General features: G+C 43.9%; 2 long non-coding RNA genes across 2 annotated transcripts in view; both read left to right on the top strand.

Moving 5' to 3' along the window:
• The window catches only part of LOC115098512, a 54,534-nt gene extending 9,267 nt beyond the window's left edge, over nucleotides 1-45,267 (top strand). Inside the window, exons 2-3 of the long non-coding RNA XR_003858540.1 lie at nucleotides 1,117-1,147; nucleotides 45,185-45,267. This is a non-coding gene — a long non-coding RNA (uncharacterized LOC115098512). The remainder of the gene's footprint in view (nucleotides 1-1,116; nucleotides 1,148-45,184) is intronic.
• Nucleotides 45,268-55,365: 10,098 nt separating this feature from the next.
• LOC115099392 lies at nucleotides 55,366-142,416 on the top strand. The gene is made up of 3 exons (XR_003858764.1): nucleotides 55,366-55,461; nucleotides 130,396-130,445; nucleotides 142,135-142,416. It is a non-coding gene; the product is annotated as an uncharacterized LOC115099392 (long non-coding RNA).
• The last annotated feature ends 1,763 nt before the right edge of the window (nucleotides 142,417-144,179 follow it).

Raw genomic sequence — 144,179 nt, 5'->3', positions numbered from 1 at the left:
TGACCTTGTTCCTTTCTCCAGTACCACATTTACCTGCATTGAGTACTAAACTTACCGGCATTCTGTTCCTGTGTTCTGATACTCCCATACCTGCATCCAGTTCCAGTGCTCTAGCTCCCACACTTACCTGCACCCACTTCCATGCATACCCACACTCTGTTCCATCGTTCCTGAAGTTCACCCTTATTTCCATGCACCTCAGTCTGTTCCAGAGACTCAGCCAGCTTGTACCTCACTCTAGATACTCAGCCCAGTTTGTACCTTGCTTTACTCAGCCCAGCATGCGCTCTCTCCAGGGTCTCAGCCCAGCCTCACTGGACCACCTGAACTTGCTGCAGTCCTTCTGTCCAGTGCCACTCCTGGAAGTGGTGTTCATTTCACCTTGCTACCGCCAAAATTTCTAACATACCTAACAAGCATATATATGCACATTTTTATAGTTGTTACTCTTTGAAAATTGACCTTTTAGATTTTATTTGCTAAATCGCACACATAATATTGCCATGGAATATCTTTTCATTTGCTGCTTTAAAAATATGGATGAAGGGAAAAAAACTGCTTTCAGAGTGGTATAACACTAATTTTTAATGTGCTATTTCTTTTCTGTATGCTAATTAATGTTTTATTATCTTTTGGGGGTATATATTATAAAAAAATTACCATCTTACGATAATGTTATATCTTCATGCTGAAGGGGTACCATAACCTGTAGACTTTACTATTCATTAGCTACACCTACAGCCCATAATTCATGGTATACTTGCCATGGGGCTTTCACATCTTTAATTAAACTAAATGAAATCTGTCATTAAGTTGCTAGATTGCTGCAATTTGTCCCAGTACTGAATGACAGCTAAGCTTTAATGTGGGCAACTTTTAATGCATAATACAATTTTTAAAGGGCAAAAATAATTATTACATCATAAACAACTTTTAACTTTTACCTTTTTTTTCCTATGTTGAACTGGTTCAGAAATAAACACAGCTATTTCTTTCTCAGATAAATATAACTTAAAAATTGATCTTATCTTTATATGTAACTAACTAAAAAGAATAATTCTTAAAAAGAAAATGAATCTTTGTGTTTTCTTTTTCTTTGTTTTTTTTCTTCCACAGGATTCCTGAGATGATCAGAAAACTTCTTTTGGTAAGTTTGTATTTTATTTCTTCTTATATATTCTAATTTTTCCTCTTTTTTTACTTTTACTGTCTTTATTTATATATTGTATGGGCCTCATTTTCCAAGCCGCTCGCACGTGATAAGGGACCTTTCGCACGCGAAAAGTCCCCTTATCGCGTGTGATACCAGGATGGGGGCGGAAGTCGGGGCAGAGTCGACCCCGGAAGAGGAGGAGTTGGGGCATCACCCGGGCCGACTCTGCAACGACGCCACGGACAGCGAAAAGGTAGGTGCCTTTTTCGCTGCCTATTTCGCTCCCAATAGCTACACCTCCTATGGTGGTGCTATTGGGTGCGAAACCAGCAGCGATCGCACCGCGATGGTGCGATCGCTGCCGGCTAGCGCAGGCCCCGCCCCCCCGTTTCGGCCCCCCTGCCCCTCATCTTCTAAAGTATTGCAGGCCTGTGATACTTTAGAAAATGAGGCCCCATATCTTGATGTAGTGTTTTAACAGTTCTTTGTAGCTGTATATTTCCCTTCCTGTTCTTTTATTCTATTCATCTATCCTTTTTTGTACTGCCTTTGACAGTAACTTTGAAATAGACACACGGGTGCTTGTTTGCTCATATGCCAGCTTGTGCCAAAGGACGCAGCCATGTTATAACTTTCACACATATATGCACACATGGTATAAAATAGGATGTACACATGTACATGTGCGCATAATTTTATATGGACACAGGCAAGTGCATGCAGTGCTGCCTCTACCACGTAAGTGGGAGGATTTTAGTAAACACGCACGTCGATACAATAACCAGTTTCCCTAGTTTGTTCCCACTTTTCTCAGGTAAGTTAAATAGCCTCCCTTTTACCCTGTTAGCATCTTTCCTTAAAACCCTGATGACCTGCCTAGAATTATTTATTTTATTACTTGCACGCCATCCATAGCAGTAGTAAAGTTATGCAGCAGGGGACCCTGGCGCTGTCTTGTGCATGTAAAAACGTATGCACACATTTCATGTTAAAGTCACAGAACGCCGATGTCCTGCCCATGCCTCATCCCTTTTTTTGCAGCTTCTTATTTGTGCACGTTCCAGCAGAGATGTGTGTGTCGGGCACCTTTTTAAATCTGCGTGGCATATATCGGATAGACAGGTATCTACCTGTTTGTGTGCGCACTGGGCTTTTTAAATTCACCCCTTTGTGTTTATCTTATTGGTGAATGAACACATTACCACAGTCTTGTAGCTAGAGTGTGTGTTGCCTGATGCTTGAATTTGTTGTCTTTCTATGGTGGGCTACATCGTTCATATCAGTTCTCCAGTGTATAACTCTTTCTCTCCCTTCTTCTTTTCTTTTATAAGTGCTTTCATTAATTAAAAAATTAAAAAGACTAACTACTATTCTATACCCATAAATCTTTCAGTAACTTAAGTATTATCTATCTAATGCTACATTTTTTTTAATTTTTCAATACTTATTAAATAATATCTAGAAACTATCAATATATGGTGAAATAAACACCATCCAGCATTGCTGAAATTTTAATGCAGTACCCTTATAAGAAGCAAGCAATTTATTTTAGTAATTTTTATATGTTGGCTCTTTCTTTCAGCTTTCTGCTGAAATCTTACAGTTTGCAGGAGTTATGGCTCAATTTTACTATGACTTATTGCGGACTATTAGCATTCTATTCTCTCTTTCTTTTCCCTTGGACACTTCTTACTTATGCTGCACATAAAATCCCAGAAAGCAATACTGGAGACGGTCTATAAGAGCCAGGAAGCAAGTAAAAGATGTAGACCAATCTTCTTAGTTTTAAAAAATATATTAGGGAGATCACAGATGGAAGAATAGTATAAATTCCAATATGACCAACACAGGTATTCCATAGTGCCTGACTCTGGCCGAGTTTCGCCTATAATATATCCCGCCTCAGTGGCTTATGCGGTTATGAGTATAGCTATCCTGGTCCAATCAGTCTTTTTACCTTTATTGTAAAATCTTTCAGGCAGCAATCAGATGTGTCTCAGCAGTAGTTTACCATGATTAACATTGATTCCCATCACTCAATACAGCAAAAATTGTACTGTATCAGGGTGATCGTTTGTTAGCCCCTGATGCATGCCTAAATTATAGGTGAAACTCGGTCAGAGTAGCTAGGACATAGGACAAGTCTCCAAGGGATGCTGCCCAGGAGGGAAGGGTTAGGCCAGCCATCATAGTTGGTGAATCAATTATTAGAAATGTAGATAGCAGGGTGGCTGGGTGGACGTGATGACCGCCTGGTTAACTTGCCTGCCTGGTGCGAAGGTGGCAGACCTCACACATCACCTAGATAGGATTATAGACAGTGCTGGGGAGGAGCCAGCTGGCATGGTACATGTGGGCACCAACAATATAGGAAAATGTGGGAGAGAGGTTCTGGAAGTCAAATTTAGGATTTTAGGTAGAAAGCTGAAATCCAGAACCTCCAGGGTGGCATTCTCTGAAATGCTTCCTGTTCCATGTGCAGGACCCCTGAGGCAGACAGAGCTCTAGAGTTTTAATGCAAGGATAAGATGATGGAGAAGGGAAGAGGGATACAGTTTTGTAAGGAACTGGGGAAACATTTGGAGAATGAGGAACCAAGCTGCTGGCACTAATATTTTAAAAGGAGATAGAGCAGCTTTTAAACTAGAACAAGGGGGAAAGCCAACAGTCACTCAGCAGTGCATGGTTCAGAGGAATGTATCCTGGAAGGATATTAATGAAACAGGAGAGTTAGGGCATCCCAAAGAGAGGTTCCAATAAAAGCAAGGTAGTCCATGTGCCTATATGTAAAAATCACCTGAGCTAAAGATGTCCAAATTATCCCTAACAACTGAAAAGCAGGTTGTTAATACAAACAAAAATGTAATGTTACGAAACACGGCCTTCCGGAGCCTGTACGAACTGAGGGTTGAAGGCCTTCGGCTACTGTTACGAGCGCGGAGGGCACGATTGTTTCTGAAACAGGTGATGTGAGCCCTTGGGCCACGGCATGACTAAGGGAGGAGCCCCAAGACACACCGCGGGAGGTGAGTTGGTGCGAGCACGGGTAACGAGGAGCAGGACAAGGCTGAAGCGAAGACAAGGAGATGGAGGTCTGACCTTCTACCAGACCTGCACACCCCAGGATGACCAACAATGCAATGTTGATCAATGAACTGTCCTCCATCTGTTCCAAGCCCTTTCAGACCTGCCGCTGGGTATGGTAAAAGGTGGCAGGCTGGACAGAGGATGAGGGCAGATGGAGTCCTTAGAACACAGAAGACTTTGGATGAAGACTCAGGTGAGGACATTAGATGAAGACTGAAGTGAGGACACTGTAGATGTAGACTCAAGGCATAGGATCAAAGTGCTTGGTCAAGACTGCGTCGCAGCGTGCCATACACAGTCCACCCACGGGACTGGTCACAGACCAAGCTGGAGCAGAGCAGGTTCGAACAGCGTCTTTGGCATGAACAGATGCAAATGCAAGGAGCTCCGAAGACCGGGACAAGATTCAAGCACAGGATTCAAGATTCTCAAGGATTCAAAGACAGCTCAGGATTCAAGACTTAGGACTGAAGCAGAAATCTTCCGGAGGCTAGTACTGCGGAGATGAAGATAGCCTTTGTACCATGAGGCACCCTACACAGCCCGCCTGTGGGCTGGTCATGGACCATGACAATGGCACGCCAGGAAAGTGGTCATCAAAGAACCAAGGCATGGAGGCAGAGGCAAAGGCATCAGGAAAGACATCGGGCATCAGGAGGTACAAGTGAAGGACATCAGGAACATGAAGATATCTGAAGACACAGACAAAGGACATCAGGAAACTGAAGACATCTGGAGGCATGGATGAAGGGCATCAGGAACATGAAGACAACTGGAGGCACGGACGAAGGACATCAGGAACATAAAGACAAAGCCGTCAAAGCAGGAGAAGACCACTGAGGACCTGGACTGGAAAGAAGACACAGACAACTGTGGAACCTGATCCGAAGGTGGGGAGTAACTGAAGAGGAGCCCTTTGATAGGGCAGACACAGGAAACAAAGACCAGCTGGAATCCGGTGGGGCCAGGGGCGCTTCCTGCTACTGGCCCTTTAAATACATTAGAAAAGGTGCACACTGGTGCCTAGAGGAAGGCCTGGAGAAGAGGCAGCACCGCGGACAGTGGCACTCAGCCACACAGGAAGAAACAGAGCAGAGAGAAACAGGCAGGCTTCAGGATGGTCTCCTGCCGTCCGAGGACCCCACCAATGGCGTTGTGGCTCCATGCCGTGGAGAGAAGTCAGCGGCGGCATTGGCCATGAAGAGGGAGTCGGCAGCAATGTCATCCCGGCCGCAAAAAGGCGGAAGAAGCTCGGTGGTCACCCAACCGTAAAGGTGGAGTCAGTGCGGCGATTCAGGCCGCGGAGGAGTGGCAGTCACAGTGGATCCCTGCTGAGGAAGTCAGCGCGGCGGTCAAAGAGGTGAGAGGCCTGCTCGTGGAGAGTAGCTCTGTGGGCAGGAATCGTAACAAGTAAGATGGGAGAGATTGACATAATTGGCATCACAGAGAACTGGTGGAAGGAGGAAAACCAATGGGACAGTGCTATATCAGGGTATGAATTATATTGCAATGATAGGGAGGATCAACTTGGTGGGGGTGTGGCACTTTATTTCCGGGAGTGTATAGAGTCCAACAGGATAAAGATCATACAAGAGACTAAATACTCATTAGAATCTATATGGGTAGAAATCCCATGTGTGTATGGGTACTCCTATAGTGATAGAAGTATACTACCGTCCACCTGGACAAAATGTTCAGACAGATGATGAAATACTATTTATTTGTTCTTTTTTTTATACCGACGTTCATGACAAGTCATATCACATCAGTTTACATCAAACATAGGTGAAGTACATCGAACAGGGGTGAAAACTTGGTCAGTAACAGAGTATTAACATTTTTGGCAGAACCATTTAGAGCATAACAATTTTGAGCAGAAACCTAGGGTGGGAAATAGTAGAGAGTAACAGGGGAAATAGCAGGAATGAGCTACATAGGACTAAGGGATAAAAACAATATAACAATAAAAACAATTTAACTTATATCTTAAGTATCAAAGGTTGTGGTATCACGAGAAAGGGGTGAAAGGAAACCTGGTAGGGGGGAGGGAGGGTGTACCCAGGATGGGAAGGGTGTGGAGGGGGAAGGGGGTACACTGTGAAAAAGGAACATAGGGGATCTAGATGGATGAACTAAGGGGGCCATCCATTGCTCCTACCATGTGACAGGGGCTGACCAATGGCTCCAGTAGCCCCTGTGACATAGTGAGGTCAAATGCTATCGATGCCATTTTGAATACCGGAGCCGAGGGCGTGAGTGCAGATGGCTCCCGGACCCCCCGCTGGACCACCAGGGAGTCTTGGTAAGACTTGGGGGGGGGGGGGGTCAGGAGAGTGGGGGGTTTGTTTAAATTTGCTCCTTTAGATGGCCGAATAATTCGGTGAAGATTCATTGCATTCATGGGGAATCGCAATATGTTTCACTTCCCCACGAATACAACGAATATGGCCCTATACATTGCAGATTACCACTACGTAGGAAACAAATGCACACCCCTAGTAACGGGCCAGACTGGAGCTTCACCTATGCCAGCTGCCTCCCCCCTGGGTTGATCCCTTGGGTTCTGGCAGGACTTAGGTGAGGCCCTGGGACAGAGGTTTTAGCTAGAGTCCAGGCAGCAGAAAATCTTGGTCAGGTCCAAGTGTGAGATGAAGATCCAGGCAGCAGGCAATCATGGTCAGGACCCGTCTAGGGGTCAGGTCTGGGTGGCCAGCAACCATAGTCAGGTTCAGGCAAGAGATCAAGATTCGAAGGAGCAAGTTGAGGGAGATGTGGACACAAAGGAGATACTGACAAGAACGAGGAAGGCAGGCTGGACGGACTGGGCAAGAGAACAAGACTGGATGAGGCTGGAAATGGAAGACAAGTCAAGGCTGGACTGGAAGGTGAACCAAGTAATGTTGCCAACTGGCTCCAGATTTTCAGGACAGGTTAATCAAGTGCTGGTTTTATGCCATTACATGCTGGAATTTATTCTGATTTCCCTAAGAAAATCAAGAATATAAGTATCTGCATGCATTGGAGTAAAACCAGGACTGGATCAATCTGCCCTGAAGTTCTGGAGCCAGTTGGCAAGATGCAAGGCTGGGCTGGATAATGAGACAAGGCAAAGTTGGAAGATGAGGAAAGGCTGGGCTGGAAGATGAGGCAGGAACCAGGAATACAGACAAAGCAACCACATACTGCAAAGGATGCACATAGTCTTTATGGAATTCGCACTTGGATAGTTTTGCACAGAGCCGGTGTTCTGAGTCGGAGTAGTACTTGCTTGACATCCTCTAGATCAGTGGGCAGATCCTGAGAAAATATCAGGATATCATCCAGGTGTACCAAGACACTCTTGTACAACAGGTCCCGCAAGATGTCATTCATCATGTTCTGAAATATAGCAGGTGTGTTGCACAGGCCGAAGGACTTTACTAAGTACTCAAAATGGCCGTCTCGAGTGTTGAAGGCTGTTTTCCATTCGTCGCCACTGCGAATGCGAAATAAGTTGTAGGGCCCCTTCAGGTCAAGTTTTGAGAATATTTTGGCCCCCTGAAGCCGGTCAAATAGCTCTGAGATTAAAGGCAAGGGTAGCGGTCTTTAATCGTGATCTCGTTCAGACCTCGGTAATCGATACAAGGACGCAAGGTACCGTCCTTCTTCCCCACAAAGAAGAAGCCTGTGCCACTGGAGATTTCGATGGTCTAATAAACCCCTTCTGTAAATTCTCCTCGATGTATTCGGACATTGCCTTGTTCTCAATCCCCTGAGAGTGGATAGACACATCCTTTAGGAGGTTCAGTATTGGGTTTCAGTCTTATGGCAGTCGTAGGACCTATGCGGAGGAAGAATGTAGTATATAGTAGATAATTGGCTTTAATCACGGCTATTATGTTATGTCCACTCTTCCTTCAGTCCAGGGCTGCTTGAAGCAGAATCAGACTCCAAATCGACCATTCTTGGCATGGATGCCCTTTCTATAACACCTCCCTGTATACTAGTCCTAAGCTGTTTGGACCCTTATTCTGTGTGTGCTCTTCTATACTTCCCATAAGTCTTTACCTATGAACCTTCTCCTCATCTCTTCTCAGACCCTCCTCTTAGAAGATACCTTCTATATTGTGCCAATCAGTGGAGAAAATCCACCCAATGAGGGAGTGCTGCTTACTGCTACAATGCTGACAGTCAACAGGCTAGGTCTGAAGAAATATCTATCCTACTCCGACCAGCAATAGACACATTAGAAAGCATTCTATACAGTTTTTAATATAGCTGGAAATGCTAGATATGGGCCCAGGGAGCTGTTTTTGGTCAGCATAAAGACAACTCCAGTGACTATGAAGAGAACAAGGTTCAAGGGAATCAGCCACCTAAGGATTCATATGGACCAGGACCCAATGACTGCTGATGGGACACGACACTGTCAAGTACTGCCTCCTAGCCCCTGAAAAGGACAGTGAGGAGAATGAGGGACCTTCAGAGGAGAAGAAACAGTCCATGATGACGGAGGAAGAGGAGTAGGAGGAGGAGGAGGAAGAGAACAAGGCTGAGACCCTGGAGACTGCAACACTTTCACACATTTCAGATTTCCAACACCTTGCAGGTAGCCTGGAGAAGCCAAGCTCTGCAGAGGAAGACCTTGTCTCTCCTCAATAAGAGGAGATACAGGCCATGTCAATGGAGAGGTGCTTATTAGACCTGAATGCCAGACTAGTGGAAGAGATGGAAGGATTGAGAAGAAAGATGCAGGGCCTGCGATAAGAAATGCAGGGTATTTGGCAAAAGCTAGTGGGCATTCATCATGAAATTGAGACCCAGACTGCAATATGGAGGAAGATGCTGCAGAGGATGCCCCCTGCCAGCCACAGTCCCCACCAATTCCATACTGCGTTAGGGCTCCCTGGATAAAGCCACCACCAGCCTCTGCAGCATCACTAGGCTGGTTGGCTCCTCCCCAGACTGGAGTTCTACATGCCCCCTTGGCTATTCCAACTATTCATCCATCATCAACCATCATTGTACTACCTTCTGTAATGCTGCCATCACCACATCCACCCATGAAGCCTGCAGCAATATCACCTACTAACACTGAGTGATACTTCCACCTCTCTCAGGAAACAGGTGGCTGAAGAGGAAAAGTCCATCATAGCTGTTGGCCCATCTTCTCAACTGACTCGAGCCCTGCAAGCCCCTTCACCAGCTCCATTGATGTGCCACATGTTCTCTGAATATAGCATCACTGTGACAGGATGCCACTGCAGAAGAGCCCAAGAATTGGACAATTGAAGTCACTAGAACCTCACCCATCTCGAAAAAGAGGGCAGCTAAGGAAGCACTAATTTCAAGTAATAGATTATTCATCACATTGAGCACACCATGTAAATAAATGCATAGTCACCTTCTAAAATATCTTTGTATCAGAGCGTTCCTTTTCTCTATAGTTTACTATTGATTCTTGTAATGTATCTCCTGCAATTCCTCCTGATTCAGCTCTTCTTCCTCGTTCTCCTCCTCATTTAGATGACCTATTTCCTTTGGAGAAGGTAGAGCTCTTGTTCTGGCCAGGTCATGAATCATGTGGCAGGCTAGAAAGATTTCACAAACCTTAGGGGAGTCATAGAGAAGACATCTCCCTTTTCTGTCCAGATAGCAGAAAAATGTTTTGAGTAGGCCAAAGGTTCTCTTGATGACTGTCCTGGTGTGCCAGTGGACCCTGTTGTAGTGAACATCTGCAGTCATCTATGGGTTAGCCAGCGAGAACATGTTCCAGGTTTTGAGTAGATATCCTCTATCACCCTTAGGGGCAGGACAGAGAAGAGCAGTTAGATATGCCTTGGGTTGGGCAGTGGGTGCAGTTCAAAGGGCAGGGACTGAGCAGTCCTCTTGGGCCAAAGCTGTCAGTCTACCTAGATATAAGGTAGACAATAAGAAGAGGTTAATTGCTGAGTGGTAGTAGTGATAAGTGCATTCCTACCTAAAAGCTAGCCACTGGGAATGTGACCTTCATGGAAGCGGTCATGAATTCCTGACTGTGAGAGGATGTAGGCATTGTGACTGGGTCCTGGAAAAATAGGAACAACATTCATTATGGTGCTCTTAGCATCACAGACCACCTACATATTTAGGGAATGGAAGCCCTGGCAGTTGCAGTAAGTGGCCTTATCTCTCTTGATGCCCTTATAGGGATGTGAGTGCAATCAATAGCCCGCAAAACAGAGCATGCTGTTTGATAGAAATCAGTCATGATTTTTTGTTGCTGTCTGCTCCAACAAAGGATATATAGTAGTGTGTTTTCTGAAGCATCCATGAACTGAGCTTTACATATGGAGGTGGCAGACTGTCTCATTCCAGCTATGTCCTCCAAAGGAGTTTGGAAGGTGCTGTTGGACACAAATGCCAAGGCAGTAGTGACATTGATGTGTACTGGCAAGATATGACCCCTTCATGTGTTAGGTTGCAGGTACTCCTCTAACTGCTGGCATAGGTACAGCATGGTCTCCTTGTTGAACCTGCACATGACTTGCTCCTCTGACAGATCCAAAAAAATTGTGACCTGGTCCTGTAGATTCTCTGAAAGAGGTACTTCCTCTTCTTCATCTCTTTCCTTTCCTTCCTCAGCTGTTGTGCCAAAAATATCCATAAGGCAATTAGAGTAATTTTGAATAGGTAATCTCAACCAATGATTCCCACTCCCTAGTAGGTCCTAGTATGTCCCAGTAACATACACTCCTACCCCTACTCTGTGTATAGCCCCATATGTCCCAGTTATCCCAATCTGTTCCCATAACCCCAGTATAAACCAGTATGTTGTATATACCACCCAGCATGGCTCTGTCTCAGGTACACTCCCTCTCTCTTTTTGACCCTCTCTATTCCAGATACATTTACCCCCTCCCATAAGACTTTGTGTCCCAGTGACCCCTCTGTATAAAACAGGTGTGTCACATTTTGACTCGTGTAGGTCCCAGTCTCTCTGGTGCACTCCCTCCCACCCCCCTAGCGTGCTCTTATGACCACTCACCCGGAAGAAGCCAACACACCTAACATCAAGTTCAAAATCAAAAGGAAAGTTTACACTTGTGTGACTAAATGAGGAGCAGTAAATGAATACGCATAAGAACATGCCATACTGGGTCAGACCAAGGGTCCATCAAGCCCAGCATCCTGTTTCCAACAGTGGCCAATCCAGGCCATAAGAACCTGGCAAGTACCCAAAAACTAAGTCTATTCCATGTTACCATTGCTAGTAATAGTGGTGGTTATTATCTAAGTCAACTTAATTAATAGCAGGTAATGGACTTCTCATCCAAGAACTTATCCAATCCTTTTTTAAACACAGCTATATTAACTGCACTAACCACATCCTCTGGCAACAAATTCCAGAGTTTAATTGTGCATTGAGTGAAAGAACTTTCTCTGATTAGTTTTAAATGTGCCACATGCTAACTTTATGGAATGCCACCTAGTCTTTCTATTATCCGAAAAAGTAAAACAATGATTCACATCTACTCGTTCTAGACCTCTCATGATTTTAAACCCCTCTATCATATCCCCCCTCAGCCGTCTCTTCTCCAAGTTGAAAAGTCCTAGCCTCTTTAGTCTTTCCTCATAGGAGAGCTGTTCCATTCCCTTTATCATTTTGGTAGCCCTTCTCTGTACCTTCTCCATCGCAATTATATCTTTTTTGAGATGCGGCGACCAGAATTGTACACAATATTCAAGGTGTGGTCTTACCATGGAGCGATACAGAGGCATTATGACATTTTCCGTTTTATTCACCATTCTCTTTCTAATTTATTTATACAACTTATTTATTTTATTTATACATCTTTATATACCGACTTTCAAATATATATCAAGCCGGTTAACAATCATTGAATTTGCAGTACCAAATTCAAAAAAAAAACATTCTTCATAAAAACTGTTTGCTTTTTTGACTGCTGCAGCACACTGAACCGATGATTTCAATGTGTTATCCACTATGAAGCCTAGATCTCTTTCTTGGGTAGTAGCACCTAATATGGAACCTAACATTGTGTAACGATAGCATGGGTTATTTTTCCCTATATGCATCACCTTGCACTTGTCCACATTAAATTTCATCTGCCATTTAGATGCCCAATTTTCCAGCCTCACAAGGTCTTCCTGCAATTTATCACAATCTGCTTATGATTTAACTACTCTGAAGAATTTTGTATCATCTGCAAATTTTATTACCTCACTCGTCGTATTTCTTTCCAGATCATTTATAAATATATTGAAAAGTAAGGGTCCCAGTACAGATCCCTGAGGCACTCCATTGCCCACTCCCTTCCACTGAGAAAATTGTCTATTTAATCCTATTCTGTTTCCTGTCTTTTAGCCAGTTTGTAATCCAGGAAAGGACATCGCCATCTATCCCATGACTTTTAACTTTTCCTAGAAGCCTCTCATGAGGAAATTTATCAAACGCCTTCTGAAACTCCAAGTACACTACATCTACCGGTTCACCTTTATCCACATGTTTGTTAACTCCTTCAAAAAAGTGAAGCAGATTCGTGAGGCAAGACTTGCCCTGGGTAAAGCCATGCTGACTTTGTTCCATTAAACCATGTCTTTCTATATGTTCTGTGATTTTGATGTTTAGAACACTTTCCACTATTTTTCCTGGCACTGAAGTCAGGCTAACCGGTCTGTAATTTCCTGGATCTCCCCTGGAGCCCTTTTTAAATATGGGGGTTAAATTAGCTATCCTCCAGTCTTCAGGTACAATGGATGATTTTAATGATAGGTTACAAATTTTTACTGAAATTTCATTTTTTAGTTCGTTCAGAACTCTGGGGTGTATACCATCCGGTCCAGGTGATTTACTACTCTTCAGTTTATCAATCAGGTCTACCACATCTTCTAGGTTCACTGTGATTTGGTTCAGTCCATCTGAATCATTACCCATGAAAACCTTCTCCAGTATGGGTACCTCCCCAACATCCTCTTCAGTAAACACCAAAGAAAAGAAATCATTTAATCTTTCCACGATGGCCTTATCTTCTCTAAGTGCCCTTTTAACCCCTTGATCATCTAACGGTCCAACTGACTCCCTCACAGGCTTTCTGCTTCAGATATATTTAAAAAAGTTTTTACTGTGAGTTTTTGCCTCTATGGCCAACTTCTTTTCAAATTCTCTCTTAGCTTGTCTTATCAATGTCTTACATTTAACTTGCCAACGTTTATGCATTTTCCTATTTTCCTCTGTTGGATCCTTCTTCCAATTTTTGAATGACGATCTTTTGGCTAAAATAGCTTCTTTCACCTCCCCTTTTAACCATGCCGGTAATTGTTTTGCCTGCTTTCCACCTTTCTTACTGTGTGGAATACATCTGGATTATGCTTCTAGGATGGAATTTTTTAACAATGACCACGCCTCTTGCACACTTTTTACTTTTGTAGCTGCTCCTTTCAGTTTTTTTCTAACTATTTTTCTCATTTTATCAAAGTTTCCCTTTTGAAAGTTTAGCACGAGAGCCGTGGATTTGCTTACTGTCCCCCTTCCAGTTGTTAATTCAAATTTGATCATCTTATGATCACTATTGCCAAGCAGCCCCACCACCGTTACCTCTCTCACCAAATCTTGTGCTCCACTGAGAATTAGATCTAAAATTGCTCCCTCTCTCGTCAGTTCCTGAACCAATTGCTCCATAAAGCTATCATTTATTCCATCCAGGAACTTTATCTCTGTAGCGTGTCCCGATGATACATTTACACAGTCAATATTGGGTTAATTGAAGTCTCCCATTATTACTGCACTACTAATTTGGTTAGCTTCCCTAATTTCTCTTAGCATTTCACTGTCAGTCTCACCATCTTGACCAGGTGGATGGTAGTATACTCCTATCACTATAGTCTTCCCCAACACACAAGGGATTTCTACCCATAAAGATTCAATTGTGCATTTAGTCTCATGCAGGATGTTTATCCTGTTGGACTCTATGCCATTCCGGACATAAAGCGCCACACCGCCTCCCGGGTGCTCCTCTCTGTCATTGCGATATAATTTGTACCCCGTTATAGCACTGTCCCATTGGTTTTCTTCCTTCCACCATGTCTCTGAGATGCTAATTAAGTTTATGTCATCATTCACTGCTATACATTCTAATTCTCCCATCTTTCTTCTTAGACTTCTGGCATCAGCATACAAACATTTCAAAGTTTGTTTTTTGTTTGTATTTTCATTCTGCTTTTTAATTGATAGGGATAAGTTAGAATGTTTTAGCTCAGGTGAGATTTTAGTTACAGGCACTTGGACTACTTTTCTTATTATTGGAACCTCTCTGTCGGGATGCCTTAATTCTAATGCATCATTAGTATCCTTTGACAATACCTCTCTCTGAACCATGTGCTGCTGAGCGACTGTCGGCTTTCCCCTTTGTTCTAGTTTAAAAGCTGCTCTATCTCCTTTTTAAAGGTTAGCGCCAGCAGTCTGGTTCCACCCGGGTTAAGGTGGAGCCCATTCCTTCGGAAGAGACTCCCCCTTCCCCAAAAGGTTCCCCAGTTCCTAACAAAACTGAATCCCTCTTCCTTGCACCATTGTCTCATCCACGCATTGAGACTGGAGCTCTGCTTGCTTCTGGTGACCTGTGTGTGGAACAGGGAACATTTCAGAGAATGCTACCCTGGAGGTTCTGGATTTAAGTTTTCTACCTAAGAGTCTAAATTTGGCTTCCAGAACCTCCCTCCCACATTTTCCTATGTCGTTGGTGCCCACATGTACCACGACAGCCGGCTCCTCCCCAGCACTGTCTAAAATCCTATCTAGGTGATGCGTGAGGTCCACCACCTTTGCACCAGGTAGGAATATTACCAGGCAATAGGGATGTGAATCGTGTTCTCGATCGTCTTAACGATCGATTTCGGCTGGGAGGGGGAGGGAATTGTATTGTTGCCGTTTGGGGGGGGTAAAATATCGTGAAAAATCGTGAAAAATCTAAAAATCTAAAAATCGCAAAACCGGCACATTAAAACCCCCTAAAACCCACCCCCGACCCTTTAAATTAAATCCCCCACCCTCCCGAACCCCCCCCCAAATGAGTTAAATAACCTGCGGGTCCAGCGGCAGTCCGGAACGGCAGCGGTCCGGAACGGGGTCCTGCTCCTGAATCTTGTTGTCTTCAGCCGGCGCCATTTTCCAAAATGGCGCCGAAAAATGGCGGCGGCCATAGACGAACACGATTGGACGGCAGGAGGTCCTTCCGGACCCCCGCTGGACTTTTGGCAAGTCTCGTGGGGGTCAGGAGGCCCCCCACAAGCTGGCCAAAAGTTCCTGGAGGTCCAGCGAGGGTTCCGGCGCCTCGCTGAACGACCTCCTGCAGTCGATCTCCTGCCGGCGCCATTTTCCGTACGAAAACGATTCGCGGCGGGAAATCGCTCCCTGACCCCCGCTGGACCTCCAGGAACTTTTGGCCAGCTTGTGGGGGGCCTCCTGACCCCCACGAGACTTGCCAAAAGTCCAGCGGGGGTCCGGAAGGACCTCCTGCCGTCCAATCGTGTTCGTCTATGGCCGCCGCCATTTTTCGGCGCCATTTTGGAAAATGGCGCCGGCTGAAGACAACAAGATTCAGGAGCAGGAGCCCGTTCCGGACCGCTGCCGTTCCGGACCGCCGCTGGACCCGCAGGTTATTTAACTCATTTGGGGGGGGGGGTTCGGGAGGGTGGGGGATTTAATTTAAAGGGTCGGGGGTGGGTTTTAGGGGGTTTTAGTGTGCCGGCTCACGATTCTAACGATTTATAACGATAAATCGTTAGAATCTCTATTGTATTGTGTTCCATAACGGTTTAAGACGATATTAAAATTATCGGACAATAATTTTAATCGTCCTAAAACGATTCACATCCCTACCAGGCAATCCTCATGCCCACCAGCCACCCAGCTGTCTACATTCCTAATAATGGAATCACCTACTATGACGGCCGACCTAACCCTTCCCCCTGGGCAGTAGGCCTTGGGGAGATATCCTCAGTACGAAAGGATAGTGCATCACCTGGAGAGCAGGTCCTTGCTACAGGATTCTTTCCTGCTACACCAGGTTGATGCTCTCCAATCATGAGACCTTCTTCCTCCAAGGCAGCACCAGGGCTGCCAGCCTGAAGTTGGGACTTGGCTACTGTGTCCCTGAAGGTCTCATCTATATACCTCTCTGTCTGCCTCAGCTCCTCCAGGTCTGCCACTCTAGCCTCCAGGGATCAGACTCGTTCTCTGAGAGCCAGGAGCTCTTTGCATCACATGCACATGTACAACTTCTCACCGGTGGGTAAAAATTCATACATGTGACACTTGATGCAAAAGACTGGGAAGCCCCCCTCTTACTGCTGGACTGACGTTCATGTGTATGTGCTGACCTCACCCCATCATGCCCCTAATATGACCCTTTTTTGTGCATGTACCTTTGCTCACAAATATGTACATGAGCATGTGGCCCCTTTTTAAACTATGCACTACATACAATCGGGTCATATACACATGTATATGGCCTTTTTCATGAGTAAGCCTTTGAAAATGTACCTTTAAGCATGTAAATTGGCTTTTGAAAATTGCTACAGTAGTATGAGCCTAACATCTTTGAAAATTCATTCCATAGGGCTGAACTTTCAAAAAGGTTTTATGCATGAAAAGTTATGGCTTTTGAAAACTGTTACCATATAATATATGCTACTTTTGTGCACAAAACTCCTTAGAAAATTCACTCCTGTGTAAATAGTGTGCTCTATTTGCAAATATATGCATTTTATTTGTGAATATTGTGTGCTATTAACTTTGGCACCCAGGATGTTCCCTCCCCATTACTAGGCTCCCACCCCCCACCCACCTTTTCCCAAACACCCAACTCAAGGAATAACACACCAGATCCAATTAAGGACATATGAGATCAATTGTGGGGTAAAAGACCGCAGCTTTATTGAACAACATAGAAGGTTACCTGCAGCATACGAGCCACTGCTTCATGTGTGGTATCACCTCAGTGCCCACCAACTGCCGTCTGCCACGCACAAGCAAGACAGCCATGATGTATCCGCCCCCCCCCCCCCCCCGCCACGTTCAAGCAAGGGGGGGCCCCCTTTCTGGGCTCTGCTGCACCGAATGGCCACCTCGCCACCGTCCTCAACAGGACATACTCCAGCGCTTGCCCCTGGCAACAAGTTTCATCATCTTATCGCCCCTGGCTCGGGTACCCCGCCCTTTCATTTTATCCCCCAGCTGTGACGATGCATACACATGATCACATTATTGAGCACTATCTAACAAAACAATTCTAACATTGCATTGCGAATTATAACATCAATCGCATTATTCACTAAATTGGGGGGGGGAGGGTGAGAATGCAGCTGTCACCGTGAATATGGGGGTCCGGTGCGACAGCCCGGTATTTAAATCCCGGCCTCCTGCATCATCAAAGTGCACTGCGCTGTTTGTCTCGCCCTCCCGCGCATGCGCAGCCATATGAAAACTCGTCAGCCCTGCCTATGCGCAGGATTGCGCCACCAGGCATCCCCTTCCCCGCTGCACGCCCAGGAGGACGCAATGCCCAACCCACCTGTTGCCAGGCTCGTCTCCCCCTCCCTCCCCCCTTCCTGGCCCCGTCAGTACTCCCGACTCGACCGGAGGGGGGGAGAACGAAGAACCCGGAGGTAAAGGGGGGGGGGGGCAAGCACGGTGCTAGGAGGTCCCACGCCCCAAGCCAAGTTATTTGTGCACCAGGCGAGTCAGTCCAGTCCTTAACATTTTCTGAAAAGAAAATAGTGGAAAAAAGCCAATGAAATGAAAAAAGCAATTTTAAATGATCCAAAAATAAGTAAAATGAACTGAAACAAAAAAGATTTCCTGCAAATGCTAGTGACTGTAGTAGAAGGAGATAATGATTTTCTAACTTTTTTTGTATAGATTTCGGTTTTAAATTCTGCAATAACTAAATATAAAATGCATGTGCCATAGCTTGAGACAAGAAAGTAGCAATATCCTTATATAACATGGTAGAAATTATTTTGAATGAAATATATGTTTTGATTTCGATATTAATATTTGTTCACATTTTTTGTGTCTGACACCATCTCCCATGCCATATTAAACTCTATAATATAGAGTTCTAGATGAATGCAAAGTCAATTTTTAGTCAATTCATAGCTGATTCATCAGTCTTTCAGCTGCCAACACATAGCCAAAGAGTTATTCATGGTTCCAATCACTGTTTCTGTTCATTAGACCACTGGGGATTGAATGGATCATTTCCCTTCTCTGCCAGGAACAAATGCCAGTGTTTACTATTGCTTATGCAAAATTATTTTCCAGAATCACTTTGCAAGTGCTCAAATACTCAGCAGACTCATAAAGACTAACATGGATTAATAGGAAACAAATAGGATGTCCCCAAAGCATAGGATATCAGTTTTGAACATGCTACAGTGCACAAGATGAGTAAGGCTTTAAATATTTCATCTTAGTTGGAATTACAATAAATCTGCTTCTCTTGGGAACAGTAGTGAAAATTAAGATGTGGAATACTTGGTTTTTCTTGCATAACAGAAAGCAAACTTCATTGGATTCAGATTTTTTTTTTTTTTTTACTATAAGTAAGTCTAGAAATTAAACAATGGGTTATATTTCCATTATATTTAAATTGCCCTTTCTTAGGACCAATGCTCTAAACTGTGCCAACATAAGAACATAAGAAAATGCCATACTGGGTCAGACCAAGGGTCCATCAAGCCCAGCATCCTGTTTCCAACAGTGGCCAATCCAGGCCATAAGAACCTGGCAAGTACACAAAAACTAAGTCTATTCCATGTTACCATTGCTAATGGCAGTGGCTATTCTCTAAGGGGCAGATTTTAAAAGGCCTGTGCGCGTAAATCCTTCCGGCGCCTATTTTGCATAGGCCGCTGGCACGCGTAAAGCCCCGGGACGCGTGTAAGTCCCGGGGCTGTCGAAAAGGGGTGGGAGGGGGCGTGTCCAGGGGCGTTCCTGAAACGACACAGCGTTTCGAGGGCGTGCCGCGGCATTTCGGGGGCGGGCCTGGGGGTGTAGCGCCGGCCTGGGGGCGTGGTCGAAGCCTCTGGACCAGCCCCCGGGACCGGAGGACGGAGCGGGGCTGCCGGCCGGCGCGCGCAAAGTTACGCCTGCTTTCAGCAGGCGTAACTTTGCCGACAAAGGTAGGGGGGGCGGTTTAGATAGGGCCGGGGGGGGGGGTGGGTTAGGTAGGGGAAGGTGGGGGGGGGGGGGAGGGAACAGGCAGAGCGCGCTGGGCTCGGCGAGCGCAGGTTGCACAAATGTGCACCCCCTACGCGCGTATCTTATAAAATCCAGCGTACTTTTGTTCGCGCCTGGTGCGCGAACAAAAGTACGTGATTGCGTATTTTTTAAAGATCTACCCCTAAGTGAACTTAATAGCAGGTAATGGACTTCTCCTCCAAGAAATTATCCAATCCTTTTTTAAACACAGCTATACTAACTGCACTAACAACACAGGAATGGCCTAGTACTGTGAGATTTTCTCACAATGCCTGGCTATTTACATAACATGCAAATTAAATTTGCAACAGTTTTTTGTGTTAGTCTACTCAAAACGAGGACATAATTGAAAAAAAAAAATAACTACACCTCTAAATTTTATATGCATAATATCACTATTTACAAATCGCTATTGAGCTGATATTAATGATTCTTTATCTAATTGGCAATTTTGTATATTTGCAAATGCCTTTATAAATGTAAAATTGTATGTGAAAAAATAGTGTTACACTAGTTTGTGAATGTCTTAAAAAAATGCACGTGCTATGTGCAGTCTTTGAATATTTATTTATTTTATTTTATTTATTTAACAGCTTTTCTATGCCGACATTAAAATACACATCATATCGGTTTACATTTTAACGTAAAAAAAGGTGGAAAATTACAATAAACAGGGAAAGGGTTACTGCGTTTGCAAAATAATTGGAAATTTAGTATACTAGCCCCTTAGTTATAAAACCTGATTTGTCAATATCCTTTATCTATTTCAGACATATGGAATTACAGCAATGCTAACATTATTATGCCTGTCAAAACTGAAAAGGGAAACCCTAATAAGTTAAGAAAAAATAGATCTGTCCCTTTGTTGCACACATTTACCAAAAAGCAGGGGTCCACAAACTATGGCCCAAGGGCTGGATGAGGCCTTTGGCTGAATTTCATCTGGCCCCTGGCAGCAACAGCAGAAGGAGCTTGATCTCCCACACAGCAGAAATGACAATAGGAGCCTGATCTGTTGCTGCAGTGGTGGCAAAGGAAGCACATTCTGTCACTACCACTCAGATATTTGAGGTTAGAAATGCACGTAACAGCATGTCAGATGATGTGGGAGTGGCCTACAGTTGCAAGGCCACCAATGAATGACTGCACTTTGCATTACTGGCTTTAGTGTGACTTGTATACATGGAGCCACTAGGGTCAAAGGCAGGGAGACAGGCTGCAGCACAGCTGTAAGTAGTTTTGGGCTAAGGTGGCGCAGACCAGGAGGAGGAAGGAAATGTTGGTACGAAGCCATATAATTTGCGGTGCTGCCAGAGAAAGCCAAGTAAGGATGGTAGTTCTGGAGATTCCAACTTTGCTGATATCTCTTTGGAGCCATAGGGAAGGGTACATGGATATCATCCCCTAAGGATACAGCCTTTGTAGGCACACAGGCCGGTGCAATAAGGTGCGTCCTGCCTAGCACATGAGTTTACTTACGAATGAGTTCGCATTTCATGCACACAATTATAGCATCCATTGAAGCAAGGAAATTAGCAAGTCAAAAATGTGCATCCTAACAAACACATAGGGGTAGATTTTTAAAAAATGCGCATTCGCGTACTTTTGTTGGTGCACCAGTCGCAAACAAAAGTACGCTGGATTTTAGTAGATACGCGCGTAGCCGCGCGTATCTTCTAAAATCCAGGATCGGCGCGCGCAAGGCTGCCGATTTTGGGCAGCCGGCGTGCGCCGAGCCACGCAGTCTGCCTCCGTTCCCTCCGAGGCCGCTCCGGAGCGGCCTCGGAGGGAACTCTCTTTTGCCCTCCCCTCACCTTCCCCTCCCTTTCTCTACCTAAACCCCCCCCACCTTTGTCCACGGATTTACGCCTCCCAGAGGGAGACGCAACCCGGGGGCATTTCCAGAGGGCGCGGCCACGCCCCTGGACCGCCCCAGGCCAAAACCACGCCCCCGGGCCCACCCCCAAAACGCCACATCCCGCCCCCAAAACACCGCATCGATCAGCCCCGCCCCCAACACGCCCGCGACAAAAAACCCCAGGACTTATGCGAGTCCCGGGGCTCTGCGCGCGCCGGCGCGCAAGGCCCTGCTCGCGTAAATCCGGGTGGATTTACGCGAGCAGGGCTTTTAAAATCCGCCCCATACTGGATAGCATCCAACACATTTAAATTCCATGGGGCTGATGTAATAAGCTGTTTTAGACCTGCCATGCATTTTTGCGGTGGTATTATGCATGTTTTCCCATGCTAATCTTAAGCATTTATGTAATAACTCAGTTGACATGGAAAAAACACATGCACAAACCCACTCAAAAAGCCACAGCTAATTTAGCATGAGTCTATGCTAATGCCATGCAAAGAAGCAATTAACTATTCATGGGCAATACAGAGAGCCATGCTGGTGCTAAAGTGGGTTGTTTTTTTTAAGTGGGTTTTTTAGTGCCTGGGTCAGGGCAGGAGTTAAGTTTAAGCACCTGTCTGGAGGTTGAAGAATTAATCAGCAGAAGCCAGAAGAGAGGTTGGAGAGGGAACAGGCACATGTTAGAAATACTGAATGCTGACACCATCTTCACTTTTACCTTGCATGTTACTGCATTGTGCAGCTGCTGCTGCACCCTTAAACAGATAACTCTTTACACTGTGGCCAGCTACATCTGGATGATAGTCTCACAGCTGAGTGGGTAATGAGAGGCTCTGAGGCAGGTGAAAGCCTTGCCATGTAAGGTCTGTCTTTCTAAGCTTCCTTGTACTCTTTTACAGCCCCTTCCAACTCTCTGCTGCATTTCTTCCTCTCACTGGGCTCTGCCATTATAGCTCCCACGTGGTTGGTGATGGATAATGAAGGGGTTGGACATTGCTCTACCCATCTTCAGCCCCACCCCTGGATCACTAACTTACTACTTTTTAATGAAAGGGAAAAGCTTTCAACCAAGAATCAATCACAGGTCACCACATTAATGAGGATTTATATGCAGTTTATTGCATATAGACTTTAGCGTATCTTGTAGCATGCGTATGTGCAGATATTTGTTTTGCATGAATTTTTTGCACATATCTCATATGCATGCCGTCCCCTTACTACATCCTGAGGAGGCTCCTCCTTTTCCTGTGCATGTAAAAAAAATATGTGCAGAAAAATAACACAGATTTCACCCCGGGTCTTATTACATAAGCCCCCATATAAATGAAGATATTACCACCCGATGAAGGAACGTGTACCCAAAGACTGGGCACCCAATATGCACACTGTTTTACAACAGAAAATTAATTCTAGATCTGGAAATGGAGTAGAGTTTACTCGCAGTCAAGGGCGCATGAGAAACAAAAAAATGTGTTCCTCTGCGTTGTGATAAATGTGGCTCTTGTAGGGTAGGATTGTTTAGAGATATTAGAATAAGATTTAATTATTTGGGGTTAGAACACAAATTGTAAAAATGCATATAGGGGCGGATTTTCAAAGGCCCGCGCGCGTAAATCCGGAAGGATTTACCCGCGCAGGGCCCTCGCGCGCCGGCGCACCTATTTTGCATAGGCCGCTGGCGCGCATAAAGCCCCGGGACGCGCGTAAGTCCTGGGACTTTTGTAAGGGGGCATGTTGGGGGCGTGGCCTACTGACGCGGTGTTTCAGGGGCAGGCCGTGGCATTTCGGGGGCATGGTTGAGGCCTCCGGAACAGCCCCCGGGACCGGAGGACGGAGCGGGGCTGCCGGCCGACGCGCGCAAAGTTACGCCTGCTGGAAGCAGGCGTAACTTTGCCGACAAAGGTAAGGGGGGGGGTTAGATAGGGCCAGGGGGGTGAGTTAGGTAGGGGAAGGGAGGGAAAGGTGCGGGGAGGGCGAAGGAAAGTTCCCTCCGAGGCCACTCCGAAATCGGAGCGGCCTCGGAGGGAACGGAGGCAGGCTGCGCGGCTCGACGCGCGCAGGCTGCCAATTTTGCGCAGCTTTGCGCACGCCAACCCCAGATTTTATAAGATACGCGCGGCTACGCGCGTATCTTATAAAATTTGGCGTACTTTTGTTCGCGCAGCAGGCGCGAACAAATGTACGCGCTCGCGCAACTTTTTAAAATCTGCCCCATAGGGATTAGTGGCATGGAGCATGATGATTAGGTAAAGGACACCTTAAAAAATCGTTGGAGATTCTTTTCCTTTTGGTAAACAGGCATTGCAGATTACCGTAACTTCATGTAAACGATGTACTTTTATTAGGGTACACAATTTAGACATCCGTGCACCCGATGCAATTAACTTTTGAGCACCAGAAATGCACATTTCTCCCTAGCGCACTCTTTATGTACACTGCTTCAACGTCTTTCTCATTAGAATATTGCATCTGGCGCACAGGGTAGGTGGATATACGTGCGCTGGGAAAGCGGGCGTTCATATTAGGCATCCATTTTTTGCACCTGAGAGTGCATCATTATTATAACCCAGATACCAAGCCTGAGTGTCTTTCCCTGGATAAGAATCTGCAGAGGGCTTGTTTTGCTCATATCATGAATCTGGCATGTTGCAAAAGAGGGGAATGAGAGGATGTCAAAAAAGGTTAAGAAAGTGAAAGAAGTAGATAGGGAGCAAGAGTGCATGAGGGAGGACATGAGTGAGAATGTACTACCAGGGGTGTTGCTCGGTACTTCAGAGATCCAGGGCTCATGCCCATGGGCTGGTGGACAACTTTGCCATGCACAGTAACTGGGAGGGAGGGTAGGGAAGTCTTCCCTAGGGATGTTCATTTGTTTGAACGAATGTGCAATCCGCAACTTATAGGTCCCTATTTGATGCATTTGTGGGTCCACGAAATGCATGGCGAACCACAACGAATGCAACATATCATTAGTTTCATTCTTTTTGTTTGCGCCACAGTGTTTTAGTGGCTGTTTGAAATAGAAGGCCATGTGAGAGTAGTGGTGGATTGGCCTATTGGGGGATCGGGCTTCCCCTGGTGGGCCGGACTAGCTGATCACGTGGCCTCCTCTGCTCCGGGTCATTGAGGGCACCGGGCCGAAGAAATGAAGAGACCAGGCTGGTGGGGCCAAAGAAAAGAAGATGGCCGCTGCCAGCCACTGCCACTGGAGAAATGAAGACCGGTGCAGTCAGCCACCGACGGAGAGCAGGCCGGCGGGGCTGAAGAAAACAAGATTGGCGCAGCCAGCCGCCACCTGAGGCCAAAGAAAAGAAGATGGCTGCTGCCAGCCGTCGCCGGCGAAATGAAGATCGGCGTAGCCAGCCGCAGATGGAGATGAGCTGTTCAGCTGGGGGTCTTTATGTGTGTATATGTATTTGAGATAGGAAGGGTGCTTCTGTCTAAGTGTATATGAGAAAGGAATGGTGCTTCTGTGTGTGTGTGTGTATGTGAGAAAGGAATGGTGCTTCTGTCTATGTGTATGTGAGAAAGGAATGGAGCTTCTGTGTGTGTGTAAGTGACAAAGGAATGGTGCTTCTGTGTGACAGGGAAGGTGCTTCATGTATGTGAGATAGGGAGGGTGCTTCTGTATGTGTGTGGCGTATATGTGAGTCAGGGAGGGTGCTTGTGTGTGTCAATGTGTGTGTGCGAGAGAGAGATGGAGCATGTTTTTGGCTGGCTTGTGGCTGTGAGAGAGGGCATGTGTGTGATTGAGCCTGTTTGTAAGTGAGATAGAACATGTATATGATTGAGAGCTTGTATGTAAGTGAAATAGAGAAAGCATGTGTGTGATTGAAAGCCTGTGTGTAAGTAAGAGAGACTGGCCAGAGAGGTGACGTGTATATGTGTGAGTGTGAGAGAGAGAGAGAGAGAGACAGAGAGAGACAGAGAGACTGGTTGGGGAGATGATTGGTGTGCGAGAGACAGAAACTGGTCCTGAGGGTGTGACTGTTGTGTGTGTGTGAGAGAAAGAAGAGACTGGTTGTGGTCCCTAAGGAAGAGGATAGTGAGGACAGCTTCAGCAGCTACTGCTGCTTCTGGTGTGGCCTGCAAGGGAAAGGAGTAGGAGAACTGCTGGAGAGGGTAAGTAAAGGTGGCTTTTTAAGCTCATTTTTCTTGATTGACTACCATTTTAATTATTGGTAGTATGTGATTTGTCTGCTGTTTGAAATATTTTATTGGTGTTTGGTAAAGCTTTCAAAATTTGCATGAGTCTTTAATTTTTGGATATTCTATTCATCAGCTGTTTTGAAATTATTTTATTAGTATGATTTTACTATTATGATTAATGATTTATAAATCTTGATTTTATTGATTGTTTCATGAGGAATGGTGACATTTTTGTTTTTCCATTGTTGCACTGTATAGAGTCTGGCGTGATGCGTTTTACAGTTCAGTTGTTATCTGCACATTTCTATTTATACTTTATGTGGCTTTATTCTGTATTTGGTGAGGGTTTGTGTTCTGCATGCAAAGACTGAGATGAAGCATTCTTTTAATATGTGGTTTATCTGTAGGGATCTGTAGTACCTTTAGCTTGGCCTGTTCTGTTTTCCTGATAGGTGTATTGATATTTTAGATTCTGGTGTAATATTTGTGGTATTCCTTTTCATAGGTAGAGTTGTTATTCTTTGAGTGTTGGCAGATAGTACTGTGTTGATACAGGAGGACCATGATGAAATATATCACAATAGGTATGGTGCCATATGAATTCCAAGATGCAAAGTTTTCTTGTTGGCATCACAACAGTGCATGAAATTATCACAATAACGTATATATTAATTTAACCTCAGAATGTCACTTTTCATGTAAAATATGTGTTAAATGCATAATTTAAAATTGTGTATGGGGAGGTGGGGGTAGGGCACCAGGCTGTAAGGTTTACCTAGGGTGCCTAATACCCTTGCACCGGCCCTGTGCACAGCAGCAATGCTCCACCCCACCCAGGCATAGTTCATCATGTTTCAGGTCCTAGCACGCATGTTAAACTCCTTGGTCCATGTTTCAAGATGGGTCAGGTGGACAGTACACCTCGTTTGACAGTTGCACTGCATGCTGAGCCTCTTCTTGTCTTGCCTCCTTGTCTTTCCCCTATCAACACCCCAGCGATCTGACTTCCTCCGCTCTGCCAGCCTGTGTTGCCCATATCAAAACCACAGCGGCCTGACTACCTCAGCTCTGCCAGCCCGTCTAGCCCCTATCAAAACAACAGGGACCAGACTACCTCCGCTGTGCCATCCTGTCTTGCACCTATCAACTTTCTGCCACTCTGCCTTGCTGCCATACACCAGACGATTCTACTCCTTGTGGTGTTTTTGCCACTATCATGGTTCCTCAGTGTGTTGATGCTAGTCTTTCTGCTGCTTTGTCCCTTTATAATCACCTTGTGGTTTATTCTTACACCCATTCTGCTTGCTATGTTCCCCCTTCATTGTGCTGTAGGATGTTGATGCCGCTTGCTTGACACTTTGCCTGTTGTGCTGCCTTCGAGGGTTCATGCAACTGTTATCGGTGCTCTCTTTTGAAGCTGTGCTGTGTTTTTTACACTCTCGCTGCTGCTTTGTACCTCTGTTAAACACTCTATCCACTCCTGGTACCCCTTTGCCCCTTTACAGTACCTTAGGCTATTCATACCACTTTGGTGCCACTTTGCCACAGTCTAAGTACCTTGGAGCTCTTTTCTCGTTCTGATGATTGCTCCCCAGAAGTTTCATCAGAATTGATAAGAAAACCCCAATTCTGCAGCCAAAAATAGGCTGCAAATACTTCCCCCATTGACTGTAATGGGAACCGAAAAACGAATAAAACGAATCAAACGAATTAGGGTTTCCCCATGAAATGAATGCAACACATTTGGGTCCTGGTGAAACAAATAAGAATTCCTTCTGCACATCCCTAGTCATCCCATTACATTTATCATTTTTAAATATTCTAACATTGCTTTAACAGATGTAACATCTTTTCATTTCTGCAAAAGCTTTGCAAGGTACATAAGAATCCCAACTCTGAGATTTGGATAATTAAGCTCCCCTTCCACAAAAAGATCTTGTCAAAAACAAACAAACATAGAACAGAGTGTAATTGCGATCCTGCTGGCCTTAAAATGTTTGTGCACCAACCACATTGCGAGAACCAAGAGATCACCATTCTGGTTATCAGTAATATATTGCCAATTTCAAATCAAGGAGCTCTCACCAGCTCTGTGTGTGCCTTTATTTGTTTTCACAAAATTATTTAACTGTCCACCATTCTCTCCAGATAACAAAATACATTTTACATAGAACATAAATAACTTAATACTAAAAATTACTGTCAATTACATTCCAATTGTGGGATTCTGAAAACTTTTACTGGATCAACTTTTACTGGATCAACTTAACAATTACATAAAAATATTTGTACAAAAGTTTTTTAAACTACATAGAATCCCCTTTAGATGTCAGTTCAAAGACATATATATCTGGGAACAGGAAATATATTAAGAACATAAGAAATTGCCATGCTGGGTCAGACCAAGCCCAGCATCCTGTTTCCAATAGAGGCCAAACCAGGCCACAAGAACCTGTGTTGTCTCAATAGCACACATAGAATACTTTATATAATATTAACATAGATCCAATAAAAGCTATCACAGTCTGCCAGGAATAGAATTTACCCCATAATTCACCCCTTTTCCCCCTATTCCTACTTCCCCTCCCCCTCTATCCTAATATTATCTCATTCTGGACTTGATATCCATTTCAATGATATTATTTAATGGTTCAATTGTTTCTATACTACTACCCATTTGTTAAGAATCTGTTTACTGTTCTTACTAATGCTCAGTTACAAGATATTGTACACTTTTGTAAACCGTTATGATGGCTCAACCGAATAACGGTATATAAAACTCATCAAATAAATAAATAAATAAATCTCAGAAGCCAAATCTGCTCTAACAAACCACTAACTTCCAAGATTCAGACAGCAACAACTCTATCTATGCAAAGGCAACACCGTAGTTAAATTAGGCCCTAAAAGTATAATACACCTCCTATTGAAAAAAGGACAAGTTGAACTGCTATTAACCCCACACAGAAACTACATACTAGAATATGAGTGGTCAAGTCCGGGCCTCGAGAGCCGCAAACAGGCCAGGTTTTCAGGATATCCACAATGAATATACACAAGTTATATTTACATGCACTGCATCCACTGTATGCAAATGTTTTGCATGCATTATTCATGAGATACATTTTTGCAGCTCTCGAGGACCAGAGTTGGCCACCCCTGTGTTAGCAGAACCCTCACCTCGGTCGGGCATGCAGAACACAGGCAAACCACCAAATACAAAATAAGGAATCACAAATTAGAAATAGAAACATGAACACAAAAACTAAACTGGAAATCCAAAGAAGCCGGACTCTGCAGTGCAACAATAGAAAAATAAACATCACCACTCCTCCTCAACTCTTCTGCTCTTTACCCCTGTTCTTTCCAGATGCTTCAAATCCTAGGCCTGGACTAGGATCAAAAGGTGCCATCTCCTCTCATCCCAGAAGGACCCCCCCCACAACCTTCTACCCAGCACTTCCCTCCATGCCTCACCCTACCATACCCAACCCCTTCTTTCCCTACTCTACCCTGATCCCTTCTCTCTGCCTACTATCCCCTGACCCCCACTCTCTCCCCCACCCTCTTCCCATTGAACCCCTGAGCAACCTCTCCTAAACTCCTCACCCTCTACCCATTTCCCATCCATCTTCCCAGCATCCTCTCTCCCCCTCCCCCAATTCTGCCTGTCATACTCTCTCCCTGCACAGCAGCATTGATGTTTTCAATGCTCTGATTTCACCCCACTCCTCCTGACTCCCAGACAACAATGCCTTCTTCCTCCTTACCAGTGGCGACTCCCTCCTTTGAGCAGGCAGGCCCAGTGGGGACCATGATGGCTACTGGAGCTGTAGGGGGATACCCGATATTTTACCACTGGAGGCCCCAAAGATGAATCTCAGCCACAGAGGGATATAGATTGCAAAAGATGGATGCTGACAGGTATCTTCCCGCCAAGACCTGTCTCAGCAGAGAAAGGAAAAAGCCAGATGAGAACTTTAGCCAGCATCTCAAGACCCGCTTTTGCCTGTTGTCTATAAGCCACTGTGTAAATAAACCAAAGCAGAGAGGAGGAAAACATCTTCTCCCTAAGAGCAGAGGACAGAGTCGCCCAAGGAGAGTCCATAGGACAGGGCTGTGTCCCCATCCAGGGACAAAGAAAGAATATGTGGACATGACAAGATGTGGCAGGGACACCCCCCCACTGAGAGCTTAAGAGAGAAAGGAGGTCGTATTCAATTCTCCCACCCAACAGCAGCAAATGGAAGCAGAAGCAGCAAGAGCAGTTTGTGGCTTATGAACCAGGAGGCAGCCACCGCTGTTTTTTTTTTCTTTCCCAGATGTCTTCCCTGAAGGCAGCTCTTCTTCATTCTTTTTCTGAGTCTGCACAGGAGGCAGGACCCGGAGCTGTGGGTGAATTGGAGGCAGCAAGAGAGCACTGGATGGCCCGCGCCATTTTTAAAGATGGCGCCGGCCGTCCATTACTCCTACCATGTGACAGGGCCTGGCCAATGGCACGGATACCCTGTCACATGGTAAGGGCAAAGGGCCATCAGCGCCATTTTTATTAGTGGCAGCCGACAGCCCCGAGAGCGGGAGATCGCTCCCGGGACTTCCACTGGACCACCAGGTACTTGTAAAAGGTTTTTGGGGGGTTCGGGAGGGTAGGGAAAGCTAAGGGAACAGTTTTAAAGGGTCGGGTGGGTTTTTTTGTTTATCGGCTTGGGAGCAGCCAATAAACAAAACCGCAATCGGGCCGCACAAAAAACAATTAACAATGTGAATCTGAACCAGAATCTGAACCGATTCTGGTTCCGATTCACATCTCTAGTTGTTCCTTCTTTCCTTTCTGTTGTCTGTTCCTGTGTATTCTTTATAATCTCTTCTCTTAATCTTTGTTATTGTCTTTGTGAGAAATGCTGGTATGGGCACACACTATCACACTTATCTGAGTATTTTTCTGTGTTCTTCCAATTTTCTCCTTTTCTTCTTTTTCTTTTTTTCTTGTCTTCTGTCCGTGGCTTGTCTTCTTCCTGCTGCCTATCTTTAAAAACTCAATAAAGAAAACTTTTTCCCTCAACTGACCATCTTCTGCCGGCTAGTGTAAGTATGACATGTACCCTACGATGTATTTCTTCGACGGCTTGTTGTTAAACTGTAACTATGTATAAATCAAAGAATAATTCAGATTGCCCTAACTATAGGACAAGAACAGGAATGCATTTATCATTCTTTCCACAGTCATTCATTATGAATTCTACATTTTTAAATTAGAGTATTTTCTTCTGTATCAACTACAGCAAGGCATCAATCATTCTCCTTATTCTTTTTACTGCTACCGCAGCTTAACATCAACAGCTTTTGTTGCTGCAAGATATTCTCTGAGAGCATAACAATATGATACACAGAAGTGCCTTATTTTCCTTGGTATGATTCTTTTTTTTTTATACCAAGTATATATAGACTTTTATATTATTGTTGCTAGTCACTTTTTTTTTCAGTCACTCAGCACTTTTTCACTCTATAAAGGCTGTCTCTAAAACCCGCATGACAGCATATGAATTTATTTTTAACTCAACTCAGACTTTCACCTTACCTTGCTTTTTCATCATTTAAATTAACTCATTCACACCCCACATTCATTCCTTTAAAGTGTTCACTGTTCTTTACCCTTTAAATTGTATTTGTTTTACTCTTAAGAGGCCTCTATGACAGAGCACTTGGAGAAAGAGCTTCTGCTCTGCTCAGCTGTTGCCTCTGGTCTGACACAGATTCTAAACTGTTTTCTGCTTTCTATGATCCCTGAATCAATCAATGCTCAGTGATATCATTCAGTGCTATTTTATTTTCCAACTACATGTCATTCACTAAATAGGTATTAGTTTGCTTCTCTATTATATGTAATTAATCCAACATTTATTAAACATTTTCTCATCTTTTTATTTTCTAACACTTTTTAATGTTTAAACTTATATTTGTGTTTTGACCAATTATAGTAATGCTATGCTGGCCATCTCACTCTTAACCAGGGAAGCCAAACACACGTTTTGCCTGGATACGGCTGCAGAATTTTCTTAGTTTCTATGGTATTCCTTGACTATTTTGGGATGCTTGGACTGATCTACAGATTTTAGGGGTGATCAGCCAGTACCATTAATTTACTTGTATAAATATTATTTTAATTGTGGCCATCAAAAAATCACTTTTCTTTGCACTAAACATGCTATTTTATTTTTACAAACTATGCTCTAGTTCTTTTTAGTTTTAAAAGTCATTCAACTGCTAACCATAAACCTTTATCATTTCTATTTAAAATTTCATAATTTCACTTTCCATTTTTCTTCTGAAACAGTATTCCTAGGATCTCTTCTACTGCAGAAAATGTAATCTTTGTGAAGTTTTGAAAGATCCTAAGCCATTTATTTTTTTATTCAGTGTCCTCCCCAAGAGGTCCAAAGATTTCTTTTAAACTCCCCTGAGGATCTATAAGTGAAGCCCTGCAAGTGGTCAGGGTCCCTTCTTTTGAGCCCCCGCCCCCCAACTAATTTTTTTTTTTTTACAAATCATTTAAATTTTTATATTTTTATCAAATTCATAGCCCCCCCCTCTCGGAGTAATGGGTGCTCGCTGATGTCATCACTGAGGTCAGCACAGTGGCCTAGACTGTTTGTCTCCCTTACGGAGCCTTTTATTTTAAAAACCCTGTCATTAATTTATGCTTTCTTTATCATTGTTCTTTTTTTTACTGGCAGCAGTGGTCAGGCATTGAAACACTAAGTGGGATTTATCCGCTCCCTGAAGTCAGCGTTGGGCCATCCCGGCCAGCCGCGGCAGGGATGAAGTCAGGCATGGGAGTAAAATGCCGTCAGCAGTGACAGTGAGCAGCAAATGCCTGGCCAATTCCACCCATGCTTTCTCTCCTCTCCCCAGCATCATCAGCAGGAACAGAAACTCAGCACGTCGCCAAAAATAAAAAAAATAAAAATAAAAAAACCGAGACTCGGTGCAGCAGTTCGGTTAATTATATACAGTGGTTATATAGCAAAGGGAAATATATACAAGGATTATACAACAGGCTTATATACAGAGGATTATATGGATTATATACAAGGTGTATATATATACCTTGTAAATAAATATACATACATATATATATATATATATATTCCATCGGTTATGTAGCAGAATGTGCTAAAACAGGATTATCTACAATTCAGAGGGAAGGATTATCTACAATTCAGAGGGAAGGAGAATTAGGAGGACCGGGAGAGGGGGTTTATATGCAAGATAAGTTTGAGGATGGTAGGGGAGAGAGAGGGAAACTAAGGGGGGTGAGGTGAAAAGGTGGAGGTGGAGGGGTATCATAATGGAGGTGGAGGGGTATCATAATGAAGGGTGAGGAGGATGTGGCTTCATCCTGAGGGATGTGGCTAAGAGAATGCTAAGTGAAGGCTTGTTTAAACAGCCAGGTTTTTAGTTTGTTTTTTTTTAATGTTTGAGTACAGTGTTCCAGACGTAGATCTGGAGGCATGGAGTTCCATAACTTAGGGCCTCCTAAGGAAAAGACCCATTCCTTGGTAGAAGTGAGGTGGAACAGCTTGTGGGATGGTGTGTGGATGGATCCTTTGTAAGCAAATCTGGTGGGTATGTTAGATGTACTATATTGTAAAGAACAAAAAAAAAAGAAGAGCAAAGAAATCCCAGAAACAATCAATGTCACAAAAAAGGGGAATCAATAAGAGTTACTCAAAAATGTTGCCCATCCATAAGCTAAAACTATTGGATGAATTATTTCTGAACAATTTTCTATATTTTTTCTTTTACTATTTTTATTATTTTACTTTTACTTTATTAAAAAATGTAATATGAATTATTTATGTGTATGTTCACAATATAGAAAATATAGAAAATTGTTCAGAAATAATTCATCCAATAGTTTATTAGCTTATGGATGGGCAACATTTTTGAGTAGCTCTTATTGATTCCCCTTTTTTGTGGCTATATTGTAAAGAGTCATTTAGCCAGTGAGTGTGCTGATTGTGCAGGGACTTGTGGATGATAGTGAGGCTCTTGTGGATTATTCTGAAGTGGGTAGGGAGCCAGTGTAGGTCCTTGAGGATAGGGGTAATGTGCTCCTTTTTGTGGGTATTAGTGAGGATTCTGGCTGCTGTGTTTTGGAGCATTTGGAGAGGTTTAATGTTGTTCTTTGGGAGACCTAGAGGAGGGAGTTGCAGTACTCGATGTTTGAGAGCAGTGTGGTTTGGAGGACAGCACGAAAGTCGTTGAAGTGGAGGAGGGGTTTTAATTTCTTTAGAACTTGAAGTTTAAAGAAGCCATCTTTTATAGTAGTGTTAATGAATTTTTGTCATGAGGTGTTGTTAGCTGATGACCTCAGGAGCCTACATCTTGCCTCATTCTGAAACCTGCCAACTGCTCGCAATGGTTTCATGTATGATGGCTCATGCACTTTCTGTATTAGTCTCTTGCAAGACAAGCATTTAGTGCCACCTGAGGGCTTGAGGGGCTCATGTCAGTACCTCTGACAAAGTGCTAATCATATATGCTTCTCACAGGTGTGTCATGCTGGAAGGTGTAGATGATCTTCTGTGTGTAGTTAGGACTCTGATTCCCTCTTTAACAGTTAGGGATTAGACTGTTAAAGAGGGTTGATTAGAAACAGTGCAAGAACCTACACATTGGCCATCCTTAGGTGCTCAAAGTGCAGGAAGTTTTCTGCACCCAACTAAGGACCAACAGATAGATGTTAGTGTCTTCGTCTGGGTGAGTGACAAGCTGTTTTAGCCTCTGTCTAGATCTGTGTCTGGGGTGATGTTGGCCTTGTGGTTCCCTCCATTACCACACCTGTGCATACCCCAGAGCACGCAGTGTGTGTGCACATCCATTTTGCACACACTGCCGTTGGATACCAGCAATCGTGTGCTTACACTCTACAAGGGGTGCCTCAGAGATATAATTGCATCGGATGGGGAGAAATTGGCCTGATGCTTAGTCAAATAACATTCCATCTAGGGTTCACATAGTTTATTCCTTGCATCAAGAGGCAAGTTGTGAAACTTGCCAGCATCAGACCTCAGATATGGAGTGTCAGATTTCTGGATGAGTAGATATCTTCCCATAGTGTACACTTTCCAGCACCTCCCTCCTCCCGGGACCCTGAGGCTCTTCTACCTAGAACCTGTTATTTGGAGGTGTGCATGGTTCCAAGAGCTGCAGATGCCAGGGAGGCTTAGGCCTGTCAGCACTCCTTTTGTGATACAGTGGCCTACTTACCCTCTTCTCTATAGAACATATGCTGCACACTTGACCTTGAGGCTGCCACACTAGGCCACATTATTTGACACTTACTCTGCAATACGTACAAGCTGGCAGATTAGGTCTCCAAAGATTCTGCCATATGTAGCTCGATATGTTTTATGTGCAGACATAGAAGTGGTGGCACATTTCTGCTGTTGGTTTTAGGGGACAGGTTTAGCTGCAAATTTTAGCGGCATCACTTGTCTACTACAAAACCTTTACATTAGGCACATCTGTCTACTTACTGGCTGCTTTAACACCATGTCAGCAGTTGTGTTACAACTGAGGAGGAGTGAGGGCATTGTGTAGGTTAGAGAATCCCCACAGCCTGAGAGCAGACAGCTATGAGGTCTGCTGTTGCTTTGGACCAGGCATATCTGAACAGACTGGCTATCACCTTTGCACTGGCCTGGCATGTGGATCTGTATAATACCGGTACTTGTTCGCTAACAATCATTTTTAGGCTCCATCCTCTCCACTCCTCAACTTCACCACACCCCACCTCTCCTCCTCTGCCTCACCATCAAGCCTCACCACTCCTCCTCCACCTCACTACCATGCCTCATCACCACACTTTACCACTCCTCCTCTTCCTTATCACCATGCTTTCTCCAAATACAAAGACAGATAGTCAAACAGGACAACCTAAGAACATAAGAAAATGCCATACTGGGTCAAACCAAGGGTCAATCAAGCCCAGCATCCTGTTTCCAACAGTGGCCAATCCAGGCCATAAGAACCTGGCAATTACCCAAAAACTAAGTCTATTCCATGTTACCATTGCTAACAATGCCAACAAAGACAAAAGACCAAGGGAAAGGGAAACAGAGGACTACAGAAGAGAAAACTCACTGAGGTAATCAGAAAAAAGCTACTCACACTAAACCACTAGACCACTCACCTACTCTCTTCTCCTCTCTCCAACTGCCTGCAGCAGGAAACCGGTATATTTAAACCAGAAAAATAACTCACCATCATAAATCAACGTGGCCCTGTAAAATGATGCGTGATGCTTTGAAACTACTCGCAACACGAGATGCGGTAACATATCAAACTTCGGGAAAATTGCCTATGTGATGCGGTGGACAGGAAATTAACCTAACCATATCCTTTTTTTTTTTTTTTATCATGGACACTATTTCTGCTACTTTTATAGGAATATGAAGAATCTAGGGCTAAGTTTGTACCTGAGGCAACAGAGAGTGAAGTGACTTGTCCAAGGTCACAAGGAACAGCAGTGGGATTTGAACCCTGGTTTCCAGTCCACGGCTCTAACCACTAGACTATTCCTCCACTAATTATTGCAATTTAAACAGAGAGGCAGGCATTTTGTAAAGTATGCATGCATTCTACTTAAGAAAATAATTACTTATGCACATACTTTCAGTAACCAGTTTGCCAACAACTCCATCAACAAACCGAGACCTCCACCAGTTCACCCTCAGCACTTTACTCTGACCTACCCCTATTTAACCTAGATCTCCCACTCAAAAACTGGTCAAAAGATAAATGCAATTATATTTCCATAATTGAATTAGAAGGTATATAAGTGTGGTATAAGTTTGGTAATGTATAGTATGTGCATATATAATCACATTAAAAAGAGTCCAATAGTATTGCATACGAAACTATGAGAATCTATAAATTGAAATTGATTTAAAGTGTCATCGTTCATCTTTTACCAGCAAAGAACACATCGGAAGCCCCTGAGGCAGTTCACTCATGAAACATGCTGAAATTGTTGAAGGGGAAGTACATGTTTTTATAAGCATCCCTGAAAAGCTAAAAAAATCTTTTCACAGAAATTTGTCTCCTGCCACTTATGGCTCAGTCACCGCGGGGTGGTTGATGGTCCTTTATTCTTTACATTAAATAAGTTGGGCATATTTCTGGGATATAAGTCTAAAGGTTTGTTTATTCAGTATGTGCGTGAACTTAGAAACCTCAGCCCAGAACAACCCTAACTGCCTTTTTTTTTCATTGACATCTATGTGTGACCCTGCTAGTAAGTGCATAGTTCAGGCTTTTACAAAATACTTGAGCATTAACATGCCACTTCCACATGTAACTTCCACCTTTACACACTGAAATCTCTGGGGCATTGCTAGGGATGTGGAGCCCCAAAATGTTTGGTTTGATTTGTTTTTTTGTTTCGGGTTGGGGGGGGGGGGGGTACTTTATTCAAATCTTGAAGGGGCCAATTTTCAAAAGATTTTGGCTCCTAATTTTTGGAGTTAGTCTCCCAAATTAGCCTTTTCAAAAATGCACTAAGAACTCAGGAACTCAGACATTTACTTAGGCTCCTGAGTTTGCTGAAAATAGGATCTAGATTCCTAATTTAAGGACCTAAATATAAGAGCTCAGCTGTTTTTGAATATTTGCCTCTCTTTTTTTTTTTGTTCCCGAGTGGGAGCATGTGGTCATCAGTCCTGTACTTTGCCTCCAGGATCCAAGAAGGTGGTAAGTGGGGGCCAGGGTCGGAGCTCCCCAATCCTGGCACTTGTAAACGAGAAAGAACAAGGGCAAGGCTTTAACCCTGACTCCAGTCCCAGGCCGGCTTTGGGGGCAGACTTTGGACGGACCTTGGTACTGGGCACAGCTTGGGGCTCAGTTCTTGCTCAGGGATAGGCCCTGATGCCAGGCCCAGCTTTGAGGCAGGCCAGATACATTTTTTGGCCTGCAGAGGCCTAGCCAGAGCTGCTAGACACCTATTTTTATTTTTAATTTTTTGAAAAATGTCACAAATACCAAAATGCCCACAATTTTGAGGTATTTCATAGGAGGCTATTTTAAATTTGTTCCATTCAGAATAGACCAAAAATGGCCTTTCTCTGCAGTTTTGGCATTTGTTAGAAACAAATGCACATCCCTAAAAATTAACCCCACTACGTACAATTGTACTATGTCATACTAAAGATTATTTAGAGGCACTGTCAAGATTTTTTAATATGAAATATATCTTTATTGATTCTAATAAATCTTTTTTGATTATTTTGTTCTTATTCATTCAGTTGCCTTCCAGAAATGGATGCAGCAAAAAAAATGAATGTGTTTTTACTGCTTACTTTGCCTATATTATAGCTTTTACAGCTTGCTCCATTTCTGATTTACATTTCCTGATAGAGGATTCTTTGGACAGCAGTTAGAATTCCCGTGTATATTCCAGACAGATATATTTGAGAAGTTGAGATATGTAAAATACTCTGCTGTAAATGGATGGATTCAGCCTGTCTTTTCTTTAATTTAACAGAAAGTATATCAAACATCACTATTTATAGAGATAAGCAGCTAGACTCTGGAAATTACATCTGGATTTAGTACTGTTAGAAAACTGAATTAAGAGAGTTAATATTATCTATATTTCTTGATTATTGTGACTTGCACATTGCTATATGCAATGAATTAGGATGTCAATTAGAAAATTATATACCTTTGTCTGGGAACAAGCAATTTTACATTTTAGGATAATATTTCAAAAAGATTAGACATAAAGCATGTTCTACCTGGAGATTGGTTTAAATGCACTAAACTAGAATATGAAGAGATTTTATATATGTATGTATATTTAGTAGTCACTTTAATACAGAAATGCTCTAAAAGTAGATATCTTTTGATGCTTTGTCAAGGTTTTCATAGGTCACAGTCATGCAATTATTACAACATTTGTCTGACAAGACATTGGGGGTCATTTTCAAAGGAGTTACGCATGTAAATGTGACATACTATCGTAGCAATTTTCAAAAGCTATTTACTCGAGTAAAGTGCACTTACTTGAGTAAATCCTATGGACAATTCAATGGCATATATTGTAGCAATTTTGAAAAGCCCACTTACTTGAGTAAAGTGTATTTACTCGAGCAAAAACCAGTTTTGCTCGAGTAAATGCTTTTTAAAATCTACCCCATAATGTAGGTGGAAAGCAATAAACATGATACCTAGGTTTTAAGCCAACCATGTTTTTTATTCCTTGTGATTCTAGAGTGGATGCATGGCGAAGGTTTTATATCAGAGATATATTTTATAAAACATTTATGTTTCAGTATATGCAAATATTTCCAATGCAAGAAAATGCTTCCATTCTCTAAAGTTTTAATAAACAAACCCATATATATTTTAGTCACAAATAATATAAAATACTATATATCCATAATAATACTGATTTATATTCAGAGACAGGTACTTTATAAAATATGCAAGAATACTGCTTTGAAAATACTTACTTGTGCATGTACTTGGACATGTACCAGTTTACCAATACCTCCACCATGTTACGTTTGGCTGTCCGTGGGCAGCTCCCATGGACCTCCGCACTCACCTGCCCGGCTGGGCCCTCCCTGGCTTCAGATGCAACCACGGCCACCCTCCACGGTGGCAGAAGACCACTGGCCTGAGCTGCCATGCCTTCCCACGGACACTGTCAGCACACACAGCTGGATGCCACCACTTCTAAGCACCACACCTCTTCCTAGGCCCGTGCGCCCCTTTTTGCTACTTAAAGGGGCCGCAGCTCCTGTTGATGATGTCAACAACCAGGGCATTATAAGAAGGCAACGTTCTGAACACAACTTGCCTCAGCAACAGGTCTCCCTACTCTAGCAGTAGTGTGTTTCTCCAGCGTCCTGTCTCCTGTTCCAGCATTCTTGTCTTCACTTTCTTTTGTTTCCCACTCTGCCCATTTGACTTTTTCCTCGCCTTTCTGCCCTACCTATCTGTCCTGGCCATTCCTTTAGGACAGATTCCTGGTATTGACCTTGGCCTGATTTCTGGATACTCTTGACTGCCACCTGCCACTGACCACTGCCTGACTCTGGATGAGCTTGACCACTATCTGCCACTGACAATGCTTGACCTACATCTACTCCAACCCAGCTACCTCAACGGATGTCACTGTCAGCAGCATAGATCCCACCTAAGACTGGCCGGCCTTGTCACCCAAAGGCTGAACCCAAGGGGAGCATGGGCTGGTAAAGGCAAAGCTCCAGCTGGGCCTCTGCTTTGTCTGATTCTGTCTACCAATGGTGGGAACCTGCAGGACTCCTCCCTGCAGGTTGTGTCAACACTGCCTCGGCCTAAGAGTCCAGGAACACAACACATTAGTTCAACTAGCCTATCTTCCATTCATCTAAAACCTCTAACATTTCACTCTGGACCCCACCAATTCTGTACAGATTAGTGGAGCAGCAGATTCCCCTTCATGATCTATCTCTGGATTAGAGATGTGAATCGTGTCCTCGATCGTCTTAACGATCAATTTCGGCTGGGAGGGGGAGGGAATCGTATCGTCGCCGTTTGGGTGTTTAGAGTATCGTGAAAATCGTTAAAATTGTGAACCGGCACACTAAAACCCCCTAAAACCCACCCCCGACCCTTTAAATTAAATCCCCCACCCTCCCGAACCCCCCCCCCCCAAATGCCTTAAATTACCTGGGGGTCCAGCGGCGGTCCGGAACGGCCTCCTGCAATTGAATCGTGTTGTCTTCAGCCGGCGCCATCGTCAACATGTCCGCCAGGTACTGCAGAAATTGTGAGAGATCCAGCTTTACGCGAAACTTGAATAATGCCAAGTTGAACGAACATCACTACCCTTCTTGGGGTATATTGTATCCTCTACAGGGTTCCGTATGGACCCGGACAAGGTTGTTGCCATTAAGGATTGGCCCCAATCGGTGGGAGTTAAGGCACTCCAGCGGTTCCTCGGCTTTGCCAATTTTTATCGGCAATTTATTTCCCCACTTTTCCCAGATGGTGGCTCCACTGACGGCCCTCACCAGGAAGGGGGCTGATGCTAAGAATTGGCTGGCTACGGCCAAGCGGGCCTTCCACGAGTTGAAAGATGCGTTCCTCCAGGACACCTGCCTGCGTCACGCAGACCCCCAATGCCAGTTCCTCGTTGAGGTAGACGCCTCAGACATAGCCGTTGGGGCGGTGCTAAGCCAACTGTCTGCTGGAGGCAAATCTCTGCCATGCTCTTACTACTCCCGAAAGTTCACGCCTACAGAGAGAAACTACGGCATCGGTGATAAGGAGCTACTGGCTATCAAGCTCACTTTCGAGGAATGGCACCAATGGTTGGAGGGGGCCCAACATCCTATAATTGTCTACACTGACCACAAGAACCTCGAATATCTGTGCCGGGCCCAGTGCCTGAATCCAAGGCAGACGCGCTGGTCCCTCTTTTTTAGCCGGTTTAACTTTTCCCTCCGCTACCGACCAGCGTCTAAGAACGTAAAGGCGGACGTGCTCTCCCATACAATGAAGATGCCTGCAACCCGCCTCAATACATTCTGGACTCAGCCAAAGTGCTGCTAGCAGCCTCCGAGGTGGCCCCTGCGGGTAAGACTGTGGTACCCTTTCGTTCCCGCAGGAGGGTCTTAGAGTGGGCCCACGATTCACTGATGGCCAGGCACCCAGGAAGGTTCAGGACTCTAGAACTCCTGACCGAGTTCTATTGGTGGCCACAAGTCAAGAAGGACGTACAACAGTATGTCCAGTCGTGTCCTACCTGTGCTCACCAGAAACCTCTGTATGGACGCCCCTGGGGTCTCCTGCAACCACTACCTATTCCCACTGAGCCCTGGACTCACTTATCCACAGATTTTATTGTGGATCTGCAGGTTTCCGACGGGAAGACCGTGATCTGGGTCACAGATGACCGTTTCTCGAAAATGGCCCACTTTGTTCCTCTCATCAAGCTACCTTCTGCACCAGAACTGGCTAACCTCTTCACACAACACATCTTCCATCTACATGGCCTGCCTTCGCACATTACCTCTGACCGTGGTCTGCAGTTTACGGCAAAGTATTGGAGGTCCCTCTGCAGGAAGTTCGGGGTGCGGTTGGACCTCACTACCGCCTTCCACCCTCAGGCCAACGGCCAGGCAGAACGGACTAACCGAACTCTGAAAGCCTTCCTCCGAACCTTCGTTGGGGATCTGCAGGATGACTGGGTCACCCTGTTACCTTGGGTGGAGTTCTCATATAACCACCACAGCCCTCTGCTACTGACCTGTCCCCATTTCAGCTCATCTGTGGGAAGAGCCCCAGACTTCCACTGCCTCTGCCGCTGACGGTATCCTCGCCGGCGGTTCAACTTACTGCACAACAGTTGCACACCCTTTGGACTGCCACCCAGGAGAAGCTTCAAACAGCATCCCCCAAGGCAAAGAAGTACGCTGACAGACTACGGCGGCCGGCCCCGGTCTTCCTTCCAGGGAGTAAGGCCTGGTTGAGCACCAGAAATATTCACCTACGGGTCCCGTCCATGTGCCTGGCTCCCAGGTATATTGGTCCATTCACAGTGGCAGAGCGAGTAGGGGGCCGTATCCTACCGCCTACGATTACCATCTACAATGCGGATTCACAACGTGTTCCACGTGTCCTTGCTTAAGCCTGTGGTGCTCTCCACCTTTCATGCCAACCCTCCGGAACCCACCGCCACTGAGACTGAGACCGATGGCACCTATACGGTGAAGGATGTCCTGGACGTTCGATTTCATCGCCGCCGCTGGGAATACCTCCTCTCCTGGGAGGGGTATGGCCCAGAGGAGAATTCCTGGGAGCCTTCATCCAATATCCTAGTCAAGGGGCTCATCCACCAGTTTTACCTGAACCACCCGGCGAAACCCAGGATCCCGAGGAGGGGGCGTAAAGGGGGGAGTACTGTTGCGGTCCTGGGCCAAACCCCAGTCCCCCCACCTACCTCGGGGACAGCCCGGGCTGTTCCGAGCCCTCCACGGGCCTGCAGGCCCTCCAGCGCATCTCTCCCTGCTCGGGAGAGATTCCGGCGAGGCTGGCCCCACCTCCTACACGCGCGCACGCGAGGAGGAGTCCCATTTAAAGGGGCCAGCGTGGGAAACCTTCAAGCCAGCCCTGGATGACGTCAGATGCCCTCAGGGTATTTAAACCCTGCATCTGGACTCCCGCAGTGCCTTGCATCGAGGTTCCTCAGGTTTCCTGACTTGCTAGTTGCTGCGAATTCTTGGCCTGCCACTGTCTCCGACCCGGCTTGCTTCCTGACTTGTCTCCTGCTTCCGTTCCTTGGTTTTGGCATCAACGTCTGACTTCTGGCTTCCGACCCGGCTCTGTCCACGACTCCGTCTTCTGCTTCATCCCTGGCTTTGGTTCGGATCTCTGACTCCTGGCTTCTGACCCAGCTTCGCTCCTGGACTCTGACTTCGGCTTCTTCCTCACCTCAGGTATCCGGTACTTGCTGGCTCAGAGGATTCTCCTAAGTCCCAGTGGCCTAGGCTCTCATGGGCTCCTCCTGGGGGAGCCACGGGCTGCCGAGGGTGAAGTCTCTTCAGCCGCTGCCTGAGTCTTTGGTCGCATAGGACTCCACCTAAGTCCAAGAGGTCCGGGTTCCTACAGGCTCCTCCTGGGGGGACCTCAGACTTCCCGTGATGAAGCCTCTTCTGAGTCTCTGCCGAGCCGCCTCCCAGCTGGGACACCTGCTGTGGTCTTCCATAGCATACCATCCACTGTCCCAAACGGCCCAAGGGTCCACGATCGTAACAGTCTCAACATAAATACTAAGGGTGTGCAGTGTTTTTGTAGCATGTTGTTTTTGCTTCAAGTTGTTTATGCTTGATTTCATTTTTTTAATTGTTTGTTGGGCTTTTGTTCATTTTTCTTTAATTTCATGGTTAATGCACACTAAGTTCTGTTATGCACACTAACACCAACTTAAAAAAATAACACAATTTTGGTGGTTTTCTTTTCATTTTGTAGTACCAATGAAATGAAACGAAATAGACAATGTTGTTGACATGTCATTGACTTTGTCTATTTTGTTTTAAGCGAATGCACTTTCCTAATAAATATTCCACATATCACAGAAATGACATCAGCAACACTTAAATTCACAGAACTCAAGATCATGGTGTACTGCTGCTTTATACTGTATAGGCTCCCCTAGAACATTTCTCAAGTTACCTTAGAGGGTGCCCGCTGGAATTCCAGAGCCCACCTACTTATAGGAATTTAAGGATGAATGCAAAATGAGGGTAAAATGAACCCAACAGACACTGCAGCTCCTGCACCAAATTAGTAAAACAGTAATGTGTTTATTAGTTACCATATAAAGGATACTAGAAGTACACAGTGCACCTATGCCTAGCTATACTCATAGGATTATCTCTCACTATTCTGCTGAAGTCCTTCTACCCCGGCCACACGTGAAGTCTTCCAGGTCTGTTTCTCTGTTCTGGAGAGGGAAAAGTTGTCATCTCTAATGATACACTTTCCTGCTGTTATATTGTGGGAGTCAGAAGACATTTTGTTGCCCAAAAGGTTTCTTCATTTATTCTGGCTTTTAGACCTTGGACCAAGATATCCTTCTTCCCACTGGTTTATTCCTGGCTGCAGTGACTGCTTGTCTTTTCATGATGGGGTCACCTGGAGACTAGTTCTTTTTCTTTTTTTTAGTGCAAATATCTTTATTGCGTTTTTATAGAAGAAAGACGTAGAAAGGAACAGAGCTTCTGAAATGAACACGTAATAGAAATAAAGTCTTAATATAAAGGAGAGAGTGGTTCTTCTTGTTGGTCAGGCTGTAGTGTGGGCACTACTACTGGATAAACGGGTGACCTGGCCTGCAGAATATCTTCTGCTCTCCTGATGCAATCACCTTTGTGGTCCTGGAGGGGTGTCATGGCAACAGTCAAGGGGTGCTTCACTGCTTATCAGTGAAGTCAGTTTGCCTTGTGACATAGGTTGTTTGCTTGAAGATACATGGAAAGAACATTAAAATTGTCTTTTATGTCTACTGATTTCTATCCTTACTTATAGCTTGTACAGGTCTGATCTAGGTAGCCATAGTGCTTGGACACTGAATTTCTTATGCAATATTTTCTCTCTAATACTACAGGTTCACATTCACCCAAGCACTAATCATAACACTTTGATCTAAGATAAACTACATTTTAGTGATGTAGGATAAATATAGGATATTTTCCAATTATTGCGGCGGCTACTACCCCTAACGAATCAAGCTAGATATTTCACTTGGATGCAGCTCCATCACTGCTCTCTACATTAAAGGTGGGGGTGGAAGGGAAATAGAACCAAGAGCTAAGAGAAACAGATAAGTATGAGAGAAAATATGTGTGAAGCTTGCTGGGCAGACTAGATGGGCCATTTGGTCTTCTTCTGCCGTCATTTCTATGTTTCTATGTTAATTATTTAAATTGTGCTAACTTACAAGTGAATCTGTCTAAGATAAAAAAAAAATAGTGTAACAGTGAGATTTAATGTTTTTTGCATCCTAAACTACAAAGCTAAATGTTTCTATTTATAATTAATAATATAGGACCACAATGATTCTGTTTCTGTACAGCAAAGGTCATTTTAATAAATGAATCCTTTCTAAATTGTTGATATCTTGAATTCTGTCTTACAGAAGCATCCCATGCCCTGAAAACTGTGATTAGGGTCTCCATAGAAGAAATGAAACAGTTTAATATTTGTTTAATCTTCATCAGGTAAGTCTGAAGTCAGACTGAAGTAAATTTAAAACTGAAAAAAAATCAGCTATCTTTGATTATCTTAGAACATACTATTTTGAATTTTATTTGTAGAGATTAAATGAAGAATATGTTGCATCTTCACCCTGATAAATTAGAAGAAATTAATATGACCAGCAGGCTTTGTAGCATTGTACAATGCATTGGCGGAAGGTGTTGGGGAGGTCCATGGAAAAAACACTGACAAAATTCATTTACAAATTTTCCTCAAGGCTTCAAGTGAACCAGAACATCTTTGCTTTCCATTACAGTCTAATCATATATTAAATGAAAAATAATCCTTGGGACATAAAAGAGACAATAAGATTTTTTTTTCCTTTTTTTGCAGTTCATGAGATCTTACTTTTAAACAAGAACTAGGAAGGGAAAAGATAGCTTTCATCTATCTAGTGTACATAGCACTGAGGTTACCAAGATATTATATCAATAAATACCAAATAAGCTTAAAAGCATATCTAGAGGTATCTCTGAAATGATAGAGTTATCATTTCACAATAGGTTTGGAAGAAAGCGTTGCAATGCAAAACTGAGCATGAGATGCTTTTGTTAGATCCCATTATTTAATTAAATTGCAATAAGGTTATTGTTGAATGTTAATTTAATTCTTATTAGAGGCACTTAAAATGCTACTGATGCATGTCCAGGAAATCTATTACCTTATTATGAAATGCATCCATGAATTTTATGATCAAGTGCTTCATAATTATTTTTATATGATAGAACTGTTAATAAAGTGCTGTGCAGCCCATTGCTATCCCTTGACATTGCATGGGGACACATTGTAAATAATATTATATATGGGTTATATAAACTGAAAATTTAGTGGTTTATTTTTCAGGCAATTAAGTGTATTTGGTGGGTAGTAAAAGAGGTGTTTATCAGTGTTTTCATAACACAAATAAACATCTTTGGCACAGTTTTAGGTAGATTCAGTTTATTGTGAAATTTGTATATTCTGTGTGTTGCAATATGTGTATGTGGCTAAGATGGGGATGGCAGGCAGGGGCAGATTGGCCTATCGGGACTTTGGGCATGCCCAGGTGGGCCGGTCACCCCAATCACATGATAGCTGTTGGTCGCCGCGAATACCAGGCATGTGGCTGCAGACACTTCCAGTACAGAATCGCGGTGACCAACAGCAGCCATGTGACATTTCTCAGAGAGCAAGAGTCTCCCCCAAGGCCCTCCGCTTAATGCTGCTTTTGTATTTTCCCCGTGGCAGCAGCCCCGGTTCCATGGGCCTACTCGCCGCATGTCCTGTCTCCCATCATCACCATGGCAGCGGGAAACACTTCTACCACCTCCATTCGTGCCTGCCCCACTTCCATTTTTGCTGACAGGAGGCAGCCAGCACACTTCCTGCTGCTGCCTCACTGCAGGCTGAATGCCTGCCTCCCAGCTCCCCTAGTTTCCCTCTGTGGCAGGCTCTTTTCATTCTCCTGCCGCAGCAAAAAAACATATAAAATCAAACAGCTTCAGGGCTTAAGTGGCTTAACATACCTTGGGCCTTCCCACACCAAATGGCCACCCCCTCTCTCAAAAGCCCACTCAGACTCTCCTCTCTTGGGCCCTGCCTAGATTTTCCCTGACCACCAATGAAAGTAGAAATGTTTGTTTTACTTATTCACAGACAGAGGGGTAGAAAAGTGAACATAAGTGAGCATGACTGAATGTATGAGGCAGTGAGGGTATGTATGTCAGCATGTGTCAGTTAGCATGTGTGCAAGGGAGAGAATGACAGCATGTGTGAGTGTGCATAATTCTGAGCATGTGTATGAATGTGACTGGACGGATGAGTCAGAGTTTCGGTGTCAGTGAACATGTGTGAGTGTGACAGGGCAAGTGTGTCAGTGAGCATGTCTGTGAGGGAGAGTGAATGAGTTAGCACGTGTGTGAAAGCATGCATAAGGCCGAGAGTGAGAGCATGTGTGTCAGAGCAAACAAGCACATCAATGAGAGAGGGAGATTGTGTGTGTGTGCATGAGTGGAATTAAAAGTTTCCAGGTATGGAGAACAGGGGATTTTTTTTCTATCCTTATTAGTTTAAATTACTGGATATTATTTGGGGTCTGCTGTTTTTTAAATATTTTATTGGTGTTAGGGAAATTTTCAAAAATGTGTATATGAGATAAAATACTGGATGCTAGGGATGTGCAGAGGGATGCCATATGTTGCATTCAGGATTCGTATTCATCGGGGGGGGGGGGGGGGGGCAGATACGTTGCATTTGGCAAGGGGGGCCCCCGATACATACATGCGTTAATTCTTATTAATTTCCGGGATAAAATTGACTTAAATACAACCCCCCACCCTCCTGACGCCCCCCAAGACTTACCAAAACTCCCTGGTGGTCCAGCGGGGAGTCCGGGAGCCATCTACTGCACTCACACCCTCGGCTGCCGGTATTCAAAATGGCACCAATAGCCTTTGACCTTCTATGTCACAGGGGCTACCGGTGCCATTGGTCAGCCCCTGTCACATGGAGCAATGGATGGCCGGCGCTGGCAGCCGAGGGTGTGAATGCAGGAGATGGCTCCCGGACCCCCCACTGGACCACCAGGGATTTTTGTTAAGTCTTGGGGGGGTCAGGAGGGTGGGGGGGGGGGGGAGGTTGTAGTTAATTCAATTTTAGCCGGGAAACGAATAAGAATTAATGCATTAACGTATCAGGGGCCCCCCTTGCCGAATGCAACGTATCTGCCCCCCGACGAATACAAATTCCGAATGTAACATATGGCGTCCCTCTGCACATCCCTAATGTGCGGTGCTGGTGATGTTTACTGTCAGGTGACAGGGCTGAGCTCTGAGAGGGGCAGCTAGCTGTGGAACCTGTGGGTCTCCTGAAGAGTGGGAGTGCTGAGAAGGGTTGCAAATGGGAAAGGGAGGGGCTGCTGCAGGCTGGGGAAGGGCTGGCAGCAAGCAATGCTGGGGTGCAAAGGGGGGGGGGGGCATTCACTGTGTGAGCACATGAGGAGCAGTACCACAACAGCAGAGTGTGTATATGCCTGAGAAAGAGACTGTGTGAGTGTGTGCGTCTTTGACACCAAGATGCACACACTCTTTCTTGCTGTCACTGGGTGTGTCTTTGTGTCTGAGAGCAAGAGAGTGTGTGTCTTTGTGACAGACACCCACACTCTGTCAGTATGTGTGTGTTATTATGTATGTGTCAATACATTTTCCTCAATCTGAAAATATGTCTGAGTAACTGAGCATGTGTGTGTGTGCCTGACATTGATTGGCAGTGTGGTTCATTACTTGGCAATTGGTTCAAGAGCTGATTGATTGACAAGAGACTAACTACTGTACTAGGATATCTATTTATATATAAGAGATGTATACAAACTTGTGGGGGGACCCAACCAATTGAACAGATGTAAGGGGAACTACAGCTCTGTTTGTTCATCCCTGTTCAAGGGCGTCCACTTCTTATGTAGGAAAATTGTAAAATTTTATTATAGAGATTTTTTGACTCAGTTCTGCTAGGCTCCAGGTCACATGACGTCTTTCTAAAGGGCCAGCTGTTGAAATATGCACTGCAAAGAAAGTATATAAGGGATTCAGGTATCCTGTGGTCCAGTTTTGAAAAAAAATCCCCCAGGCTGCTATTTCCCTGCAATCTGCCCCTGGTGGCAGGGTTGTATGTGGCTCACATGGATGGATGTGAGGGTGGCAGTGTGTGTGGCTGGGGGTGGCAGGATATGTGTGGGTATGTGTGGCAGTATGTGTGCAGCAATGAGGAGTGGCAGTGTGTGTGGCTGACAGAGTGAGAAATATGACTGAAGTGTGGCAGGGGGCTGTATATGGCTATGGGAGTAGTGGGATATATGTGGTTAGGGTGGTTAGGGGGATGACTGCTGTGTGGCTGAGTTGCTCCCTCCGTATTGCACTCCTCTCCCCTCCTAATTTCATTCCCTTTCCCCCTGCCTCTCCTCCTTTCCCTTCCCATTGCTCGCCCCCTCTGCTCATACTTCTGATACACTCCTTCTTCAACCCACAGGTTGAGCTCTCTGCTGGCCCATTCTCCTTGCAGCACATATTCTTTATCTAGCAGGGCTGGGGATCTCTGCCAGCCTTCTTCTCTCAGGGTGCATCTTCTTTGATCAGGCTTGGGCTCTCCACTGGCCTGCTTTTCACATGGTGTGTCTTCTTTGGCCAGCAGTGCTTGGCTTCAATGACAGCCCATTCCTTCGGCCAGCAGGGTCTAGACTCCGTACCAGCTCAATTCTCCAGCCCTCTCCTCCTTCCGCTAATAGAGTTTATGCTCTATGCTGGGCTATTCCTTCAGTGCACTCTCCTTTCAGTCAGCAGGGTTTTGACTTCCTGCCAGCCTGCTCCTCTTGCTGCACTACTTCTCTTTTTCCTGTGCTGGCAGGACTTGGATAGTCCACCAGCACACTCCAGGGAATTGCTTTGGTGCTGCTCATGCGCCTCTTCTTGACTCACAGTGGATGGATGACATCATCAGAGTTCTGCAAGGCCGTTTCATTTTTGGGTTTTTTTTTGTTATACCTAAAAACCCCAATTTCCCCATCGGGGGTTCTTTTATTTGGATTTTTCAGTTTTATCTGAAAATCAGATGCCCTAATTATACATTTTACACTATTCAGGTAATAAATTATGGCGGAACTTCCCTTGATGCTTCTGAATAAAAATACTGTATACATCAACTTGAAGAAATACTGTGATGTCAGTCTTCTGTGGGTTGCCCAGGAATGAGCAGCCTAACATCTGGAGAGGCAAATCCAGGCATCTGGCGGTAAAAGGTCTTCTCAATCCCAACCATCTTTCTCTCAGGCTGATTCCTCAGGTGCTAGTGGCTGGCGAGACATGAGAAATGGAGGTAGCCCCCAAAACAAAAAGGAGTGAGAAGACTGGAGCAGAGCGGGGAACTGGAGCACACCAGGAAACCAGGAACACAAAAGAGGTCAAGCAGGAACATGGAAGACAGAAACTAGAGATGAAGAAGTCTTCTGGATTGGGAGCTGTTCAAGATGGTGCCCTGACTAGACGTGTAGACTCTGAGCTCCTGCGTTTCCTCTCTTTTCCTTTGCCTTTTCTTGTTTTTTCTTTTCCCTTGATGCTACGGGGAAGAAGAAAGGGGCTGTTAGAACTTACCCCTCTACAGGAGCTACTCAGCAGACCACCATGCCCAAGTTTACACCCGCACTACCATCGCCGATATCGACCATTGACTTGGCTGGTGGAGCTCCCAGCCTGTCGATTGCTGGCTATGTGTGACGCAATGTCATTTGATAATGTCCCATTATGAAATGACACATTGCAACATGCATATTTCCGCCTGATGAAGCCACGGCGAAACACCGTCGCATGACAGGAAACAAAGGAATTGTGAAAACAAATGCAAACAGCCTATTTCATGCCACTATTACTTATTAATTCTTTTTTTTTTATTCTTTATTTATAATATTTTTTGATTTTACAAAGCAAACAAACATTTGTAGCAGAAATTCCAGGTGATTTACATGTAATCCTTAACTATGTATCCAGAAAAAGAGGATTCCTCATTAAGATACACAATACACAATTTCTCTTTAAAGTGTAAATTCACATATTGATCCCATTATTAATACCTCATATTAATATTCGGTAAATAACTTTTTACTTTTACTGTCAATTATTCTAATTAGTGAAGGCTAATTAGAATAATTGTGAAGGCTAATTAAATGAGTTAATATAAGTAAAAACTCATCTCCAAGAAAACAAAATGGACAAGCATAGCATACCTGGTTTAATTCTAACTTTACAACACAGGGGTTGATGTACTGGGTTTCTTTGAATCTGTAAAGACCCTTAGTTGATAAGGGTAAAGAAACTAAAACATTTGTCTCTCTTTTCTACAATGCACTTACATGGAAAGCGTAACAAGAATGAAAACCCCAGGGCAACAACTTCTTGACGGAGTGCTAAGGAACTTTTCTGTCTCACTTGCGTCACTAATGCCAAATCAGGAAAAATTTTTATTATTATGTCTAGGAATTTTATTGGGTATTTCCTAAAGTAAACTTTCATTATTTTATTTATATCATAGGTAGAAATTAGAGAAACCAACAGCGTACCCCTGTCTAATACTTCCAAATCGGAATTGTCCAGGAAAGTTGTCAAATCATTTTGGATTTGCATGTTGGTTTCTCTATTCAAATTTCTAGATCTTGGCAAGAAATAACAGGTATTAATAGCAGGCATATCATCGTTTGAAAAACCCAGTCCTTCTTGAAGAAATCTTTTTTAAAGTTGTAAATGGGATTTCTCCTAAGATTCTTGAAAAGTTCAAGAACATAAGAACATAAGAAATTGCCATGCTGGGTCAGACCAAGGATCCATCAAGCCCAGCATCCTGTTTCCAACAGAGGCCAAACCAGGCCACAAGATCCTGGCAATTACCCAATCACTAAGAAGATTCCATGCTACTGATGCAATTAATAGCAGTGGCTATTCCCTAACGGGCGGATTTTAAATGCCCTGCCCGCGTAAATCCAGCCGGATTTACGTGAGCAGGGCCTCCGCGCGCCGGTGCGCCTATTTTGCATAGGCCGCCGGCGTGCGCAGAGCCCCGGGACGTGCGTAAGTCCCGGGGCTTTTTAAAAGGGGCGTGTCGGGGGCGTGTCGGGGGCATCGCCAAATGCCGTGGTGTTTTGGGGGCGTGATGCTGCGTTTGGGGGCGGGCCCGGGGGTGTGGCGCCGGCCCGGGGGCGTTCCGGGGGCGTAGCCGCGCCCTCCGGAACAGCCCCCGGGTCGGGAAGGGAGGGGAAGGTGAGGAGAGGGCGAAAGAAATTTCCCTCCGAGGCCACTCTGATTTCGGAGCGGCCACGGAGAGAACGGAGGCAGGCTCAGCGGCTCGGCGCATGCAGGCTGCCCAAAATCGGCAGCCTTGCACGCGCCGATCCCGGATTTTATAAGATACGCGCGGCTACACGCGTATCTTATAAAATCCAGCGTACTTTTGTTTGCGCCTGGTGCGCGAACAAAAGTACGCGATCGTGCTATTTTTTAAAATCTACCCCTAAGTAAACTTGATTAATAGCAGTTAATGGACTTCTCTTCCAAGAATTATCCAAACCTTTTTTGAACCCAGCTACACTATCTGCACTAACCTCATCTTCTGGCAACAAATTTGAGAGCTTTATTGTGCGTTGAGTGAAAAATAATTTTCTCCGATTAGTCTTAAATGTGCTACTTGCTAACTTCATGGAATGCCCCCTAGTCCTTCTATTATTCGAAAGTGTAAATAACCAATTCACATCTACTCGTTCAAGACCTCTCATGATCTTAAAGACCTCTATCATATCCCCCCTCAGCTGTCTCTTCTCCAAGCTGAACAGCCCTAACCTCTGCAGCTTTTCCTCATAGGGGAGCTGTTCCATCCCCTTTATCATTTTGGTTGCCCTTCTATGTACCTTCTCCATCGCAACTATATCTTTTTTGAGATGCAGCGACCAGAATTGTAAACAGAATTCAAGGTGCGGTCTCACCATGGAGTGATATAGAGGCATTATGACATTTTCCGTTTTATTAACCATTCCCTTCCTAATAATTCCTAACATTCTGTTTGCTTTTTTGACTGCTGCAGCACACTGAGCCAACGATTTTAAAGTATTTATGTACTATGATGCCTACATCTTTTTCCTGGGTGGTGGCTCCTAATATGGAACCTAACATCATGTAATTAAGCAAGGGTTATTTACTTATTTATTAATTTATTTAACATGTTATATACCAACATTCATTGGGAACATCACATCGGTTTCCAAATAACAAATAATGCAGTGTAACAAGGCTTTTATTTTTCCCTATATGCAACATCTTGCACTTGTCCACATTAAATTTCATCTGACATTTGGATGCCCAATCTTCCAGTCTTGCAAGGTCTTCCTGTAATATATCACAATACGCTTGTGATTTAACTACTCTGAATAATTTTGTATCATCCACAAATCTGGTAACCTCACTCGTCGTATTCCTTTCCAGATCATTTATATATATATATTGCAAAGCACCGGTCCAAGTACAGATCCCTGAGGCATTCCACTATTTACCTTTTTCCACTGAGAAAATTGAGCATTTAATCCTATTCTCTGTTTCCTGTCTTTTAACCAGGTTGTAATCCACGAAAGGACATGGCCTCCTATCCCATGACTTTTTAGTTTTCTTAGAAGCCTCTCATGAGGGACTTTGTCAGAAGCCTTCTGAATATCCAAATACACTACATCTACTGGTTCACCTTTATCCACATGTTTATTAACCCCTTCAAAAAAATGAAGCAGATTTGTTAGGCAAGACTTCCCTTGGCTAAATCCATGTTAACTGTGTTCCATTAAACCATGTCTTTCTATATGCTCTACGATTTTGATCTTGAGAATAGTTTCCACTATTTTGCCCGGCACTGAAGTCAGGCTTACCGGTCTATAGTTAACCGTATCGCCCCTGGAGCATTTTTTAAATATTGGGGTAACAGTCTTCACATACAATGGATGATTTTAATGGCAGGTTACATATTTTAACTAATAGATCATAAATTTCATTTTTGAGTTCCTTCAGTACCCTAGATTCTAGAATGGAACTCAAGCAACAGAACCAAGGTGGACTACCTGCAGATTAGCGGTGAAGAGTGGGTTTAGGTCACAGGGGAACCTGTGGCCCCTTTCTTTTAGTGCACCCGCTAGAGTGTGCCGGGGGAAAGAACATCTCTTTTTCTTCTCTTATCCTTTAGGGAGGTAGGGCAGCTTTTGGCTGCCCCGCCCCCTTCCTGGGTCTTGAAAATTTCCCTTCTCTGCCTCCATCAGCTTCAAATGGTCTCTCCCACCAGGCAGTGAGGTCATAATGACAGCAAGAGGCTTATAAAAGGCAGAGCTGCCTGGGCTCAGTGGCGTTTCACAGGATGGCAGCAAGCAGTGAGCATTTCTGCTGGCTTTGGCTCTCAGAAGACTGAAGGACCAGAAGATTCTAGAATGGAACTCAAGCAACAGACTACCTGCAGGTAAGTGGTGTAGTAGTGAAGAATGGGTTTAGGTCACAGGGGAACCTGTGGCCTCTTTCTTTTAGTGCCCACTCTAGTGTGTGCCGGGGGGGGGAAGAAAATCCCTTTTTGTTCTCTTTTCCTTTAGGGAGGTGGGGCAGCCTTTGGCTGCCCTGCCCCCTTCCTAGGTCTTGAAAATAAGTCCCCCCTCTGCCTCCAATAGTCTCATCCTCTGCCTCCATCAGCCTCAAATGGTTTCTCCCAGCAGCCAGTGAGGTCATAATGACAGCAGGAGGCTTATAAAACAGAAGGCTGAAGGACCTGAAGATTCTAGAATGGAACTCAAGCAACAGAACCAAGGTGGACTACCTGCAGGTAAGTGGTGAAGAGTGGGTTTAGGTCACAGGGGAACCTATGGCCTCCTTCTTTTAGTCCCCCGCTAGAGTGTGCCGGGGGGAAAGAAAATCCCTTTTTCTCTTTTCCTTTAGGGAGGTGGGGCAGCCTTTGGCTTGAATATAAGTCCTTCCTCCATCAGTCTCCTCTTTTGCCTCCCTCAGCCTCAAATGTTCTCTCCCAACAGCCAGTGAGGTCATAATGACAGCAGGAGGTTTATAAAAGGCAGAGTTGACTGGGCTCAGTGGCATTTCTCAGGAGAGCAGCAAGCAGTGAGCATCTCTGCTGGCTTTGGCTTTCAGAAGACTGAAGGACCTGAAGATTCTAGAATGGAACTCAAGCAAGGTGGACTACCTGCAGGTAAGTGGTGTAGTGGTGAAGAGTGGGTTTAGGTCACAGGGGAACCTGAGGCCTCTTTCTTTTAGTGCCCCTGATAGAGTGTGCCGGAGGGAAAGAAAATCCCTTTTTGTTCTCTTTTCCTTTAGGGAGGTGGGGCAGCCTTTGGCTGTCCCGCCCCCTTCCTGGGTCTTGAAAATAAGTCCCTCCTCTGCCTGAATCAGTCTCCTCCTCTGCCTACATCAGCCTCAAATGGTCTCTCCCAGCAGCCAGTGAGGTCATAATGACAGCAGGAGGCTTATAAAAGGCAGAGCTGCCTGGGCTCAGTGGCATTTCACAGGACGGCAGTGAGCAGGGAGCATCTCTGCTGACTTTGGATCTGAGAAGACTGAAGGACCTGAAGATTCTCGAATGAACTAAAGCAACAGAATCAATGTGGACTACCTGCAGGTAAGAGGTGAAGAATGGGTTTAGGTCGCAGGGGAACCTGAGCCTCTTTTAGTGCCCCAGCTAGAGTGTCCAGGGGGAAAGAAAATCCCTTTTTGTTCTCTTTTCCTTTAGGAAGGTGGGTCAGCCTTAGGCTGCCCCGCCCCTTCCTGGTTATTGAAAATAAGTCCCTCCTCCCTCCATTAGTCTCCTCCTTTGCCTCCATCAGCCTCAAATGGTCTCTTGCACCAGTCAGTGAGGTCATAATGACAGCAGGAGGCTTATAAAAGGCACAGCTGCCTGGAATAAGTGGCATTTCACAGGAGGGCAACAAGCAGTGAGCATCTCTGCTGGCTTTGGCTCTCAGAAGAACCTGAAGATTCTAGAATGGAACTCAAGCAACAAAACCAAGGTGGACAATCTGCAGGTAAGTGGTGAAGAGTGGGATTAGGTCATCAGGGAAACCTGTGGCCTCTTACTTTTAGTGTCCCCGCTAGAGTGTGCAGGGGGGAAAGAAAATCCCTCTTTGTTCTCTTTTCCTTTAGGGAGGTGGGGCAGCCTTTTGCTGTCACGCCCCCTTCTTTGTCTTGAAAATAAGTCCCTCCTCTGCCTGAATCAGTCTCCTCCTCTGCCTACTTCAGCCTCAAAAGGTCTCTCCCAGCAGCCAGTGAGGTCATAATGACAGTAGGAGGCTTATAAAAGGCAGAGCTGCCTGGGCTCAGTGGCATTTCACAGGACGGCAGTGAGCATTGAGCATCTCAGCTGACTTTGGATCTCAGAAGACTGAAGGACCTGAAGATTCTAGAATGAACTAAAGCAACAGAACCAATGTGGACTACCTGCAGGTAAGTAGTGAAGAGTGGGTTTAGGTCGCAGGGGAACCTGAGCCTCTTTCTTTTAGTGCCCCAGCTAGAGTTTCCAGGGGGAAAGAAAATCCCTCTTTGTTCTCTTTTCCTTTAGGAAGGTGGGTCAGCCTTTGGCTGCCCCGCCCCTTCCTGGTTCTTGAAAATAAGTCCCTCCTCCCTTCATCAGTCTCCTTTGCCTCCATCAGCCTCAAATGGTCTCTTGCACCAGTCAGTGAGGTCATAATGACAGCAGGAGGCTTATAAAAGGCAGAGCTGCCTGGAATAAATGGCATTTCACAGGAGGGCAGCAAGCAGTGAGCATCTCTGCTGGCTTTGGCTCTCAGAAGGACCTGAAGATTCTAGAATGGAACTCAAGCAACAAAACCAAGGTGGACAATCTGCTGGTAAGTGGTGAAGAGTGGGATTAGGTCATCAGGGAAACCTATGGCCTCTTACTTTTAGTGTCCCCGCAAGAGTGTGCCGGGGGGAAAGAAAATCCATCTTTGTTCTCCTTTCCTTTAGGGAGGTGGGGTAGCCTTTGGCTGCCCCACCTCCTTCCTGGGGGGCGGGGCATATCATCCGGTCCAGGTGATTTGTTTCTCTTTAGTTTGTCAATCTGGCCTACTACATCTTCCAGGTTCACAGTGATTTCATTCAGTTTGTCTGACTCATCAGTCCTGAAAACCATCTCCGGAACTGGTATCTCCCCAACATCCTCATTAGTAAACATGCAAGCAAAGAATTAATTTAATCTTTCTACAATGGCCTTATCTTCCCTAAGAGCCCCTTTAACCCCTCGGTCATCTAATGGTCCAACCGACTTCCTCCCAGGTTTCTTGCTTTGGATATATTTTAAAAAGTTTTATTATGAGTTTTTGCCTCTATGGCCAACTTCATTTAAAATAATCTCTTCACCTGTCTTATCAATGTTTTACGCTTAACTTGACAATGCTTATATTTATTCTATTTTCTTCAGATGGTTCCTTCTTCCAATTTTTGAAGGATGTTTTTTTTTGGCTAAAATAGCCTTTTTCACCTCACCTTTTAACCATGATGGTAATCGTTTTGCCTTCCTTCCACCTTTCTTAATGTGTGGAACACATATGGACTGCACCTCTTGGATTGTATTTTTAAACAATGTCTATGCCTTTTGAACACTGTTAACCTTTGCAGCTGCACCTATCAGTTTTTTTCATACTATTTCCTCGTTTTATAAAAGTTTCCCTTTTGAAAGTTTAGTGTTAGAGCTGCAGATTTACTTATTGACCCCCTTCCAGTTATTAGTTTAAATTTGATCATGTTATGATCACTGTTGCCAAGTGGCCCCACCACCGTTACCTCTCTCACCAAATCCTGCATCCCACTAAGAATTAAATCTAAATTAGCTCCCTTCTTGTTGGTTCCTTAACCAATTGCTCCATGTAGCAGTCATTTATTACATCCAGGAACTTTATGTCTCTAGCAAGTCGTGATGTTACATTTACCCAGTCAATATTGGGGTAATTGAAATTTCTCATTATTATTGCACTCCCAAATTGGTTAGCTTCCCTGATTTCTCTTAGCATTTCATCATCTGTCTGACCATTTTGTCCAGGTGGGCGGTAGTATATTCCTATCACTATACCCTTACCCAACACACATGAGATTTCTACCCATATAGATTCTACTGAGCATTTAGTCTCTTGTATGATCTTTATCTTGTTGGACTCTATACCCTCCCGGACATAAAGTGCCACACCCCCGCCAAGTTGATCCTCCCTATCATTGCGATATAATTTATACCCTGATATAGCACTGTCCCATTGGTTATCCTCCTTCCACCAATTTCTGTGATGCCAATTATGTCAATCTCATCATTTGCTGCTAAACACTCTAACTCTCCCATCTTACTTCTTAGACTTCTGGCATTGGCAAACAGACATTTCAAAGTGTGTTTTTTGTTGGTATTAACAACCTGCTTTTCAGTTGTTAGGGATAATTCAGAAATCATTAGCTTTGGTGATTTTTTACATATAGGTACATGGACTATGTTTGCTTTTATTTGAACCTCTCTGTTAGGATGCCCTAACTCTCCTGTTTCATTAGTATCCTTCAAGGATATATTTCTCCGAACCATGTACTACTGAGTGACTTTCCCCCTTGTTATAGTTTAAAAGCTGCTCTATCTCCTTTTTCAAGAATAGTACCAGCAGTTTGGTTCTACTCTGGTTAAGGTGGAGCCCATCCTTTCGGAAAAGTCTCTCCCTTCCCCAAAAGTTTCCCCAGTTTTGTAAGGCTCCACCTTAACCAGAGTAGAACCAAACTGCTGGTACTATATCAGGGTATCAGTTCCTTACAAAACTGGGGAAACTTTTGGGGAAGGGAGAGACTTTTCCGAAAGGATGGGCTCCACCTTAACCAGAGTAGAACCAAACTGCTGGTACTATTCTTGAAAAAGAGTCCAACAAGATAAATATATGAGTCCAACAAGATAAATATATCCTTGAAGGATACTAATGAAACAGGAGAGTTAGGGCATCCTAATAGAGAGGTTCCCTACACCATTGTCTCATTCATGCATTGAAACTCTGGAGCTCTGCCTGCCTCTGGAGACCTGCACGTGGAACAGGAAGCATATCAGAGAATGCCACCCTGGAGGTTCTGGATTTCAGCTTTCTACCTAAAATCCTAAATTTGACTTCCAGAACCTCTCTCCCACATTTTCCTATTTTGTTGGTGCCCACATGTACCACGACAGTCAGCTCCTCCCCAGCTCTGTCTATAATCCTATATAGGTGATGCGTATGGTCTGCCTCCTTCGCACCAGGGAGGCAAGTTACCAGGCGGTCCTCACATCCACCAGCCACCCTGCTATCTACATTTCTAATAATCGAATCACCAATTATGATGGCCGGCCTAACCCTTCCCTCCTAGGCAGTAGCCCTGGGAGACTTGTCCTCAGTGTGAGAGGACAATACATCACCTGGAGAGCAGGTCCTTGCTACAGGATCACTTCCTACTACACCAGGGTGATGTTCTCCTACTGGGAGACCTTTCTGATCCAAGGCAGCACTGGGGCTGCCAGACTTTTAGGAAATCTTAACGCCGATCTTACAAGCGTACCGCTTATGCCGCCATCTTAGTAAAGCCTCCTCCGACCTCTACTTATCAATTCTGTGCATGCAATTTCTACACACCTTGGTATCAATATTGCCTATAAGAATCTCCAGACCTCTGAACATTTCGCTACAAACCCCATGCCTTATTATTAATTTATAAATGGTGTGCTTTCCATTTATTCCACATCCATACTGGTGCTTAATTAGTCTTGGTACACACTCTCAGCCACTGTCTCAAAAGTAGGGATGATGAGTGAGGAAGTACCATATGCTATACAAGATCCATGGCCAACCAGCAGAGTCCCTAGAAGGGTGTTGCAGCTGCTGGGGACCAGACTGCATTCCACACTCTGGCTCACACCCAGAGCTGGTGGTTACTCTGGCTCACACCCAGAGCTGCCTTAGAGATCAGGATGCTACGTGGAAGGTGAGCCTTACCTTACACGTAATATACAGACTCACAAGGCAGGCCAGTACAGGCATGACAGCCACTCTGCAAAAGTTTGTCTGGTGCACAGCACCAGCAGCACACCTCATCATCATCTGCTCTGCACCTCTGCAGGTGATATACCACATAGTGCTCACTCACTCCTCCTCCCTACTTGTCATACAGCAGCTGACACTGTGTTGCTAGAGTCACCAAGTACACAGCGTAGTGGAATAGAAGGTTTGGATACTGTACAAGTGAAGCTCCTACAGTGTTTAGGAAATGGTGGCCCATCCCTTTGTAGGTAGATATGGGGCGGAGCACATCTAGCTTTGCACATAAAAGGTACTGTTTTTCATATGGGCAGTAGACAGCAGGCCTATCATTCCTGCATGTACACAGCACAGAAGGAGTAATAAAAAAAGGGGGGCTGGCATGCCTACCTCTATGTCAACTATGCATGAATTGATATACTGAGAGGTGTTAACAGACAACACTGACATTTATTTATTTATTTATTTATTTATTTTATATACCGACATTCGATCGAAATATCACATCGGTTTACAGGAAACTGAGAGAATAGGGCGGGGACTGCCCTATTTTACATTGTAACAAGGAAGAATGTAACTACATTACTATGTAACTATATCACATTGTAACATTAACAGCATAACAAGGTAAATTATAACCATAACTATGTTACATAATAGTATCAATATTTACAGAAACATGGTGATATTTACAAAAACTAGGTGATCATTCAGTTATAACTTAAATGAAAGGAGGGATGAAAGGGAGGGGCTGAGGGGTGGGGGGGGTGGGAAGGGGGAAGGGTACGTTGAAGGTGGGTCATAAAGATGGAACTTTGTAGTATGATGTTCACAAAGCCCGTGTGAAGAGAGAAGCCTGCAACAAACTACCCCCCCCTCCCACACACACACACAAAGGTATGCACCTGGAATTATATGTACATGCAGCATGTAAAGATGCATGATGGGAAGCACATATATGAATCATGTCTATAGTCCAAGCATTACCTACTCCTTTACAGTGCCAGTTCCATGCAGCACAGCATTCCCACATTCACCCGTCATTTTGTTTACCTGCTCAACCACCCTCCATGACTTTCCAAGGGTCTGTGGCAGGCATCATTGTAGGTAGGCATCCCAATCCCTAAACACTGCATTATGTGCTCTACTCCAATTACTTCCAGGTTAAACCTTGGTGTAGGGGTGAGTCCAAGTTGAGAGAAACAGCCAAATGTGCAGTATAACCTTCAAATTTTCCAGCATACTTGATGTATTACCATGGCCACCTGCACAACTCTTCCACTTAGGGGCGGATTTTAAGAGCCCTGCTCGCGTAAATCCGCCCGGATTTACGCGAGCAGGGCCCTGCGCGCCGGTGCGCCTATTTTACATAGGCCTACCGGCGCGCGCAGAGCCCCGGGACTCGCGTAAGTCCCGGGGTTCTCCGAGGGGGCGTGTCGGGGGCGGGCCCGGTCGTCGCGGCGTTTCGGGGGCGTGTCGGCAGTGTTTTGGGGGCGGGTACAGGGGCGTGGCTACGGCCCGGGGCGGTCCGGGGGCGTGGCCGCGCCCTCCGTACCTGCCCCAAAGTCGCGTCCCAGCGCGCAGGAGGCCCGCTGACGCGCGGGGATTTACGCCTCCCTCTGGGAGGCGTAAATCCCCCGACAAAGGTAAGGTGGGGGCTTAGACAGGGCCGGGTGGGTGGGTTAGGTAGGGGAAGGGAGGGGAAGGTGAGGGGAGGGCAAAAGGAAGTTCCCTCCGAGGCCGCTCCGATTTCGGAGCGGCCTCGGAGGGAGCGCAAACAAAAGTAGGCCTATTCGCGGAGTATGAAAATCCGCCCCTTAATGAGCAGTACATATAATCAGTGAGTGTACGTGTTGAAAATAAGTGTCAGACCATTCCTACCGCTATCCATATGCAGCCCTGTCAGAGGCACACCCTCTCCAGAGGGTGACCATTCCATCAAAGCTGTGCAAAAGGTGACTGTGCTAAATTTAGGAAGACACACTGCCTGCTAAGGTGCATTGGAAGTGAGGACCAAGGGAGCTAGGTCTGAAAGCCATACTACCCTCACACAGCAAGTGAGAAGGCTACATACAGAAAGTCAGTCACCGAGTGTCACACTCACCTATGTTAGCAGTAGGGACTAAATACTGCAGTCCCTGCACGTACACATGTGCAAGGCCTATGTTCCGGCAATGTTTTCCAATAAACCAAAAGCAGGTGTGTGTTTGCTTCCTGTAACAGCTCATGAACTGGTGTGACTCCTTCCTCCAAAAAACATTCTCTATAGCTGCCACAGGAAACACTTCGGTGACTACCATATGTCACCCCTGCTTACTGTAAGATTGTGACATGGGCTCCTGAATGGCTTAGGTGGCAGAAAATGCCTGCTTGTCAAAATGGCTACACCTAAAGGACATCATCAGTCATGGGAAGAACATCACATCTCTGGGAGCAATAGATCTCTACAATTGAGCACAGAGTGGTGGTTACTCTGGAGGAAGCCTGTATGCTCATAGCCTGTTCACCTGACCACACTAGGTCAACCGAGAATGCAATACACAGAGGACTGCATGTACTATGTAGGACCAGAGAAGGGCACCTCACTAATGACAATACAAGTGTGTAACCTCACTCATGAGCCTACAGCATAGCAGCTGTTCAGCAGTACTCAGACGTGCTAACACGCATTTGGAACAGCAACACCCTGAAAGCATGAAATCATGGAAATGTGTGCCGTGATGTTGGTCCGGTACTATATGCTTAGTGTTTTCAACAGGAGTGCTGAGGCCATGTGCTTTATAGGGACTCAGAGATAACACATGCACTATTAAAAGTAGTAGGTGTAGGTTAACAGTTAACATTGTGCTTATGTTGAGAGAACAAACATATGTGCATACTGCTGCACCACATTAGTATCTGTCACACATTACCCAATATGTCCTTCCAGCACCCTGCCATCTGCAGATGACAGTAAGCCTATGTGTGATGGGCCAGTTAAAGGCATGTAAACCCTTGGGCTGTATAATGTCAACGTTTGATGAGGAAAGATGTGGCTGCACTAACAGTGGTTGTAAAGTATACTGTCACTGTGACATGTCAGAGAGCACAGGAATGTACAAGTGAAGGCTGGACAGTAGCTGATGCACTCTCCTGTCTTCATTCACTAGCAAATTCATCCTCCCAAAGGTGTTATGGGGTGTGGACCCTTGAGCCGGGTGAGACTGATGGCGTTGCACTGTGGGGAGCCACAGTGGGCATCGCAGCTGGGAGGCGGTGCTGAAGAGGAGTTCCAAAGGTGGCTTCACCACTGGAAACCCGAGGTCCCCCCAGGAGGAGCCTGTAGGGACCCGGGCCTCTTGGACTTAGGAGTGATCCTATGTGACCAAGGACCAGAGAAGCAGCTGAAGAAGTCGTCAATGGAAGCGGTAGAGCCTAGGAGGCAAGAAGAGACTTCACCCTTGGAAGCCCATGGTCCTCCCGGGAGGAGCCCTTGAGAACCCGAGCCGCTGGGACTTAGGAGAATCCTCCGGGCAAGCGAAGAACCGGGTACCAGTAGAGCTGAGGATTGAAGCCGGAGTGCAGGGACAAGCCAAGGTCAGAGGTCCGAAGTCAGATGCCGAAGACAAGCCAGGAACTGAAGCTGTAGCCGAAGTCAATGGACGAAGCAGGATAAGAAGTCAGAAGCCAAAACCAGGAACGGAAGCTGAAGCCGGAGTCAATGGATGAAGCAGGATCAGAAGTCAGAAGTCAGAAGCCAAAACCAGGAACTGAAGCTGAAGCCGGAGTCAATGGACGAAGCAGGGTCAGAAGTCAGAAGCCGAAGACAGACAGGAGTCCGAAGCAGCAACTAGCAACTCTGAAGAGTGAACCTCATTGCAAGGCGAGGTCTAGAGGTGACTGCAGGTTTTATATAACCCGGCAGCATCTGATATCACCATTGGGGCTGTCCTCCATTTCCCACGCTGGCCCTTTTAAATCCGCATGCATCCTACTATAGGAAGCTAGGACATGTATCAGAACACATGTGCAAAAGGTGAAGGTCTTGGCTGTCGTGATGTTATATAGGTGGCGTCGACTTTTTGGGAAACCTACTGTTACAGTCCCGGGCCATGCCCCGGGACCTTCACTCACCTTGCGGGCAGGCCGGGCCATGGGAACCCTTCCCTGGTTGTCCAGGGAAGGGTTCCTCCCGTCACGCGTGCCTAGGGGGCGGGGCCAGCGACGGGAGGTCGACGGCATCTCCCTCGCGGAGGGGACACCGCAGCAGGCTGGGTTTCAGGCCTGGACGACCAGGGAAGGGTTCCCACGGCCCGGCCTGGTCGCGAGGTGAGTGAAGGTCCTTGGGCACGGCCCGGGACCGTAACAGTAGGTTTCCCAAGAAGTCAACGCCACCTATATAACATCACGACAGCCCAAGACCTTCACCTTTTGCACATGTATTCTGATACATTTCCTAGCTTCCTATAGTAGGGTGCATGCATATATGGGTCCATGCATTGAGAAAGCAAAATGCTACCTTTGAAGGAGGTGTGCACATATTAAAAACTGTAACTGGTAGCATAATCTCTTTCAGGCAGGCTGTAATGGAAGGTGTGATCCCAAAGCTGTGTGATGTGTGGAGTATTGTGGATACCTGTCCTGAATGTGAAGTATGTACATACTGCCATTTCATGACATCTCTGTAAAGGCAATGGGACAGATTTTCAAAGGGGTACGTGCGTAAGATACGCATGTACCCCCCCGAAAACCCGCCCCAAGCTCCCCCTGCGCGCACCGAGCCTATGTTGAATAGGCTGGGTGGCACGCGCAAGCCCCGGGATGCGCGTAAGTCCTGGGGCTTTCCTGGGGGGGGCGTGTTGCGGCGGCGCGTCATCCGGGGTGGGGCAGCGGGCGTAGTTTCGGCCCAGGGGCATTTCAGGGGCATGGCCGAGGCCTCCGAAACTGCTCCCAGGCCGGGGAATCGCGCACCGGCGGCCGGCCCGGTGTGCGCAGGTTACGCCAGCCTTGGGCAGGTGTAACTTTTGAAATAAAGGTAGGGGGGGAATTAGGGCCGGGGGGGTGGGTTAGGTAGGGGAAGGTGGGGGGAGCGGAAGGAAAGTTCCCTTCGAGGCTGCTCTGATTTCGGAGCGGCCTCGGAGGGAACGAAGGCAGGCTGCGTGGCTCGGTTCACGCAGGCTGCCGATTTTGGGCAGCCTTGTGCATGCCAACCCCGGATTTTAATGGATACATGCGGCTACGCGCGTATCTATTAAAATCCGGCGTACTCTTGTTTGCGCCTGGTGCACGAACAAAAGTACGCGTGGGCGTACTTTTTAAAAATCTACCCCAATGGAAGCAACATCAAGACTCTCTCTACATGCAGGCATGGCAGATGTACATAATGGCTAGATGTACATAATATGCTGCTAAATGTTATGCAGTTCTAAATCCTAGTGTCACTTCACTGTTTAAATGATCAAGCACTGGTGTCAGATTGATTTGGGAATGGTCATTAAATACAGAGGTGTTTTAGTCCCCCAATATCAACAATCTAATACACAAGCAGGGTCCCTCACATAACCGTAATTTTCTTTTACATAACAATTTTTTTTATATATAAGGGATTAACATCTCATAATACCTAAAAAAAAAATCTCATATAAACATTATATATCTCAAAACTGTATTCATTAAAGTACAGCATTACAAAAAAATATATTTTTACATGTATCATTAACATTACATCCTATCCAATTTTCACCAATTTTTCACCAATTGGACATGCCGGTGTTACCCACGTTATAATATACTAGCCGTTAAGCCTGTAACAACGGGCAACATTTAAAAAAAATGTTTTCGGTCCATTTCCTTCCCACTCCCTCCCCCTCATTCTCCCTCCTCCCTCTAGTCTCCCTCCCTCCCCTCTCCCTCTCCCCTTCCCCCCTCCCCCGCTATTCTCCCTCCCTCTCCCTCCCTCCCCTCTTCCCTCTCCCCCTACACACTTTATAAAAAAACCCAAAAAACAAACTCACAAAAATAGCAAGTTGTAAAAGAAGAAAGAAATCCAAATCATTATATTCTTAGTTTTGGTCATAACGAGAGTGGCAGATTTTCCAAGCTTAAAGTTACTTAGTCTTGGGTGTATCTTGATTTCATACTGCACCTAGCTAAACAACTTGGCCTTTTGGGTCTTGTCATATCCTTAGAAGTGGAAAAGGCCTTTGACTGTTTGTCTTGGCCTTTTCTTTTTGTGGCACTTCAAAATGCAGGAATTCTTGATCGTTTTTTAGAATGGATAAAAGCGATGTATGATGTTTCGTGCACATTTATTAATCAAAGGTTCTCTATCCTCTTTTTTTCCCCATTGCTCATGGCTCGCAACAGAGTTGCTCTCTCCCTCCTTTTTTATTTTAACTGGCTATCTAGCTACTAGCTGAGGTGATTTGAAGCAACCTCGCTGTTTCTGGATTCCAAGCGAGCAGGGAAATACATTCTATTTCTCTAAATGTGGATGATGTGCTCATATATTTATCTGCGCCCCGTATGTCAGGTCTGGCTCTTCTAGAGGAGCTGGCACACTATGGCGAGTTTTCTGGTTACAAAGTGAGCTACAATAAATCTGAAATATTCCTGCTTGGCCCTAATGTGCATATCGCCGAGTGTCTATCTGTGTCTAAAATTAGTCTGGGATGGTTTTAAATACCTGAGGGTCAGTGTACCCAGAGTCCTTAAATCTCTTTATTCTAGAAATTTTTTGTTAGAATTAGGCAAGATTTGCAGGCCTGGGAAGACTTGCTGCTCTCCTGGGTGGGTCAGATTAACTTGCTGAAAATAAGTGTGCTTCCTAAATTATTGCACTTGCTCAGCATGTGCCATGCAATATTCCTAATTGTGTCTTTGACAAGTTGCATCAGTTGATGTTCAAGTTCATTTGGCAGAATAAACCTGTTCACATAGGCCTTAACTCTGGTTCCCCAAGAAACAGGGTAGTTTGGCCCTTCCAAACCTGATTTACTATTGGGCGGCCTTCCTGTTGTGCCTGACAATGTGGTTCAAACATAACAACGCATCTTGGAAATACCTGGAGTGACAACAGGCCAACATCTTTGATCTGGCCATGTTGACATTTATATCCCCCCACATCTTGGACCCACAGGTGGATTATCAGGGATAGCCCGATTTTAGCACACACATAGAAAGTGTGGACTCAGGTGTTGGAATTCCTTGGAACTAAAGAGGAAAATTTTGCTGCCATTATCTCCCATTTATGACAACTCTAATGTACAAAGGTTACTTTTTCCCTGGCTTTTCAAGCCTGAAAAGACTAAAATCTCTAGTGCTTGGCTCAGCTGTGGGAAGATGGGATGTTTTGAACCGTTCACTCACTTGTTCAGGAATTTGAAATATTGATGAATACTCCTGCTAACTATCTGCAATTGCATCAGGTTTTATCTGGTATTGTGGACTTAGAGGTGGCCCTGAGGCCTCTAAATGGTATGACAAATTTCTTGGGGTACTCAGAAGCATCTGCCAAGGATATTGCCATCATTTACTGGGGGATTCTGATGGGAAAATATGGTGCTGATTCTTTGGCATTGGTGTTTGATAAATGAAATGTATTTTTGGATACAGAATTGCATACAAAAATGTGGAAACATATTTGGACCATGGCTTATAGTAGCTCCCTGTGTATGTGCCAAACTGAACTGACAGTACGGTTACTTCTTAGAATATACTGTACTCCAATTTTTTACTCCAAGCTGTTCTCTGGGTCAGAAGCCACATGTTAGAGAGAGTGTGGAGAAACGGGCACATATAACCATATCTGGTAGCACTACTCAGGGGTGAGACACTTTTGGAGAACCATAACCCAGGAAATTGTGGACATCTTAGGTATGCCCATCTACATTGTGCCTCTAACTGACTTGTTGGGTAGATGGGATGGCTCCATGATTCCCCATATTTATAGAAGATTAGTAGGATAACTTGTTAGCTGCCTGCATGACAATCGCCACCTTTCAGAAACAGAACTCTAGTCTAGACCATTGGCGAGCCCAGACACATGAAGTAGTGGATACTGAGCATCTTCTATATACATTAATAAATGAGCAATTTAGATATAATAATATATGAGGGATATTCTACCGGTATTACAGTGTAGTATGAGACGAATCAACACGGTAGACTAGTATCTTTATTATTGAGACCATCTGTAACCCAGACGTGACAATTGCTAGTTTGGAAATCTTGATACTTGTACTTACAGTTTTTTGTATTCCAGTGCAGATGTGCTTATGTAATTGATAAGAACATAAGAACATAAGAAATTGCCATGCTGGGTCAGACCAAGGGTCCATCAAGCCCAGCATCCTGTTTCCAACAGTGGCCAAAACCAGGCCACAAGAACCTGGCAATTACCCAAACACTAAGAAGATCCCATGCTACTGATGCAATTAATAGCAGTGGCTATTCCCTAAGTAAAATTGATTAATAGCAGTTAATGGACTTCTCCTCCAAGAACTTATCCAAACCTTTTTTGAAATTGATGCTACATATGTTATGGTGTTATAAGAATGGTGAGATTGTGCATTTTTTTTTTCTATTTATTTGTGAACCTTGTATGCAAGAAAAGTTTGTAAATAAAGAGTTTTAAAAAAGAAGTTGCTTAGCCTTCTTAATGACTATGGACTTAGAAGGGGAGGGAAAGGATCTTGGGGTAACTTTCTTGTACATGTGTGGTGTCAGCAGGTAGAGAAGGGGCTCTGGGTATCTTTGCTTTACATGTTGGGTGCTGCCAAGAAGGAGGAAGACTTGGGATATTTTGTTGTCGGGTACCAAGAGGGAGAAGGGAGAGCTCAGTGTAACTTTATTTTATATATCATTTGCCAGGAAGGAGGGAGAGGGATCAAGGTAATTTTGTTTTATAAATCAAGTGGCAGGGAGGAAGGGGAGGGGAGCTTTAGGTAATTTAGTTTTTTACATATCAGGTGCAAGCGGAAAGGGAAAGGTTCTCAGAGTAACTTTCTTTCACAAATTGGGGGGCTTCAGGTAATTTTGTATGGCATTCATTTCAAGAGCCTGCTGGCATGGGGTGACCGTGCTTTACATATCAGGTGCCGACAGGGTGGCAGGAAGAGTTTAGTTAATTTTATTTTACATATCAGATGCCAGCTGGAAGGGATGGGGGTTTCAAAGTAACTTTGTATTAGTGTACGATGTTCTTCCTTGGCCCTTGGGCAGATTCCAATGTCAACCTCTCTTGGGTGGGGGGGGGCTTTTCTCCGGCAGTATCCTAAAGAACACCAATGACACAACCAGGAGCTTCTGTTCCATGCGTGGGGTTAAAGCTAAGCATCAGGATCCCAGAATCTTTCAGTTCTGACTGACTGCACAAGGCTTAGGCTCAGTTCATAGACGCCTTGTTTTCCCTTCCCCCCAGAACAACCCTTCACTGGGGTGGACTATCACCACCCACTTACAGGATAATCGGGCTGCACGCTTCTCCCCCCTTTGCATTGCTCACTGCAGCCTGTTCTTGTACTTCCCAATTAGGGAATCAACAGCCAAGTAAAAACCTTTTATCTTGTGGCTGGAGAACCATTGCTCAGCTCCTCTGTCCTCACCCCTCCATCTGCTTTCACTAGTCTTCTCCATTCCTGTGGCTCCTCCTCCCCCTTAATTAGGTCAGCAGCATCTGATTCCAGACTTTTGTGCTTTTCTTCTCTGCTGCTTCCCTGGGCTGTCAGGGAGTTGTCATTTTCCCCTTCCCTAGCCTTCTCCATTCTTACCTTTGATTCCTTCAGAGCGTTACTCTTGTCTGATTTGGAGAATGGGATATACAATTAAGTTGCAATTAAATATTGGGGCTTGGGGGAATAGACCGCTAGCTGGGCAGATTATGGCCTGTTATTGCAGCATCTTGCATTGCCCAGCCTAATTATGTGGTTAATATGAAAATCAGTAGTACCTGCTTAATTTTTCTTGACCAAACCCTTACCCTAGTCCAGCCACTTTTTAACTAGATAAATATGAGCACCTTATACATTTAGACTGTCAAAGCTGGCCAGAGGGGTCCAATTTTAAATCAGCAAGGTTTAACTAGCTAATACTGAAGTTAGATGGTTAAACCTTTTGAAAATGTATTCTATATTTTTTTAATTCAATTATAAATGATTTATTTATCTTAAAGGACCCATTATCCAATTAAAAAACTGAGCTCTTAAATTTAGGCTCTTAAGTAGGTTCCTAAGTTAGAAGCTATATTCAGCTGAATTAAAGACCCTAAGTTTTCAGCTGAGATTTCACATGCATTTAGATTCCTTAAATGTAGGCACTTACATTCAGACCTGCAATTCATTTGCTTAGAATTAGAGCCCTAAATTAGGTGCCTAATTCTAAAATCAGTGCTAAGCTCCTAATTTTGTTTCCTTGCTCTAACTCCACCCAGACCCACTTTTTAGACTCCTAAATTTAGCAGTCTAATTAAACTAGGAGCCTAAGGGATGAATTTTCAAAAGAATATAGAAGTAAAAATTAGCATATATGTGGGTAAGTAATCTGTACTTTTGTAATTGGTATTTTATAAACATCGAAAATATACACCTAATTTAGGATTCACACATATACACATAGAAAAAAGGCATGGTCTAGGCGCATTCCAGGGTAGAGCGAACATTTACATGTGCAAGTTGCTAATTTAAAAGCAATGCACGTAGATTTGGCACCTTACTCATATAATTTTACACCTGATGATTATGCAATCAATTAATACATGGATGAAAATCAATTAAAAAATAGATAAAAGATAATATGTTGGTTTTAAATGTTCAAAAGATGAATATTCTTTAGACGGAGAAAAGAGGTAGTGTGCCAGTTAATTCTATACTGCAGTTGGAAAATGTAAATATGTTAAAAGAATAACATCATGATCTTGTTGTACTTTTGAATTTGGCATTAACATTTCAGAAGTAAATAAGGCAGATAGTGAAATTTTCTTTTATCACTTGAAGATGATAAAACTGCCAAAGAATTATATTGATAAGAGTAATTTCCAAAATGTGGTACAGGCACTGGTCTTAAGTAAGATTGATTATTATAATTGTCTCTACCTTAGACTGCCAAAAAAGTGCTTGAGACCCTTGGATTTAGTTCTAAATGTGGCAGCTAGGTTAATTACTGGGGCAAAATATAGACAGCATATCAGTCTGCATTTGAAACAGCTCCATTGGCTTCCTATCTAATTAAGAATACATTTTAAAGTTTTAACATTCATTCACAAGTAGTATCTGGCGAGGTTCCAAATAGATTAAATTCACTATTTGCCTGCTATACTTGTACCTTGAAATCCTCTGACCATAATTTGCTTGTTGTTCCAAATTTTAAAAATTATAAATAGCAAATGACGAGAGACAGTTTACCTTCACAAGTTCTATGTTGTAAAATTCATTAACTGTTGAAATGAGGGAGGGGGAAGGGAAAGGACTATCTAATATTTAGAAAGAAATTGAAAGCCCAATTTTTTCAGTAAGCTTATAACTAGGGAATATTTTTTCTGTAATTAATATTGATTATAATCTGATTTTATTTTGTTTGTAATTTGTTGCATGTTTTAAAAATGTGCATGTTTTACTGTAATTTGCATTGTACATGTTTAGTTGGAAAGCACGGACTAATAAATTGTTTTTAAATCAATAAATAAATCCGGTGTAAATAAATAATTCAAATTTTTTGGAAGAAAGTTTACCGTTTTGCTAATATGGTTGTGGGATTTAAAATTCCTTTTTCATCTTTAGTGGCACTTTTTGGAATTATTCCAAAATCTTTCAAAGGAAATAAGAGCTCGAATCTTTGGATTATAAAGGTTTTTTTGTTGGCTTGTGAAGCTATATTGACAAATTGGATAACATCAGAAAATCCTTCTATAATATATTGGCATTCTTCTATAATAAATCTATTAACCATGGAAACTCTGACCAATACCACTCTGCCAATTAGAACTAGAAGAGCAATAAATGCAATTTGGCTACCCTTTATACTAACATTACCACATGACTCAAAAAGTCTTTTCCTTAATCGTATAGATATCTAACAGATGATTTTTAATATACTTTATTAAGGACTTGTTAAGATCTTTAATGTATTTTTATTTAAGAACTCCATTGGTGCAGGGAGGGAGGGAGGGAGGAATATAATGGAGGGGTAGTTTTGGGTTTTGGAGGGAGGAATAGAATGTAGGGGTGGTTTTGGGTTTTGAGAGAAGGGATGGGAGTTAAATGGACTAGGAAGAGAAAAATGAACATAAGAGTTTTACAAAAATATGCTGTATGTAATCAGATATATATATTGTAATGTTCATTATTGTATGTTTTTTAAAAAATAAAAACAGATTTATCATAAATCCGATGTAAGTGATATGAAGCATGTTTACAGTGGACTTTGAAGTCCAGGGGATCCAAGATGGCAGCCGTGTTTGTGCCATGCTGAAGCTCGATTTAGATGGGATATTGTTTTTCTTAGTTTTTTTCTTCTTGCTCACTTCTTAGCATGGTAAGGAAGCAGGTCTCCAAGCTCACAGGACTTTGTCAGTCAGCTGGTCAGAGTTCTGTGCTGCCATGAGAGAGGCAGAGCAATGGTGATCCTGCTGAGTCAGGACCTGCTACTGAACTGAAGGGTGATGCAAGTTGTACACCATCCAGGGTGAGTGACATGGTCAGCAGCATTGTTTCTCCCTTGGCTGTTGATTCCCCAGCAGTTCTCCTTTTTATGTTATGCTTTCAGGGTGTGAACCCTTGGTCCAGCGAAGAATGGATGTCCGATCACTGGTTGGCGAGGCCTAGACCAGGACTCTCACGGAAGGGACGGCAGGGAGATCCGGATGCAGGCGCCTCCTGCAGGTCGTATGGTCTAGATGGCTGGTGCCTCCAGCAGGTTGTAGAATCAAAGGTGGATGTCCTCAGCAGGCCGTGGAGAGTAAAGCTGAGCTGGCGCCTACAGCAGGTCGTGGAATCAAAGGTAGATGTCCTCAGCAGGCCGTGGAGAGTAAAGCTGAGCTGGCGCCTCCAGCAGGTCGTGGAATCAAAGATGGACAGTTCAGATAATGGAAGTTGAGAAAACTCTGTAACCAGTCCAAGGGTCAAGATCCAAAAGGACCTCACAGCCGGTCCAGGGGTCAGAAGCTAGAGAATACGCCACAGCCGGTCCAGGGGTCAGAAGCCAGAGAATACGCCACAGCCAGTCCAGGGATCAGGAACCACAGGTCAGGATCAGGAACCACGAGCAGGAACAGACCAGGAGCCGAGAGGAAGTCAAGGCAAAGTCTGAGGTGCAGGACTTGCCTTTAAATAGCTCCCACCAGCTGGCACACCAGGGGAGAGCCAATCCCGACACCGGAGACATCCTGCAGCGAATCCTAGGCCTCGATGTAAGCCCCTGAAGGGGGGCGGAGCCAGCAACCCGGAAGAGGAGCAGAAACGCCGCGGCCATGTTGTGCCGCGGACCGCGGCCCCGGAGCCAAGACCCAGCACATCTTTAAGGAACACACGGCGGTCTGTCGCACTGGTAAGTGGCGGTTTCCGGTCGCGGCAAGCCGCGACCGTGGCTCCTAACATTTTATTAAACTACAAGTGGTGATGTTGGATGCCATTTGGACAGCCTTAGCCTTCTTCCCTCATGTGGTCACTATGGGGTAGATTTTAAAAAGGTGCGCGTGGGCACCTTTTTAAAATCGGGTGTACATGTGCGCTATCTGGCGCACGCACATGTACACCCAATTTTATAACTTGCGTGCACAGGCGCGCGCAAGTTATAAAATAGGGGGTCGGCGCATGCAAGGGGGTGCACAATTGTGCAACTTGTGTGTGCTGAGCCCACGCCGAGCTGCGCAGCCTTCCCCCGTTCCCTACACCACCCCACCATCCCTTCCTTTCCCCTACCTCCCCCACTATTCCCCCCTACCTTTTCCTTTTTGTTTTCTTTGTTGCAAAACTTACTTCAGCCAACTGTGCTGAGAGCCTGACCCCGCCCCCAACCCCGGCCCTTTTGTAAAGCCCCGGGACTTACATGTGTCCCAGGGCTTTACACTTGTTGCCGGGCCTTTTTAAAATAGGCCCGGCGCGCGTAACCTTTTGAAAATCCAGCCCTATGAATGTTAGGGATGTGCAGAGGGACGCCATACGTTGCTTTCAGAATTCGTATTTGTCAGGGGGCAGATACGTTGTATTCGGCAAGGGGGCCTCCCGATACGTTCTATACGTCAATTCCTATTCGTTTCCCTGCTAAAATTAAATTAACTACAACCCCCCCACCCTCCTGACCCCCCAAAGACTTACCAAAACTCCCTGGTGGTCCAGCGGGGGGTCCGGGAGCCATCCCCTGCACTCATACCCTCAGCTGCCGGTCGCTCCCGGACCCCCCGCTGGACCACCAGGGACTTTTGGCAAGTCTTGGGGGACCTTCCTGACCCCCACAAGACTTGCCAAAAGTCCAGCGGGGGTCCAGGAAAGACCTCTTGCACTCCGGCCGTCGGTTGCCAGTATTCAAAATGGCACCAATAGCCCTTGCCCTCACTATGTCACAGGGGCCAACCGTTGCATTCGGCAAGGAGGCCCCCGATATGTTCTATATGTCAATTCTGACAGTCGGCCCCTGTGACATAGTGAGAGCAAAGGCTATCGGCGCCATTTTGATTACTGGCAGCCGACGGCCTGAGTGCAGGAGATCGCTCCCGGACCCCTGCTGGACATAGTAGGTCAAAGGTTATCGGCACCATTTTGAAACCATCATCCGAGGGTGTGAGTGCAGGGGATGGCTCCCAGACCCCCGCTGGACCACCAGGGAGTTTTGGTAAGTCTTGGGGGGGTCAGGAGGATGGGGGGTTTGTTTAAATTGGCTCCTAGGCGGCTGAATAATTCAGCGAAGATTTGTTGATTTCGTGGGGAATCGCGATATGTTTTGATTCCCCACGAATACAACGAATAAGGCCCTATACATTGCGGATTCCCAATTCATAGGGAATGAATGCACACCCCTAAGGAATGTAACTTCCTCATTGTTGGTTCAAGCCCAGTTGCAAGAGTAAGAATATAAAATTTGAGATGTATTAATTTTCCTAAACTATCAATGATTCTGCCTAGAGATACTGTATGTTTCGGAAATATTTATTTGAAGTTCTTAAAATTCGAGAGGATGCTGTATCACCTCTTAAAAATGTATAGTATTTATTTGAAAAGAAAAAGGTCTTGGATGAAAAGAGTGATTTAGCTGTTGGTGGTTTTCTTAGAGGCAGCTTGGACCTGATGGCAATTTTAGAGAGATCTGGAGAAGTACCTATGAGGGCATTGTTGTTGGAATCTTTTGTTTTTAAGCAGGACAAAGATTCTATTTTTCGGGCGGGGGGGGGGGGGTACAAAATCATGATTCCTTAATTTTTGGTAGTAAGTTTTGAGTCTTTCTTGATATGTGTTGAAGCCTCAGGAGCATAGGAAGAAGTTTTTGAAATGTACCAGGATATCATTGCCTTGGGGGCCCTTTCTTGTCATCAGATATCCTTGTAAATGTTGTATTAGATGGCAAAGTGCTATTTACATTTTTTATGAACCTGTCCAGGTACACTCCTTTCTTGATTTGCTTAAATCTGCAGGAGGGCAAGGTAGTTTAAGATAGGTTGCCACTACCTCTTTGTTTTTAGGGTGGTACATTTTAATTTTCCTATTTCTTATGTGTTTCTAATACCTGTCCCTTCATGGTATTGTGGTTTTGGATCCTCTTCTACTGATGGCTAATATGAATACTGAAGTTTATTCTTTGTTTTTTTAACACTTTCTTTGCTTCTATATTTTAAGGGTTCTTTTTTCTTTTCAAGTATTGACTTGATTGTAAGCTTGAAATATATGAAAATAAAGGATAACAAAGAGTTTATAGTGTTCTATTGGTAGGAGAGAGGTCTGGGTGAACTGGTGGGAGTTCAGGCTAAAGAACTAGGAATGGCTTGATGACCTGGAGGAACTGGTCAAATTACTGGTAAAACTGGTACTTTCTATTTTTCCTGCATGTTTTAAAACATGCTTACTCATGTGTGTAAATCAGGTTGTACACAAGTCCTATTTTATTTTTGTGTGCAAAATATGTGCACATATATTTTTAATATACTACACACTTTCAATGTGTTATACTCGTTTTTGATATATGGAATGTATTCAAATGAAAATATACACGTGTGTATGTTGTGAGGTGGACATATATGTATTTTGTAATATTCATGTATCTGACACATGCAGGTTATAAAATTGTTTTGTAAATTTATGTATGGCCATATATATACTTATATACTGTTGTGCACAGTTGTTTGAAAGTTGTCCTCTAAATCTAGGCACACAGGCCTAGTAAATTTTCAAAAGGGCCAATTTAAGAGCCTAACTCCAAAGGTTAGGAGCCTAAATCCTTTGAAAATGTATCCCAATATGAATGACATAAACCCTTATGATAAAATTAATACATGTAGCAACTTAGGCACTGTGTACTGGGATTTTTCATTGGAAAAGACTGAATTAGTACAATCTGATTTGCTAATTTTGATTTTTCCAGCCCTAATATATTGTCATTGATGATTCAATATGGTTCAGTGTTATTCTTTTTCTCCCTGGGAAGCCACAGATTAAATTAAATTGTCATTATGCATTACCATTTCAATTGCCATACAATTAGTACCTTCATTAGGCATTCAAAGTGCTCAATTATTTCTGCAAGTGCCATTTTCCGAACTGTGTTTTATTGTTAAATTCATATTGTATTGAGGTGTGCTTCCAAGTTGTGTAAGCATAGTTAGCATTTACATTAAAACTCTGAGAAGACAGATGACTACTTAACAGTTGTTAAAGGGTAATAATTCAAAGTAGTAAACTACCTCGTCATGCTGTATACATTTGTTATCATACTGAGGCTTAACACAAAATCAATAAATACCGGGGGCCTTTTTTTAACTACATTCTAAGATTTGTGCTCCTATATTCAATTTTAACAAAAAGGATTGCAAGTATCAAAGTTCTGAGACATAAAAAATAATAAATAAGGACTGAATCACACTGTGGAATGGAATGAAAATTAGCAAAAAGGAGCTATAGATGTTATGAATCAGAAAGTGGACCCCTGTTCCGAGGTAGAGTTAGCGCTACCAAAAAGGAAGTCAACCCTCTTTGGTCTCTACTGTCGGATGGCAAGGCCTGCTGATGAAGATGTTTAGATGAAGTCTTCACCCTAGAAGCTCATGCTCCCCCCAGGAGGAGCCCGTAGGGACACAGCCATTGGGACTTAGAATACTCCCTGAAGAGTGAAGATGGTCTGGATGAAGGCGCCTCCTGCAGTTCGTGGGTTCCAGACGGCTGGCGCCTCCAGCAGGTCGTGATCAGTCCGGGAGTATACATCGAAGGATAGTCCAAAGCCGGTCCAAGGGTCGAAGTCCAGAGAGAGGTTGAGAGCTGGTCCAAGAGCAGACGGGAGAATGGGCCGAAGCCAATCCAGGAGCAACAAAGTAGAAGGGTCCAAAGCCAGTCCAGGTCAAAACCAGAAAATTACCACCACCAGTCCAAAGGTCAGGAGTCAAAGAGTCGATCCAACGAGGAGAAGAAGCAGAAGTGGGATGTAGAGCGGATCCAAGAACACGGAACACAGGAACCAAGCACCGAGACTCAATACCAAGGCAGGTCTGAGTATCAGACCTTGCATTATATACAGGAACTGGAGGGAGGTGTCCCAGGAGGAGCCATGACAATTTCCTGTCATGGCTCCTTTAAATTCTTTCTTCAGCCACGTGCGCAGCTCCTAGCAGGCTGAGGCTGAGGGGGAGGAGCCGGCCCGGCCGAGAAACCATGCGGCCGGGCTTGGCAGCAGCAGCGACCGTGAAGAAGGAAAAGAAGAAGGCTGCCTGCAGAGCAGGAGCCTCAGATACTCCCGATACTTTGGGTGAGTTATTGACGCCGTGGCCGCCGGCCCGACCCTGGTCGCAGCCCACCGTGGCCAGCGGCCATGACACCCGGCCACGGACCGCCGCGGCCAGCAGTCCTAACAATAGAACAGTAGTATTACCAATATATTTGAATTATTAGCTAAACTAGTTATGGGAAACAAGATTATCTGCGGTTTAACACCTATTTTTAGATATTAATTATATAATGACAATGATGTATATGAGCTTTTGACAATACTTAGTCCCATCTGTCACATTTTAAGAAGGAAAATGTATGAAGGATCATGTATAACATGTGTGTCAAATGCTGGTGTAATATAGCATAGCATAGCTTGCAAAAAATCCAACATTCTTAAATAATTCAATCAGCACTTATTGAGATTCCCTTTCATTCAGATGTCTATTTCATCTTGTAAAGAAATGATTTTGAAACCTAAGACTGTCCTTCTACCCTATTTGCTTCCATTATATTTCTAACTACTGTAAATGGGATACCACTTCACCATTCATTGTCAGGAAATTATTCTATGGCCACCCTGACATGTTTATCAATTGAAAAAAACATACACATATACAATGGTACACAAAAGACAACCTTAATCTAAATTGTGTAAATAGAATAGAGACCTAGTAATAAGGTGAATGGCAAGATGGTTTAGAGCCAATAATACACTTGGTATTTTGAGGACAATGGGTAGCATTTCTGAAATAAGATCTTACATAGGAAAGGGTTTTTAGTGTTTAATGTTTTTAAGTTATATCCAGTTTACAAGATAGTGCAAGATCCCATATAATTAATTACAATCATAATCACTTTAAATTGAGAAAAAAATGCAACAAAAAATGTGAATGAATTCTAGCAACTTATATTAACTGGCTATTGAGGAGGGTCATTTTCAAAAAAAACATTTATGTAGGTAAATGGCTATTTAACAAGGGTTTTATTTTTAAACTTGTCCAAACTCCTTGATGGATAACAACATACTTTCATTTGTATTGAACAGTCATCCCTAAGGACAGGAAATGCAACAAAGCACATAGGTTTGTATTTTCAAAACTTTGCACGCTGATTTGAAGGGAAGGGCCACAGAAAAGCAGGTCAAATCTCCATGGTTACTTTTTCCCTAGACAATTTACAAAAGCATATTTTCCCTTTGAGAACTGGTGCAAAGTCCACCAGAAAAAGGAACCACAGACATTCCAAAACAGATGTGCAGAGGCAAAAATTTTGTCAGTCTATTCATTTTTAAAGTCACCATTATCTCTGGAGGAGGTCTATAGTGTACTTGATGTGCAAATTAGACCAGCCTGCCTCTGTATAGGAAAAGGACTAATAGAGCCATCTAGAATCCAGAAGATGAGAAACTTATTATCCATTGGAGGTAGAAGCCAGAGAAAATCCCTGGAGAAGATCTGTAATGTTCTTGTTGTGCAAATCAGACCTCAGACATATATATAATAGATAGCGCAAAAGACTAATTGAAACATCTAGAAGTTAGAAGATAAGGAACATAGTATCCCAGAGCAGGGAGAAGCCAGAGGAAATTCCTGAAGCATGTTGTTATTGTTTGTAAGGTTTTGGGTGGACCCTTGGACACTGTGGCAGATGACCACGCCCACGGGGGAGAAGTCCCGTGAGGGGCCACAGGTCAGGCTCAGCTTTAAGACACACAACACAGAATTATCTTTTATTAAACGGAGTTGAGAAGCCACCAGAAGTGGCAGTAGTGAGTAGAGATGAAGCTTGGCTGGGCTTGTAGTCCCTCAGGACACTGGAACAGCGATCCCTCAATAGTTGTGCTGTAGTGGAGAGAAACTGTAGTGGAGAGAAACTGAGATAGTGGGGCGGATTTTAAGAGCCCTGCTCACGTAAATCCGCCCGGATTTATGCGAGCAGGGCCTTGCGCGCCGGTGCGCCTATTTTACATAGGCCTACCGGCGCGCGCAGAGCCCCGGGACTTGCGTAAGTCCCGGGGTTTTCCGAGGGGGGCATGTCGGGGGCGTGTCGGGGCCGAGCGGCGCGCTGTTTTCGGGGCGGGACGCGGCGTTTCGGGGGCGGGCCCGGGGGCGTGGTTTCGGCCCGGGGTGGTCCGGGAGCGTGGCCGCGCCCTCCGGAACCACCCCCGGGTCGCGTCTAGGCGCGCCAGCAGCCCGCTGGCGCACGGGGATTTACTTCTCCCTCTGGGAGGCGTAAATCCCCCAACAAAGGTAGGGGGGGGGTTTAGACAGGGCCGGGGGGGTGGGTTAGGTAGAGGAAGGGAGGGGAAGGTGAGGGGAGGGTGTTAGAAAATTCCCTCCGAGGCCGCTCTGATTTCGGAGCGGCCTTGGAGGGAACGGAGGTAGGCTGCGCGGCTCGGCGCGCCCCGGCTACACGAAATCGGTAGCCTTGCGCGCGCCGATCCAGGATTTTAGCAGATACGCGTGGCTACGCGCGTATCTACTAAAATCCAGCGTACTTTTGTTTGTGCCTGATGCGCCAACAAAAGTACGCTAAGGCGCACTTTTTGAAAATCTACCCTAGTGAACACAGAAGCTGGAAAAGAAGCAGGCCCTCGAGGAGAGAGTACCTGGTTCCAGGGAACAGCTCTGAGAGAATATAGATGGTAACTCACTGATGGTGTAGGCAGCGGATTCTTCCAAGCAGAAGTGAGCTCAGGCAGCGAGTCCGGGAACATTGGCCCTCGAGGAGCGAGTACCGGTTCCAGACAGCGACCTGAAAGAAAAGAGAGAGGCCCCCGAGGAACGGGTACCCCGATAGAGTAAGTCCAATTAAGGAGAGGCAGAGGAGCTAGGTACGGAGAGCGAATCCCATCCGTAAGGAGTCCCTTCACCTTGCTAACTTGCAGCTCGATACAGTAAGGCCGCGGTAAAAACAGTGCGGCAGTGTCAGGCGCACCCTTCCTCCCCGCACGCACAGTTCTCTAGACCTAGCGCCTGATACTGTCTTCTAATCGCATGCAAATGCATGCCGAGGCTGTGAAGCGTTAGGGAAGGGTTATGCCCGCGCAACCCATTTTACTGTATAGGCGCTTAATACAGCGCCTATACAGTAACCTGGGTGCGCTGGTACCTGTCATTTCAAATGACATTTGAAATGACAGGCACCAGGAAGTGTAAAAAGTGTAAAAAAACAAAAAACCAAAAACCTGTGTGTTATATAAAAAATAAAAAAAAATTTTAAATACCTGTCGGAGGGCCGTGGGTCCAGGCGGCGGCGAGAAGCAAAAAAAGCGGCATCCGGGATCCGGGGGCAGCAGCGGCAGCGGGGGGGGGGCGGCGGGATCCGGGGCGGCAGCAAGATCCGGGAGCGGCGGGTAGGTAGCAGCGGCAGCAGGGGGGGGAGCGGCAGCGGGATCCGAGGGGTCCGGCAGCGGCAGCAGGATCCAGGGGCGGCAGCAGCGAGAAGCAAAAAAAGCGGCATCCGGGATCCGGGGGCAGCAGCGGCAGCGGGGGGGCAGCGGGATCCGGGGGCAGCAAAGAAGCAAAAAAAGCGGCATCCGGGATCCGGGGGCAGCAGCGGCAGCGGGGGGGGGGGGGGGCGGCGGGATCCGGGCGGCAGCAAGATCCGGGAGCGGCAGGTAGGTAGCAGCGGCAGCAGGGGGGGAGCGGCAGCGGGATCCGAGGGGTCCGGCAGCAGGATCCAGGGGCGGCAGCAGCGAGAAGCAAAAAAAGCGGCATCCGGGATCCGGGGGTAGCAGCGACAGCGGGGGGGGAAGCGGGATCCGGGGGCAGCAGCGGCAGCGGGGGGGCAGCGGGATCCGGGGGCGGCAGCGAGATCCGGCGTGTTCGATCGGGCGGGCGGGTAGGTGGCAAGAAAAGATGGCCGCCTGCACGGGGGAAAGCGTGCAATTGGCCGCTGAAGACGTGACGTCACGACGTTTGGCGGCCAATTGCACGCTTCCCCCCGTGCAGGCGGCCATCTTTTTTTTGCCACCTACCCACCCGCCCGATCGAACACGCCGCCTCCTACTCGCCCCCCGGATCTCGCTGCCGCCCCCGGATCCCGCTGCCCCCCCACTGCCGCTGCTGCCCCCGGATCCCGGATGCCGCTTTTTTTGCTTCTTTGCTTCCCCCCCCCCCCCCCCCCCCGCTGCCGCTGCTGCTCCCGGATCCCGCTGCCCCCCGCTGCCGCTGCTGCCCCCGGATCCCGGATGCCGCTTTTTTTGCTTCTTTGCTGCCCCCCCGCTGCCGCTGCTGCCCCCCCGCTGCCGCTGCTGCCCCAGATCCCGCTGCCCCCCCCCCGCCGCCGCCCCCCCCCCCCCCCCCCCCCCCCGCTGCCGCTTACCCGTGAAATCGGGAGGAAGGGAGAAGGGACTACCATAGCAGGCCCGAGCCTTGCTACTTTTTCGTTTTGTTTTTTTTTGCTTCAGGAGGAGGGGACCGGATGGGGCTGCAGGAGACCGGACTGGGGCTACACCGGACGGCTGGACCGGGGACCAGGGCGGGTAAGCAATGTTTTTTACACTACACTACACTACACTAACACCTACTAGGGGGAGGCGGTAAACTAGCACGTTAAGGCCGCGGCAGAACAGCGGGTTACTGAGGAGATAATATCAGCGCCCGTTACAGTATCGGAGGGGAATAGCTAATTCCTTCATTATACAGCTTTTTCGTTCATTTACATGCTGGGTGCGGAAAGGGTTATGTGTTTATTTTAGGAAGCGCTAAGGACGCGTGAAACTGGAGACTGTATTGCTGGACCACCTTACTCGTCTGTATTGTGCGCTCCCAGCACGTTACAGACGGGGAATCTTTAACTGAACGTTACTGTATCGACCTGTTGATTAGCTAGCAAATAGAGTAGGCTTTTGTATCCGGGATGCGTGACATCATCACAGGGGGATGCCCCTGAGGTTCACAGCAAAGAAGGAATAAGAAGCAGGGCCGCGCGGCGCGTGCCCTATGGCAGCTGAACAACATGGCGAGATGCAGCGCCCAAGCCGGACTGGGGACGCTGGAGAGGACGGCAGTCAGACGCTGCGGCAGCTAGATGTCCATCAACCGTGGGAGGAGTCGCCAAAGAGGTAAGGAGGGCGGAGTGGAGACGTCGGGCAGCGACAGTTGTAACACATGTATGACATAGTTTCCCTACGGCATCATCTGGTGAAGGGACTAGGGCTATAGACTTGGAATTGGTCTTCCCATTTTCTGAATACCAGACAAAATCAAATTTCAGTAAAAACCAAAAGGGATGATGAGAGTTTTGATTGTAGATGTTTCCTCAAATTTTCTAGGATGAGTTGACTGTATTTTTATGTTTAATGTTTCTATTTTGTAATCTACCTAGAACGGATATTCTGGAAAGTAGGCGGAATATAAGTTAATGTAATAATGATCAATAAATAAAGGAGCTTGAAGAAATAGTCTAAGACGACATGAAATCATTAAAGGCAACATTAATCTACAGCCAAAGGTGTATATTTTAAAAGGTGCGCACGTGCATCCATGTGCGCGTGTTTCCCGGCACACACACACGAATGCACCAATTTTATAACACGCATGCACCAGTGCGTGCATGTTATAAATTCCGGGGCCCCGCACACATGCTCTCCGTATTTTATATTCCGCACATGCATGTGTGGGCAGCGCGCACAGAGGGGCCTAATTTTATAAAGGTACACACGGTGACGAGATTGGTCCTCTCCCAGTTCCCGCCCAATCTGCTTCAATTAAGGAGAGGACTGGGAGGGAACTTCCCTACCCCCCTGCCAATACTCCTTCCCTCTTTCCCTGTCCTTCCTACCCCCAAACCCTTTATCCTACCTTTCCCTTTTGTTGTTATGTTGCTTACTGCTCCGTGGGAGCAGAAGCAACTTGCACACGCCAGTCGACTGCCGGTACGCCCTTCCCTAGCACAGCGGCAAATGGCCGCTGTACTGGCAGCCTCAATCTCCACCCCTCCCTGCCCTTCAGACCGCCCCTTTCCATGGGCCCAGCACTTCTTCAAATAATGACGGTTATGCACGTGGCTGGGCCCCTTTGAAAATGCGCACGGCATGCACAAGGCCCAGCCACGTGCATAACCCCTTTTTACACACGTGGCCGTTTAAAAATTTGGCCAAAAATGCTTCCAAAACAAATGTAGTCAAACTTAACTAAATCTGGGTGACTGAGAATGAAAATTATACTTAAAGTAGTTGATTGGTTTTAGTTTTTAAGATATGCTACTGGGTCAATATATATGACCTTTGACTTGGGAGTTGCAGAAGATAAGTAAATTAGGAACAGAAAGGATCTCCAATCTTACTAGATAAACGAAGCTTGACCGACGTGCCGCAAATGCGCAGTAGAGACCAGCTCTACCGCGCATGTGCGGGCGAGCACGTCGCTCTGAGCAAGCGTCTGAAAGAAAACAATGGCGGCGTCCAGTAGCAGCAGCGGGCGGCGGCGGTACCGCGAGGGGCGGCGATGGCGGGAGCGGTCGCGACGCGTAGCGAGCGCGGCGGTACCGGCCAAGCGGGCGGCGACGGCGGTAGTGTCGGCGTTAGCGACGAGCGGTACGAGCTGCGGCGACGGGCGGTGGAGGCGACGGCGGAGCGGCCAGTAGCGAGGGAGGAGAAGAGAGAGAGAGGAGAGGGACGGATGAGTTGGAGGGAGGGACGGAGAGAGAGAGTGGGAGGGAGTGACTGAGTGGGAGGGAGGGATGGGATGAGGGAGAGTTAGTGGGCCTTAGAGTGAGTGAGAGGAGGGAGAGAGGGGGGAGGGAGTGACTGAGTGAGAGGGAGGGACTAGTGAGTGGGAGGGAGTGAGGGGGAGGGAAGGGGGGACTGAATAGAGGAGGGAGTGGGACTGAGGGAGAGAGAGGGAGGGAGGGAGTGGGACTGAGGGAGGGGACGGAGGGAGTGGGGACAGAGTGAGTGGGACTGAGTGAGAGAGAGGGACTGAGTGAGAGGAGAGGGAGAGAGGAGAGGGAGGGTGGGGAGGAGGGGAGGAGTGGGTGAGGGAGGGAGGGAGGTAGGAGGTGGTGAAGAGTGAGGGGAGAGAGAAAGAGGGGGAGGTGAGAGACAGAGCCGTCATTTCTGGTTTAACAAGCCGTTAAGCCCGTTTTAACGGGCTTAACGGCTTGTTAAACCAGAAATGACTAATATACATCTTTGACTGAATCTTATGAATAAATCGTTGACTGGGTTTGGACAGTATTTGCTTTTTGGGCACAAAAATGATTGTCAAGGCCAAGGACAAAACTAAAGTAGCCTTCAAGTACCTTGGTGTTAAATTTCCAAGATTAAGTGAAGCTAAGATAAAGGAAGGTGTCTTTGTTGGCCCTCAGATTTGTGAACTTATTTGAGATAATGTATTTAACTGTGCATTGCATGGCAAGGAAAAGACGGTGTGGAAAGTCTTCCAGTTAGTAGAAACAAATTTTCTCAGAAATAACAAGGCAGGCAAATCCAAAGAGTTGGTGGAAAGCTTCCTCAATGCATACAAAATCCACCTTGGCTGCAACATGTCACTAAAGATACATTTTTTGCACTCTCATCTAGATTTACCTCTATCATACTGTGGAGCAGTTTGCAATGAGCATAGCAAGCAATTTCACCAGGACATTGCAGCAATCGAAAAATGGGTAAATGGAGGCATCAATGCATGCAGACTATTGCTGGACAATGATATGAGATGTTCCATTTAATGATTATGAGAGACAAGCCAAAAAGAGTGAGCAGCCACTGAATAAGGACTAAACTATCTATCTATCTATCTATCATACATATATACATAATGTGCCAGTTTTCAAAGAGTTTAGCCTCCTAACTTTTGGAGTTAGGCTCTTAAATTAGCCCTTTTGAAAATTTACTAGGACTGCATACCTAAATTTAGGACCTCAGAAGTGGGTGGCAAAAGGGGTAGAGTTAGGGCGGAGAAACAAAACTAGGAGCTTATCTCTGATTTTTGTGCATTCCCTAATTAATGCACGCATTGGGTTTTTAAAATTCACCTTTTAAAATGGATGTTGCACAAGGGAGGAAGTCAGTGTCACAAAATATAGATGGCATCTTTCCTGTCTTTTCCCTGTTGCTTCCCACCTTAGCCCTGGTCAACCTATGAACTCAATAGTAGGGATGTGAATCATTTTTTGACGATTTAAAAAAATCGTCAGATATTTTTTAAATCGTCAAAAATCGTTAGAGTCGCGATACAATAGAAATTCCCCCAATTTATCGTGAAAAATCGTAAGTCGGGGGAGGGGGAGGGCGGGAAAACCGGCACACCAAATCAACCCTAAAACCCACCCCGACCCTTTAAAACAAATCCCCCACCCTCCCGAACCCCCCCAAAATGTTTTAAATTACCTGGTGGTCCAGTGGGGGGGTCCCGGCGCGATCTCCCGCTCTCGGGCCATCGGCGCCATTTTGGCTACCACTAATATAAATGGCGCCGATGGCCCGATAAAAAAAAAACCCCACCCGACCCTTTAAAATTACCCCCTTAGCCTCCCCCACTCTCCTGACCCCCCCCCCCAAACTTTACACATACCTGGTGGTCCAGGGGGGCCGCGGGGAGCGATCTCCCATTCCCACGCTATCAGCTGCTCTAAAAAAAATGGTGCCGATGGCCCTTTGCCCTTACCATGTGACAGGGCAAAGGTAGCGCCGGCGCCATTTTGAATATTGGCAATACGGCCCGCGTGCAGGAGATCGCTTCCGGACCCCCACTGGACCCCCAGGGACTTTTGGCCAGCTTGGGGGGGGCCTCCTGACCCCCACAACACTTGCCAAAAGTCCAGCAGGGGTCCGGGAGCGACCTCCTGCACTCCGGCCGTATTGCCAGTATTCAAAATGGCGCCGGCGCTACCTTTACCCTCACTATGTCATAGGGGCCGACGGAGTGCAGGAGGTCGCTCCCGGACCCCCGCTGGACTTTTGGCAAGTCTTGTGGGGGTAAGGAGGCCCCCCCCCCAAGCTGTCCAAAGTCCCTGGGGGTCCAGCGGGGGTATGGGAGTGATCTCCTGCACGTGGGCCATATTGCCAATATTCAAAATGGCGCCGGCGCTACCTTTGCCCTGTCACATGGTAAGGGCAAAGGGCCATCGGTGCCATTTTTTTTAGAGCAGCTGATAGCATGGGAATGGGAGATCGCTCCCCGCGGCCCCCCTGGACCACCAGGTATGTGTAAAGTTTGGGGGGGGGGGTCAGGAGAGTACCTGGTTCCAGGGAGACAGCTCTGAGGAGTAGATAATAGTACTCACTGATGGTATCTGTAGCAAATTCTTCCAAGTAGAAGAGGAGATAGATGCAGGCAGCGAGTCAGGGAACATGGGCCCTCGAGGAGTGAGTACCGGTTACCTGATAACGACCTGAAGGAAATAATGAAGCCCCCTGAGGAGCGGGTACCCAGTTAGCAGAAAGAGTCCAATAGGAGTTGGATGGAAGAGTAGCTGGGTATGGACAGCGAATCCCATCCTTAAGATTACCCCTTGCTAACTCAACGGCTAGCAGTAAACAGTAGGCTTAAATATCCGGGCAGCTCGACGTCATCACAGGGGGAAGCCTTTTCCAAACTGTTAAATTGTTCTTATTAAAGTGGTAAGCATGGTAACTTTCTGGAAATTATTAGATATCCTTCATTAATTCCAATGAATCCATTTCAAATTGGAAAATGAAATGAATGCAGTTTATAAGTTCCATCAATAAAGGGATCAGTACTTTCATTCGCTTGCTGTGAGATGATTTGTGACTAAAGTCAGTTACAGGACTTAAAATGATTTACAAAAATGCTTTTCATTGAGTAATACAAATGACTTTCCTTCAAGTCTTTGCTTGCATTAAGTGAAACTTAGTCTGTTAGGCAACAAGAGCATAAGTCATTTTACTTTTTAGTAGATTTAAAAAGGACTCAACATGATGTAAACATTCACTTATCGTTCATTTTATATTTGCCAGTGATAGGTACATTTTTCAATATTTCCAACTTGATTTGTCAGCAGTCCTGCAATATAATGTTTATTCCTGAATATTCATCAGATATACTAAAACATTTTTGAAATCCAGGTTCAAAAACACATTAATAGGTATAATACTACAGTATTACAAATTTGCAGTTTTTCTCTACTGTTATATGTTTCTAAATTCTACCTATTTGCAATTTTTTTATGAAGTAAATGAAAAGATAAAAACTTAGGGGTAACAAACATGAACAATATTGGATTTAAATCTTAGTATAATATGTGGTTCCCAATGGATTGAAAGAGGACTGTTATGCTCGTCAGTCGCAGACAGCTGCGACCACTCTTGCTTACCTCTATCTTTGCTTCCCTGACTCCGTGGCATAGACTGGCAGCCTCTGCCAGTTTCCGATGGCCTGTCTGCTACTCCCAGGCCTCCTGGGGTGGAATGGACGCCGCCGACTGCCATATTGTCATCGGAAATCCTTAGGTGCGTGCGCGCACGGGCCAGTCTTAAAGCTGCCGTGACGGGAACCTCGAGGGCGTCCCCTCCGGATGATGTCATCCCCTCAGGACATTTAAGCCTGCTGGCCCTGCCTACTGACAACTTGGCAAAGAGAATCCTTCTTGCTAACCATCTCACTCTCTGAGAACCTGCGTTCCAGTTTCTGCTTCCAGGCATAGAAGTCTAGGGTACCAGTTCTTCGGGGGTCCTTTCCTCATCTTGGCTATCCACTTCTTGGAGGGTCTTCCGCTTGGGACTTCTGCCTACTCCATTCCCTGGGGCTTCCTTGGGGCCTTCGCTACTCTTCCTGTGAGTATCCCACTCCGTGGCCTACATCCAGTTCTCCTGAGGATTCCTCTGGTGTACCCCACTTCACGGCCCACTATCAAAGCTACTGAGGACCTCGCTGGTACTCCCTGCTCTGCGGATCTCTATCATCTCTACCGAGGACCTTCACCATGAGTACCCCACTCCATGGACCACTGCCGACTCAGCTGAGAAACTTCTTTGGTGTACCCCGTCCTATGGACCACTACCATCTCTTCTGAAGACATTACCAGTGTACCTCGCTCTGCGGATTGTCATCTACTCTATGGAGGTATCCACTCAGAGTATTCCCCATCTACAGACCCTGTGTCCCTGGGTCTGTAAGATCTCCTCTCTGGCACCCCCCGCTCCACGGGCTGTGTCACTCTCTCTCTTTAATAAAGACTCTAATTTTTTAGTGTGTCTGACGTTACTGAGACCTCGCCTCCCGATGGTGAGGCTCACAAGACTCCTCCCTGTGGGCAGTACTATCTCTCACCTTGGCCCAGGGCCCACACACTAACTGAATCCTGACAGGATCCTAACAAGGACATTGAATGGCAGTCCATTTATTGATTATTTTGTGGATTCATTCATCTACCAATGAGAATTTGTATTGCAGCTGTTGGTTGATTGGTCTTTTCATGCTTTTCTAGAGGAATATAAAATGGTGTTCTTGTTTCTGGTAGGAAAAGGGCCAATTGGAGGAAAGATGGAGCATTAACAAATTCATCCCTAAGGAAAAGCATCCCTCAAAATACATCTGTGTCAGGTTTTCTATTACTAGGGCTGCAGTTTCAGTTACAACAAGATATATTCAGTTATATTTACAGATGATATAATATTTTAGGGATGTGAATCGGGCTTCGGACAATTGAAAATATCATACGATATTTTCAAAATCGTCAGAAATCGGGGGCTCCCCCAAAACGATAGGAAAACCCCACGAAATTGTTCGTGGGGGTTCTCCTATCATTTTGGGGGAGGGTGGGAAAAACGGCACACAAAAATAACCCCTAAACCCACCCCCACCCTTTAAAACTAATCCCTTAGCTTCCCCCACCCTCCCGACCCCCCCAAAAACATTTTACAGGTACCTGGTGGTACAGTGGGGGTCCCAGGAGCGATCTCCCGCTCCCGGGCCGTCGGCTGCCACTAATCAAAATGGCGCCGATGGCCCTTTGCCCTTACCATGTGACAGGGTATCCGTGCCATTGGCCGGTCCCTGTCACATGGAGGGAGCACTGGATGGCCGGCGCCATCCTTAAAAATGGCGTGGGCTATCCAGTGCTCGATGCAAAATAGGCTTGGCGTGCGCAGGGGCAGATTTTCTCGGGTTACGAGTGTATGTTACACGCGTAGCCTTTGAAAATCTGCCCCAATATTTTCATTGCAATAACGAAAATGGAAAAAAAGAGTACATATTTGTATAAAATCCTCAGTTAAGAGTCATGATTATAATATGGTAAGCTGTAGCTGTTTTGGAATTTTATAGCATTTTACCCCTTTGTATTATAAATGGTCTTGAAGATCTCTTCATATTATCCAGCTAAAAAAAATTAGACTTGTTTCAAGGAGGATTTTGATATTTATTGTATTCATAAATTTGTTCATTCTTTGTTGGTTTTGTATATCAGTACAATAATTATATGTACATACTTTTAAAAAATAGGTGTATATTCTATGCAGATAAGCGGTTTGTATGTAATTGTAATAAACATATATGTTGATATTCCATACTTATGCATGCAAATTCAGTATTGCTCTTCAATATCTCTTAAAGGGCAGAGTTTTTTCTAGATTTTATATGGTATACTAAGTAGTTTAGAAATTGAAGGAGCTCTTTTTAGTCTATTAGAACAAAGGGCTTTAAAATACTTAAATTATTTGTTGCTTTTATTATATTACCACCTGTAAATTTGAACAGCGATGAAAATTTTTATAATAAGTGTAAGTCCAGATGATAAAGTTATAAAAATGTGATGGTTTTAGAATATTGCTTAATGTGCTGCTGAATATTTGGGATACTAATACTACCAAACTCTGGGGATCATTTACTAAGATGTGATATTTTCCAAAGAGGGAAAATGCCATGGAGTTTACTAAGTTGTATTTCTTTAACTGGTCAAAATTGTATAGTGAATAAACATGTCTACCAAGTAGTAACAGTATAACAAAAAAGATCTCTGTAAAAGGAAATGCCAAGCCTTCCTAAGAGAAAAACATAAAATGTATTTTGCTTTATAGGGAATACTATTTTTATTAAATTAATCTTTTTAGAATCAAAGGGGACCAGATTCATATCATCTTGATTTAATCTGGATCATACAAACACCTAATCACTAGTTTATTTTGTTTTTGCTTGAGGATATATACCTCCTTTTATCCATGAGGAGAGAACATGTTCACTCTGTACACATACATATTCCTCTATTCAATAGCATTTTCAACCCCTGCAAATCTGAGGACTGAGACATTTATTGTAAACTCATTCCAGAATCAGGGATTTCAGTGTGAAGATATTATTTCATATATAGAACTACGAGGATACTGGGCTAACTCAAAGAAAGTTATTTGGAAAGGGCATATAGTATATTTCTGGCCAGTAAGAACTAAATGATTTATTTATTCTTCTCACCTATAGCACCCAAGACATATTACAGTATTAAAACAATCAAATGAAAACAATACATTAATAATAAAAAAAACATATAACAATCAAAATTGCTTAACAAAACAAAGATAAAGCACAAGGACATTATAATCATCACATAAAACTAGTAGCACAAGATTCAACAGGACAAACAATAATCTAAATTGGTGAGAGACTGTTTATGAAATGCAGATTAGCAATTATTAAATGCCTTAAAAAGCACACCTTACTTTAGGAACTTATTTCCAAATCCACATTAAAATGATACATAAATACTGAAATATAAAGACCAGGTGGGAGCCTTGAAAATTTCATCTGGGGGTACCAAGGATCCCTCCACTTATTAGATTGTCTGCACTCTTATGGAATGTGTATAGAACATTGTGAATGCTTGAGAGCTATTGAGTAGGTAAGCTGATGAAATTGCTTCCTTAATCCATCTATCCACAATGGCTTTGGAGGCCACTTCTCCTTTTCAGGGCCCCATATAGCATGAACAGCCTATTGGTCTTTTGAAGGAGGTTAGTGGCCTTTAGGTAGCTTAGGAGTATGTGTTCCACATCTAGAAGGTACAGCTTTCTATTGTCTTTGGGATCTTCACTGCCTCTAAAGGCCAGGAGGGCAATGGTCTGATTGGACAGATTCGAGTGGAAAGGAGACACCACCTTCGGTAAAAGGGATGGTTCTGGTCACAGGGTAATCATGCCTGGTAAAAAGACCAGATGCGGGTCTCTACATGACAGAGCCTGTAGTTCCGATATGCACCTAATGGAACAAATAGCCATGAGAAAGACCATCTTCGGGGAGAGGCCTTTCAAGCATGCAAGTGTAAACCACCCAGGTGGAGAACTAATTTCTTGCATGGTCACAATGAGCCGTGCAGCCTGCCTCTGTTCCCTCCGAGGATGCTCCAAATTCGAAGCGGCCTCGGAGGGAACTTTCCTTCCACCCCCCCCGCACCTTCCCCTCCCTTCCCCTACCTAACCCACCCCCTCCCCCCAGCCCTATCTAACCCCCCCTACCTTTGTTGCACATGTTACGCCTGCCCAAGGCAGGTGTAACTTGCGCGCGCCGGGCCGGCCGCCGGTGTACCATGGTTCGATCCAGGGGCTGGTCCGGAGGCCGCGGCCACTCCCTCGGAATGCCCCCGATGACGCACCACCATGACACGCCCCCAACACGCCCCCCATGACATGCCGGCCACGGCACACCTCCCCAATACGCCCCTGACCTCCCCCCCAGGAAAGCCCCGGGACTTACATGCATCCCGGGGCTTTGCGCACACCGGCAGCCTATGCAAGATAGGCTCGGCGCACACGGGGGGGTTTGGGGTAGGTTTTCGGGGGTTACGCGCGTAACCCTTTGAAAATCTACCCCACTAGTTTTTCATGTGTTTGTCTTTTATATGTATACATTCCCTTCTGTTCTTCCCATTTTCTTTTCTTTTCTCTAGTGAACTTTACTCTCTGATCAATACTTTTCACTGTCTTTGTATGAGTGCACACTTGACTCAGTTTTTAATAGATTCAGCAGCTTGTGGGCATGGCTTGTAAACTCTGTTTGGGTACTATGGTTCTGTGTACCCTGAAGAGAAGAAGCTTTGTGGGCTTGAGATTGAAGCGTGATTTCGAGGCTTTGCAGCAAAGACAGGAACTTCCACATTATTGACCATGTCACTCTCACAGGACTCCATACTCAACCTTCTACTCTACCTACTTTTAAGAAATCAATATCTCCATTAAACTGAATTATCTTATGGCAACTACAGTGTATATATATACACAATATATATATTGTAAACATCTGAAGAGAAACTAAAAAACCCTATTCAGCTTTCATTTTGGATAAAAATAGGGACATTTTTAAGATTTATTTATTTTATTTGTGTTTTTCTATACCGGCATTCACGGAGGTTCGTATCATTTCGGTTTACATATAACAAGGGGTGAGCAATACATTATAACGTACATAACTATAACATGAGAGTATACATTACAAATTATAACAAGTGCACAGAAAAAGAAGTAACAATAAAACAGGGATGATTCTAACTGGGAGTAGGAGAAGAAGATGATAGAAGTTTAACATAAGAGTAGAACGTAGCAGTAGTTGGTAATGTCTGAATCAGTTTAATGGATGATGATCTGTATGGCTAAGTTTAATGGAAGAGAATCAGTAAGGGTCAGTAAGATATTGGTATTGGTAATTTAAGGTATTTTTGGTGAATTTTTGTAGGTATTTGAGGGTTTCCAGAGACAGTAATGTTGGTTGAGGTAGAATATGTTTAGAATGTTTTGTAATTTAAAATGTAGGTTTTTGGGGATTTTTGACTCCATTCCAGACCAGGTCAGGTTTTCCTTTGCTAAACTTGGTAAAAGAAGATCCGTCAGCTCAGCACAGTTTAAAAATGCCAACATTCTGAATATGGCTCCTCTATAGCAATGGAATGTTTACTAAGAGACAGCATGTTAAGAGGTTAGTGTACTTTCACATTATTAGGTCAAAGTAGAGTACATTTTTAAATAATTAACTTTGTTGGAGGCAGATTCCAAAGTTATTAAACATTTCTTTACTTTATATATACATGTAACTGAGGGTAGAGAAGTGGGTTTATGAATGCTACATATGGAATTGGGATAGGGCAGAAACTATTTTCAATATGACATCACTAAAGTAAAGAAATTCCCTGACAGAAAAGTGTTAGTGACAGTTTCAGAACACAGGAGAACTTTGCTGGAAGTTGGTCAGAGAGGAAATATTTGACTCTTATCCTTCTCTGAGATCTAGTTAAAGTCACAAAACACTTAAAAACAGTGAAGGAACATATAGCTTTGAATGAGAGTGTGAACAAGTAAGAGTTCTTGTATAAAAAGGAAACCTGATAAGGTAAAAAAAAAAAAAAAAAGAGGACTAGTCAGTATAAAATTAAAGGAAGCTGATCTGTGAATTTTTAATCAGCTTTAATAGTTAGCTGATGAAAGAGACCTGAGTGAAAGGAAGAAGAAAAAAAAACAACAAAGGTTTTTAACATCAACACTTAAGAAAGTCCCAAGATAGTAGCAAGTGCCTTATGAGAATATAAGTCTGGTATTGAGAGGTTTTCTTACAAAATTGGCTTACTGTCCCATAGAAAAGGTCCATTAATTCTCTCAAGATGAGAGATTCCTAATAATAGGAAAAAGACGTTTTGGCCATAGTAAAACTAGCCAATGTGACATTGAATTTGAATTGTTTAAGTGGAAGTACTTGTCATGACTTTGTCTGTTTGGAAGTTAATGATTGCTCAGTTTGGAATAAATTCTAAAACAATTCTTAAGTTCCAGGAAAGAGAACTGAGAAGAATAAAAAATAGTTTCAGCTGTTCCAAATAATAAATGCTATAACAGTAGCAGATGTGCAGTGTCACTATTTAAATAAAAGAAGTTTAAGAGAACCTTTTATTCTCACAGGACAAGGAGGATGGTAGTCCTCACATATGGGTGACATCCCAGGATGGAACCCAATCATGGAACACTTCTGTCAAAGTTTCCAGAACTTTGACTGGCCCCTACTGGGCATGCCCAACATGGCACTAACCCTGCAGCCAGCAGGGGTCTCCCTTCAGTCTTCTTTTTTACGCACAGTAGCCACACAGTTAAGAAGCTCTGCAGAGATTCCTGACAGGAATTTTCCTCACGGAATTACTAACATTTAATTTCCCCACAGGGGTCCGTCCTTCAACTTTTTCAAGCCGCAGTACTCCGGTAAGTTTTTTACCTGTTTTCCGTCGATTACCGTTGGGTTTGGCCCTCGCGGCCTCCTGGCTGTCGACTGTATCGTGGCTCAATTTTTTCATGGCCATGGCATCGGGGTTCCATCGGTGCCCGGACTGTAATCGCACCATGTCCATCACAGACCCTCACAAGTTCACAATATGTAAATTAGGGGGTCATGCTAGGGTCGCGCTAGGGTCGCTTGCGCGACCTTAGCACCTCCTTGCTAACGCGACCCGCTGCAGCTGCTGGTTATGAAGACCGATGTCGATAAACTTGGCCTCGGTTTTCATAACCTGCCTGTCTGCCAGTAATGAAAACGACCGCCGAGTTTTCGGCCGATTATGAAAACTAATGCCGAGTTTACCGGCATCGGTCTTCATAACTCAGTGGTCTGCCGAGTTATTTTTTTTTTTTAATTTAAAAAAGAAGTACAGAAAAGCAGTTTTTTCTGTTTTTCTGTACTTCTTTTCAATGCACTCAGCTATTAACGCCTGTGCATCTGAGATGCACATTTATCTTTTTGCATTTGGAGTGAATGAGTAATAGTCTGATTCACATGCATTCGCATGTGATGAGTGCTAACTCATTCACTCCACGTCAGACGCGCATTAAATAGGCACTAATCCCCCTATTGTATTAGGGGTGGATTAGCGCCTATTTAACCCGTGTCCAACAGCAGGTTAAACAGTGCGCTCGGCTGAGCGCACTGTATTGCATCGGTCCCAAAGATATTTAAACTGATTGGCACTAGACTCACCATGGTGCTTCCTGGGGTTAAACTTTGTAGAAAGCCTCTCCTGAATTCAGGGCTTTAAAAATGTTATTTTGCTTAATTTTTCTTAATTTTAGCTTTTTAAAGTTTCTGTGCTAGGATACATGGCTGATGCTGGCGTCATTGGTGATGTCAGCGGAACCTAGCCTGAACATTATAATTGCGCTGGGGGGCATTTCCAGAACTCTCAACAAATTGACTCCCTCCCTCCTGCAATGGCAGCTTCCCCAAGGCTGCCATTGCCAATTCCAGCCTTCCTCCATGGCAGAGCTTTCACTGTTAATCACCACCATGACCCTATTGCACTGTGAGGTGCTTCCCACCTGCTCCCACAGCTCTCATGCATGACTCTTCTAGCTGCTGACAGGCAACACTAACTCACTTCTGCCCTGTGAGAGCCTTGCCTTGCTCCCATGACACCTCTTCACCGCAGCAACACAGATCACAGCCTCTTTTTAATGAAGCACCATTGAAGCTCCTCCACCCGGGCCTGCCTGCCAATGGAGCATGATGGAAGACTTCTGCCACTTCCCCATGTTGGCTGCAAAGTCTCTCTGGACCCCATCAGTCCAACTCTCAGTAGGCCTCTTCTTCAGCAACCAGGCTATACTTCCTTGACCCATCACAAACCCATTACAAGACCCCAGAAACTCACACCATGAGGGGCAAGTAATTATTTATTTAATGAATATAAAAAGTGCAATGAATGAATCCATTTTTGGTTCATTACAAATAGAATGAATCAAAAATAGCCTTAGATAAAAAAAAATTTGGGATATTTTCTTATCCATTGTATTAAAAAAAAGAAAAAAAAGAGCCATAGGACCAATACCATACTCTAGCCCCGGTGCTGAGTCCTAGCCCTGAAACCTGGCTGGAGTAGGTTAGGGCCAGGTCCTTCACAAATGCACAGGCGAGGAATCTTCCACCCTTCTCCCTCTTATCCCACTGGAGAGATGCCCACTGCTTTAAAAATGAGGCAATCTGCTAGGGGATGGTGACAAAGAAACATCATGTTGAACTTTCCTCCAGTGCGGCTGGCCTCATTGTTGTACAGCCATAAAAATGTACAAGGTAAGAGGTGCTCTGGATTTGAGCTCTCCAGCCCCAGGATTTGTGAAGGACCCAGCTTAATACTTGAGGTTTTGGTCCTTATTTTTTTTTTCAGTATTACGTTGTGTGCTATATCATGGAAAAACAGAAAAAAAAAAGATTTTTGATACACAGTAACTCAGTGTATGACAAAAGCAAAGCTATATCCCACCTCACTTCTAATTCTACCAGTCTCACAGTCATTTCTCAACCTTTTTGCATTTTTTCTTCAGCATTCAGAACTACACAACCACCCTCTCCCATAGCCTGAGATAAATCTGGAAGTCACTGTCAATTCATTGAGGGTGGATAACTTTCAAACAGTGTGCAAGCGGCATTACTTACTCGTGCATATGGCCGCACCTAGTTGTAACATAGTATTTTATAATACATGTGTATGATATATACGCATTGTATAAAATGTGCATATCTCTACTCCACAATATGCATGCATGCATATTATGTAGGCTTACATGCAAATACATGCAATGCATTGAAAAATGTATATTAATTCATTGAATGAACATAAGAACATAAGAAAATGCCATACTGGGTCAGACCAAGGGTCCATCAAGCCCAGCATCCTGTTTCCAACAGTGGCCAATCCAGGCCATAAGAACCTGGCAAGTACCCAAAAACTAAGTCTATTCCATGTAACCATTGCTAATGGCAGTGGCTATTCTCTAAGTGAACTTAATAGCAGGTAATGGACTTCTCCTCCAAGAACTTATCCAATCCTTTTTTAAACACAGCTATACTAACTGCACGAACCACATTCTCTGGCAACAAATTCCAGAGTTTAATTGTGCGTTGAGTAAAAAAGAACTTTCTCCGATTAGTTTTAAATGTGCCCCATGCTAACTTCATGGAGTGCCCCCTAGTCTTTCTACTATCCGAATGGTCATACTTTTCCTATCTATTTTAAAAATATATGCACATATATTTAATGCACGAAAGTAAATAAGGGATTTCTCATGTAAGTCCTGATTTATGCACATAGGGGCCGATGCAATACAGTGGGCTCAGCTGAGCGCACTGTATAACACTATTCCGATGCGGGTTAAATAGGCGCTAATCCACCCTCTAATGCAACAGGGGGATTAGAGCCTATTTAACCCACGTCGGACGCGGAGTGAATGTAATAGCGCTCATCCCATGCAAATGCACGTGATAGAGCCTATGACTCATTCACTTTGCATGCAAAAAAATAAATATTCATCTCAGATGCACATTTATCGCTCAGCTATTAATTTCTGCCTGGAGCAGGCATTAATAGCTGAGCGCAGGCCAAAGAAGTACAGAAAAGCAGAAAAAATTGCTTTTCTGTACTTCTTTTTTTAAGTAAAAATAATAATAATAAATAACTTGGCAGACCGCCGAGTTATGAAGACAGACACTGGTCCATTTTCATTACTGGCAGATGGCAGGTTATGAAAACTGACGCCAAGTTTACCTGCATCGGTATTCATAACCGGCAGCCGCGGCGGGGTCGCATTAGCAAGGAGGCGCTAAGGTCATGCAAACGACCCTAGCACCTCCTTGCTAGCGCGGCCCCCTAATTTGGATATTGCATGTCGCCCCCCTTGCGGGTGCCATGAGTGCATTAGGAAAGCGGGTGCTGACTTTTCAGTACCCGCTTTTCACAATTTATATTGCATCGGCCCCGTAGGTTGGCCAATTTTAAAAAGTGAACACATCAAGGAATAGCTGTTTTAACAATTAGTTCACCAATTTGCCTAGTCCTTTTCCAGGTTATTGAGAACTTCCTGGTTCTTCATCTGAACTCCTGCCCAGTTCACCCACACCTCCCATCCAGTCAGTGCTACACAATAAACATGTTTAATATCACTTACTGTTGTGAGTGCATCCTCCACACTGCTGAAGAACCGAGGGTTTGGAGGCCTTCAGGTTCTGTTGCGGGCGCAAGGAGTGCTGTTGCATCTAGAGCAGGTGTAGTGAGCCCTTGGGCCACGGCGAGACTCAGGGAGGAGCCCCAAGCCACAAGGTGGGAGGTGAGCCGGTGCGAGCATGGAGAAACAGGCAAGGCAGAAGCAAGGACAGGAGAACAGAGTCTGACCCTCAGCTGGACCTGCACGCCCACGGCAACCAACAACGCAATGTTGATTGATGAGCGGTCCTTCGACTGTTCCAAGCCCTTTCGGACCTGCCTCTGGGTAACGGCATTGGGCAGCAGGCCGGACAGAGGACGAGGGCAGACAGAGTCCTTTGAATACAGAAGACATCATAGACGAGGGCTGAAGCGGAGACATATAGACGCTGAAACAAGCAGGAATGAGGAGGGATGCGACAATGGCACTGTCCCAGGGCGCCCTACGCTGCCAGTACAACTGGACAGGTCACGGACCACCCTGTCCTACACCCGCAGGAGCGGGACCAGCGCAGGAAACGTAAAGCGCTGCACAAGCAGTCTGAAGAGGGTTACTGCACTCCTGGCAGTCTGAAGCAAGTTAAGAACATCAGGGTCAAGATCAGGAACAAACATCTAGGAACATCTGGAACCAACATCAAGGCAACAGGCAGAGACACAGGACAGGGAGCCGTCAAGACAAGCGAAGACAACAGTGGACCTAGACTGGTCTGAAGACACAGGCAACTGTGAAACCCAATCCAAAGGCCAACAGGAACTGAAGTGAAAGTCCTTTTATACTGCTGTATGCAGGCAACTCCTTGGGAGGAGTTCACCTGGACCGCCCCTCACCGGCCCTATAACTGAGGTGGAGTGCCGCGGGCCGGCCCCTAGGGAGACGAGCGTGGCCGAACCAGGAAGTCCAAGCAGAGCCAAGCAAGCCACAGGCAGGCCTCAAGAACAGCAAGGCCTCCCAGGCCCTGGAGCAAATCCTGGATAGTTCGCAGGCGAGGCCCTGGCTTCGGAGCGGCCTCCAGAAGAGAAGGTAAAATGCCTCCTGTAGCGCAGCAACAGGAGGAATCGTAACAACTTACATCAGATAATTAGCAGGTGAACAAATACACAATCAAATGGTAAAATGTACTTGTGTGCCTTTTAAAAAGTCTTAATGCTGTAAGTGATGTCCCCGCCCTGGGATGCCCTAGATCCTATTTTTTCACACACATATATATGTATGTGCAGAAATGAAAATACACACACATTTTTTACTTCTTTAAAATGCTAAGTATGTGAGTAGAGGCTACTTAAGCACATATATGCTAATTTTTACATGCTTAGCATTTTTAAAATTCACCTTAAACAGTTTTGTCAATTTCTGGGCACTGGCCATTTATTATCATTTTCAACAAACAAAAAAAATCTGTCTGATTTCATCCATATTATTTATTTATTTAGAATGAATACACATCCCTAATGCTGCAAAACTATTTTGCAAGCCCTTAGAAAGAGCTTGTTTTCCCCTTTCTTATTTAATTGCAGTGATTGCTATTTCAATTATGGGTCCAGTTTAAAATGTTGCCATTGGTGCAAAAGGCTATAAATGAGAAGGGTCCTGAACATTTATAAGTCCTGGCATTATCTTATATTTTATTCAAATAATTTCCATCTTCACAATCTGATTTACTGCAAGGTCCTTCAATAAAGGAGTCTCATCTTTCTGTTATTGTATGTTGAGTTTAGAGTGAATGTTGTATTTAATTGTATTTATATTTAACTATATTTGTATTGTAGATTGCTTCAAGTTTTAATATAGAAGCAATAAATAAATGTAAGAATAAAAAATAATATTCCACAATCCGAAACTAGCACCAAACCTCTACTCCAATTCTCCTTCTCTTGAGTTTGCAACCATTTCTGTATGTGAACTACTTAACTGCTGTGTCATTTTGCTTTTATTGCGGTGTATGTTTCTTTTTAATTTGTAAACCACATAGATCTACCTTGTATGTGTATTTGTGGTATAGAAAAGTATTTTAAATAAAATAACTAAATAATAAATAAATAAATAATCAGTAGGAAAGAGATACTGCTCATTGGTGAGACCTTACGTAGAAAATTATGCCCAGTTCTGGAAGCCATATCTTCAAGTGGATATAGACAAGGCCAAGGGAGTCCAGAGAAAAGCTACCAAAATGATGTAGGGTCTATACCAAATGTCCTATGAAATGAGACTTAATGACCTAAATATATCTATCTATCTATCTATCTATCTATCTATCTATATATATTCCCTAGAATGGTGCTTCTTTTGCTAGTTCTGAAGTACCCCCAGCTAGTCTAGTTTTCAATGAATATGCAAGAGAAAGATCTATATGCACTGCCTACTAGGGATGTGAATCGTTTTTTGACGATTTAAAATATCGTCCGATATATTTTAAATCGTCAAAAATCGTTAGGGCCACGATACAATACCAATTCCCCCGATTTATCGTTAAAAAATCGTAAATCGGGGGAAGGGGGAGGGCAGGAAAACCAGCACACTAAAACCCCCTAAAACCCACCCCCGACCCTTTAAATTAAATCCCCCACCCTCCCGAAACCCCCCCCCCAAATGCTTTAAATTACCTGGGGATCCAACGGTGGTCCAGAACGGCGGCGGTCCAGAACAGCCCCCTCAATTGAATCCTGTTGTCTTCAGCCGGCGCCATTTTGCAAAATGGCAGCCGCAAAATGGCGGCGGCCATAGACAAAAACGATTCGATGCAGGAGGTCGTTCCGGACCCCCGCTGGACTTTTGGCAAGTCTTGTGGGAATCAGGAGGCCCCCCCCAAGCTGGCCAAAAGTTCCTGGGAGTCCAGCGGGGTTCAGGAAGCGATTTCTTGCCGCGAAATCATTTTCCGTATGGAAAATGGCGCCGGCAGGAGATCAACTGCAGGAGGTCGTTCAGCGGGGGTTCCGGACCGCCGCTGAACGACCTCCTGCAGTCGATCTCCTGCCGGCAGCCATTTTCCGTACGGAAAAGATTCGCGGCAAGAAATCACTTCCTGAACCCCGCTGGACTCCCAGAAACTTTTGGCCAGCTTGGGGGGCCTCCTGACCCCCACAAGACTTGCCAAAAGTCCAGCTGGGGTCCGGAACGACCTCCTGCGTAGAATCGTTTTTGTCTATGGCCGCCGCCATTTTGCGGCGGCCATTTTGCAAAATGGCGCCGGCTGAAGACAACAGGATTCAATTGAGGGGGCCGTTCCGGACCACCGCCGTTCTGGACCACCGCTGGATCCCAGGTAATTTAAAGCATTTGGGGGGGGGGGGTTCGGGAGGGTGGGGGATTTAATTTAAAGGGTCGGGGGTGGGTTTTAGGGGGTTTTAGTGTGTCGGCTCGCAATTTTAACGATTTTCACAATAGTTTACACACCCAAATGGCAACAATACGATTCCCTCCCCCTCCCAGCCGAAATCGATCGTTAAGACGATCGAGGACACGATTCACATCTCTACTACCTACATTGAATGAAGTTTATCTCATGCCCATCCATTGTGGATATTCTGAAAATCTGACTGGCTATGGGTACTCTAGAATCAGTTTGAGAAACATTCCTAGAAGACAGCAGTGACAGTGGGTGGTGGGAGGAATATGATAGTGACATTCCAATACCTCAAATGTATCAAGAGTACACAAGAAGCAAATCCTTTATTTGGAAAAATGCTCTAGAAAAAAGAGGCCATGTTATGAAGCTGTGAGAAGCTAAATTCAGGAACAATTTCAGGAAATATTTTATCATAAAAAGAGTAGCAAGTGCATGGATTGGCTTCCTGGGCAAGGTGGTTGAGAGAGAGAGAGAAAGACAGAATTTGAGGAAGCATGGAATAAACATAAAAGATTTCATGTTATGAAGAAGTGAGAAAGCCAAAGATCAACTAGGCTCTATGGCACCACAGCAGGAATAGAGTTGAGCAGATTAAATGAACTTTGAGGTACTTATCTGTCATTATATTCTGTGTTTCTATGTAACTATTTTGTGTTGATATGTATGTATTGGAGGAGTTAAATGTGAATGTGTATGTGGAGTTATGAAGTGTGAGTGAAATACACGTGCAGTAGATTATATGATAGATATATTATTGTAAATAATTGTGCTATGCAAATGTATGAATATTCAATGTCTTAATTATTAATGTATATTCAGTTTTTTATAGATGACTGCTGTATGTTTAAAAAGACAACTTTGATATATGCACAGAAAGTGTGTAGGTTGCAAGTAGACATATATAAGATTCGTAAGATCCCAGTTATGGTTAAGCTGGAAGTCTAAAGAAGCAGAAGAAAACACCACATTAAAAAAAACAAACCCAAAAACCTACAGCTTTTTGCATTGCAATGTTTTTTTGCATTTAGCCAATGTTTAAAAAATAATGGAAGAGTCTTAACATTTTTGTGGTGTTACAGTATCTGATTGAGCAAAAGAAGAGACGTTGTTACAGTTAAATTTTCTCTTGCAAATGTAAAAATATTTTAAGATTAAAAATTATTGCTGTATTAACTAAATAGAATTGGACAACAGCAGTGGCAGTACTCTGATCCAAACCTATGCCGGCCTTAAGTTAACTGTTCACATTTTCTCAATGTTTTCCATCCAGATGCCATAAAGAATTTGGATGGACCATTCCCATTTTTGTCTTTATCTGTCATCATTTACTATATTAATCTAGATAGTCTGACCCAAAATTATGTATATTCAAGTCAGACCTTTATGTGAATTAGAACTTCTTAAGATCCTGATTTAAGTGCTTTCCAAATATACGATACAACTGTTCTCTACCTTGTGACTTGCTCTCTTGCAAACCAGCCAGCTCCCTACAACCGCTGTCAAAAGAAAGTATGTTCTTAGCTCATGCCTTTTCATTGGTAGCTCAAGATGAGTTACATTCAGGTACAGTAGGTATTTCCTGTCCCCAAAACCTTTCATTCTAAAAGATGGAATTTCATAGATATTCCAATATCTAAGAATAACATAGATGGAGGATCCATGATGGTAGAATAGGAGGACATACCGAAAGAGCTCTTGATCTCCTAGTCTCATTTTCCTTCTTTTTTGCTTTTACTAGGATGGTTAAGTGCAGGCGTAGACATTAGGGAAATCCCCCCATGACCCATCAGGCACTTAGCTGCATGGCAGTCGGCAATCTTTGCAACTTTCAGCGCATTCTTGATTCGGGTACATTCTCCATTGTGGATTGTGCTGTGGGAAAGGTGCAGCTGCTAGGATATGAGGAACTACTTAACCCTGACTACTCTTTCTTCCCCTGCAGTACTGTGACAGATGCCGCCAGTGTGTGCCATTAGAACTGATGTAAAGGCAGGGCCAGTGCTAACTTTTTTGCTGCCCTGTGCGAACAATTACTGTGCTGCCCCCCCCCCCCCCCCCCCCCCCGCCATTCATTCATTCTGTATCCCAGGCCTACAAATAAAACAAAACACCCAGCTCCCTTCAGTGATACAAACTTTGAAAACTGACACCGTCCCCCCGAACCCATGGCTGGTGCAGGGGTATTAGGTACCCTAGGTGAACCTTATAGCCTTGCACAATTCTTCCTGCCCCATTCCACACACACAGTTAAGAGTTATGCATTTATATTTTACATGAAAAACATCAAAGTACAGTATTATTAGGTAAAAATATCACTTACATTATATTTACATGCACTGCTGTGATGCCAACCAGAAATCCCTGCAAAAAAGACATTTGGAACCCACATGGTATTCGGCCTATTGTGATGTGTGTTGGGTATGGGCTTGACCCTGCAAAAGTTTTGAAACACTAATACACTTCCTATTAGGAGAATGTTTCACCTCAGTCACACATGCAGAACATAAACAGACCCTCACCAAATACAGAATAGAGCAGCCATAAAGAAGAAATACAAATGTGCAAACAAAAACTGAACTGGAAACCTCAAGAAGCCAGACTCTCTATGCAGTGCAACAATGAAAAAACAGAACCATCACCATTCCTCAAATATCAAACAATAAAATCAAGAAATAAAATACATAATCATAATACTAAAAACATAGTAATAATATTTCAAAAAAAGCTGATGAATAAAAGATCAAATAATAGTTTTTTAAATGTCCCAAACACCTATTCCCTTGTTTTCTGGGTCACCCCACCCGCCATGTATTTCTCGTGGTATGTCAGGATATTCTCCTTTTTGTTTTTATTCTTGATGTCCTATCCTCTAGTTTCAATGCAAGTTATGCTTGTTTATATGGAATAATTCATAAATAAAGAGTAAAAAATAGCACATAGAAACATAGAAACATAGAAATGATGGCAGAAGAAGACCGAATGGCCCATCCAGTCTGCCCAGCAAGCTTCACACATTTTTTCTCTCATACTTATCTGTTTCTCGTAGCTCTTTGTTCTATTCCCCTTCCACCCCCACCATTAATGTAGAGAGCAGTGATGGAGCTGCATCCAAGTGAAATATCTAGCTTGATTAGTTAGGGGTAGTAACCGCCGCGATAAGCAAGCTACACCCATGCTTATTTGTTTTACCTAGACTATGTTGTACAGCCCTTGTTGGTTGTTTTTTCTTCTCCCCTGCCGTTGAAGCAGGGAGCTATGCTGGATATGCGTGAAGTATCAGTTTTTTTCTCCCCTGTCGTTGAAGCAGAGAGCCATGCTGGATATGCATTGAAAGTGAAGTGAAGTATCAGGCACATTTGGTTTGGGGTAGTAACCGCCGTAACAAGCCAGCTACTCCTCGCTTTGTGATTGCGAATCCTTTTTTTCTTCACCCCTGTCGTTGAAGCTATGCAGGATATGCGTGAAGCATCAGTTTTGGTTTTTTTTTGTTTTTTCCCCTGCTGTTGAAGCAGAGAGCTATGCTGGAAATGCGTGATGTATCAGTCATTCTCCCATGCCGTTGAAGCAGAGAGCCATGCTGGATATGCATGGAAAGTGAAGTATCAGGCACATTTGGTTTGGGGTAGTAACCGCCGTAACAAGCCAGCTACTCCCCGCTTAGTGAGTGTGAACCCTTTTTCTTCTCCCTTGCCATTGAAGCAGAGAGCTCTGCTGGATGTGTGAAGTATCAGTTATTCTTCTCCCCTGTCGTTGAAGCAGAGAGCTATGCTGTATATGCATTGAAAGTGAAGTATCAGGCATATTTGGTTTGGGGTAGTAACTGCCGTAACAAGCCAGCTACTCCCCTCTTTGTGAGTGCAAATCCTTTTTTCCATTTCCTCTTGCTGTTGAAGCTTAGAGCGATGTTGGAGTCACAGTAAGCATGTGTATGTTTATTGAATAAGGGTATTGTGTCCAGGCAGTAGCCATCATTCTGGCGAGTCACGCACTCTTCATTGGCGGCCTCTTGACTTTATGGATCCACAGTGTTTATCCCATGCCCCCTTGAAGTCTTTCACAGTTCTGGTCTTCACCACTTCCTCCGGAAGGGCATTCCAGGCATCCACCACCCTCTCCGTGAAGAAATACTTCCTGACATTGGTTCTGAATCTTCCTCCCTGAAGCCTCAAATCGTGACCCCTGGTTCTGCTGATTTTTTTCCTACGGAAAAGGTTTGTCGCTGTTTTTGGATCATTAAAACCTTTCAAGTATCTGAAAGTATGAGCAAAGAACATATGTGCCTATATGCTATTTTATAACCATTGAGAGTATGCACGTTTTTTCGGTTTCACGTGTTCAATTTACTGGGTCAAAAAAGGGGTGATCTAGAGGAGTTTCAGGGCAGAGTTCTAAAGTACATGTAACACTAACAATTGCTATTTTGCAAGAGGTACATGTGTATACATTACTGAACTTATTTGTATAATTGGTAACTGATTCATGTAAGTGAAATTTTACTTGTCTGTTGTCTGCAGTTTTTGGATGGGATGTGTGGGTGAATTAGTCGGGGTTCAGGGTGAAGTTCCGGAGGGTCTAGGTGAACTGAAGAAGATTGGGAGAACTGGTGGAGGTATCAGCAAACTGGCAATTCAATTCTAAGTAAGCATGCAAGTATTTTCAAAATAGTATATGTACATATTTTATAAAATATCTGCCTCTGTGTGTAATCTGGGTGTTTATTCATGTAGTGTCATGATTATTTCATGTGTAAAATTATTTGTGCATGTTTATAAAATGGGAAGGAAAAGTAAGCATTTTTTTGCATTGGAAATATTTGCACAATATTGAATATATATAAGCAGAAATATGTGGCACTTTATAAACTATGCAGCTCCCTCCTCACAGTTTATAAAATACTAGCATTAATAATCTCCACATATTGACTTGCACACACAAATGCTGTAGCACAGATACCTTTGAAAGTTAGGCTCTATGATACTCTCTGTTGTCAGAATAGACATTACAAAACACATTTCTAGAAAGGACAATTATGCCTGAATCTGTAGTATAGAAAACACCCCTGGCAAAAATTCATTGATTAACATTTTTTTAAGAAGTGGTTTTGTAAATGGAAGGAAATATGTATGCATGTGGTAAACACAGAAAGATTGATGAACATGATGGAAAAGACCATATAGTAGGGGTGTGCACAGACATTTTTTCTTTTCACTTTGTATTTCTTTTGGTTGTTTTTGTTTTGCATTTCATTTATTTCAAACAAAACACACAAACAAAAAACAAAATTCTAAAAAATAGAAAAACAAAACAAAAAATGAGTTCAGCTGATCCTCTCTACACATGTGTGAAACCATCAAAGTCCCCTCCTAAGCCATTCTTACATCACCCATGGCCCAATCCTCCATCCTCCCTCAAGTCTCTTATGCCATCTGTAAGCTTTGAAGACTCTTCAGGGGCAGGAGCAGTCCCTAATCATTCCTGCCCTACTGATGAAATTGTAGAAAATGGTGCTGGTCAATCATACAACAAAATGGTGCTGGCCAGTATAAGGCAAATGAATAGCAATTATCCATAAGGCTCTGATCCTGGGTCTGCCAGTGTCAATTTCTGCAATTGTATTAGTGAAAGAGGTATGATCACTTCCTTTTTCTGAAGAGTCTTCAAAGCCTATAGATAGGGTAGAAGGATGGGCACTATTCAGGGAGAGTTCAGAAAAAAATGTTTTAATAAAATTAAAATGAACAATTTTATTTTTTTTGGGAGGGAGGTTAAATTTATTTAAAAAAAGGAAAGGAAACTAAACATACATTTTGGAGAAAATTTTGTATTATTTAATTTAAAAAAAAATGTCTCTACCATACAACCCATCCAGTCTATTCATAGAATAGATGAAGGAGCACAAACTAAGGGACATGCCCCTTAGAGCGCCCCTTTGAGCAGCAACTTTGAGCGACGCAAACATCCCACAACCCAACAACAACAAATATCATAATGCAACCGAGATATCTCAAAATACATCACCTGAACCAACAAATGACAACACCCACAGCACACAAACCACCTCCTGTGACGCAACGAAGACTGATAAGTATACCCCTCAATGAAACAGTAAAAAATATGATCCTCCTAGCATTCATACTCATCAATGCTCTGTCATTAACAAAAAAATTCATGCTTATCTCAGACATCCTACATGAACAACAACCTGACTTCATAGCCATTACTGAAACCTGGATCAAAAAAACTGACCATGTACAAACAAATCAAATAGCAAACAACCTTTATGACCTCTTCTCCATACCCAGAACAAAACGCAGGGGAGGAGGATTAATGTTAATTGTCAGAAAAAACCTTGCAATGAAACAATATCTCACTCACTTCCACCTCAATTTGAGGTAGCACTATTTGATTCTCCTGAGTTTCAGATCTGCCTTGTTTACTGCCCTCCCAGCCTCCTGGATCGTAACATGTCACCACTGATTAGGGATGTGCATCAGTTTTCCACGTATTTGACATCCGCAACTTATTTTTTGCTATCTGTTAAATACGTGGGGAGGCGAAACGCATCGCGACTCCCCACGTATTAAACAGATATCCGTTTTATTCGGCCTCCTAAATAAACATTTAAACCCCCCACCCTCCTGACCCCCCCAAGACTTACCAAAACTCCCTGGTGGTCCAGCAGGGAGTCAGGAAGCCATCCCTGCACTCGTTTGCGGTTTCCTCATGGTGCCGATAGCCTGTGTCTCACAGGCGCTGCCGGTGCCATTGGTCAGCCCCTGTCACATGGTCACCGGCGCCATCTTGTGCTCCTACCACGTGACAGGTAGGTCACGTGGCAGGAGGTCGCTCTGGGACCCTCGTTGGACCTAACCGGAACTTTTGGCCAGCTTGGGGGGGCCTCCTGACCCCCACAAGACTTGCCAAAAGTCCAGCGGGGGTCCGGGAGTGACCTCCTTTCACGCCGTCTGTCCGATCCCAATACTCAAAATGGCGCCGATCGCCGCCATTTTGAGACTCAAAATCGCCGTCCCATGATCGGCGCCATTTTGAGTATTGGCGGGATGGCGATTTTGAGTCTCAAAATGGCGATCAGTGCCATTTTGAGTATTGGGATCGGACAGACGGCGTGAAAGGAGGTCGCTCTGGACCCCCACTGGACTTTTGGCAAGTCTTGTGGGGGTCAGAAGGCCCCCCCAAGCTGGCCAAAAGTTCCGGTTGGGTCCAACGAGGGTCCCGGAGCGACCTCCTGCCACGTGACCTGTCACGTGGTAGGAGCAGAAGATGGCGCCGGTGACCATGTGACAGGGGCTGACCAATGGCACCGGCAGCCCCTGTGACACAGGCTATCGGCGCCGTGAGGAAACCACAAACGAGTGCAGGGATGGCTTCCTGACTCCCCGCTGGACCACCAGGGAGTTTTGGTAAGTCTTGGGGGGGGGGGTCAGGAGGGTGGGGGGTTGTAGTTAATTTAGTAGTAACGTATTTACAGATCGACAACTTTTTATTTATTTATTTATTTATTTCTTTTGTATACCGACATTCGATCGAGATATCACATCGGTTTCCAGATAACTAAAGGAATAGGGTGATAACAGCCCTATTTTACATTATAACATGGTATTAAATAGATATAAGAATATTTTACATTATAACATGGTAATAAATATAACAAGAATATTTTACATTATAACATGGTAATAAATATAACAAGTTGTAACAGAACTAACAGGAGTACATGGAACATTAGACTATAGTATATAACATATGTACATAAATGGCTTGTTGATGAGGATAAATTATGGTAAGGAGAGCAGGGAGTGTAGAGGGGGGAGGGGAGAGAAAGGGATGTGTGGAAGGAAGGTAGTGATAGGGAGGGAAAGGGTGGTGGGAATTCTCCATACTTCTGCATGAAATGGAATTGACCCCCCACGAATACCTATCGCGTACGCAACAAAAACCTTTTGCCTGCACATCTCTACCACTGATAGAATTCTTCATTTCTAATGTCAACCTCAAAAAACCCATAATGATCTTAGGATACTTCAATCTCCACATCGACAAGACACCTTTATCTCACGCATCCTAAACCCTCCTCCATGCATTATTCACCCTCAAACCTTTCCCAATATCCTTTCCACCAGGTAAACCCCTTTTCTTCTACTGAACTCCAATTTCCACTTCCCTTTGCTTCTTCCTACTCAACCAGTTTCTAACCCAGTCAGTCACTCTAGAGCCAATACCTAAGGGGCTTAGAGTTTTAATGTTGCCTATGCAGAACCATATCAAAGGCGTTGCTGAATTCTAAGTTTACTTCATCTTATCATATATATATTTCATATTTATTTATTTATATACCATCATTCTGGAGCATACAATCATGGAGGTTTGCAATAAGAATACAATGATACAATACAATAAATATAATACAATAAAATACAATAAAATTATTGCATTGTACATCTAGCACTCTCCCTTGATCTAGCTCTACAGTCCCTAAGCAAAAGAAATTAGATTCATCCAACAAGGCCTATTGCTTCCTCAGATCCTGCAATCCATTGGATTCCAGAAAATGCACTATACTCTAGGGATGTGAATCGTTTTAGGACGATTAAAATTATCGTCCGATAATTTTAATATCGTCTTAAACCGTTATGGAACACAATACAATACAGATTCTAACGATTTATCGTTATAAATCGTTAGAATCGTGAGCCGGCACACTAAAACCCCCTAAAACCCACCCCCGACCCTTTAAATTAAATCCCCCACCCTCCCGAACCCCCCCTCCCAATAACTTAAATAACCTGCGGGTCCAGCGGCGGTCCGGAACGGCAGCGGTCCGGAACGGGCTCCTGCTCCTGAATCTTGTCGTCTTCAGCCGGCGCCATTTTCCAAAATGGCGCCGAAAAATGGCGGCGGCCATAGACGAAAAAGATTGGACGGCAGGAGGTCCTTCCGGACCCCCGCTGGACTTTTGGCAAGTCTCGTGGGGGTCAGGAGGCCCCCCACAAGCTGGCCAAAAGTTCCTGGAGGTCCAGCGGGGGTCAGGGAGCGATTTCCCGCCGCGAATCGTTTTCGTACGGAAAATGGCGCCGGCAGGAGATCGACTGCAGGAGGTCGTTCAGCGAGGGTTCCGGCGCCTCGCTGAATGACCTCCTGCAGTCGATCTCCTGCCGGCGCCATTTTCCGTACGAAAACGATTCGTGGCGGGAAATCGCTCCCTGACCCCCGCTGGACCTCCAGGAACTTTTGGCCAGCTTGTGGGGGGCCTCCTGACCCCCACGAGACTTGCCAAAAGTCCAGCGGGGGTCCGGAAGGACCTCCTGCTGTCCAATCTTTTTCGTCTATGGCCGCCGCCATTTTTCGGCGCCATTTTGGAAAATGGCGCCGGCTGAAGACGACAAGATTCAGGAGCAGGAGCCCGTTCCGGACCGCTGCCGTTCCGGACCGCCGCTGGACCCGCAGGTTATTTAAGTTATTTGGGGGGGGTTCGGGAGGGTGGGGGATTTAATTTAAAGGGTCGGGGGTGGGTTTTAGGGGGTTTTAATGTGCCGGTTTTTCGATTTTTCGATTTTTCGATTTTTAACGATTTTTCACAATATTTTACCCCCCCAAATGGCAACAATACGATTCCCTCCCCCTCCCAGCCGAAATCGATCGTTAAGACGATCGAGGACACGATTCACATCCCTACTATACTCTGCTTTTGCAGATTCCATTAAATCTATGCCATTAATTTTTTATCCACCAAAATCCAGAAAAAACTGGTAAAGTATGTGATGGAAATACAAACAATATATCAAAATGGAAATCACATACAGCAATGTGACCAATAGTAGGACGGGTTTACCCTCATAAATGAGTGACTATACATATATACCCGAAACGGTGTTTCAAATCTCTTAAGCACTTTGTTTTATATGTTCAAGTACTCTCAGCATAATCATAGGGTATCCCAATTTTTCTTTTTTTCATAATTTTTTGAAAGTCCTTTTGTTTTGAAGCACGTTGGCATATGCCGTTCTTATGCACACATGAGAAATACTGAACTTTTTGAAAAAAAGGTAAATTGCCCCTTCTTGTTTTTTTGCAAAGATGTCTGTTAAATTTCTAACACCACTTAATCATGGAAAAGTACACTTATCTTTTCCAAAATTTGGAACAAACGGCTCCTCAGTCTTGTTCAACCAAATGCCCGACACCGCTAGTGTTTCGAGAAACTCTTCTTCAGGGGCCTTAGAGTCTGAAAAAAGATGTAACAAAAACGTGTTAAACACACACGCCACCAATCTTCACAGAACATCTTATCAGAAACTTACGAGTTAGAAATGGAAGAACCAACTCCTGTGATGTGCGGCATAGAACAGAATCCGCCATATTGAAACTGACGTATTTGAGGCTATGTATTGCCTCAAAATTAACCAATGAAAATCAACCTCAGCGGAACACAGAAAGCTGATTAGAAAAACCAGCCCTTTAAAAAAGTGTCGTCCACTCAATGGCTTCATTCATGCCGCGGGGGAATTCCATGCCCAATTTGAAAATCCATCTTTGCTCCTTGTAATTTAGCAAAGATTTAATATCTCCCCCTCTAATAGTTTCAAGGACCATATCTAAAATAGTCCATCGAAGATCTGTAAATACATGGCTGGCTGCCAAACAGTGTTTCACGATTGGTGCCTCCACATTACATGTATTCAGTCTGCTTCTGTGTTCTCTCAAACGTATTCTAATAGGTCTTGACGTGCAACCAATGTATAACAGAGGACAAGGGCATTGTATCAGATACACCACATGGTGAGAATCACAATCTGTTGAAAATTTCTTTGTGTATTCCAACTCGGTAAATGGATCCTTCCAGCTCCCACCCGTCATAGCCAGCTGGCACATGTCACAATGGCCACAGATTCCATGATGACCAATAGTCTGTGTATAAACAGAATTTGGAAGGGCCGCTCTTACTAAATGATTTCTAATATTTTTACCTCTTTGAAATGAAACAAGAGGTGGTTCCTTGAACTCAGGGTGTAATTGAAGAACGTATCAATGTTTGTGGATGCTTTTAACTATATCTGATGCCCGATTGGTAAATTGTAAAACAAATACATCTCGGGATTCACTTTCACGTGATTGGTACGAAAGAAGTGCATCTCTTGGAGAGTAAAGTGCCCTTTTATAGGCTACTCGTATAGGATGTACTGGATAGCCTCTCTCAAAAAATCGCTTGGCTAATTCATATGCCTGGTATTTAAAATCTTGCAATGATGAGCAGATGCGTTGTAGACGAAAAACTGGCCAACTGGAAGGCCATTTTTGAAGGCTCTTGGATGAAAGCTCTGGTATTTCCAAAGGTTGTTGCTATCAATGTCCTTCCGATAAAGGGTGGTATGAAGTTGATTGCCATTTTTAACAATCATAATATCCAAAAAAGATAATTGATGATTATCTACTGTCGATGTAAATTTCAGATCACTGTCTATGGTATTTAACCACAGCAAAAATTGCTGTAGCCCAGATTGATCTGACGTCCAAATAAAGAAAAGGTCATCAATATACCGAATCCACAGATGCACATTCTGGAAAAATGGGGATTCATAAATCATCTGTGTCTCAAGCCTGTTCATCACAAGATTGGCAATGGTGGGAGCAACTGCGGACCCCATGGCAATGCCATAAGTTTGAAGAAACAATTTTCCATCAAAAGAAAAATAGTTACGCTTTAGAACTAATTCAGTCAACTTAAGCAAAAATGATGATGGAATACGATGAACCAAAGAGGCTAAAGTGTCTCGCACCACTTCTAATGCCACGATGTGGGATACATTTGTATATAATGAGACGATATCCATAGAGACTAATTGCGCATGACCCAAAGGTAAATCAACTTCAGAAAGAATTCTCACAACATGTGTAGTGTCCTGAACATATGACCATGTAGTTCTAACAAATGGCTGAAGGAACTTATCCAAAAAGATTGCCAAGGGTTCCAATAAGGAACCATTGCTGGAAACAATAGGTCTTAAAGGTGGTTTAATCAATGCTTTGTGAACTTTAGGAAGCCCATATAATAATGGGATTCAAGGATAGAGAACGGTCAAAAATTGTCGTTCCTTCCTGTGAGGAATGGTGTCTTAATTTCCATTAGAATTGAGGAAATTTCTTCTTGTAAGGCTGATGTTGGATTCTCCTCTAGTAATTTATAATATTTAGTATCTTCTAGTTGGCACTGAAGCGTCTGAATGTACTCCACTTTATTCTGGATGACAGTGCTGCCCCCCTTGTCAGTGGGTTTTATTATAATCTCACCATTTGTTGATAAGGATTTCAAAGCAATTTTCATGTTGGATGAAAAATTAATGAAATCCTTCGGAATAGTAGATTCCATTTTTACAAGATCTTGTAACATCAAATCACGAAAGGTTGCTATATGATGATCTAATGGACCCGAGGGGGTCCACTTAGATTTAGGATGCTCGATAGATACATCACCCTGTACAATATTATTTGTGGAACAAAATAACTTTATTTGAAGTTTCCTTACAAAAGAATATAAAGATATCCAACTCTTAAAGGGATCATGATTATTGTATGGAACATACGACAGCCCTAAATTTAACACATCCTCTTCCTCTTTTGAAAGGGAAATATCCGCTAAGTTTATTATGTTTGAATTTGTTTTGACTTGGAGCGCGTTTGGGGCCCTTGCCAATCTTGATGTGCTTGTGAGATCGGGTCCTTTCGTTGAAATCACATGTTTCCCCGCTGCCATCGGCCCCTCCGGCCTCGGCCTAAAAAAGGCTGGGTATTAGTAGCATAATAGCTCTTTTTATAAGTTGTCTGTGCACTCTCACCATCAGAGGCATCGGAGTTGTCACTTCCCGAATCTTCAAAGGTAATGTGGCGGGGTTTCAGTTGTTCATCCTTATTAAGCCATTTAAACATGTTATTCGTGGAATAATCCTCTTCGTCCCTTTGTAGTTTCTTTTCTACCTGGCTAATAATGCATTATGGACTTTTCTTCTAGGAATTTGTCCAAATCTCTTTGAAACTCTGCAATGCTAGTCTCCTTGATCACATTCTCTGGCAAGACAATCCACAGCTTGATAGGCACTAAATGAAAAAGTACTTTCTATGATCTGTTTTGAATCTGCTGCTTTTTAATTTCATTGAGTATCTTCTTATTTTAGTATTATTTGAAAGGCAAATACCATCTTTTAATTACCCATTGCACCCCACTCATGATTTTATACACTTCTATCATGTCCCCTTTCAGCTTTCTCTTTTCCAGGCTGAAGAGCCCAGCCTCTCATCATAGGAGAGATATTCCATCCCATTTATCATTTTTGCCACCCTCCTCTGCACCTTTTCTAGTTTTGATATGTCTTTCTTGAGATGGGTCAACTAGAATTGAACACAGTTCTCAAGGTATAGTCATACCATGACATGATTCAGAGGTAATATGATATATTTTGTTTTATTGTCCATTCCTTTTTGGATCATTCCTAACATTATATTTGCTTTTTTGACCATCACTGAACACTATGTCGAGGATTTCAATGTCTATATGGACTCCAAGGTCCATTTCCTGGGTAATTACTCTTAATATAGATCCCATCATTGTATACCTGGCTTGCCTAGGTGTTTTGCTGCTGGAATATCAAGGAGAAAATGATTTGATGATCTGAGGTTTTTGGTGGGTATGTAGAAATGAAGGATTGAACTCATCCAAGAGCTGTTGACATTTTGAAGTCAACATTATGAAAAGTATGAGCTATTGCCAGCATTTTGTATATTATATGCCATATTACAGATAGCCAATGAAGTGTTTCAAGAATTGGTATAATGTGTTCAAAATGATTTGTAAGTAGTCTTGTGGCTGAATTCTGCACAAGTTCTATGGATCGGGGTGAATTTTGTGATAGACCAATGTAAAGTGAATTGCTGCTGTCTATTCCAGTAAGTATCAAGGCTTGTAATACTGTTTGGGTCTAGGAGAGGTTTTATGTGATAGACTCAGTTTTGCATATGTGCTCTGGATTATTGTTTTGAGCTGTGGTTTTTGAGACACTGTTGGATCAAGTGTCACTCTTAAATTGTGGGTGCTTTGTGAAACATAAATTGTGTGATTATCAAATCATCATGGTTGTTGGAGCTTGTGATTGTAGTGAAGAATGAGAGAGAGAGAGAGAGAGTAGCCATAATGCTCTCACCCTAAATAGGTATTTATATCTCTATGGGAGGCCCACCTAGTAACTCGAGGTGAGGTTTAGGTATTAGTGTAGGGCGTTAGGGGCCACTTTGACATTCAAAGTGAGACATACAAACAGAACAGTGTTCTCTTATGAAGATTTGATTACCTTTGGAGTGAGGAAACTCACACAAAGATGAGATTTGTACAATGTTCTCTCAACTTAGCTTCTCTACCTGGGTAATATCAAGCCTTAGTGGGAAACCATATAGATGTGACTTTGGAAATGCAGATTTGTTGATATCTGTGTTGAAAATATGAAATGAACCAACAAAGGACTGAACCTGTGAGACCATAGACAAGCAGTGCATTAATATATCATGATTTATGGTATGAAAAGCTGCAGTGAGGTCTAGCAATGTTAGTATTCATAAAAATGTGCTTGATCCTCCAGGGAGACCGATTATCACCACTATTGGACCGTTATTGGAACCATTATCCACTTTTGTAGACCAATTTCTACAACCTTAAGTACCTCAAGCTCGTTCATACCTCAAAGATACTAAGCATATGCTTACGAAAATGCAGTCAATTTCTAATGTGGGGCAAGCTTATTTGGTCATGATGGAAACACAGGAATTGTATACTAATATTACTCATGAGGCAGTACTAGAGATTGTAAAACAGACTTTAGACAAACAACCACATCCACAACGCATACTGACAGAATTCATCTTTACTTTAGCTCAATTGGCTTTAAGGGAAAACATTTTTAGTTTTCAGGGGGTTTGGTATAAACAGATTTAGGGGACAACTATGGGTGCCACTATGGCACCCAGCCTGGCTAATCTATAAGTAGCGGCATTTGAAGAGCAATTTTTGAATAATTCTTCACAGTTTCAACATGTTTCTTTTTGGACCAGATACATCGATGATGTGTTTTTCTTATGGCAATCGGACGAGAACAGTCTTGTCCAATTTAACCATTGGATTAATTATTTGGATATCCATTTGCAGTTTCCTAGGACACTTCATTTTCATTTTATTAATTTTTTGGATATTTTGATGATTAAAGATGAAGATTTTGTGGCTACCAATATTTAAAGGAAACCCTGTGAGAGTAAAACCTTGCTGGCCGGCACCATGTTAAAAAATGGCACTGGCCATCCATTGCTCCTATCATGTGACAGGGGCCAGCCAATGGCACTGATAGCCCCTGTCATATGGTAAGGGCAAAGGGCCATCAGCCTGAGGGGGGAGATCATTCCTGGGACCCCCGCTGGACCACCAGGGACTTTAGGCAAGTTTTGGTGGGGTCGGGAGGGTAGGAGATTGTAATTAATTAAATCTGAAGGGTTGGGGTGGGTTTGGGTTTGTTTTTCTTTTATGTGCCCTTTCTCCCTCCCCCCGAAAACAATAAGAAAACCACTCAAAATTTCATGGGGTTTTCCTATCATTTTTGGGGACCCCTGAATTGCGACAAAATAGGAAATATCGTCTATATTTCCTATTTTGTCAAAATTAATGCACATCCCTACTGATTTGTCTTCAAGGTATTGTATGAGTTGTTTAAGTTAAGTATAGTTTTGATAATTTTAGATAAGAAAGGATGGGAGGAGATGGGTTAATAGTTTGAGAAGTCTGAGCTGTCAACATTTGTTTTTTTGAGGATAGGGCAAACTGATGATGTTTTGTGGTGAGATGGGAGGTAACCAGTTTCCAGTGAGAGATTAACCAGTTTGAGCACTGACGAGGCTATTTCATTTTGGGCAAGTTTCAGAATTGGAGTGGAACAAGGATTAAGGGTCAGGTGGATGGATTTGAGTTTGGAGATGATTTGTGTTATTTAAGTGCTAGATACATATTCAAAACAGTTCCAATGATATAGAGGCAGGACTGAGGGGTCTAGAGGAAATGTGTAGTGGGGGAAAGAGACAGATAAGTTTTCTATTTTGAAAATGTAGTAATTTACAATGTAATCACATAAGTGATTACATTACCAATCACCGGAGTGATTGGTAACATTTGTTACCAGAACCTCGGTATATAAAAAATGTTAAATAAATAAATAAATAAGGAAATTCCAGGATAAGATTCAGGAAAGGTAGGGGACAGTTAAATATTTAACAGTGTGGAAAAGAAGTCTAGGATTATTTCCAGATGTTCTAATGCATTTTTAAAATTTGGAAAACTGACCACTTAGTCCTACTCTCTGTTTCCAGCCTTTTACCCAGTTACCAGTCTATAATAGAGCACCACTTTCTATTCTATGACTATAATTTCCTGAGGAGTCTCTCATGGGGAACTTGGTCAAATGATTTCTAAAACTCCAAATCCACTATATTAACTGTCTCACTTTTATTTATATGCTTATTTATACTTTCAAAACATTCTAAAAGATTGGTAAGACTAGACTTTCCCTTGCTAATCTTCCCTTTGCTGATTCTTCCCCATTAAGCCACGTCTATTTTTATGGTCAGAGATTTTGTTTTTAAGAAGGGCTTCTACCATTTTGCCTGGCATAGACATCAGGCTCATCAGTCTATAGTTTTCTGGAGCATCACATTGATCACCTTCCAGATTTCAGGAAACATGGCTGTTTTAAATGAAGGATTAAGATTATTTTTAAAAAGTTAGCAATTTAATGTTTTAGGGTTTTTTTTATTAGATCTCTGGGATAAATGCCATCTGGCTCCAGTGATTTGTTACTCTTTAGTTTGTCAATCTGATCTTTTACATCCTCCATTGTCACAAATATTTGTTGTAGCTACTCAGAATATCCACCATTAAAAAATGTTTCTGGTATCAAGGTTGAGGAGCATGCTCAGACATTAGAAGAGTTGATGAAAGGGAATTTTAAATTGTTACAGGAGTGTCATCTCTCTCTTATTAAGGATGAACTATTGCAGCATCTTAGGATACAGAATATGGATAATCAGATGAGAAATTGTAATCTTAGGTTTCTCAGCTTTCCTAAATGCCCCTTATTATCCCTAATGAAATTGTTAAAAACATTTTACTTGGATGTATTAAAAGTTTCTAGAGATGTTTTCCCATCTATAGTTAAATTGTTCTATTGATCTTCTTATACTCCTGCATACCAAGTAAATTTACCATCTGAGAGGTTTGACCTTTCTAGATTTTTAGAACATCCTAGTTCTGAAAAAATGGAAAGGGTCTTAAGACTTTTTTTTTTCATCTTAAAGATATATTTTGTGGTCAATCTATTTCTCTTTTTCCTGTTGTTTTGAGAGAGACTCAGCAGAGACATAAGGCTTTTTTGGATTATAAGCAGAGAGTGGTTAGTATGATCGGTACTTTTCTGTTAAAATTGCCATGCAAATGTTGTATTAAGTATGAAGGTCATTCCTATGTTTTTTTTATGATGTTAAACAATTGATGCAGTGTGACTGCTGGGGGATTCTTTCCAATTTCTCCATTTTTACCCTGCCTAAAAATGGTTCTGGTTTGTGGTAATACAAAGAGTCACAAAATCTTGATGAGCTTCATCAGTTATATTCACCAGGATATCTGAAGAAAAGATCTCTATTTTATTTTTAAGTAATTGCAACAACTTCTTTGGACAATCTTTATTGGTTACCAATAAAACAAGGTATTAAATTCTGCAAAAAAATCCAGTTTTTTCAAGATGCATGGCTTTATTAGAACTTTTCTCCAGGAAAAAGGAAAAAAAAAACACATTCTTTGCAGATGCCAAAAAAGCCAGTAGCAACAAATCTCTGAAGCAGCATTTAACACTATCTCACTAAGCCTGACTACCTAAGAATATCATTAACTTCCAGGATTCATCTGTAATGAAACTGTATTGTCTACTAGATTCAGGTTCCAGCAGTTCATTACAAATTCTGAAGATAATACTAAGAGCAATATTTAATTAAATTTCTGTCACAAAATCACCTGCTGTGACTAATGCTTGCAATTGCAAGATGGACTTCCATAGCAGCTGTCTTTCAGAAATTCACATGGGATGCCACTTCAGAATTTGAGTTTACAAGGGTTGGTATTATATCACAATGTTTTGTGTTGATATTATACTATTTTTTTCTTGACATGGGGCTGTTATTAAAAAATGAATTTGATCCCCTTCCAAATGAGGGTGGTTAGGTAACATTAATCCAGAAGATTAACTGCCAGTGTGACTTCATCTACATTTTTCCCGTTATCAAAAAGAAAGTATTCTTCACTCATAGAATTAAGAGAGGATGACTCTTCTGATCTGCACACACACTTTTCTTTCCCCATTAATGAAAAGAAACATGGTTTATTACTAGGTCTACCTCAATCAACATTACGCCCATTACAGATCTTGCAGAACACAGCAGCCAGGATACTTACAGACATAAAGAAACGGGATCATATTACGCCAGTACTCATAGCCCTTCATTGGTTACCAATAAAACAAAGAATAGATTACAAAATTTTAACTACAGTACATAAAGTCCTTTATGGAGAAAATACGGACTGATTTAATACAGCTATAAAACTACATACGCCCCAGCGAAATCTTAGGTCCTCAAATCAAGGACTTTTACCCATCCCTACATTAAAATCAGCTAGATTAACACAGGTAAGAGAGAGAGCAATATCTTTAGCAAGCGTTACTTTGTGGAATGTTCTACCACCAGAAACAAGAACACAACAAAACAAAAAAATATTCAAAAAAGAAATAAAAACTTGGCTTTTTAGACAAGCCTTTTTTGATACACAATAGCTTTACTTCAATTATCAATATGCATGGTAATGAACAAAGTTTCAGCATGATTATTATTTAATTTACTTATGATTTATTAATAGATATAGGAGCAAATATTAGTATTGTAAGTTTTATTGCTATTTTAGACATCTTAGTTTAAATATTATAATTTTTATGATCTTTTTAGGAAGAATGTTGTATTTAAATCTCTTAAGGGCATAACTTGTCTTAGTATATGATTTAGGAAGTATGAGATATTAACATTTTAATGTGTTGTGAATGATTTTTTATATACTTTACCAATTGTAATATTTTAATGATAGTAATTTAAGTGTTAGGAACAAACTTTGTATTAGTGATTTATGTTTTGATGTAAACCATGGTGATGGTATACAAAACTCATAAATAATAAATAATAATAATAATGTTGTGGTCCTTGGGTGGATCCCTTCCTATCACCCACTCTTTATCCAAGAAAGGATTAAAGTGATCTGTGATACTGATTTATGTGAGTGATCACAATTACCCTAGGTAATCACAAATTGCAAACCAGGAAATCCATCTCCCTATTGGAAACTCTGACAAATTTAGGGGGTCATTTATCAAATCACGTTATGGCATTTTCGCATGCGTTAAGCGCCTTTAATGCATGTGAAAACCCCTTAATGCCTTTAACGCCAGCGATAGCACCATAATGCGTGGTATGATGCAAATCTGACAAAGAGGAGGAGTTAGGGGCAGGAGTGGGCTGGGCTCACAGTTTTGCAAAGCCCTGTCACACAGCTTTAACTACACCTTTTTCATTGGCATTAGGCCGTGTGATAGGTTGCGTTAGAGCAGGGGTCGGGAACCTTTTTGGCTGAGAGAGCCATGAATGCCACATATTTTAAAATGTAATTTCGTGAGAGCCATACAAGACCTACCAATTTAATTTACTACAACCCCCTACTCTCCTGATGCCCCCCAAGACCTGTCAAATTAATTTAATACAACCCCCCACCCTCCTGATCCCCCCCCCCCAAGACCTGCCAAAAGTCCCTGGTGGTCCAGTGGGGGTCCAGGGCTCGCAGACAAATCTTTAATAAAAAAGTAAAAATCTAACAAAAAACTCCACCCTCCTGATGCCCCCCAATACCTCCAAAATTAATTTCCTACAACCCCCAATCCCACCCTCCTGACCCCCCCAAGACCTGCCAAAAGTCCCTGGTGATCCAGCAGGTGTCCAGGAGCGGTCCAGGAGCGATCTCCTGGACTTGGGCTATCGGCTGCCAGTAGTCAAAATGGCACCGACGGCCCTTTGCCCTCACTATGTCACTGGGGTCGACCAATGGCGGCGTTAGCCCCTGTGAGATAGTAAGGGCAAAGGGCCGTCGACGCCATTTTGATTACTGGCAGCCGACGGACATTGGGCACACAAGTCCACTCTCTGGCCACATCTATCCAAAGTGGCTCAGTGATATCTGTCAAGTTCACCGACCAGTGTTCCCAGTGAACGTGTATTTTCAATGACAGAGGATATCATGAGCCCTCATCACTCAAGGCTGGCACCAGAGTTGATGGAAATGCTAGTGTTTCTGAAAATAAACATGCCTTTGCTTGGGTTTCCAGATTTTCCCTGTAAATGGCAAGATGAATAAAAGCAATTTAAAGATTTGCATCAGCTCCAACTGCCTCATATGCTCCAGATAATATCAGCACATGTACCTGACCTCAACCGCTGTGCCTGCCCTTCCAGCCCTTACGTCACTACAAGGGCCTAACCCCAAATGCTGTGCCTGTCTGTCCAGACCTTATGTCACTACAAGGGCTTGACCCCAAACGCTGTGCCTGTCTGTCCACTGTCCAGCCCTTTGTCACTACAAGGACCTGACTCCAAATGCTGTGTCTGTCTGTCTAGCCCTTACGTCACTACAAGGGTCTGACCCCAAACGCTGTGCCTGTCTGTCCAGCCCTTATGACACTACAAGGGCCTGACCCCAAACGCTGTGCATGTCTGTCCAGCCCTTACGTCACTACAAGGGCTTGACCTCAAACGCTGTGCTTGTCTGTCCAGCCCTTACGTCACTACAAGGACCTGATCCCAAACGCTGTGCCTGTCTGTCCAGCCCTTACATCACTACAAGGGCCTGACCTCAACTGATGTGCCTGCCCATCCAGCCCTTATGCCACTACAAGGGCCTGACCCCAAACGCTGTGTCTGAGTTTAGTTCTAGTATCTCTAATTTCAATTTCATGTATTTGTGCATCACGTCTTTCCAGAAAATTATTTTTCCTGTTTTGCAACATTTGGAATGTAAGAACATAAAAAGCTGATTTAAGATGTTTGGAGCTTACTTATTTCATATGCTCAATAGTTTTCATGACCTTCATAATATGGCCCATTTTGCCTAAATCTTTCTTAGCTGCCAACATTAATGTTTCTAGTACTATAGAAAACTTGTGGTAGTTGTACTCTAGTTCATCCTCTGTGTTCCCATAGGGGTAGATTTTATAAATGTACGCGCGGGCGTACTTTTGTTCGTGCACCAGGCGCGAACAAAAGTACGCTGGATTTTCTTATAAAATCCGGGGTCGGCGTGCACAAGGGGGTGCACATTTGTGCAACCTGCGCGCGCCGAGCCTAGCGCACGCTGCCTGTTCCCTCCGAGGCCGCTCCGAAATCAGAGCGGCCTTGGAGGGAACTTTCCTTCCACCTCCCCTCACCTTCCCTTCCCTAACCCACTCCCCCGGCCCTATCTAACCCCCCCCTACCTTTGTTGGCAGATTTACGCCTACAGAAAGCAGGCGTAAATCTACGTGCGCCAGCGGGCTGCTGGCGCGCCATCACTCGACCCGGGGGCTGGTCTGGAGGCCTCAACCACACCTCCGGGCCTGCACCACGCCCCCAAGCCCGCCCCCTAAACGCCACGTCACTCGCGGCCCGCCCCCCGACACGCCCCTCCATGCAAGCCCCGGGACTTACGCGCGTCCAGGGGCTTGCGCACGCCGCCGAGCCTATGCAAAATAGGCTCGGCACATGCAGGGGGGGTTTGGGGTAGGTTTTCGGGGGGTACGTGCGTATCATACGCGCGTACCCCTTTGAAAATCTACCCCTTAGTTTACATAGGAACTGTATAGTGTACAAAGTCAACATAGGTTGATATTATAGATTTCAACTTGAGTAGCAATTTTCTTATTTCTGAGAGCTCTTCAAGTTCCTTTGTCATCAGCTGAAGTGCATAAGTACAGTTAATAACTTCTGGGTATTCACAAATAATCTCCAGCTCAGTTCTTGCTTCACAAATAGCAGTCTCTATTGCTGTAAAAGCATCCTCTGTTGAATTATCTTTCACAAATGAAAAAGATGCCATTTTCTTCTGGCAGTGAACCAGTTCAGGAAGAAGTGACAGATCAAACCACAACATACCTGCACAAAGGAAAGGGAACTCTCCCCGGGTGTCGCCTCTCATAACACCCGCAAACACATGTTGAATCGCTGTTCACATGGAAACCTTCCCCACTTCGCCACACTTTGAAGGCTCGGGCCCCACTCTGGGGCGAACCCATTCCAGGGAGCCTTTCCTGCGCAAAGGAAAGGGAACTCTTCCCGGGTGTCACGTATCTCTTAACACACGCTGACCCATGTTGAACCACTGTTCACATGGAAACCTCCTCCGCCTCGGCCTTCAAAATTATCATTTGTATATCTGCTACGTCCACCAGATTTTAAAAGACCAGCGAACCACCACATTCTAGGGGCGAACCCATTCCAGGGAGCCCTTTCCTGCGCAAAGGAAAGGGAACTCTCCCCGGGTGTAGCCTCTCTCTTAACACCCACTGACCCATGTTGAACCGCTGTTCACATGGAAACCTCCTCCACGTCGCCACACTTTGAAGGTTCCTGCCCCACTCTTGGGGCGAACCCATTTCAAGGAGCCCTTTCCTGCACAAAGGAAAGGGAACTCTCCCCGGGTGTCTCCTATCTCTTAACAACCATTGACCCATGTTGAACCGCTGTTCACATGGAAACCTCCTCCGCCTCGGCCTTCAAAATTCTTGTTTGTATATCTGCTACGTTCATCAGATTTTAAAAGACCAGCGAGAGCTCACTAGACGCCAAAGGAACCACCACACTGTAGGGGCAAACTCATTCTAGGGAGCCATTTCCTGCACAAAGGAAAGGGAACGCTCCCTGGGGCTCTTGTTTGAATATTTGCTACTACCACCAAGATCTGCACCTGCAGCAGCTCCACCCCACCCAGGCATAGTTCATCATGTTTCAGGTCCTAGCACGCATGTTAGACTCCTTGGTCCGTGTTTCAAGATGGGTCAGGTGGACAGTATGCCCCGGTTGTCAGTCGTGCCAGATGCAGGGGACCCCTCCCCCTTTACCCCGCTCCCCTCTTCTTGGGTTCTATCTGAGAAGCTTGTTTGCTGTCTGAGCTCTCTCGGAGTGTCTCAAATCTTTATTCAATTGCTATTGCTACTAGAGATGTGAATCATGTGCCTGATCATCTTAACGATCGGGTTCGGCTAGAGGGGGGGAAAAATCTGATCGTGGGTGATGTGGGTGATGTGAATCGGAATTGATTCCGATTCACATCGTTATTTTTTTTGTAGTGAGGCCCGACATTTTAAAATTAAACCCTTACCTTCCCCCACCCTCCCGAACCCCCCCAAACACTTTTTACGATTACCTGGTGGTCCAGTGGGGCCGCGGGGACCGATCTTCCGCTATCGGGCCATTGGCGCTATTTTGGCTGCCACTCAAAAATGGTGCCGATGGCCCGATAAAAAAAAAACCACCTGACCCTTTAAAAACGACCCCTTAGCTTCCCCCACCCTCCTGAGCCCCCCAAAACATACCTGGTGGTCTAGTGGTGGTCCCAGGAGCGATCTCCCGTTCTCAGGCCGTCGGCTGCCACTCATAAAGATGGCGCAGATGGCCCTTTGCCCTTACCATATGACAGGGTATCCTTGCCATTGGCCGGCTCCTGTCACATGGTAGAAGCACTGGATGGCCAGCGCCATTTTTAAAGATGGGCCATTGGGTCCGGGAGCGACCTCCTGCACTCGCGCCCTATTGCGAATATTCAAAATGGCGCCGGTGCTACCTTTGCCCTCACTATGTCATACGACCCGTATCGACGATTTTTATGTCATATAACCCGTATGACATAGTGAGGGCAAAAGTAGCGCCGGCGCCATTTTGAATATTGGCAATAAGGCGAGAGTGCAGGAGGTCGCTCCCGGACCCCCGCTGGACTTTTGGCAAGTCCTGTGGGGGTCAGGAGGCCCCCCCAAGCTGGCCAAAAGTCCCTGGGGGTCCAGCATGGGTCTGGGAGCGATCTCCTGCACTCGTGACGTCGGATGACAGAAACCAAAATGGCGCCGGCGCTACCTTTGCCCTGTCATATGGTAAGGGCAAAGGGCCACCGGCGCCATTTCTATTAACACAGCCATGGTTCGAGAGCAGAAGATCGTGGGAGATCGTGCCGGGACCCCCCCCCCCCCCACTGAACCCCAGGTAATTTAAAACATTTTGGGGGGGTTCGGGAGGGTGGGGGATTTGTTTTAAAGGGTCGGGGTGGGTTTTAGGGTTGTTTTGGTGTGCCGGTTTTCCCGCCCTCCCCCGATTTATGATTTTTTACGATTTAAAAAAAAAACCAAAACATGACGATCAGATTTCCCTCCCCCAGCCAAAATCGATCGTTAAGACGATCGATCACACGATTCACATCCCTACTGACTACCTTAGCTCTACCAGCCTGTCTTGCCCCTATCAAAACCACAGTGATCTGACTACCTCCGCTCTGCCAGCCTGTCTTGCCCCTATCATCTTTCTGCCACTCTACCTTGCTGCCATACACCAGACGATTCTACTCCTTGTGGTGTTCTTGCCACTATCATGGTTCCTCAGTGTGTTGGTGCTAGTCTTTCTGCTGCTTTGTCCCTTTATCGGCGCCTTGTGGTTTTTTCTGACACTCTTTCTGCTTGCTATGTTCCCCCTTCATTGTGCTGTAGGATGTTGATGCCACTTGTCTTGCCACTTTGCCTGCCATGCTGCCTTCGAGAGTTTATGCAACTGTTACCTGTGCTCTCTTTTGAAGCTGTAGTGTATTTTTTACACTCTCGCTGCTGCTTTGCACCTCTATTAAAGCACTCTTGCCACTCCTAGTACTTTTCTGTTCCTGTTGATGTTTATTTCATAGCAGGTTTTTTTTTTTGTTTTGTTTTTTACATTTGATTTATGTTCTGTTTTTCATTATTTCAAAGCAGATAATATTCAGTAACATAGATTTTTCCCTGTCCCCAGAGGGCTTACAGTCTAAAGGCCTCATTTACAAAGCCTTTATCCCATAGACACAGAATGGGAGAAAAGCCTTAGTAATTAATTCAGGCCCTTAATTTGCACCTGAGGCAATGGAGGATAAAGTAACTTGCTCAAGGTCATAAGGAGTGGCAGTAGGATTTGAACCCTGATTTCCAGTCTGCTGCTCTAACCACAAGGCTACTCCTCCAAAATGAACAGAAATACACATAGAAAGAAATTAGAAAATGCTAGAAAACAAAAAACAAAATGCAATGACTTTTTTTTGGTGCAGATCCTGAATATTTAGGGAGGAGTCCTCAGAATAAAATAAAATCTATACAGCCAGTTAAGTGACTCACCCTTTCAGGGTAATGGATTGTCGACTGAAAAAGCACGATTTAAACCCAAGTCTTCTTATTTCCAGCCAATTATATATCCTCTAGGGCAAGCATTCCTTTGAAATTAATTATAATGTAATGAGAAGATGAGGAAGAAATGTATTAAATATAATTAATACCTCATCATTTGTTTAATGTTTCCTCTCACTTCAATTCATTTTATTGAAATTTAACACAAAGGAATCAAAATTGAGCAAGCCACGGAGTAGGAAAATGACCTGGGTAAAGTTAGTAGTGTAACTTTTGCTGGCTATTCATCAGAACGTAGCCAAGTAAGTGTTCCGTTGAATATCCACTTAAAGCTATCTGGCTAAACTTACTCGGAGAATTTTAAGACAGCAATTCACCTGACCACACTTACCCATGGAAATGTATCTGGCTGATGCTTCATATTGGTGCTAGCCAGATAACTTTAGTTCTGCTGCTTCTGGAAAGACTCCCTCTGACTTTTTTTTTTTATCCAGCTAACCTGTTTCTAGGTAATGACTTACCTGGCTAACATTTGTGTACTGAAAGGGGTGGAAAATTTCGAACTCAGGTTTTGTCCGAGTAACTCAACAAAATTACCCTGAGAAAGCCTTTAGAACAGAGCTTCCTAAACCTGTCCTGGGGACCCCACAGCCAGTCGGGTTTTCAGAATATCCACAATGAATATGTTTGAGTTAAATTTGCATAAACTGAGTCTCTGTGATATGCAAATTTATTTCATGCATATTCATTGTGGAAATCCTGAAAACCCAACTGGCTGTGGGGTCCCCAGGACAGGTTTGGGAAGCCCTGCTTTAGAATATCAACATCTACATTTTTATAATCTGAAATTATGGAAGCCATAGTTTCTTGTATAAATATGTTTACCTAAATAGAGAAGAAATAGCATAAAATCATGCATCACAAAATTATGAAAGGAATGTTCCCTTGGATTACTTTAAATAAAATTAAATCATTCAAATTCACATTCAATGAATAAAAATCTAAGGCATTAGCTAACATTACTTTGAATAGTCACAGAGTGATTACAAGTTTTTCTTTCATCAGCATATTGTTTATAATTTTTTTTACAAAGTATGATTTTATAAGCAATAAAGTTTTCACCTAATCCCCAGACAGATGATGTTACATTTATATACTGCCTTAACATAGTAAGAAATGCTTGTGTTAATTTACAACCAGTTCATTTTGCAAAGTCCTATTCATTCACTAATACATTTAAGAGAAGAGATTCCAAAATGTAATGGCCTGCTCTACATTAGAACTATTCTGAATCCATCTGGGATATACTAACATGCTAGTTTGGCAGGTGGAGACACATTTTATTAATGCTTTACAAAGACAGAGTTTTAATTTTTAAACTACCAACATAGTGAATCTACAGATATTAGGAATGTGCAGATGTTTTAACCAAATTTGCAAAATGCAATGAATAAGGGTCAATTCATTTCATTCGGCAGGCCCCGAAATTAATTGAATCTCAAATTAAATAAATCTTATTTGTTTATTTCGGTTAAAACTTCCACTCAGGCTTAGGCCGAGACTATAGGCCGAGGTCGAAAGCAGAGGCTGTGGCCCATGCCTGAAAGTGATGCTGGGGTCTCAGCCTAGGTCCAGGCCAATGCTAGGGCTTTGGCCGAAACCCAAGAAAAAGCCCCCCCCCCCCTGAAAAATTACTTACCTAATCCATCAGGTAGCTGAAGCCGTGGCCAAGTCCAGAGGCCTGGTCCTTAGCCAGTTCCCAGACCCAATGCCAGCATCCTGCCTGGTATCTGGGTCCCAAAGCCTGGGCTTCGACCTAGACCGGAGCCTGGGCCCAGGTCTGATGCCAGGACTCAGCCCAGAGACCAGGTACTGATGCCTGGGGCTCAGTCTATGCTGGAGCCTGGGCCCAGGCTCAATGCTGGATCCTGTCCTGGAGGCTGGATCCTGATACCGAAGCCTCAGTACAGGAACCAAAGCTAGACTTAGTCATTAATTCTTCTTCTTTTCTTCTTTTTTCACAAATGATAGCGTCCACTGTTTACGTGCCAGAGTAAATTAAATCTGACGTATCCTCCCCAGTGGAGGGTGCTATTTTCAAATACAGCAATGCTTTACAGTGTTGTACAGCAAGATAATCCACCAAAAGAGAGTACCTGAAATCAATATTTCATCTAACTCCATATCAATAGAAATTTGTTATATAATCAAAAATGACCATCATACAGAGAAGCTATCAAATGCTCAAAGTCTGAGTTTGCAAAATCTTGATAATGACTGCATCCACAGTATAATCATAGTTCAGGGACTCACAAGTCCTTTATATTCATATTTTTTATAATTTTTGTTACAATTAAAACAACTTAACTTAGAGGTGATTGCATGTACATCTTCTTAAATGTTGATGCTCATAAATACATTTTCTTCAGTCTCGCTGCGGCTCCAATGAGATTAGGCCATTTCCTGTGGTTCCTGTTAGTTCCCAAATCTGTGTACGCTTTGGAAAGGGATATCCCCACTGGCTGGACAGCTTGTTCCCTCATGAAAAGGGGTGCTATGGCATTTTCATGAAATGTCTCTGTTCTGGGGTACTTTGGAACCTGGTGGCATCTTACAACTTCTAGATGCATTAAGAGAGTGCATAGAGCTATGCTATTCATTTTTATTTTATTTTGTTTATTGGGTTTTTCTATACTGGTGTTTGGAATTACCATCACATTGGTTTACAGCAATGTACGAGGAATACAACATTCCAGACATCAATAGAATACATAGATATATACCAGTATGGAGGTCATAGTAGCAGCTGCAGTGCAAAATAAACTTTGTATTTGTATTTCTTTATATAGACTGAGGACCTGAAGAAGAAGGCATGGGAGCCGTGCTGAAAACAGTGGAGGTGAGTGGACTGACTGCGTACTAGTCATGTGCATTAGTTTAAAATGAAAGTGCAAAATGAAATGAATAAGGCTAATTCATTCATTTTGTTTTAAATTAATGCATCGGGCCTAGTCCTAGGCTCGAAGCTGGGGCTTTGTCTATGGCCTAGATCAAGGACAAAAACAGGGCCCTCGGGCTAGGCCCAAATGTGATGCCAGTGTCTCAATGCAGTCACGGGCCAATGCCAAAGCCTCGGCAAGGGGGTGCACATTTGTGCAACTTGCGCGTGCCCTGCGCGTGCTGCCCATTCTTTCCTTCCACCTCCCCCCACCTTCCCCTCCCTTCCCCTCCCTAACCACACCCTGGCTCTATCTAAACCTCCCCCCTACCTTTGTCGCACAAGTTAACGCCTGCTCGAAGCAGGCATAACCTTGCACGCGGCGGGCCGGCTGCCGTGTGCCATGTTCCGGTCCAGGGGCTGGTCCGGAGGTCGCGGCCACTCCCCCGGAACGCCCCGGGCCGAAACCACGCCCGCGGCAACGCCCCCGGATGACGCGCTGACCGCATCACGCCCCCCAACATGCCCCCTGATGATGCGCTGACCACGTCACGCCCCCGACATGCCCACCCCAAGAAAGCCCCGGGAGTTACCCGCATCCCGGGGCTTTGCACGCGCCGGAAGCCTATGCAATATAGGCTCGGCGCACGCAGGGGTGTTTTAAAAGGGTTACACGCGTACCTTATGTGCATAACCCCCAAATGTATAAGATAGATTTACATACATTGGTGACAGGGAGTCAACTGGCTCCTGATTCACTCGACAGGGTTGAACCAGTTCTAGGTTTATTCCATTGCTTATAGGAATCTATAGTCAAATTTTTTATGGAATGCAATTGGGAAATCAGAACTAAAGTCCTTGCATGCAATGGAGTAAACCAAAGACAGGATCATCTCTGTCAGGAAAATCTGGAGCCTGTTGGTAACCTTAATTGGAGATCCACTGTATGCAAATCTGTCTCATGCATATTCATTTCGTAAGGTTTGTCTCTAGGTTTGATTTGGAAAATACTGGTTAGTGAATAGAGGAGTATGTGATAAATATAAAAAGAACATTCTTCAGTTCTAATTTTGGCTCCTTCATCCCTTGTGACAAATAAATTACTTTATATGTTTGTGTCTTTGTTTATTCAATTTTAGATAATTAATAGAAATATTAATAATAATATTGTATATTTATTTATTTATTAGTTTTTGTATACCGTCACTCGTGTTCCATCGTAACAGTTTACAACAATAAATAATAATGCACAATAAATATACTAAAATCAACTTCCTAGGACAAAAAAATAAAACAAATTATAACTATTCAAATAAAAACAACTCATAAAACAATTAAATAAGCTTATCATACGACTATCCGTGCCTCTTCCTATCTTATGACCAATGTATGGTGGAAACAATAACAAACCATCTTCTATAAAACAAGATAAAAATAGTTAAAACTGTAAAATCATGATGTAAGAACAGAATTTAAGATGGGTTGGGGTAGGCCTCCTTAAAAAGCCACATTTTTAGAGCCCTCTAAAATTGTTTAAAATTCTTCTCCATTCGAATCTCTACGGGGAACATGTTCCATATTCTAGGACCTGCCAGGGACAGATCTCTGTCCCTCACTTCATTCAGCCATGCTAATTGTACTGCTGGAATAGTAAGTAGAGGTGATAGAGGTGTTTAAAATCATGAGAGGTCTAGAACGAGTAGATGTGAATGGGTTATTTACTCTTTCGGATAATAGAAAGACTAGGGGGCACTCCATGAAGTTAGCATGTGGCACATTTAAAACTAATCGGAGAAAGTTCTTTTTTACTCAACACACAATTAAACTCTGGAATTTGTTGCCAGAGGATGTGGTTAAAGCAGTTAGTGTAGCTGTGTTTAAAAAGGATTGGATAAGTTCTTGGAGTAGAAGTCCATTACCTGCTATTAATTAAATTGACTTAGAAAATAGCCACTTCTATTACTAGCAACAGTAACATGGAATAGACTTAGGGCCTCATTTTCTAATCAGATCACACACGATAAGGGACGTTTTGCACGCAAAATGTCCCTTATCGCGTGCGATACCAAAATGGGGGCGGTGTCGGCCCTGGAAGAAGAGGAGTCAGGGCGTCACCGGGGCCGACTCCTCGAAGATGCCGCGGACAACGAAAAGGTAAGGCCCTTTTCGCGTCCGAGTTCGCGCCTAATAGCTATTGGGTGCGAAACCGGCAGCAATCGCACCGCGACGGTGCGATCGCTGCCGGCTAGCGCAGGCCCACCCCCCCTTTCGGCTGCAATACTTTAGAAAATGAGGCCCTTAGTTTTTGGGTACTTGCCAGGTTCTTATGACCTGGATTGGCCACTGTTGGAAACAGGATGATGAGCTTGATGGACCCTCGGTCTGACCCAGTATGGCATGTTCTTATGTTCTTATGTTCTTAAACTTTTATTTTTTGCCTAGGCAGAATGGCAAAATGGATCAAAAGGGAAAGAGAATGGAGAGAATGAATTAGTAGTGTCAAAATAATATTGAAGGGCTAGGGAAAATTAATTTCCTTTACAAATAATTTTCTACCAGGTAGGGTTGGGATGGTGGTGGTGGCAGTGAGTCCTCTGCAAGGGAAGGGGGATCCCCTGTTGAGGTGGAATAGAGAAGGGATCAAGTTTACCACTGAATTGGCCAGATGGGTCTTAACTTAGCTGGTTAGTGCTGATTTCCAGTGCCAACCAGCTAACAGGGTCATTTATCATTTTGCATTAGGGCCTTAATGCTAGCGTTAAGGCTCTAATGCGTGCGTTAAATAGTGCATCCTGCGCTAATATGCAAATGTCACATTAGTTATTGTTTCTTCTCCCTACTTAAGGAGTTTTTATATAGTGCCCTATTACCCCCATAGTGTCCACCCCAAAGTAGACAATTTAGGTTTATGAAATGCTATGAGTTCTTACTGGGATATTACATACTAATATAGTAGATGACAGCAGAAAAAGACCAATTATTCTACCCAGTCTGCTCAGTTATTTCTATCCATACTGAAAGAATATATCCAAACTGACAGCCATGCAGCGTAGGGGCTTATAAGATATACTTCCTTATACAGCATAGTCTTTGTCATCTTCCCCATTTTTACTCTAACCTTAGGTAGATGAGCATGGAAGATGCCCCACTTACTGTTGACACCCAGTACATCTCCCTTTTCATAACCAGCTACAAAGCTTTGTAATAGCCTAAATAGCTACCAATACCAGTGCAATCTTTGCCTGAACATCTGGCCTCCTCGGTCCCCTGCATAACCTGCCAGACTTGAGTACATCAGTGCCTATTTTTCTGCCAGGATTTTTGGCTATTAATATACTTGAAGTATACCAGACAGACTCAACTACAAGTTTTGTAATTTAATTTTTATTAATTTTCATATCATAAATTCACAAGCATTAATATCTTGATTGGCAATACATAGAGAGATTTAAACATTTCCCAAATAATTTTACATATATTTACTCTTATTATCTCTACATCACATCACACTAAAGACTTCTCAATTATATAAAAAGCGTTACATACCAACAATTATATCTCTAATATAAATCTCTCATATTTATTAGTCCTCACTCAGGATCTATTTCCTCATCTGTATGAAACTTTTATTTAACTTTAAAGAAAATTTACCTAGCATGGAGAGATATAAATTATTATTTACGGGATCAATACCTTAACTTTGCTGACCTATCCCAATCAGCGAAGAACTAGTCGGCAATTTATTCTTATTTGACAAAAAGGTAATTAATTGATCTGGAACATAAAAGATATGTGTTAAACCCTGCCATTTCACAATGCACTTACACAGGGAATTTGAGTAGGAACATTGCACCCAGTTCTGTCACTCTGGTTTTTAAAGAAAGAAATAATTTCCTCCTCTTTTGTGTTGCCTGGGAAAAATCCGGGAGAACACTTTCCTTTAAGTTTAGAAAAGTGGCTGAGCTATTTCTGAAAAACATTTTTAATACCAATTGTTTATCTGACTCTAGAAGGAATGATACTACAAGAGTGGCAGGGGTAATTATTTTCTCCTGTGACGTCTCTAATATTTCTGTTAAATTTAACAGTGATGGTTCTGTTGGAACCAATTTCTGAACCTCATTCTGATCCACTATATCACCCCTTTTATAGGGGGGAATATAGAAAACTCTAGATGTAATACGTATAGCCTGTTCTGGGATTTTTAGAATATCCATCATGTACCTCTTTAACATGTCTTTAGGGGGTGTGAACCGATCCCTAGGGAAATTAATAAATCTTAAATTTTTAGATCTTGACTGATTTTCAAGTTGTTCTAATTTAATAGACAATAATTGATTTTCTTTAATTAAAGAGGCAAATGTATCTGATTTTTCTTTTAATTCAATCTCCATTTTCAGAATAGATTTCTGTGTTCGCTTTACATTTTGTTCTATTTTATCTATTCTTGTATCATGTCTCTCAATAAAATCATGCAGTGGAACCATTAGATTAAACATGTTAATATTAACTGCCTGTAAGGCTTCCCAGATTGAGTCCAGAGAAATTTCCTTAGTTTTAATCAAATCAATTTTCATTAATTTACCCTTCCCCTGTTCTTCACCAACAGATGACAAAGAAACAGCATTTTCAGCATCTTCACCAGTTCTCCTTTGAGTAATAGGAGCTTCAAGTCTACCTCTAGCTCATTCCTTACCTCTTTCCAATGAGCTGGTAGCCTCTTGTGATCGTAATTGCTCCAAAAACCTGTCCCCTGCTGGGTTCACTGGCGCCATCCGTAGTACCGGGGACAAAGATGTCAATAGTTCAGATCAGATGTCGGGTACAGCTTCTTCCCTTTCATCTTCTAGCGAACTTACTCCCGGTATCCTGTCTCTCCACTCAACATGTGAGTCCATTGGGCCTACTGTAATATTAGGGAGGGATTCCTTCTCCCTCGCTTTTCTTTTTCTCATGGAGTAAGGCACTATCTAGATAGGTAACGGCTCAATTGGACACCACAAACACCACAATGCCGATTCTATAGGTATTTATTTTAGATCCTGATATGGAGGTGATGAGGTTTAAAGGAGCGAAAAACTATGTCCAAGTTCAGACCCAGTTCAGCCCAAGTTCAAACAAAGTTCTAACAAAGCCGCGCCCTCTGTGATGCACCGGCGGTGGCCATGCACCGCTATTAGGCCGATTTTAAGGGCCTCAGGGCGTCTCCAGAAAATGATGTCACACTGGGGGTGTAGCCAGCCAAGATCACCGTCGGGTCTGGGATTTCCTCACCTCCTTCGGCTGAGCAATAAAGTTTGCAGGTAAAAGAAAAGTGGCCTCCAGACCCCTTTCAATCATCTCCTTTCCTCCTCACCTCCCGACAAGTTTAATTCTATTCTTGATAGCTTAATCTAAATAAGCAGTTCCTTTCCACCAAAGATTACCCTGAACTAGCTGTAAAGGTGAGCAGGGTCTAGATATATTGGTTCATGGTCAATTTTGGGGGTAGCGACATTTCAACTCACCATTGATGACTAGGGAATGATATCAGGGTATGGGAGACTATAGCCTAATAGCCAAGTGGATCACGACCTCAGGCTGGAGCTCTAGTGGCTTGAAAACAGGATAGGCCATGGCATCAGGAAAGATATGGTGATCTGAGGTCCGATGGTCAGGAGAAGGCCAACAGAGAGATGGTATGCTATGACCTTGAAAGATATTTAGGTGAGGAGGTTGTTCCTGATGGGGGAGTAGGCTTCATTGGGTTTTGGGATCTAGGGTCCAATGGGGGGAATAGGATGCCACAGATATAAACCATGCTTTTGGGGACCCAATCATAGTGAGGAAGGGGTTCAGGAGTGGGCTGTCAAGGGAGTCTGAGGGTTAAAGTAGTCTGTTAACAGACTACAAAGTCCACAGTTTTCACCTACATAAAAAAGACTTTCAGAGGCCTTTAACATCAACCTGAAGCTGAAATAAAAAAACCTGACATTGATTTCTCTATGACATTGCTTTTTCAGTTTATCACAGTTTAATGAATAGCCTCTGTACACCAGATTTTATGAACTTCCAAAATTAATATGCATTATACATTTTGCACAATTTCCCCTTGAATTGGTATTATTTCCTCATTTGCACAGCTTAGTGTCTCACTTTTGGTTGCCCCATAAAGCTGTGCACATGATAAAAATAGGTTTACTGTACACTTCTTAGTATTGAAGCCTTAAATGGTAACTTTTAAATAGGTGCACGGGCACATATGTGCGCACATTTGCCGTTTCACTTCCATGGCTGCAGCTATTTTATAGCATATGCAACCATATGCGAGTATGGTACAAAACAGACTGAGCATGTGCACATATGCATGCAATTTTAAGTGGGTGCATGCCTATGCACACAAATGCCACTTCTACTGTGTAAGTGGGGGGATATTAAAAGTCATATGTGCCGACACAATTTGCCATTTACCCAGTTCGTTCCCAGTTTGCGCAGATAGGGGTAGATCTTTAAAAAATACGCGATTGCGTACTTTTGTTCGCGCACCAGGCGCGAACAAAAGTACGCATTTTATAAGATACGCACGTAGCCGTGCGTATCTTATAAAATCCGGCGTCGGCGCGAGCAAGGGGGTGCACATTTGTGCAACCTGCGCACGCCGAGCCCAGCGCGCGCTGCCTGTTCCCTCCGTGGCCGCTCCGATTTCGGAGCAGCCACGGAGGGAACTTTCCTTCGCCCTTCCCCCACCTTCCCCTCCCTTCCCCTACCTAACCCACCCCCCAGCCCTATCTAACCTCCCCCCTAACTTTGCGTGTGCCGGCCGGCAGCCCCGCTCTGTCCTCCGGTCCCAGGGGCTGATCCGGAGGCCTCGACCACGCCCCCGGGCCGGCGCCATGCCCCCAGGCCCGCCCATGTAACTCCGCGGCACGCCCCCGAAACGACACGGCGTTTCGGGAACGCCCCGGACACGCCCCCTCCCACCCCTTTTCGAAAGCCCCGGGACTTACCCGCATCCTGGGGCTTTACGCGCGCCAGCGGCCTATGCAAAATAGGCGCGCGGGCGCGCAGGCCTTTTAAAATCCGCCCCATAAGGGATAGGACTTCCTAACCCTGCTAGTTATAGCCTCCCTTCTCTCCAGTTAGCTCTGACTCTTTAAAGCCTGCTGATATTTGTTTTTTTTTTTTTTACTACTTACACACTATCCATAGAAGAAGTAAAGTTACATGGCAGGGAACACTGGTGTGCGCTCATGCGTGTAAATATTTACACGCTGATTTTAATGTGAAATTCAGGAATGCCTATGCCCAGCCCTTTTTCAGGAAAATATTTTTGTATGTACAGCGGGAGATATGCATGTATCCGGGGTCTTTTAAAGTCTGCTCAGTGCGTGCCATCCTGACATATTCACATATCTCCTGGTTCTGGCGTTCATCAGGCCTTTAAATTTCACCTATACCTGAATATAAAACACCTGTTTTGTTGCTATAAATCCTTTATTGTTACTTTTTGAGTAGACTCCTTACTGTACTATTTTCCTGAGTTTCTTCCATCCAGTGTTATGGCAATGTTCTTTTGAAAGTGGATCGGTAAAAAGAATAGAACTAGAAATAAACAAAAAAGTGGTAAGCTGATTCTATTAACTGGTTGACAAATACAGATACTATAGTTCTTCACACAACTATTTCTCTTTCCAGAGAGATGAAGTCAATAAAGATAAATGGTATGATACCATTTTAAAGATACTGTTTAAATGCAGATACATTTTGGATGATTTTAACCTTATAATGGTTGAAAACTGCACTGCTACTGTAATTCAATTGTATTGATAGTTGGCTAGTTAATTTTAATTTAAAATCTAATGACTAGTAGCAGTACCCTTATTCATCACCACTGTAGAAAAGTCCAGTTACCATAATGATAGCCTCTGCTAATTTACAATAGTATTGATTACTTTAGTCCTAGTACCAAACTTTGGCTTATTTGACTTAATTTATATTTTAATTAATGCTATTATAGATTACCAATGAGTTGCTTTCACATAAGTTCTCTTGGTTCTGTATGAGTGTTTTCCACATGTCCAACAGAGGGCTTGATTCATCAAGGTCTTTTCCTATAGACACAAAATGGAAGAAAATACTTAGTGAACCAGGCTTTTAGTGTTATTTTTTTTTTTTTCATTTTCTTAGTCAATAACATAGTAATGAACCCTTTTGAGACAGAAGCATTTTCATTTGCATTCCTTTACTGGCCACAGTACACAGCAGAGAGGTGAGCAACAGATTGGAAGCTATACGTTGCTATAAGGGGATAGTTCCTACACAACACACGTCCAACACGCCAGAAAACTAATAGCACTCATCACATGCAAATGCATGTGAATGAGGCTATTAATTATTCACTACCAATGCAAAAAAAAAAAAAGTGCATCCAATACATTTTTGCACTCAGAAATTAATGCCTGCCCACAGCAAGCGTTAATTTCTGAGCACCCCAAAAAGGTGTACAGAAAAGCAGAAAATACTGCTTTTTTGTATATCCTCTGACATAATATAGTGGCAATATTAAGTCAAAGGAAGAAAAGATTTAAAAAAAAGTTTAAAAAATAGTGCCGGCGGACAGGTTCGGGGAAATGGATGCTCAGTTAACCAGCATCCGTTTCCCAAACCTGTGGCTATGCGCCTATTAGGAAAACGGATGCGGAATTTAATCTTCTAAACCGGCAGAAAGCCGCAGACAGCCACGGACTCAGCGCCCACTTTCAGCACTTTTTGTTTTGTATTTGCCCCCTGGAGCATTATCTAGCTTCTAGTTAATAATCAGCTGCACAAAGAAGGTGGCAATGAGATTTACCTAGTTGCATGATTGGTCAGGTTTTGTTCATACAATACAAATAGATGATTCTTTTATTTTGTAGTTTGTTATGTAAGTATACTTTTTGGCTGTTTGCATCTCTTAAATTATATACTAGCATACAAAACTTCTAGCATAATTAGCCTCATCACGATAGAAGAATGGTTTGAAGTTAAAGGTCTATTATCTTCTAATGCTGGCTAGCTGGATAGAGCCATCATGTAAATCATTTTCTGAATGGCAGCTATTGTCCTTTCCTGTTTTTTCAGCTAATATCCTAGGGCATCGTGGAATTTCTAGATCTGTTTCTCCCATTTGAAATCAGTATTAGGGATGTGAATCGGGTGCCCAATCGTTCCTGCTTTCGGGATCATCTGGCTGCGGAAAAAAATCATTTTCCCACGTTTCCCCATTTTTTTTTTAGTGAAAAATCGTTTTTTGGGTTAGTGCGCGCTAACAAAATAGCAAAAAAATAACAAAAAGTAACAAAAATAAATGATTTTTGTTAGCGCGCACTAACCCGAAAAACGTTTTTTTATGAAAAATCGGGGGTAAAATTGATTGTTTCTTTCTTTAACTGATTTCTAACAAATTTAGAAATATCGTACGATATTTCAGTTCATTAGAAAAACGATTCACATCCCTAATCAGCATTACAAGTACCAAAATGCATTAGAAGGTGTTGTCGAAAAGGCAAGACTGGCCTAAAGTCTCCTTTTGGAAAGTGGGTCACGTTGCAGCTTTGATTAAATCAGTAGCATTCATTTCTAGTCCTCAAGGTCTGCAAATGGGTCAGGTTTTCAGGATATCCCTGATGAATATGTATGATGAAGATTTGCATGCACACTGCCTCAATTGTATATAAATCTATCTCATGCATATACATTAGGGGGTATGCTGAAAACCAGACACATTCACAACCCTTTACAAAATGGACTTCAACCGCAAAAGCATGCATGAAGTCCATTTTTATGAAGTAGATTTACACTTTAATTCACCAGCCTTCTTTTACTAGAGGGCAGGATAAAGAACTGTAAAATAAATAAGTAAAATAAAAATAAAGGATAAAAGAGACAGAGGAAAGTAGACAGCAGTTTGGAGTGATGACTTATAAAACTGGTCAAGATTGGAAATATGAGCAAAACAAAGAGTAAATCCCTGACCATTTTCCTGTGAATTACAGTCCTTGATAAGAACAAAAGAACTTGCCATGGTGGGTCAGACCAAGGGTCCATCAAGCCCAGCATCCTGTTTCCAACAGAGGCCAAACCAGGCTACAAGAACCTGGCAATTACCCAAACACTAAGAAGATCCCATGCTACTGATGCAATTAATAGCAGTGGCTATTCCCTAAGGGGCGGATTTTAAAAGGCCAGTGCGTGTAAATCCTTCCGGATTTACGCTCGCAGGGCCTTCGCGCATGTAAATCCTTCTGGATTTACGAGCTCAGGGCCCTTGCTCGCCGGCGCGCCTATTTTGCATAGGCAGCTGGCGCGCGTAAAGCCCCGGGCGTAAGTCCCGGGGCTTTGGAAAAGGGGCGGGGAGGGGGCGTTCCCGAAACGATGCGGCGTTTCGGGGGCGTGCCGTGGCATTTTGGGGGCAGGCCCGGGGGTGTGGCGCCGTCCCGGGGGCGTGGTCGAGGCCTCCGGACCAGCCCCCAGGACCGGAACACGGAGCAGGGCTGCCGGCCGGCGCGCACAAAGTTACGCCTGCTTTCAGCAGGCGTAACTTTGCCGACAAAGGTAGGGGGGGTTAGATAGGGCCGGGGGGGTGGGTTAGGTAGGGGAAGGGAGGGGAAGGTGGGGGAAGGGCGAAGGAAAGTTCCCTCCGAGGCCGCTCCGAAATCGGAGCGGCCTCGGAGGGAACAGGCAGCGCGCGCTGGGCTCGGCGCGTGCAGGTTGCACAAATGTGCACCCCCTTGCGCGCGCCGACCCCGGATTTTATAAGATACGCGCGGCTACGCGCGTATCTTATAAAATCCAGCGTACTTTTGTTCGCGCCTGGTGCGCGAACAAAAGTACGCGATCGTGTATTTTTTTAAGATCTACCCCTAAGTAAACTTGATTAATAGCCGTTAAGACTTCTCCTCTAAGAACATATCCAATCCTTTTTTGAATTCAGCTACACTAACTGCACTAACCACATCCTCTGACAATAAATTCCAGAGCTTTATTGTGCGTTGAGTGATATTCTGTGCACTGCCTTGCCTTTCCACCTTTCTTATGAAGAATGTCTTTTTTCCTGTTTTCTGTAGTATTTGTTCTTGTATTGCTGTTATACATTACACCTATACGCATAGACCTGTTTGTTATCCTTCTTGCACCCTCTAAACATTGAAATCTGCCTTTCTTGTTTTCTGTGATGGCTCAGTAGAGCCTTTACTGTTTAACATGCTCTGAAGTCACCCCTGGAAGGACAGGAGATAAGTAAATGACGATGATGATGATGATGAACATTGGGAACACTGGCATGCCATAGCTCTCAGCCTTCTAATCGAAGATGGTATTTCATAACAATTGATATTGTTTACAAAGTGCAATCTTTCTGGGTTGCAACAATTGCTGAGGTTTTGTTTTCATGTATGCGATAACTCTGAAATAATGTATTTTTATATTTGAGAAACTACTTTTATATACTTATGTACAATAACCAAAGCTTTTATGGTATAATAGATATTGCATTCTTCATACTTCAGTTAAGGATGAATGATAGAGCGATCACTGAGGAGGAACCCAAGGTATAAAGACTCTCTAGAATCAAAAATAATTTTTATGTGCTACTATTGTTATTAATGTTATATATATTTTTTTTTTGTCCCAGAAATTTTCTTCCTGAGCTGCTGAATTTCAAGCTTAATCGGAATAGGAACCGGGATTAATATTTTTCTTTATCTCTTCCCAACACACTTAACTCAGTCATTACAGCGACAGTCTTCAGCCAAGTGTCATGTACCAGGACTCCTTTTGAACCCCTGTAATTATGGGCCTTATAGTCAAAGACTATGCCATCCAGCTGAAAAGTGTTAAATATTAATGGTGCCGTCCCTCCCGTGTCGGGGGACCTTGGTGAAAAGATGTTTACTTGGACTGCTTGTACACACGGAGCTGCCTGTTTAATAAACTGATTGACGAAAACTCTAAAGTGGAGAAGAACCCTCATTTTCTCCATACTCCTCTTCATTTTGCTAACATTAGTGGTGAAGTTTTCCTACTATCCACATAGCTGCAAAGCGTGTGGGTTCTTTTTACCTGTAGCCTTTGCACCAGTTTTCAAAATACTAGTATGCACATACTTTTACTTTGAAAATTGCCCAAGAAACTAGTGCCCACAGAGATTTGTACATGCTTTCTCTTTGGATACTTTTTCTGACCAACTCTACACATACAGGTGAATTTTCAAAGGCATTATGCATGTAAATACAATATACTATCATAGCAATTTTCAAAAGCCATTTAGGGTAAAACCTATTGACAATTCAATGCCCTGCATCGTTGCAATTTTCAAAAGCCCAAATAGTTTTGAAAATCCAAAACCATGCATGTAGGGTTTTTTTTCCCCTATTCTAACCCCATTCTGGGAATGCCTCCACTAGAATGCAAGCCAAAATTCATGAGTAGTGGAACAATGCATATACTTTTACTAAGGATGTGCTATTGTTTGAAATGAAATAGGAAATGTTCATAATATTTTAATTAAATATAGTTTCTTTTTTCATAATGAAAAAAAAAGAACATTTTGTTTCATTTTGAAAACTAATGCCAGGCCAAATTTAGAAAAAAAAAAAGTCTGGGTCTTGATCCTGATCCCTCTCCCCATCCACTAAAACCCCTGGTCTTCCTCCATTCTAGGTTTGTCAATAGGCAGATCATCCAGGGGCAGGGATGATCCTCAGTAACTTCTGTCTCACTGCTCCTGCCTTCTAAAATGGCCACTGTCAACCTGAGGCCTGCATCATGATATTTTATGGCAGAAAATGCCTACAGAATCTGCCAAACAACATAATAGTGCTGGCCTTGGGACTGGCAGATGGGGTAAAGATTGGGATGGAGGAGGTTGGTGGGGTCCTGGTGGCCAGGAGAACTTTTGCAGAAGTGGGTTTGGTGGGTAGAGGAGTAGTTTGTTTAGTTTTGTTTTTCAATGAAATAAAACAAAAACATTGAAATGATCCCCCCACTACGCTCTATGGAACAAACTGAAATGATATATATTTGCTGTTCACACCACTAATTTTATTTCCCCAAATCAAATAAGTGCAGGAGAATACGTTTTAAATCAAATGCAACAAGGATTCTTTAACAGAGCATTAAAAACAGCATCACAGTTATGAACACTATCTAGATGAATCACAGCTAAGATTTAGAAGAGGAAAAGGAACTGAAGATGGTATTTACAGAAGTCAATGCAGATAATATTTAAGAGATATTACAAAAGAACATTCTATTTCTCAGTTTTTCCCATGAAAATGGTCTTTATGAAAATGTCCCTCCCTCAATGTGAATAATAGCACAGCTGATGCTCTCTAATCACTACCCCCTCTTCCCTGGCAGAATGAGGGTGTCATTACCTCTTGGTGTCTTGCACATCATTGTCAAAATGTTTTGGATCATCCTGGCTTGACCAAAGCATGAGATGCAAGGAGCTGATTTCATTTTGACAATCTTGGGCAAGTCAGCAGGAGGTAAGCACCTGCCTGCGAAGGAGTATAGCGGATCACAGAGACCTTGATAAACCAGGTAGGCTTTCAGGAGCTTCAAACAGCCTTGTTGTGTTAGGGGAGCAGCAGGGGTATTGGGATCTGTGTGGGCTTGGTTTTGTGTTGTAAAGGCAGGGAGCAATCAACATCTAGATGGCTGTTTTTGTATAGG

The sequence above is a fragment of the Rhinatrema bivittatum genome, chromosome 9 (genome assembly GCF_901001135.1).
Source record: "Rhinatrema bivittatum chromosome 9, aRhiBiv1.1, whole genome shotgun sequence".
In the NCBI taxonomy this organism is placed as follows: Eukaryota; Metazoa; Chordata; class Amphibia; order Gymnophiona; family Rhinatrematidae; genus Rhinatrema; species Rhinatrema bivittatum.
This window is presented reverse-complemented; position numbering and strand designations above follow the sequence as displayed.